The sequence below is a fragment of the Lonchura striata genome, chromosome 7, assembly GCF_050655825.1.
Source record: "Lonchura striata isolate lonStrDom1 chromosome 7, ASM5065582v1, whole genome shotgun sequence".
In the NCBI taxonomy this organism is placed as follows: Eukaryota; Metazoa; Chordata; class Aves; order Passeriformes; family Estrildidae; genus Lonchura; species Lonchura striata.
Window position 1 is genome coordinate 9,142,096 of NC_140709.1, and position 124,972 is coordinate 9,267,067.

The 124,972-nt window shown below is 46.3% G+C and overlaps 4 protein-coding genes and 1 long non-coding RNA gene across 13 annotated transcripts; 2 read left to right on the forward strand and 3 right to left on the reverse strand.

Moving 5' to 3' along the window:
* Positions 1 to 39,204: 39,204 nt before the first annotated feature.
* C1QL2 (complement C1q like 2) lies at positions 39,205 to 41,187 on the reverse strand. Its single transcript, XM_021548649.4, has 2 exons — positions 40,431 to 41,187; positions 39,205 to 39,996 (listed from the first exon to the last, which is right to left on the reverse strand). Exons 1-2 carry the CDS (start codon positions 41,061 to 41,063, stop codon positions 39,817 to 39,819), a joined length of 813 nt encoding a protein of 270 aa, XP_021404324.1. The 5' UTR covers positions 41,064 to 41,187; the 3' UTR covers positions 39,205 to 39,816.
* A 21,076-nt stretch (positions 41,188 to 62,263) lies between these two features.
* LOC146766883 (uncharacterized) lies at positions 62,264 to 70,918 on the reverse strand. The gene is made up of 3 exons (XR_014956704.1): positions 70,802 to 70,918; positions 70,646 to 70,720; positions 62,264 to 62,969 (listed from the first exon to the last, which is right to left on the reverse strand). It is a non-coding gene; the product is annotated as an uncharacterized LOC146766883 (long non-coding RNA).
* Positions 69,222 to 95,640, forward strand: STEAP3 (STEAP3 metalloreductase). Of its 5 annotated transcripts, none has more exons than XM_021548681.3 (5): positions 69,222 to 69,423; positions 83,444 to 83,927; positions 84,381 to 84,908; positions 86,398 to 86,562; positions 92,315 to 92,736. In XM_021548681.3, exons 2-5 carry the CDS (start codon positions 83,445 to 83,447, stop codon positions 92,603 to 92,605), a joined length of 1,467 nt encoding a protein of 488 aa, XP_021404356.1. In that variant the 5' UTR covers positions 69,222 to 69,423; position 83,444; the 3' UTR covers positions 92,606 to 92,736. The 5 variants fall into 5 exon arrangements, with proteins under 5 accessions (XP_021404356.1, XP_021404358.1, XP_021404357.1 ...); XM_021548682.3 differs by lacking the exon at positions 69,222 to 69,423 and adding an exon at positions 72,169 to 72,320 and having other exon boundaries at positions 92,315 to 95,640; XM_085584882.1 differs by lacking the exon at positions 69,222 to 69,423 and adding an exon at positions 82,953 to 83,313.
* A 7,625-nt stretch (positions 95,641 to 103,265) lies between these two features.
* On the reverse strand, positions 103,266 to 113,720 carry C7H2orf76 (chromosome 7 C2orf76 homolog). 4 transcript variants are annotated; one of them, XM_085584884.1, is made up of 7 exons: positions 113,685 to 113,720; positions 113,260 to 113,396; positions 111,929 to 112,081; positions 110,183 to 110,233; positions 106,687 to 106,724; positions 106,471 to 106,552; positions 103,266 to 103,451 (listed from the first exon to the last, which is right to left on the reverse strand). In XM_085584884.1, the coding sequence occupies exons 3-7, from the start codon at positions 112,059 to 112,061 to the stop codon at positions 103,375 to 103,377; spliced, it is 381 nt and encodes a 126-aa protein (XP_085441010.1). In that variant the 5' UTR covers positions 112,062 to 112,081; positions 113,260 to 113,396; positions 113,685 to 113,720; the 3' UTR covers positions 103,266 to 103,374. The 4 variants fall into 4 exon arrangements, with proteins under 4 accessions (XP_085441010.1, XP_021404367.2, XP_085441009.1 ...); XM_021548692.4 differs by having other exon boundaries at positions 113,253 to 113,396; XM_085584883.1 differs by lacking the exon at positions 113,260 to 113,396.
* A 259-nt stretch (positions 113,721 to 113,979) lies between these two features.
* DBI (diazepam binding inhibitor, acyl-CoA binding protein) lies at positions 113,980 to 117,111 on the forward strand. Of its 2 annotated transcripts, none has more exons than XM_021548689.3 (4): positions 113,980 to 114,052; positions 114,250 to 114,367; positions 116,037 to 116,099; positions 116,819 to 117,111. In XM_021548689.3, the coding sequence occupies exons 1-4, from the start codon at positions 114,044 to 114,046 to the stop codon at positions 116,890 to 116,892; spliced, it is 264 nt and encodes an 87-aa protein (XP_021404364.1). In that variant the 5' UTR covers positions 113,980 to 114,043; the 3' UTR covers positions 116,893 to 117,111. The 2 variants fall into 2 exon arrangements, with proteins under 2 accessions (XP_021404364.1, XP_021404365.1); XM_021548690.4 differs by having other exon boundaries at positions 113,980 to 114,026.
* The last annotated feature ends 7,861 nt before the right edge of the window (positions 117,112 to 124,972 follow it).

Below are 124,972 nucleotides of genomic sequence, written 5' to 3' on the forward strand. Positions count from 1 at the left end.
CACTTATGACCCAACGATCTGAGTCTCCAGAAGTTGAGATTTGACATGACCAAGCCAGAAGGACCTTTGGCCTCTCCAATGATCCTTCTCGAGACACTGGAGTTTGGGGAAGCCACTGTGTGCCTGCTGTGCCCGAGCAAATGAAGGCAAATGGGCAGCCACGAATTCCTGCCCACAGCAGATCCCCAAACCCTGCTTGGGGGCTGCAGCAGCCTCACAGAGGTGACACAGATGTCACCTGCCTACCTTGTTTCTGCTGGCAACAACTCCAAACCCCTCCCAGGGGTGGTAGTGCTACGAAGACGAGGTGAGGTTATTTCCCATCTCCATTCCCAGCCCTGGGCAGCACCAGTGATGTGCCTGAGGGACTCCCTGTTCTCATCAGGGACACAGTGGAGCTTGTTGAGGAGCAAAGTGACCTCACCTCGGTCTTGCCTCTGGTCTCTGCAGTAATTAGCTGTGCCTCAGATGACCCCTGGGCCAAAAATCATACATCTGAAGAGTTCCTTTTATTTTGAATTAATTTTCAGATATTTTAATTGTCTCCTTCAGCACACTTCAATGACATCTATCTCTTAAAATGTCTTAATTAAAAGCCCGGCTTTGAGAACTTAGACGGATAGCAGTGGAAGTGTCATGGGGCACATCTTACCCCAGCAGACATCAAGGGGGTTGATGATCTTTTCTTTTTTAAGAAAATGAGTCGATCTGTCTGGTCCACAAAGTGTCTGCTTGGGACCAGAGGAGCCACCTGAGAGCAGCTCCAGGAGGTTCATTAGTAAGCACCAACACACACCAGCTCAGGAGCTTCTTTTCCAAAATAAGCACCCATGACATGTACTGCTCCCTGAGCACAAATCCTCTCCTGCTGGGAGAGAGCCACCCTGCACAGGGTTTATAAGCCTGAACTGGTCACTAGGGCCATCTGCAATCCAGCTTTATCTGTCCTCACAACCTGCCAGCATTACAACTCCTGACCCTGTGCTATGTGCAGCACCTTGTGTCTCCTGGCTTGCATCACAAAGGATGCAAAGTAAATTTTTCTCAGGACCAGCTGTAACTTAGGCACTTCTGTGATTCTTTTTTCTCACTACTCCTGACATTTTGGTGTGTTAGCTTTGTTCTGTGCTATTACAACAATTCCTCTCAGCCGTGGGGAAGAAAGGCTGGGTGGGTGGAAAGCTTTCTTGAAAGATCACAGACAAAGCAGAACAGTAACGGGGGCAGCAGCACAGCCAGGCTCTCTCCTCAGATGTTGGGTTGCTTGTCTGGGCAATACCAAAGAAAAGTCCAAACATAGTTTTGGGACAAGGACAAACAGCCCATGGTAGTGCCATATGTACATTTAAGATCATATATGTGACCTGACACAGGCAGGAACCATTGTCCTGGACTCAGCCTCTAGGAAAACACCACACATGAGGAGCAAACGTAGTCCCAGCTGTCTAAGCTAAACCTTGTTAGTAATAGGAAGGCTGCTGCCTTCCTGGGAGCTCCCCAAACTCGGCATCTGTGTGGTCCCACAGAGCAGGCTGTGAGGCACGGGTCAGCCTTGCTTCTTAGCATCTTCATCAGGTACCACATAATGACACAGATTCTGAATGCTAAATAAATCATGTCTTTCATAAGCATTTATTGCTCATTAGTTTGGACACCGAGCTAATGAATGACTCATTTGTCTTCTAAATCCCTAATGACCATTAATTAAAGAATTAACCCAGCTTGCTGAGAAATGGAAGAAACCAACCGGCAATTATTTACAGATATATACAAAAATTCGCAGCTTTTTTTAAGATTCCAGGATGCTTTGTCAGGGAATTGCAATCACTCACCAAAGTGCTGTTCTTTAATTTTCAGTTGGAAAGCTTCAGAGCATTTCTCCTGGCAATTGCTAAGTGGCTGAATGATTGCTCCCCATTGACAAACGAGGGGCTGGCAGGTCGCAGGTGGTTATGTGCATTCATATAAAGCAGCACTGTGCCAGTCAGTGCTGCTTAGCTCTGTGTGTCACCTTTTCATAACAACCAAGAAAAATACCTCCAAAGGTTTCCAGTGTTTTGCTTATTAAGCAGTTGACTGATTGCTCCAGACTGGCAAGTGACACAGTGGAAGGTACCAGGTGTTGCTGCTTTCTGGTCTGCCAGAGCTGCCCACCTTCTTTTTGGATGTACAGATTAGTGAGGGGCATAGCCGGAAGATGAAGATTTTGGTGGCTTAAATATTTTTAAGTAGCCATTATGCAACGTGTTCTTGTCAACCCAAGACCTCTCCTGTTACAGAGCAGCTCCTTCTATTCACTCTGAAAACAACAGAAAAAACACTTAGCTGACCACTTGAGACACAAAAGTTTCCATGGAGGCAGACAGGGGGCTCGGTGTAATTTGGTATCAGGTGAGGAACACTAGGAAGCAATTTTTTGTGTTTCCTTTGAACCTGCTGCTCACCAGTGAATACTTGTGTTCAACAATACAGTGAATAATCCCCCGATCGCTCCATCCATCACCTTCAAGATATCACAGCTTCTAGCTCATCTCCCTCAGAGTCATTTATTTCCCAAGAGGAAAAGTCCCAATCTGTTTAGTGTTTGTCATTTGGAAATTCTTGCATGCCCTTGGTCATCCCTTACCCTTCTCTGTGTCTCTCCTGATGGATGAAAGACACTGTTGGTTTCACTGGAATCAGCAGAGGCATGAAGCTGGGATTGCAGTTAAAAATTTGTTGGCTTCACGTGTGGGTTTTAATTTTCTCAAGCCACACACGCTCTCATAATTTCAGTGACACTGGGCTGGATTAGCAAAAGTGCTGGTTGGGTCACAACAAGCTACAGAAACAAAACCACAGCCTTTGCATGGACTCAGTTACATGGGTCTCTTGGTAGCTTGCAAGATCTCTGTATTAGATGATGCAATAGCCAATACATGCTTTTGGACTCCACAATACTAATTTAATTTATAACCTATAATTTACATATTCAAATGTTGGCTGCTGATGGTGGAAATGAGACCTCATATTGCCAAAACAAAGAATTCCAAAATCAGGTTAGATGCCACCCTCCCTCCAGAAAACACATACAGGGGGAATGTTCTGGGAGAGAGATTTTTAATCTGTGTGCTGAGCTCACGTTTCCAGGCTTTTTGGATTAGCTGTTCTCTTTGCCAGTGTCTCAGCACTTCATGGTGACTCAACCTATGATGAGGGTTTTGCTGCAGAATCTTCTCTGGTGCCACCTCCCCGTGTCTGCCTCTGCCTTGCCCAGGGTCTCCTTTGGCAGACATCGTGGCTGTGGGCATCTTGTGGTGTCTGAGGTGGGACTGCCATCATAATTTTTTTTAAACACCCTAAAAATGCAAAATAAACCAAATTTGTAACCTCCCCTGCTTAAGCCACTGCTGGATGGGGCAATGCTTAAGATCTCAGTATGTTTGATGGACTGGAAGAAACATTTCCCAACTAGCCCTGCCTAATTACAGCCTCATTAACAGGAGAATTGACTGTACTGAGCCATTGGCACGACGAGGCTGCCACAAAGGAAAAACTGGGAAAGACCTTAGGTTTCATGACCTGTGGCACTTCCAGGCTGGAACACCTATGGCAGGTCCCATCCAGACATCAGGAGTGTGCTCACACAAATATGCCCGAGCCTGTGTTTCTGATTTTCCACACGAGATATTTGGCAGCAGGTGATGCCCCCCCAGCTGTCCCCCACCCCATTCACCCCCAGGCTCAGCAAACACATCTGCCCTGCGTGGGCACACCTCTGGTGCTGCAGCAGGTCGCCTTGGGGCCAGCTCCAGCAGCTTTGAACTGACAAGATGGGACAAAACAACCACCGTAAAGCTGGACAAAAAACCAAAAACCGTGAGGTTTGGTGTTTCAGAATGACATAACAGACTACCTTGGACTTTGAGTCTGCAACTCCTGGGTGAGAGGTGAAAAATGAAGGTGGAAATCACCAGCTGGGGTGAATACAACATACATACATGATTAAAAGCAGGCTGGGCTCACCCAAGACCCAAACAACTCCATGTTTCAGTGACCACTGCACCTAGAAGCCCTCTCTTTTTTCTTTTTTTTTTTTTTTTTTTTAATAAAGTGGTGTGTAAGCAGAAGGAAAGTCCTGGTGCATGGACTAATTTCTAATTGTTTAACTGACTTAATTAATTGCCTTTCATTATTTTTTTTCCTCCTGGCCATCTCCCATCCTCCCAGGCACACACCAATGCAACCCAAATTGCTGGCAGAAGCAAGATGAGAGCAAGCACAAGCGTTGAAGGTGGGTGTTTGGCAGCAGAGCTGGGTGCCTGCTCCATGTTCATCACTGCTGGGAGGACAGCGAGGAGCCAGAAAGTTTCATCATGTCCGAAAGAAAAGAGGAGAGTAATGAAAGAATGCTCAGATGGTGCTGCAGGGTGCCGAGGGTAATAAATCAACCAGAAAGAGAGTCAAAACAAACAGGAGCAAAAACCTATTTTTGTGCTGAATTTTGAGCTTGCTTTAAGTTTGGAAGCATTTGGTGAGGGCAAGTCTTTGCTTTTATATAAAACATTTGCAGTAAAATTCCAGTTTCTCTCCAGGCTCTTTTGTTTAAATCAGAATAATATTTTTTTTTAAATCAAGAATGATCCTTCCACAAATGATTTTGTAAATGGTACATCTACAGAAATAATATCTTAAAGAGGATTACTTTTTGCTCAAATTGCTTTCTAAAATAAAAACTCGTGTTTATTTAAATGTACAATTTGAAAAAACATTGACCAAAATCCTCTTAGCAGAAACCTTGGCCACAGTATAATGAAGGGGATTTTTGTTCTTGATTACAGTGAGGACCAAGATTAATCACAACATGATTTTGAGAAACAGCTGGTTTTTTGCTAGAGGGGAGGCAGTTTAAAAATAAAGTTGGCATAAAGATGAAAAAAAGGCTTAGACATTATATTTAGCTAATTAGCTAATTATCCTATCCTAGCAGTCTGCACAAAATGAAAATACTCTTAAAGGAGCATCAAACTCCTGAAAATTTCCAAAACGTGTTTTGGAAGCTATTTTGCCTTCTGATTCCTCCCCTGAATTCCTCTTCTTTCCACAGCCCAGCCAGTGATGGATTAAATCCCCTCTGTTCACTCTGGGGGTGAGGTGCAGGTATGGACCTGCCCTGCTGGAGCTTCCCAAGCCTGAGAGCAAACCTGGCAGCAGCTGGGAGGGACATCCTGGTGCTCAGCAGCTCCTCTCCTGCACTCACACACCCCAAATTGCGCAAAAAAGGACTATTTTACCCCCTCTCACCTGCTGGGAAACACGCAGACCAACCCTTTGCTTTGGGGCAGAGGAGGGGTATTTTTACACTTGTAATCAAAGCTGCAGTTTGGTGTGTTAGTTTTAGCTCAGGAATGAGGAGCCTCCCATGCCAGACTCTTAGCAAAGAGACTAAAGAGAGATTTCCAGCACAGGACCAGAGGCAGATAACCAGGGCTGGAGCACCTAGCACTCAGTGATGGCAGTGTGAGCTTAATGGCTGGATTTGGTGAGTTAGAGTTCTTTTCCAATGTTAATGATTCAATGATTCCATGACCTTGGGTCACCATCAAGTGATTATTTTGGAGTGGGACCACATGAAGAAGGAGCTACTGAAGAACTTGAAGGAACAGGGAGATTTACAGAGGGGAAGAGATGGCCACTGACAACTGAAAAAGGCAACTCCATGGTGGCTCATCAAGCTGCATTTGTCTGGAGAGGGGGGAAAGGTGGATACAGGGGAAGCTGGAGGAAAGATGTAACACCAGAGGGTGATGGAGAGGAGGCTGTCTGTAGCTGCTGCACAGAAACTGCACTTAGGGCATAGGCACAGCCTGGATGCAAAGGGCTTGAGCTGGCAACCAGACATCCACTAGGAACGTCAAAAAGGCAGGCTGTGACCATGATCTGGGAGAGCAACACTGGATTGCAAGCTGCCAACATTCTCTGAACATTCTCCTCAAACATTCTCAGGTTTGCAGATGAGCAAACCTGAAGAGAAGCAGAGGGAGAAAGAAGAGAAGAGAAGAGAAGAGAAGAGAAGAGAAGAGAAGAGAAGAGAAGAGAAGAGAAGAGAAGAGAAGAGAAGAGAAGAGAAGAGAAGAGAAGAGAAGAGAAGAGAAGAGAAGAGAAGAGAAGAGAAGAGAAGAGAAGAGAAGAGAAGAGAAGAGAAGAGAAGAGAAGAGAAGAGAAGAGAAGAGAAGAGAAGAGAAGAGAAGAGAAGAGAAGAGAAGAGAAGAGGAGAGAAGAGGAGAGAAGAGGAGAGAAGAGGAGAAGAGAAGAGAAGAGAAGAGAAGAGAAGAGAAGAGAAGAGAAGAGAAGAGAAGAGAAGAGAAGAGAAGAGAAGAGAAGAGAAGAGAAGAGAAGAGAAGAGAAGAGAAGAGAAGAGAATGGGTGCAAGGGTAAAGCTGTATGGAGCTCTGACATAAATGTGGAATGACAGCAAGGATGGTCCAAAAGGAATGGCACCACCCCTTCACCACTGGTCCTTGGGAGCACTGTCCTTCCCCAAAGAGCTGTGAGGTGCAGGTGGATCTGCCAGCAGGGCTCAGGAGGGAGAGGAGCCAGGGTTCTAGAACACTGGGCATTCAACCCTCTACAAGGCTCAGAAGAGCTCAGCTGAACTGCTTGGACCTTACCTCACCCACTGCAATATTTCAGAGGAAAAGAATCTCAGGGAAAGTTATAAAAAGATTAAATCTTAGTCAAATAAACCTGGACCCACTACTTCAGCTGAGGCAATCGTGATCCCTTCAGAGTTGTGCTACCATCTCCTGGGATGCTACACATATACACTATACAAAGAAATGCTGAGACACTCTGTTTCTTCCACCACCAACATGCAAAGCATCCCAAAGCAGGGTGGAAGCTCCGTGGTCTGAAGACCTTTTATTTTATTTCTGCTGCATTTGCCCTTCAGCTGCAAGTCCTGACCAACTGCCCTGTCCTCCTCTACCAGGACTGCTATTTTTGTCTGCAGTTGCACAAAATGCCATCAGGTATCACCACAGACTTCCTGGTTATAATTTGGGGATTTCAGAGCTTGCAGCCTTCCTTGGCAAGAACTGTGTCATTTTGACAATGCTGTCCCCAAACTCCTGCACTGAGTGTCCTAGATTAGTGTGGAGTGCCAAAATGAATATAAATGAATATATTAGCCTAATGCCTTCAACCCACGCCTATTAGATCAAGTCTGGGCTGCCTAGCAAAAGCGAGTTTGATGGGTATGATGCCTTGGTTGGCTGTAATAAGGAGTGGTAAAGTGACCTCACAAAAGTAAAATTAAGAGGGCAGAGCAAATTGCAATGGAGCAACAACAACAACCATGTGCTTTTGCCAAAGGTCTGTCTGAAGTGGGCAGCAAAAATCCAGCAGCAGGGTTGGGCTCTTGTGAGTATGTCGGCCAACATGAAGCAGGTAAGGAAAGGCCACCCCATCACCTGAGCTACTGGGGACAGAGTGGGACACACCTCTGCCCATTGCCAGCGGGAAGGAGCGTGGCCAGGGACAGTATTTCTCCTCCCTGCACAGCTTAAGCCTCCGGTCTGTGCAGCAGCCAGCACCCTTCTGGTCAGCCACACCAATAGAGCAACACCCACTGATTTTGTGAGGCCACATCTAACCCACACTCAGTAAAGAGTTGTAACAACTTCTTTAAAACTATCATTCACTGGAGTCCAAAACAAAACACCTCTTTCTCAGCATAGAAAGGATGTGGACCTGCTGGAGTGAGTCCAGAGAAGACCCCAAGGTGCTCAAAGAGCTGGAGCATCTCTGCTATGGAGACAGGCTGGGAGAGGTGGGGTTGTTCAGCCTGCAGAAGAGAAGGTTTAAGGGACAACTTAGAGCAACCTTCAGTATCTAAAGAGACTACAAGAAAACTGGTGATGGAGCTTTTTATAAGGCCCTGTAGTGATATGAGAGGGGAGCATGGCTTTAAATTGGAAGGGGGCAGGTTTAGGTTAGAGATCAAGGAGAAATTCTTTGCTGTGATAGTGGTGAGGCACTGGATCATAATTCCCAGAGAAGCTGGGGATGCCCTGTCCCTGAAAACGTTCAAGGCAAGGTTGGATGGGGCTTTGAACAACCTGGTCGAGTGGAAAGTGTCCCTGCCCAGTGCATGGGGGGTTGGAACTGGGTGATCCTTAAGGTCCCTTCCAACCCAAACCATTCTGTAATTCTATGATTCCCAGTGACATTTCAGTCTTCAATAAAATGTCTTCAAACCTATATTTTCCTGTAACAAATTTTAGAAGTAGTCTCCAAAACAGTCATTCTTGCTCTGGCTTCTCTTTGGACTTGTGTTTTCAGTATCCCTGCTTAAAATCCTATCTCAGAGGTTTGACTTGCATGTGGTAAGCCATGCCCAGGAGCACTTCACTAATTGCTGTATGACCAATGGTCATGGTAGTACATCACAGTTTCAACATCCTTGGCTCAGGTGCAAACACAGTTTCATAAGAGTCTTTTGATTTTAACAGCACATTGCTGAAGTGGGGAGGAGATGGGTAATTTATCAGCTGCAGGATCTCTAAGCTGTAAGACATTGCCCTCCTCATGCTCAGTGTGAAGAACAACGTCAGCATTCAAGCCATGTCTTGAGAGGCTCCTCAGCCCAGCTGTCAGTGTGTGACCCCAACTACTTGTTTTTGACCTACTGAGTCTTTGCAAAAAATTATCCCTGATGGATACCCCAAACTTCCCAAACCTTCGCTCGCTGCTGTCAGATGTAAGCAGATTTGACTGTTATTGCATGAAACAAGATACTAATAGCTAATAGGCAATTTATTTGGTGCTGTCAGCTTCATGATTATCCACCTCAGAGACATGGCCTAAGAAAACGTGAATAAAATGTATGGCCATATTCTCATCTCTGCAAATCTGCCTCATTACCTCTATTTGTGCATGGGAGATTTTCACAATCTGACACTTACTTCATGTGAAGGACCAATGTCAGCCACTGAGAAAGAAGCACTTCATCAAAAACAGAAGGTTTGCCACGACACACCTGGTGTACAAGGTAGGATTTAAGTGGAGAGGCAAAAGGGTTCAGAAAGCATGAACTGAGCTTAATTTCCAATTCATATTGAAGATCAACTCCCCCATGGGTAGCACTGAGTGTAAGAGCAAGTCAGTGCTTGAGTGGATTTTGAGATATGTCATGTTGGGTTTTTTTATCCAAGTCAGGTGAGGGAGCAGCTGGGCACTCAGACACATGAGCGTGTCCCAGACTGATACTGGCCTGTGGTGAGGACAGGGTGGGGCACAATTTTCTGTCAAGGACCTCAACATGTTTTGGGCCCCTTGAATACCAACATACTTGTTCCTCAGATCTGGAGGTCTGGTGGCCTGTTCTCACACAAAGTCACCAGTGAAAAAAACAGTCAAAAATTAGCAGCCACCCCTCACTATAACAATATATTAAATGAGTCCAGGAGTCATAAAGGTGATAACACTGAAATCCTGCTCATCTCCTTTCCTTCTACTATAGAGTGGAACTTTCTTGCCCAGGCAGTTATTCTCAAAGCATGCTGCATCTTGCTGGATGCAGGAAGGAGCATTCTGCAGTGTTCCACTCCAGCTTGGGCCAGGACAAGGGCTGCTTTGTCACTATGCACCTACAACTAGTATAGAAAGGCAACCTTGTGGACTAGCAAGGACTTCACCCCATTTTTCTACACTCATCAGCATTAGTTCATTACTTCATGCCCCAAAATTTTCTGCTTGTAAGTCTCTTTGAAGAGGTCTAAGTAACTTTCATGGTGTTCTATCAGAGCACCAGGTTTCAGGGCTATTCTTTTTTCCAAGCTCCCCTAGTTTGCATTGCTGGTGACAAGGGCTGGCACAGTGCATAAAGACAATTTCATACCTGTTTATTATGGGAAAGGACACATGCATCTGTAACTGATTTGACAGGAGACAGCATGACAGCTGTTTTACAGGATTCTCCATTGAAATAGCAAATGAGAGGCTTGCTGGCATATATGGGACATATTTATATCCTAAACAAAAGGGCAATAACATACATAGTGACAAGCCTTGTTTGTACACAGCTTTCAGCGAGTTTGTGCCAAGCGCTGGCTCCCAGCCAAGCTCCTGGCTGGCACAATCTGGCACAGCCCCTCCAACTCCAAGGCAGCTGCATCAATTTACACCAAGGAAGAAACGAGGTATAATTTTCTCAGTTACACACCAGAATTATAAGAGATGGGGCAGGGGGAAAGCGATGATCTGCAGGAAGGCAGGAGGCAAGCAGCATCTCAGCCTGCCACGTGCCGGAGGGGGATCGCTGAGCATGCTGGCAAGGCTGGGCAGTTTGGTTTGTGGGGGGGTTGCAATAAAGATAGAAACAGTTTAGAAGCCACCCATAGCTGCCTGCATCCAGCGTGGCAAATAGCACTTAGTACAGCAGCCCATTATTTCCAGTGTTTAAATGGCAGGGTGCAGTGGGGAAAGCTGCACTTCCACCGACGATTCCACACAGGGAAATGGAGACGGGGCTCTCCTGTACCCCAGGGTCTCTAATCATTCTGCAAACAGCAATTTTCTCATGCAGGGAAAAGAGATATGAAGATCACCTCCAGCCCACACTTAGTCCCTGACCATCTGTGTAATGCCAGAGGATGCTTCAGGGAAGAGGCTGATGGCAGTAGCCTGTGGAGGCTGAAGCAGGACATTAGTGATCACACCACTGAGCCGAATTTTGGCTGAAACTAGCATGTGAACAACCTTTGCCATACCATTAGTGGGGTTTTTTTAACAGCAACACACTCTCAAGAGCACAATAAGTATTAATGCCATTTCCAGACCCCAGTTTAACATGCTTTCTAGAGGTCTCCACCTTAATCTTCTTTTAAATTGATTTTCATAACTCAATGACGAAATCAAAAAATAATGTGGATGCTCAGTCCTGCTCTTTAGGGAAGGCTTTGCTTCTCCATGGGTGATTCCATAGCTCCTTGCTACACCAGGCTGTTGTCTTGGCTTAAACATTCCACATTGTTTCAGCAAAAATAGAAAGAAGTATCTGTTATTGTTTATAGCAATTAATTCCAACCATAATAAATAATGCCATGCCTGTACATCTACTTATAGTGTGTAACTATACCTTGTCACACCCAGCCCTGCCCAGAACTGCTATTGAGGGATTTGCTGTATTTCCAACACAAACCCTGGTATCAGATCCTCACATGTAGCCAGAAAGCTGCCCAGCAGATGAACACTGTCAGAATGTTAGAGATTACAGTGGCCCAAACATGTAACTTTGCTTTGACTCTACCACAAAAAAAAAAAAAAAAAACAAAAAAAAAAAAAAAAAAAACCACCAACCATAACACAGGAAAACATAGGACAGAAATCTTAGCAAGAAGCTCCCACAGATCTATGTTTATCTTTACATCACAAGTTTTATGATGATTATCTTGATGTTGGCTTGTTGTCTCAAAGATAGGTATGCTAAGAGAAAGCTTTGGAATGGTTTGTTTTAATTTCTGTTAAAGCAGGAACCAATATATAATTAATTTTCATTTTAAACTTCTAATACTAAAACCAAATTTCTTTTCAGAAAATTGAGATGGCTCTGCCTCCAGCTATTAAAGGCAACAATATGGGTATTGTATGTTAAAAAAAACAGGAACAATGGCAAAACAAGGACCCAGTGTAAACAAATGGATGAGGCAACAAAAACAGAATGAGACATTTTTAAACATTTAATGATTACATGTCAAAGCACAATTTAAATATCACAGCACCTTATGTGTTCGTGAAGAGGAAAACAAAATGACTGAGAACTCCTGGCTAAAATAGTCTTGTTCCTGGCACTGATTGATATTCTTGAATGGAAGACTTGATGGATTATGATTTTTGCAAGAGAATCATTACACGCCAAGTGCATAAATAGAGAAGTACAGCATGTTGACACCTCTGTGCAAACTAAAGCCATTCTAGAAATTTTGATTCATTATATCTCTATTAGGAATCAATCCACCTGACCTAAATTTTGCATCATAAATCAGATTAAGAAACCCATCTGGATCTCAGCGAAGGCTGTACGCCCTTGGTTTAAAATCACTCCACTATATGCAGCACACCATTATTATTCTAAATGCAGTAATCTATACTGTATAATTTAGGTCAACTTGATTTCAGACTAGGCAAGAGCATTTCTACACACTCACCTACAGACAAATTTAATCATTTTAGGGACATTATTTGTCTTTTTATATATGGGCTATTTGCTGGGTTTTTTAATTTCTTATTCACTCACTGCTCAAGGTGTGGGGGAAACAAATAGTACAACATTGATAAAATACTGCAGGAAGATCATAAAGCAACTTTGGAGAACCTTAAAGTAGAGCTGTATCATTTTCTTACATGGATAATTACAGTAAATTGGATTTACACAGCTAAGTAGAGAGTCATTGATTTTTCCTGGCTGGCCACAGTGCTGAAGAGAAGCCAGGTGGGTTTGTGAGGCTGCCTAAAAGACTTTGACAGCTGAAAATCTTCTCCCCTGAAAATGGGTAAGAGTGTATAGGTCTGGCTGAAAGTCAAAGGGAGTTGCATCCAAGTCTGAGATGCTTTTTAAACTATCCCCATTGGCATCAACCTGGAATTTGGAGTGAGTTTTAAAAGGAAAGATGCTAGCATTTTCTGCATAAAATTAGACAAGTTCATTAACCATGAGGAATTTTTGTTTAACTTTGAGGAGCTGCATCGCTCGCTCCTCTTTGAGCTGCACAAGCAAACCCAGGGGTGCAGCACCAGCCTTTGACGATGAAAGGGCTACGAGCAGAAACAAAATGGGCTTTTGAAAGCTTCAAGCCCATGACAGCTGTGAAAGAGCAATAATTCAGGAAATGTCTTGGGTAAAATCAACTCGAATGACTTGATGCTTTGTTTTATCATTACGAACATAAAGAAGTTTCTTTCAGTTATCAACCAAAAATCTCAAGGGGTTCCCCAAAGATTTGCAAATAACATGCCTTGAATAGAAATGACTGCAAGTGACAGTAAAATAACAATTGAAAAGGGACATTTTGCCCACAAGTGTCAGTGCTGTCACTAAAACACGAGACTCCCTAGCTACACCTACACCCTGTTTTCACAGATTGCCTCTAAATCCAACAGGGCAAGTCTTTCTCCAGCCTTCAGTCTGCTCCTCCACAAAACAAGGAGGTCAGGGCTGGCTGTCTACATTCCTGTGGAAAGTTCCTGGGAAACCTTCAAATGAGGCCATTTATTGCCACGAGCCCATGGTTTTTGGTGGTCATTTGCACCTGTGTGTGTGGGAGGTGGGGAATAAAATGTGCTGGTACTGTTGGATGCTTGGCAAACACTTTGCCAAGGGGGAGGCACCAATGGATGGGAGCTCAGCCCTGGGGACACACGCCTGCCTGGGGAAGCTGGTCCCCATCCAAACAGCACGCTGCCATCAGGCAGAGCTGCAATGACAAGTGCTTTTCTAGAACGCTCAACACTGAGTTTGTTTGGGCCCATTTCCAAATGAGATGCCTCTTTTCCTGGTGAAGGAAGTGTTTACACATCATGTGATTATTTCATTATGACCTGTAGGCTTTTAGGTGCCTTTAAAGAGGTTTTCCATCCTGGGCATGACTGAGATGGCCCCAGACTTTGATCCCAGGGCAGGACCAATCCCCAGCCCCATGGATGGATAATACCCTGACCCTGCCCTTGCCCCAGCAGAACCCCCTCAGCCTTGAGACAGCTCAGCATGAGCCCAGGAGAGCACAGTGAAGCACTAGGGAAGATGCCAAACAAAGCGATTGTCAGCTGTGCTAACTGGTTATGTTTATTCCTGCAGTGGAAATAGACTTTAAAGGGAGCATAAATTTTCTTGGCTCCTTTCTCAATCATTCTTTTACCTGGCACAGTGGTGTGAAGGGACTAAATAAACACTGAGAATTCTTACTTAGCCTGTATTCTGCTAAATAAGACCCTACAAACTTCCTTTTTATCTTTTTAATGCAAGACAATGAATTCTCTTAAGACTTTTCTGACTTTTTCTAAGTCCTCACACAGACTTTCTGAGCAAAGAACTGTTATGCTTGTCTTCCAGAACATTTGGACAAATGACAAGACTAGATAACAGGTTGTCCATATCCCTTAAGTATAAATGTATTCACTGACTGCCTATGAGGAAGTTGATGAAAGCTTTAAAAATCTATAAGCAGTAAGAATAATATTTCTGCTTTGGAGAGACCTGTGACAATTACCCCTGCAATTTATTAGCATTTTTGATCTAAATGGTTAATGCTGGAGAGGAAAAACTGACAGTGTCACTCATATTCTTTAGGGGACCTCAAAACACCTTGTCTGAATGGCATCTCCCCTGAACTCAGTGGCACTGTTGCAGCCTCCCTGAGTACTGGGTTTAATTTTTTAATCAACTCCTAAACTCCCCCAGGTCTCCAAGGTCCCATGAGGGGTGGTCTGAGGATGCTCTGGGAGCATCGTGCTGGCATTGCCTAATTCCCCTGTCAGACACTGCAAAGTCCCATTGTGCCATGTCCCCATCACTGGAAATACCAATGTTATTTTCACAGAAAATAAAGACTTCCTGATAGACACGACTTAAATAATACAGTCTTGGCTTTTTTAAAGGGAAAGAAACAATCCATTCAAAAGTAGAATGATTTCTTTCTCAGAATGTTTCAAAGTCATGTCACTCTATCTATTACCCAAGACAAATTACTTTGACAGCACTATCTACTCTTGACATTTGGGTTGTCTCTCTAGCCTATTATATTTTAACACAGGCATAAAATATTGTTCAGACAGTATGGTTAGTCTAAAAGAGTAAATCTAACTGCTTTGAAATGGCCTATTAGGAGATGAACTCTCAGTTTAGCTGCAGGCAGAGAATTAATCCAGTGCTTTTCTTAGTTCTTCAGTGGCAATCTTTTCTTCCCCGCTAACTAAATGCTCTTTATTTGGAGGGATGTAAAAAGAGAGTGATCTTCAGAAGGAGAGGGGGCAAATTAAACAGAAATCAGAGGGGAAAGTGTCATTAAGAAATTCTGACACATGACATCGTTAGAGGACATATCTGGGCTCTCCTGTTGTGGCAGAAATGGAGATGGGGTTGAATTTTTACTTCAGTCTTGCGGACAATTATGTACACAACTTACTCAGCCTCCTGCAAGCCTTAAAATACAACACCTGCCTCTGCTGTTTGGGCTGGCATATTGCAAATACCCAGTTATAAAAGAGAACACCCTGGGGGACGCCTTCCCAGGGCACAGCTGCTCCTGTGTCCTGAGGACGGGAGCACCGTGGGTCCCAGCCCCGCTCACTGGCATGGGCTCCAGCTGCTCATCAGGGAGAGCGCTCTGCTCAGCTCACAGAGGGCTCCTGCCTGTCTTACGGCTTCACCTTCGGCCATGGGAGTGGTGTGAGCTTGTGCTTGGCCACATCACTCTCTTATGTGTGTGGAGATTTGTGTAATAAACAAATGGTTGCAGCTGCTTCAGAGGAATTAATTTTAATTCTTTCTGCGAGCTGTTCCTCTCGTTAGAACCTGCCTTTCCAGTGCTCGCCTTTACATCGCAATTTTAATATTTATCTACTTAAGGTCTGCTGTTCAGCAGCTCCTTCTCTTGCCACTGAGCAGCTTCTGCAGAGAGGACCTGGAATTAGAGCCACACACATATTTCCAAAGCCCAATTAAACACCAGTATCTTGCTGCCCACCAAGTGTGTGATGAGGGTTTTGCACAGGTCTTGCACTGCCCCAGGGACATCCCAGCTGGGGACATCTTCCATCCAGCGTGCGCTGTGGAACCCCGGGGAGATGGGCACTGAGAGAGGGGAGCATGGCCAGGGACGGGACCAAAAGCCACCACAACGTGCAGACAGGGGCGAAGAGCACGCCACGATGCTGAAAAGGCAGCGGAGGTGCCAGGCTCGGGCAGCAGCAGCTCTCGCCCCCGTGTCGCTGTCCCGGGGAGCGCAGGGAGCGCGGCCGGGGCTGGGCGGGCGGCGGTGCCGGGCTGCGGAGCCCAGGGCAGCATTGCCACCCCGTGGAGAGAGCGGGGCAGCGAGCTCGGCTGGCCGCGGCTCCCGGTGGCTGCGGATCCCGGTGGGTGCGGATCCCGCTGGGTGCGGATCCCGGTGGCTGCGGATCCCGGTGGCTGCGGATCCCGGCTGGCCGCGGATCCCGGCTGGCCGCGGATCCCGCTGGGTGCGGATCCCGGTGGCTGCGGATCCCGCTGGGTGCGGATCCCGGTGGCCGCGGATCCCGCTGGCTGCGGATCCCGGTGGCCGCGGATCCCGGCGCTGCCCCGCTCCCCGCGGCCCAGCAAGGACAGCACATCTCGGAAATGTGCGGGCAGCCGCTCACCCGCCGCCTCCAGCAGCCTCTGCCTGCGCTGCTCTGATCTCCCCGAAGGATGCCCAAAGGGATACCCACTGCGGCCCCCGAGGTTTGCCCGTGCTCCTGAGGAAGTGAAGAGTCTGACAGCTCCCGGGAGAGGCGCAGCACAGCTTTGCCCTTTGCAGATGTCCCAGCCGGGTCTATGCAATGCCTCCAGGGTTTGTCAGGTCCCATGAGACATCCACCCGGAGCACTGCATCCAGGTGTGGGGTCCTGAGCCCAGGAAAGATGTGGATCTGTTGGACTGAGGCCAGAGGAGGCCATGGGGATGCCCACTGGCTGGACCACCTCTGCTGCAGAGACTGTGGAGAGAGTTGGTGTGTTCAGCCTGGAGAAACAGGCAGAGCTTAGAACATCTTCCAGTACCTAAAGGGGGCTGTTATAAAAAGGGAGAGCACCTTCTTACACAGGCAGACTGTGTTAGATCAAGGGGAGAAAGTTTTAGATTAAATACGAGGAAGAAAGTTTCAGTGTGAGGGTGCTGAGGCACAGGAAGAGGTTGTCCAGAGGAGTTCTGGGGGCCCCACGCCTGGAAGTGTTCAAGGACAAGTTGGAAGGGGCCCGGAGCAGTATGATCTAGCAGGAGGTATCCCTGCTCATGAAAGGGGGATTGGAATGAGATGATTTTCAAGGTCCCTTCCCCACCAAACCAGAAAAAACAAACTGCCTACCGGCTGCGCTGGGGCTTGCCGAAGCAGTGTCCAGAGATTCTGCACATCTCCAGTGACAAACACCAGCGCCATTTGCCATGTGGTAAATCCACCTTCATTCCCCTCACTCCTGGATGACGGTGAGGTTTCAACTCTTCTGTGTTTCCCACACCGTGAGGTCACTTCTTGCTAAAACGCATTTCTTGTTGTGACAGCTTTGCTTTGTGTAATTATCTGTTTATCATCCGCCAGCCTTCTCTTACTAAGGAGCTTGACGCCTTCTTTTTTATTCATCGCGCCTGATTAGTCTTGAAGATAGATATCAGGTTAAACGAGCTTCCTGGGCCAATCCATCAGCTCCGGAGACGGCACCTCTTGTTGCTCAGTGGAACTCCCCTGCTGCCCTACCTGTGTGGGGTGATTGCCTTTCCCTTCCCCCGGGACTGCAGCAAAAGGATCCAGGAGACATTTGTTTTGCTTTTGTTAATTGAAAGGTGAAAACTCTTCTAATTAATGATCCAACTACAGGGCCTCATTGTGTCATTATTCCTTATTGATGAGAAAGGAGTAACAGCCATCGGATAAATTAGGGCAGGCACGTTAGGACCTTCACAGTGTGCCGAAATTGCATGTGTTGGCTCGTGAAGGACTGAGCATAAAGGGGCTCATTAAGAGCGACTTGATGACCAAAGGGATACCCAGGATTACTGTCCCCTGCTGTTAGACGTGTCTGAGTTACACGCCCACTGGTAAGCCAGGAGCTCTTTGTGCCCTTCCTCACGTCCTTTTACATTCTGATCCAGCTCTTTTGCTGGTAGGGTCCCCCCTCATTCTCCATGTATAGTTATATGATGTTATAGCCATCTTTTTTCTCACCCAGCATTGTCCTCTAACTCAGTTCCTTCTGCACCCTCGTGTCTTTGTCAGAGAGAGCAGCCAAAGACAAGAACTCCTCTCCCTGCTCACTGAGCAGTTCCAGCCTCCTCTGCAGGATAAGCTCTCCCCTCTGCTCTCTTTCTATCAGTCTTTCTCTGAATTCCAGGGTAAATTCATCTTTCTTGAGCATGTGTGACCCATATCTGCAGTATTCCAGGCAAGGACTTGTACAGACCTTGTGTGCTGGTAATGATACCTCATTTTACTGTATTCTGGGGAAAGTCTGTGCCATCCTAAGGTTACCCCGCTGCCTTTTTGATAACTGGACCAAGGAGGGTGGCTGTCCTCACTAGCTCCCAGACCCCAGTGTGTACCACAAGCTCCCAGAATGGTCTCTAGTGTCCAAACATAGGACTTTGCACTGCTCACAACATTTCATTCAATTTTTGCTGGTTTTTGGAAAAAAAAAACAAAAACAAAACAATACAAAAAAACCCACCACTGTGATTCTGCTCTCCATTGACCAGATATCCTGAAAGTGTCTCAATGGCTAATGAAATAAATAAAATGTTGGCTTTTTGGGCCATTAAAGAAATCTCCTTATATCATTAAAGAAAATCTGTCCCAAGACTTACCTTTTGAGAAAAATGTATATTAAGTTCAGACAGCTTGCTGCGGTCTGCCTGTAAATTAATTCCCTATCAACTTTATTTGTTCATCTGTTGAGAAACAACTTTTCTAGTTTCACCAATGACTTCTTGTAAAGTACTTTCTCAAGACTAGATTTTCAGGGAGGAGATTTACTGCCCTTGTGTTGAGGGTGTTTGTTAGCTTAGCCAAGGAGACACAAATCAGGTTAATCTGGCACGAACTTCCTGGCAACACCTTGCAGGATTTTGCCTTGCCAGCCTTCCTTTTAAACTGTATGGGACTCTGAACCTTTGTCTGTAGAAATCAAAGCTGACTTTCCTACAGTTTGAATAGTCCATGAATCAAATCTTCCTTCTGACAGCAGCCTCTGAAGTGTCAAACAATTCATGTTCAAGTCTTTCCCAGATTCCTACTCTGTGTGTTCCCACCTACCCCAGCTTTTTTTCCCCCCTACAGACACAGCAGACACTCCACTTAACCAGTTAGAGGTTAAGGAGAATGTGAAACAATACTTCAAATTGAAAAAAAATTGTGTTTGAAGGGAAGCTTTCCTCAGTCGCATGAAACCCACCATTCTGCACAAAACAGAAGAATTTAAAGACTTATAGAGACATTTCCTCTGAAGCATCATTCCATTTATCCCTGCTCAGTGCACAGAATAAACTGGGCAAACACTTCTGCTATGGCTGAGGTGGTACAGCAGAGGCAACAGCCAAATGTGGCTGAGATAAAGATGACATGTACTCCTGTCTGCTCCCAGCACTCTGAGCAAGACAGACAGGAGATCTCAGTGGAGTACAAACAGGGATCACAAAGGTGTCTTCAGGGCACGCGAGCCGTACACGCACGCACACGGCTGTGGCAGTGCTCTGCAGGATGTCTCACCTTCTGAACCACTCTGAGCCCGGCACAGGGATTCTGCAAGCCAAGCAATTGCAGGGGAGGGAGATCCAGAGAAGACTGGCATTTTTATATAGGCAATAAATCCTACTTCGTGAAGAAACATGTCGAGGTAAAATTGCCAGTGGCTGTTTTAATAAGTATTTATGATACATAAAGGGATTTGATTCATAAACACAGTAATTATGTCTTTACTACAAAGCGGTACAAATATAAAGCCTCCTACCTACTACACTGGAACTGTAATTGCATCTCATTAAAGAATATAAGCAAATCAAAATTAAAAACTTGAGCGGGGGGAGAGGCACCCAAAGTCTTAGTGGTTAGACATTACGGGCTTTGTGTTGTGCCATTCAATCAGCCTAAATATCTCGTAAAATGGGGTGAAGCCCTGAAGAACTGGGTGGTGTTTGGGCAGCCCAGAAGATGGCTTTGCTCACCTAGGCAGCAAGTTTCCAAGGAGACCTGTCCACATAAAAGGCACAACAGAAACCTTGGGTTTAACCACAGACAAGTGGGAATTCCACCAGAACCTTCCATGTGGCTGCAATTGCACCATGCCAGTCACGGCAGAGCCACAAAGGAAAATTAAACCCTTCCTAGTCCAAACACAGCTGAGGGATAGGCTGAAATAAGCATTTCACATATTATTTAAGTGCACACCTCTGAAGACAGAGTCTTTTGTGTTGTGGCAACAAAGAGGTGTAACATCACAGTATTCCTCTAGTGCAGGCACCTAGTGGGTAGAGGGTAAATTAATGTCACATAGAAAAATAACAGCCCTGAGGTTCAGGCACTGGTCACAAAGGTCCCAAAGCCTAGTGATGGTTTTGTCTAAGGCTAACCTCATTACACTTGGCCTTTGCCAGGACTCCTATTGCTCCTTACTAGGTCTTCTCTCAGCATCTCTGGAGTTTCAGCCTTTAACCCTCTGCTCCGTTCATTGGTCTGGTTTTGGAGTGAGGGATCCTCCCTCCTTCCATCCGTGTCTCATCGCTGGGCAGTTTGGGTCCCTGAAGGCACCAGGCTCTCCTCACTGTGCTCAAGAAAAGTTCCTTGTGGTCCAGTACAGCTTTTATTGCCCCAAGTCCCTTCAGGCCCAACATCTGCCCACCTCAGCGGCCAGCCCCGCACGGCTGGAGCGGTGTCGCAGTCATCAATGCAACTTTCCTACCAAACGTTCCTTGGTCTAATCGCTTTCTTAAACTACACAAACACAATCTCTGCACCACGATCAATTATTTAACGGAAAATGATGCATTGAGTTAGAAACTAAATACCATTTAATATGCTTCAGGAATTCTAATTGAGAGATTTCACTGTACTGCTAATGAAAACTTTAACTTTGCAGTGTTTTCAAATCTTCCTTGAATATAGATAAGCCAATATCTATATACATTCTTTTAATATCCGGAATTATTTTACCATTTTAATGTAATCAGTCTTTCTATTTTGAAGAGGATGCCCTTGTAGGTTATTTGTTTTCCTTCTGTTTTGCAAATTGTTCCCTTTTCAGGATTGTTTATTTAGTGTCAAGAGGTTATTAAACAAACCAAGCACAGTCCTTAAACTAATCAGCTAGAAGTGACAATAGAGATCAGGAATAATTCAATATTAAAGAGGTTACTTTTAAAATTGATCTGAAAATGTAGCGCATTGGGGGGAAGGGCAAGCACATGCACATCTCTTATTAAAGTTGAAAAGATGAGCTGGAGGGACCAGATGCCTTAAAAGCATGAGCCAGGAGCCCCCACTGATGGGAAGAGCTGAGTTCCAACACACCACAGCCAATTTCCACATTAATGCACATTCTCCCACATTAATGCACATTCTCTCACATTAATGCACAACTCCACAGGCCTTGCAAGAAGGTGAGGGCTGCCTTTCCACCAGCCTTTGCTGTCAGCATTTTTCAGTCTTTGGAATCTTTCTCTAAGTACTTCACATGCTGCCACCACTTAGGGTGGACCCTGACTCTTGACCTCAACACTGCAACTGGTCTTTCAATGAGGTAAAGGCTGAGGGGTCTGTAAGTCTGGGTGTCTCCAACAGACTGCTCATTAGCTCATTAACACAAATCTCTGTGGATCTCTGCCCATGCAACTTTTGGAACTTTTCTCAGTGCCTCCTCTGAAGTTTGTTCAGCACATTGCCTTGGGCACGGTGGTGTTCCCCCTAGTTCACACATTTTTTCCTCTCTCCTTCCACTGGCACACAGGTGGTCAAAACACAAAAAGGGAAGAAGTATAAAACCATCCACTAAGGGACCTTCTGAAGGAGTTTTAGTCTGAGTCATTTTGGCTGGGCACTAATTCTTATGTGGTAAGGACCATATCTCTGCCAAGGACTCAGCAAACATCCTGGCACTGTAAATAGTATTTTCTATCCCAAGGGCTTTACATCCTTTCCACAGACTTCTGCCTGTGGAAGGCAGTGCAGGAATGAGATCTGAGATGGCCAAGTGTCTTCTTGCAAACACAGTTCTTCTAGGACCAGCAGCAGGTCACTGTGGCTGCCTGCAAAGCACCTGGAGATCAAGCTCAGCAAACCACAGGCACCACTGGTTTGTCAGCAGTTGCAGCCAGAGCCAGACTCTTGCTGAGCACTTTCAACCCACCTGGCTGGTGGGTCATGCTGGACCTTTCCTGATGGGACAGCCCTGTGGTCTCCTCTGGTGCCTCATCACAAGGCCACTCGCAGTCCCAAAGGAGTGCTCCCTGTCCTGGCTGTACCCACACTGCAGAGCATGGCCTCTCCTCATGCATGAGGACACAGCAGGCACTTTGTGAAGCACGCAGGAGCCACCTGCCCACCACTGCCCACCCCACGAGCCCTCGTGCCCACCAGCCCCCAGGAACAACCCTCCTGCCCGATGCTTGGTTTAATCACTCCAGCGCTCCTGATCGAAGCAGAGCACAAGGTTCTGGTGTCCCTGGTTTCAAACACAACTGACAGGTTGAATTAACATAAAATCACCCTTTCATCATAATTTTGGGCAAAAGATCCTCCAGCCAGGCTATTTATACTGAAGACACACAGCACAGAACATGGCATGAGTCCTCTGGTGCTCTTTGCTCCCGGTGCTAATTGTTTGGGAAGTGTCCTCAGGATCATCGCTCTGCTCCTGTTGTGACTGACTTTGGGAAAATTAATTTAAAGGGAGCAGCTGGTAACAGTCCTGATCTTTCAGAGGCAGCAGCACTGTGCCTCACAGTGTGTTTCTGTCTTCTGTAAGGATGCAACAATCAGCGGCAGAGTCCCCATGCATGGGAGTGACCTTCTGCATCTTTTAAAAAAGAGTATATACCTAAATTCTCACCTCTGTAGTGCAGGAGATGTCTAGAAATCCCTCTCTGCACTCTTCATGTGCCCATCAGCAAGGGCCACAGCAAACAGCCTCCAGCAAAGCTGCTGCTGTGGAAACTGCTGGCTGGGCACTTTCACAATGCTGTAAGTGAGCTTTGGGGCTTTTTGAATATTTTTCTTCTTCTTGATGTCACTTGAAATCAGATTTAAGCTGAAGTGAAAAAAAATAAGCCATTCATAGGAGTAGATTTTGTAAATTTACTGGTCTCATTGAACTTAAAACTTCCCTGTTTATTTAAAGCAGCTGAGGGGAAGGAAGGAAGAGTAGAAGGGCAAAATCAGACAACAAAGCTTCTGTTGTAAGCCTGGGTAGTGAGAGCTGCTGTCTGTCACAGACAGGGACTCTTAAAAGCAGAAATTATATAACCACTGAGGCAACCAAAAACCAAGTGTCACTTTCCCTCTTTAAGAGATTCGGGATAGAGTTGTCTTCAAAGTAGGCAAATAATATATGCATTAAGAAAAACCTGCAAACCCAGGTGAGGAATAGGACACTGAAAAGAGGACAAACACCACAATCTAAGTCACTTTCTTTGTTACAAACCTGAGATAAACAAAGCTGTTTAATAAATATTGATATTGTTTGTACATCCTGCCCTTGGAAATGAATAGCAAAGTGATGCTCTGGTCCCTTTCCCTCTCTGAAGAAGCTCAACACTGTGCATCTGTATGCACCCCAAATTGGTTTTTAGATAAATCTGGAAAACAAGTCCACAGCAACATTAAAATATCCATAACAGCTTTTGGAAGTGTTTAGCTGACACCACCCTTTACTTATCTGTCTGTTTTATACCTAGGAAAATCAAGCTTTCCCAGCACGCAATAACCATCACAGTGATCGTGCTCGGACCAAGTGATGTGGGACCAAGGAGTTACTGCAAAGTGGCTCTGAGGATTCCCTTGGATAATCCCCTTGGGCAGGAGAGGGCTATTCCTAGTCAGGGTGCACTGCTGTATCTCTAAAGGCTCCTTGATAGACCCCAAGCTGGTTCACTTTCTACCCCAAACTGGTCTCTGCCTTCCTTGGGACATCTCTTACAAAACCTTTCAAGGTGGGTCTTTGTTTCATGTTTCACTCTACCACAGACCTGAGCATCCCTTCCCTTCCAGACCTCCCACCTCTGTCCCATGCAAAAGCTGATCCATTGCTACAGGCTCAGCTTCCCTTCAAACCACGGTCCTGCCAAGAGAGCTCTGAGCCCCACAGCCAGCTCCCCACACTGCCCCTAAAAGGGACACAGTGACATTCCCACAGCAGTGTTTGGTCTTGCTGATTCCAGCTGAAGCTTTTTAAACGTGTGTCACTGTGTTCTGTAAATATTGAAGCAGAGCTCCAAGGCAGGAAGGCACATCCCCTGCAGCCACAGGGCTGCAATGCAATGAGCTCACCAGACCACCCCACCTGGAATCCTTACAGTGTCCCTTAATTCACAATGCCCCCAAGAACACACAGAAACCACCATGGCGATGGCAGAGGCACAGTTAAACCACCTCCAGCTCCTGTCCTGCTCCCATCAGGAGCCATCAAGCCAGTCCTAACTCTGGCCGGCATCTCCAGCGCCGCTGCCTGGAGCTGAGGCTTTTTTCCCTCCTGTCTCCGCAGGCAAGGACGAGGCTCCCCCAGCACCAAGGGCACTGCTGCCACATCAGGCAGCTGACTGCTGCACAGATCCTGCATTTTCCCCATTCCACCTTCTGCAGAGCTCCTGCAGCAGAAAGCTGCAGAACAAGAGGCCAGGTGAGATCAGGGGGTGCCTCTTGTTCTGCACATTTCTATTGCAGGGGCTCTGCGAAAGACTGGGTGAGGAAAATACAGAGGAATTGCTCATTTCTTCAAGGCTGTAAAAACAATGAGCATAACCCTGACAAAGCCTATTGTCCCAAACTCTGTGAGGTCCCAGCAGGTCAGCACCCCAGTAGTGCACAGGGGATGGGCACCAACAGGGCTTGTCTCCTGTTCCCTTGATGGAGCAAAAGGACAGGCTTCAATATGTTTGGAACAGGCTGCCAGAACTTCCACAAGGTGTTTAGACATTTTGAGTCGTACCAGGAGCTTATAGTGCTGTAGGTAAACTTGTCTTTCCTCGTTTTTGGCTTTAAATTGAATTCCAGAGCCTTATGCACATTCTCATCGGATACTCTCCTTGGAAATGCTCAAGGAGTTCCCTGTGATTAAGCTGGAGCAATTTAACAGCTTTGACAGGCTGGGCAGGAAGGCAGCTGCTCCTTCAGCTGGAAGTTTCTTCTTCACACCTGGTGGGTGGTAACCATGTGCAAATCCTGTCATTGCTGTAACAATTCAAAGTCTGGCTCCGAGGGTCTCCAGTGGCTCAGCCTTGAGGAAACCACCTTCCTGGAGATTCAAGCTAACACTTTGCCTTTTCAATTCAATAGCCCCACCCATGAGGGGTGAACTCCCAGCTGATGGGACAGTTCCTTTCTAGAACACCCTGGTTCAGTCGCTCACATGCACCAAGCCCTGACCTCCATCAGGCAGTTGCACCTCAACCATCAGCTCCAGCATCCTTGCCATGACAGTGAGAGCAGCTTCAGGTTTCAGGCTTTGGCTGCTCTTTGCCACGTGCCAGCTCCCATCAGGAGAGGAACGTGGCTGGTGAGTGAAGGTGCTCTGGACCACAGCCCCAGCTGCCCTCTGTCACCCTGCACTCTCCTCCCTTGTGGAGGGAGAGCAGGGGGTCAGTTACACCACCAGGACACGAAGGAGAGTGGAAGGCACCAGCTTGAAACCCTCTGGCATCCTTGCACAAGCACAACACACTTCTGGACCCACAGCCAAGGCACCCTCGATGCTCATTGTGCAAACAGTGCTGGAGAGTACCTGCCACAGCTGTTTGTTTTCTCTGCCAGTCAGATGATGACAAGATCCACTAAAAACTATCTTCTAAATGTGCACGTCTCATTTCAACTACCTGAGGGTGTTTAATTGTGGCTTAGCTCTAACACACACTGCTGCATCTTATTTTATATAAGTGCCTGGGTGAACCCCAAGGCTCTGTGCCCTCTCCTGCACTACACCACTGGGATTACATAGGAATGCACATAAAGGATATTTACAGTGCCCTCTGCCTTCCCCTGCTCTCTCTAGAATAATGCAGTGCTTAGCATCATTTATTCTGTATATTTTTTATCATCACCTTATCAGCTTCTCTGGTGCTGGAGAGGTAATTTGCATTTAGCAGCTTCTCTTGAAAAGAAAACAAAAATTAACATTCAGGTGTAGGTAGAACAAGAAGTAGAAGATAATATAACATTCTTTGCTCTCACACTGACCATGCATCATTCCTCCACACGTTTTTGCCCACCAAGAGGCAGTATGAAGATTTCCTCTGAGACAGCAGCTGGGGGCAAACCCATTGAGCCCAGTCAGCGTGTGCACAAACCACTACACGAGCAAGCCTGGTGGTGTCTGCATCAGCAGGTAATGCTTGATGCACTCTTCTTCCCCATCCCCTATATGCTCATCAGTGTTCCTTAAACACAGAGCATTGTTTGCTTTGCACTCTGATTTTTTGCAGGTCACAGACCCTCACAGCTCTAATCTCTCCAGATTACACCGGTTTGCCTCAATTTTGATATTTTTTTATCTCTCTAATTTTTGGGTACATCAAGGATAAAATGACACCTGAAAGATACCCTTCATTAAGCATAACTGCTGAATATAGAGGTGGGGTTTCTCTGGTTTAGTTTAATTGGGTAAAAATCTACCAGGAATATTTTTAAAAGGCTTTACCCTGAGGGTTGCTGTTAGCAGAAGCTTCCTCACTCTGCACCAAAATTTGAGAATCAGAAGGCTAAAAGAACCATGGCAAACCTTTCTCTTTTTTCCCCCTCCCAGATCCATGCAATGTGGAACAGGCTAATGTTGATTTGCATTAAAATCATTTTAACCAGCAGACAACACAGACCCCTTTTGAAGAAGGTGGGAGTTCTGCCAAGGTTTCACCCTCTCTGAAGCACAGCCTCCCTTCCTCACCCTCTGGCTACACGGACTCCCACTGCCTGCACAGGCTAAAATGATATTGTCCCATGGAGATCCCACCCCTGTGGCTGTTCCCAGGTGGCACAGACAGCACCAAAACATGCAGGTTTGCAGTGTGGTTATTTGATGCTGAAGAATTCTCACTTCCCCATTCCAGACATGAGTTTTTCAGAGGCACTGGAGCACTTGCAAAGACAGGGCTTGGCTGCCTGCACCACAGCATGGACTGCAGCCCAGGGACCCCAAACACAGAGCAAAGTGATCTGTATTGCTCTCTGGGTCCGTGCTTAGAGATTCCCTTTTCTCCATGGGAGCTGAAAGGGGAGAGTGTGAGAAAGGTGGGAAAGCCCAGAGGTAGCAGCTGAGTCCCACTGGACTGGAGAAGGGACACAGCTGAGGAAGAGATGATAGATAGACAGATAGACAGATAGACAGACAGATAGATAGATAGATAGATAGATAGATAGATAGATAGATAGATAGATAGATAGATGAGCACAGCACAGATCACTCATCACTGCAGGACAGTGGTGTGGACACCAGCCTTGCACGTGGTTTGGGAAGCAGAGAACTCATGGAGGGAACAATACAAAGTCTCCACATCAGGCTCAGAAGGTCCCAGCAAGGTGAGACCAAGGAGCATTGGAAATACATTTAGCTTGTGCTCTGGGTGATGGCAGTGAGCTGGGCACCCCTGCTCCAGCCACATTTTCACAGGCACCAGAACACAGAGGACAAAGTGTGCACTGGAGGAGGGGAGATGAGAAATCCCACCAAAGAAGGGTGATTTGTCTTCCTAAAGATACATATGGGTCATGGTCTATTTCAGTTATAGAGGCAGAAAGGCACAGTCACACAACAGTTATGGTTGGAAGGGACCACTGGAGGTTATCTTGTCCAACCTTCCTGCTCAGGCAGGGTCCCCTAAACATTACTCAGGATTGTGTTCCTTTGAATAAAGTCCAGATAACTCCATGAGTCACAAATAGCTCTACACCAAAATAAATCCCTGTGAGCCAGGAGCAAGGCAGGACAACACCCCAGAGAGAGGCTGGAGGAGGAACCCTCTCACAAAAAGCAGGCATGGCTGGAGACTGCTTTTATACCTGTACTCTGCTGGCACACTGCAAGCCAATCAGCCCTGAAGTACACTCCAAGCTACACTGCTAATACCAGGTTTTAATCAGTGTTACTGCTGGGCTGCACAGATGAGCTGCCCACGGGTCAGTCCAGCCTGCTGTTGGTGACTGCAAGTGACACCAGACCTGAGCAGGAAAATCTGCCACACCACTTCCCTGTGCTGAGTCTAGCCCCATCTCTCTGTTGATCACTTTATTGACACAACTGGGAAGTTCACAAAGCCAATCAAACAGTGAGGAAGAGCTAAATATTACAAAACTACCAGATAAGTAACAGAGAAGAAGAAAAATAAACTTTTTTTTTTTTTTAATTTAAGCCCAGAATCAATCTGGGAGGGACATATAATAAATATATTAAGCAGATGTATGTATAGTTCTGCAGTACCTCTGCTGGCTTTATCTGACATGAATTTCTAATGCAATTGAATCTGGTTTCACTTCCCAATGATCTCATCTCAGTCACTGTCCCACATCCCATGCTGCCCCACCGTGTGATGTTGGCTCAGCCAAACACCAGGGCAGCAGCAGCTGATGGCACCATGTCCCCCTGCACCACATCCCCTGCACCACATCCCCTGCACCACATCCTCCTGCACCACCAAATCCTCCTGCACCACATCCCCCTGCACCACATCCCCTGCACCACATCCCCTGCACCACATCCTCCTGCACCACCAAATCCTCCTGCACCACCAAATCCTCCTGCACCACCAAATCCTCCTGCACCACATCTCCCTGCACCACGTTCCCCTGCACCACATCCCCCTGCACCACATCCTCCTGCACCACCACATCCTCCTGCACCACCACATCCCCCTGCACCACATCCCCCTGCACCACATCCTCCTGCACCACCACATCCTCCTGCACCACCACATCCCCCTGCACCACATCCCCCTGCACCACATCCCCTGCACCACATCCCCCTGCACCACATCCCCTGCACCACCACATCCCCTGCAATATGTTCTCCTGCACCACCACATCCCCTGCACCACCACATCCCCTGCAATATGTTCTCCTGCACCACCACATCCCCCCGCAGCAGGCTGAGCCCTGCGAGGCGCTGGGATCTGCCCGGCCGCGGGGTCGGGCTCTGGTGCCGCCGGTGCATCCCAGGAGTCGCTGTTTGTGACTCTCAATGAAGTGTGAGTCAGCACTGCCACTGTAAACCCTGTCCTGAACATCCTGAAATACAGCAGCTCTGGCCTGGGATGGAAACAAGGCTAGTCAGATCCTTGTGAATGAAGTCAAAGCAAACTCAAGCTGAGACTTGAAAAGTGTGAATGTTTTTACAGTGGGGTTTCTTTTTTCTTTTGAAAAAAAAAAAAATATTATCATATTTCCATTTGATAACTTGAGCTGATAGGAGGGAAAACCAAAAAAGTCCACAAGAAGGATACCCAGACTATGCCATCCCCTTTCCCTTTACACCTCAAAGTTTTCTTTCAATGAACACTATATTTTCCACATGTAGGATTGACACACCTGGAAGTGCATTAGGACTTGAAGAGGAGACCTCACAAAGCCAGACATGCTGGACAAAGGGGCTACAGGAACCGGAAAATTAAATGGCAGGGATACAGAGCTTTGAGATAAACCTCTGCATCACTCACACAGTTACCAATGACAAGTTACATAGGAAAATACTTCAGGTTATGCTGAATGTTTTTTAACATATAATCTGTGGGTTATACAGATTAAAGTAAAACAGTAAAAAATTCAGAGGCATTCTCACTTGGTGTGGGACGCTATGGTGGAAACACTGAGTATTCACTTCTCCTTGGGGTGAATGGAGCTGTGTGCTGGTGTATCAGGTACATACACAGCACTCCTGAAGCTCAGAGGTATTTAAGTTTCTCTTATTCATGAACTTTAAAGGCACCTGAGTGTTAGATGCCTGCTGATCAGCAGGTCCATATTTCCATCTTCTTACCATGGATGCAAAACCAAGATGCAGAAACAGTGTGCTCAGATTTGCAGAAGCTATGCCAAACAAGCACCCAAATGTGGTGAGAGTACCTTTCCAGAGTCATTCAGTAGGACTTGGGAGCATCCTGGACATCCTGAGCTCCAGCAGCCTGGAGCTATGATAACAGGGCTTAGCTCCAGGAACCTGCTCCCTGCAAGAGTCCCTCCAGCTGCATCACCTTGCCCACGTGCCATCACCCCACACACCTCCACCTGCCCTTCCAAAATGGACCTAAGAGAGTTGCAGTCACTCTGGTGAGCAGAGAGAGTTTCTGTGGGCACAGAAACACACCAAACTTCATTTTCTGAGGGCTCTATTACAGGCAAGCAGATGGGTGTATATATATCTCTGCAGATCCATGGAGAAAGGAAGGGTGATGGAAAATCAATAGTGCATATGGTCTGAGGAGTCTGGCTCAGCTCCCCACCCAACACAGCTATGCTACAGCTAGATCTGATGGATGTCTGGTGCACTCTTAGAGTCCTTCTGTGCCAGAGAACCACAGCCTTCCAAGGCAACCTGCTCCTATGCCTCACCATCCAAAAATTTCCCCTTCTGTTTGACCTCGCTACTACATCTCAAGGCCCTCACTCTTTCCTACCCAAAATTATCTCAAAAACACATTTCCCTTCTTCTCTTGTCCTTCAGGACCACCCCTTCTGACTTTCCAACTCATGTCCATGCCATGGACAGCCTCCAAGTTAGAGGCAACTTGCATCTCTAATTCTCTCCTGGTATTTTTACATCTATTTCCTCTGTTTTGTCAGAGCCACTTTGAGGTTAATCCTTTTCTCTGCCTTTATGCAATCTGCAAATTTACCAGACAGATCTTCTGCTTAATGAGTCCCAGCACATAGGATGGCACCGAGCAGAGCAGAGCACAGGACACACTTTGGCACTGTCCCACACAACACTGCTCCTCCTGGCAATGTACCACCCATAACTGGTCTCCTGGTACAGCACCCAGCAGGCTCTGAATTCACTGTGTTCAACCAAATCATATGATCAATATTTATAATATTTCCACAGTTGGTTTGAAAGTAATTTGCTACAATTGCAGGTAATTTTCTTATTTATGAGGAATAAAAGAGAAAGGAAGAAGACAGAGTCACATCTGTTAAATCCACAGTTTTCTCTGCATTACCTGATGCCAACTCTGATGCCTGCCTAAGGAATTGCCACCCACAGAGAAGCCTACAGGGAAACACATGAGAAATCACCAAACCACTCTGCCCTTGTATTTGTGCCTTGTAGAAAGGTCTGAGGACAGAAATGGACCTCATTTTGCAGACATAGGTGATTGCTCAATCCTACTCCAAATTCATTTTACTCTCCCACTTTATTCCCTCCCACCACCAGCTTGTAAGAGCTAAGACAAGTTTTTAAGAAGTCAGCTCTGCCATTGTCCATACTTGCATTTGACAGCACAATTAATGGATTTTTTTAGGCCAGAGGGGAGTGTTATATTCACCTCATTTGACCTTCTTAAGCAATTCAGGCTCCTGTATTTCACTTGGAGATTTCCAGAAGTGAATCAAGTGATAAACACACACAGATACCTCAAAAAATCCCTGCATACCTGACAAGTTTGCTTTTCTATTGCTTGGAGTAAGTAGTTTGAGAAATCTAGTATGAAGAGCAAGCTCCATTTTTCAATTTAAAGTCTGCTGAAGTACAGAGGTTTCCAGTGGCTACAAGCTGGCATAAATTGATTCCCCAAACATCTTTCTTCCATGAAACAAACTGCTTCCCATTTAAGACCCATCTAGAAAGTAAAGCGTGGCAATCCTATTAGTCCACTAACAGAAAAGAAAAAGCAAAAGGACAGTTTGTGGTTAGGTAGGTAGTTAGTGCACTAACTCAGAAGAAAATTAGCTTGGACAAGTTATCAAGAATTCTGCTTTATCGTTGTGTCTGAAACCAAACATGCTATCTTTGAAATCAGAGATAGCATCCTGTATATTGTTCATCTTCCATTCTCTAAAGCTGTCATGCAGCCTCTGCATGCATGGGGATCAAATGCAATCTACAACACAATTGCTTCAGTTTTACCCCGATTGTCTCCTTTTTTTTTTTTTTTTTTTTTTTTTTTTATTGCAGTTATCAGAAAACACCAACCACAAAGTAATTCAGCAACTGTGTGTTTGATTTGTGCTGTTCTGAATTAAAAGCACATCCATGCCATTCTCTGCTCCAGAGGCTGCACATATCAATACAGAGGTTTATTGATTATGCCAAGACCAAATAAAATAATTTCCTGAGAAATGAAAACAGCAACAGAAAATATCACCACCACAAAACCCCAGCCCAAGATTGAGCTTAACCTGGCTCCTGCTTCACCAAAGCCACTGAGCACCTGGCCACCCACTTCGATGGGGATCAGACCAACCCCATGAAGAATATTTACTCCACACCCCTTTTCTTGAGCCCTTCCAGCTTCAGAGCTGAGCTGCCACAGACCTGGGGATGCAAAGGAGTCCCAATGTAAGAAAAAGCAGCAACAAAGCCTCATGTAGGCAGCTCTCTCAATTAAATACTCTGAGACTAGGAGCCAATCATTCCTTACAACGTTCTCCTGTTTTTACTGCTTTAGGGAAGGATGCTGAAAAATATTTGGGCAGAACTTATTCTGATGCTGCAAAAGGCAGTTCCAGGCAGAGAGACACCGCAGGGTTCAGTGGTCAAGGACTCTTGTTCTGTCCTAGGATGCCAAAATGATATTTCCCTGGAAGAGAGAAAGTGTTCCATCTCTCAGAAGCCTTCCTCTCCTGTCTCCCTTCTCATAGCTTTGAACAAACCTTGAGGAAAGATTATTTAGATTGCCCCATCAGATGCAAATTAAAGCTAAGGCAGCTTTTAAGAACTGCCTTGCTTTGATCCAAATACATATTTCCTTTACGATCTGTTTCTATTTGCATCAGTTTCAGCCTTTTTTTTTTTAGGATCAGCTGCAACATCTTTCCTTTTCTTTCCACTGCAATTCTGAAAGCAACATAAAGTGCAAACAGCCCTTGAGACACAGCGTATGCTCAGCAGAGACACATTTCTGTGTGGTCTTCCTCGCCCCTCCAGTGACAGCCAAGCTTCTGGAAGAACCTGGTGGAGGGCTGTGACTCACCCTGACTCAGCCTCTAACAGCTTAACTGGGATCACAGCAGGATCCTTACTATGCACAGCAGTGTCTTTTGGATGTTTCACAGGGTACCACGTCAATATGTAATAACACTGCATCGTGAATTATGGAGTTGCTGGAATCAATGGGATTTTGCATATTAATTGCAAACACACCCAAAAAGACGAAGGAATTTATTGGCTTAATTAGTGTTTCAGCTCTAATAGTATTCAGGCTTCATTCTCACCCAAATTGATAAATAGCAGCAGTATTACTCCTCAAGGATGCTTTGCCTTTTGAGAGGGGAGCTGAAGTTTACAATCTGAGCTCTCTCAGCTGCAGCGATGCCCTCAGCAGGGGCTTGGAGAAGCTGAGCTTCAAAGGTATTTGACACCTCTCTTTCCTCAGCAGGTTGCTAGACTTCAGCAAAAGAAGCTGTCCTGCCCTCTCAGGGTGTTTTTTCTGAAAAGCATTTACATAGTGACACTTACTGGGCAGGACAAAAAAGGATGGACCTGAACCATTTCCACCTCTAGAGTACAAGACCTGAGATTCATTTTCCATCCCCAAATGCTACTTAACCAGTTGCCACACTGGCAATCTGAGGGAAGATACTTAAGGATTAATTCTGACTCCAGCGTGAAAAAAAAGTGTGAAAAGAACCAGATAAGTGCACCTGGAAGCAAACTTTAGCCCTTGGGTTCCCAAGCAGCACAGCTCTGCGAAAAATAAGGTGCTAGAAGAACAGGAAGCAAATGTGAAGAATTCAACTGTATACCAAAACAAAACAGAGAGATCCACCTGGATGTGATCTCCATCACCCCCAGCATTCACATGCTGCAGCTCAGCACGACTGACACAAAGCTGCAGGAGCAGCATTACAATAATGAGGGAAGAGCAAGACACCACCTGCAAAGCAGCTTCCTCCCCAAGGACTTAAAACACTTTCTGCATTATCATACCACCGAAATTGCACCTTAGAGCTACAATACGGCACAGAATCATCATTCATAAAGCCTGTGCTCACATCTTCAAACAAGTTATTCTCCTGGGCATTCCTCCCCCCCATTCTCAGCAGAGAATTCTCCTCTTAGGGATGGGGATCACAACCAACACTTAAGTGATAAGCAATTTGTTTACAAAGAGAAATGGCACCAAGAAAACATTTCAGCTGCATTCAAGACTGGTGCTGGATACTTTTTTTGTTTGTTTTTCTAGACATGATCTGGCAGCTGCAAGCAAAAGGGAGAGCCAGGATCATGTGAATGTGCCCTCGCTGGGAGGAGCACAGTGAAAGGCTGCAGGCAAGCCATGCTCTCTGTGTCACCGTGCCCACAGAGCACTGGAGGAAATAATCCTGCATTAATAGGGCAGCAGATCATAGAGATCAAGCAGGCCTTTTCTGTTTCTACCCTAGTTCGTGCCAAAAAACACCAAAATGGGAGCAAATGCAGAGAGAGGGATATGTCATAAGCCCCTGTGAAGAAAATCTGCTCCCATGTATAGGGATAGAGTGAGAGCTGTGCCACACAGCTAAATGGTTAATTCAGGTTATTTTGTTATTGGAAGGACCCAATTTGTGGGTGTTTGTGGATTTTTCTGCAAGGAAACAGGATCATCACTCATAGCTCCCTCTGAATTTTGCTCTGCAAACCCTTGAGAGATCCTGCTGAGCATTCTGTGGCAGAGGCCAGGACACAACAGTGGCTTGGCACCCTTCAAATTTTCACCTGAAACCAGCAGCTCTCGAGGCTTCAGCCTGAAATGCAGGGGGAAAGAAGGGGAGCTCCAATGTCTGTTCAAGCCTAGGACACCAAGTCTTACCCCAGCCTCAGCCTGTCAGCCAGGAAGGAATGCCCCTGTTCCCCTGGCTGATCCAGGGAACAAGCCTTGCCCTTCACTGGCCTCTTTGTAACTTACCATTGAGGCAATTAAACTGGTCCTAAAGAGAGAGGAATCAGGAGCTCAGCCCCTTCAGGCTTTAATGCCCCTGCTGCAATGCTCCCACAGCCTTCAAAAATGAGGCTCATTCAAGAGCAAGTGGGCTCAAGAAGTAGTGAAGCATCTCCTCCACTGCTGCTGTGGCACCTGCTCTGTGACCAAGGGATTCACTTCTGAACTGGCACGGGCTTGGTCTGGAGCAATGGTCCCCATTTGCATGTTACTTCAGTTCTAAACAAGCTGAACCTCTTTCTGCCACTAAATGTGAAACCAGCTGAGAACAGGCTCTCACCCACAACTGACAGAGTGTGCACACGGCAACAATTTACCTCTCTTGTCTGTAATTAATCTTCCAGGTCTCTGCATCATGTAGGCTTTCACAGTAAAAAGGACCAAACTTCTTGCAGTCTCAAAGTCAGTGAAGATTCAGTTAGTCTTTATTTTATTCTGACAGGTTTCTTTATCCCAGAGACAATACTAAGACACATGATTTTACCAGGATTTTTTCCCAGAGTTCAGTCCAATCACAAAAAGGAGGAAAAAAATATCATGTTACAAAAAAAAAAAATTAATACAGATTTTAAATAGATTTATATGTGATTTTGTCTCTATTGTCACCGACCCCTTAACATAATTAGTCTGTGGCATATACAGAAAAAGAACGTGAATATTCACCAAAACCCATCCTCCATACTTTTTGAGTTTACAAATTAAACCTGTCCAGGCACTGTGAGCCACTGAAGGAGGCAAGCAAAGAGACAAACAAGCTTTAAATCATCAAGAAAAATGCCCAGAGTGAGTTTCAAAAGCAGCAAGACGAAGAACAATGCATGGCTCAATGCATGTGTGTAAAGACAGGAGGCACAAAAAACAACATTTTGCTTTTCTTACAGCAAAAGGGAAAGAGGAGAAGCCAACATGGGACTGTTCTTGCTGCTGCAAGACAGGGACCCCCACTGACCCAGGCCCTGCTCCACAAGGCAATGAGCATCAAGGAGGAAATCTGCAAACCCAGATCCTGGAAAACACAGAGGCACCAGACTTGGCACAAGGTGCTCTCACAGCATGGATTCCTCAACTCTGTACCTGCCTGGAGAAAACTCAGCACCAGCAGGTCACCCTCTCCACCCTAGACGAAGCAGGATTTCCTCAGCCACCTCCCTGGAGACTTACCAGGAGTTTCCCAAACCGGTGAAGGTCAAGACAAGAGAAAACAAGAGGCCAGCCATGAATCCACTCGCTTGCAGTGGAGCAGAGTAAGCTGAACACCCTCCTCCAGGGAACAAGCACAGACATGGGGTGGCTGGCAATGCCTCAGGGCCCTCAGCAGCATCCCCACTTCCCCTTTCACACCAACTGTGTGCTTCAACATCTCCCTCCTCACCTCTTTTCCACGGATCTCTTCCATAGCCAGGACTGACCAGGCACAGGGTAAGGGTCAAGATTTCACATTGGTAGCACAAAGATCAAGGAATTGCTGGTACAATATCTAAGCTACTTTGACAGTATGAACACCTGTCTTTTTTAAGTTTTGTATTATGATTTTAACTTAAGCACATGACTGGGCTCAGAGACAGAGAGTACCTTCTGTCTAAAATTCCAATATTCAACTCCTTTCTGGGGGCTTTCCCTATTCACATCACACCTGATCACATCCCAGTTCTTAAAAGCACATCTCCTTAATTCATCAAGTAACACCTCTGAGGGGCCAGACCTCCAGATCAGATGCTGGCTAATGTTTGAGATGCAGTATCATTTGGGAAAGCCAGTCCCAGAGAAAGCTGAAGCCACCCCCTTGAGTACACTTTAATCCTCCTCTTCCATCCAAACCAGGGGACCAGGGTATCCCCCTTACGAACATGCTCTTATCTTTTTGACATGAAACGTGCAGAACCCACAGACCATTCCCAGGGCAGGAAGACTCACGTGAAGCTCAAGTTGAAGCCCAGAGGGTTGCACGGCCACCTCGGGCTGTTTGCTGGACTGTGTGTGACCCTGCTCTCACCCGCAGCCACTGGCAGCACAGGGACCACCATCCCCATCTGCAGCACTGCCTCTGCTTTTCTGGGTAACTGCACCACTGAGCACTGAAGTTTTTCATCTCCCAATTGCTTTTCCCTGTGTTACTTCAGAAAAAAAACCACAACCCACACACTGAGCTACCACCAAGATGACTGGGACAGAGGAGCCTGTCCAAGCAGATGCTGGGTGAGAGCTATCAACCCCCCACAGAGGCAATCTCGGAAGACCCTGCAATGAGGAGAGGAAACAAAAAAGCCTGTGAGCAGCTGAGGGAGACGTTCATTCTATCGATTGTGTAAACTGTCAGTGGAGTGGCAATGAGCAATTTTTTTTTTTTTTTTTGTTTCTGTCCTGGGGAATAATCCAGCCTGATAATTAGTACATAAGAGATAAGTGGAAAATGAGACATCTAGCGAGGGTGGTTCAAGCCTCCTCATGACATTGATAATGTGCAGATACATAGATCACTGTCGGGGCAAACTGCCACTGTGAGCCTGTGTCTTCCCATTGCCTCATCAATCCATCATCCGCTTAGCTACTGACACCTTGGCAGGCACACACCACCAGCCCTGCATTTGAATTGAGAGGAACAGGCTCCACCAGGGAATACAGATTTAAAAATCTAAGATTCAAATTTGTTTAAGTATTGTGAACAGCAATTCCCTTGCAAGGCATCTTCCTTGCCCTTTTGCCAAGGGGGAACAGTTGGGTCTTTGTTAGAAGTACAAATTGCTTCTTAATGCAAAGGATAAAGCAGAGCCCAGGCACCTCCTTAGAATTCCTCCTGGCTCCTGCTAATGCTGCTGCATGTCAATTTTAATTTTTTGAAATTTAAACCAAGGGCTTTGTGTCTAAGCTCCATTTCATTGAAGGAGGGGGGAGGAATAGTCAAAAAGGATTACGGATCCGGTGGGAATTGAGGATCCATAGCAATTATACTTCATTTGAATGGTCTCAGACACTGGATTTAATCAAATTCTAAATAGTACAAATCGACAAGACATAAGAGATTGATAAGTGTCTAACACGTGTACCTGGTTATGAACTCTGCTTCCCTCAGCAGGAGATGTTTCAGGACAGGATGGAAGAATTGGTTTCTGCCTTTGACCCTCCCCTTCCAGCCAACGAGAAGACAATACCCACTGAGGACTAGGCAGGAGAAAAGAGTGACTGTAAGAACTTGGTCATCATGGGACTGCCCCAAAGTGGGGCTGGAACAAGTCTATCTGACTGTGACTCCCTTTCCTTCTGCAAAACCAGGGCAGGGGCAAAGCTCCAGCCTTGGCAGAGCTGTTTCAGACCAGCTCCTGTCTCTCTCATCTGTGAAACTGCACTAACACTGGGAAGGGCAGACAGCTGATAGGGAGGTAAGACTTTCAGGAGGGAAAAATGAAATGACAAGACAGTAAAATTAAAGTAAGTGCTTTTGTAAATCAATTTAGCTCTTCTAGCTTCAGCAGAGCAGTCCCAATTTACCCAAACTGAGGAGGTTACCCACTGGGGTGATGATGACAAATGCACCTCCTCCACCAAAGGCTCAGAACCACATGCACTACTGACATACCTATGCATTCTGAAAAAAGACCAAGAGTGACTGGGATTTACAGAGGACCATCAGGAGAAAACCCTTCTAAATGGTCTGAATCCATCAGTCTTGAGCGAGTTTTCTCACCCAGCCCTTCTCAGGCACTGTGCAGACCCATCTCCAGTCAGGTGTGGTTTCCAACCCATACACACACTGCAAGTGCAAGGGCTTAGACAAACTCTCTCCCCTGCAGCCTTCTTAACATTTGTCAAGTATGTTACAGAAACGTGGCATTCCATAATCACCGATTAAACTGCTTTTTCTGTACTTCACTAACCTCTGGATCAGGTTTTAACCCAGTAAATCTGTTTAGGAGATTTGCTCCACACCCTCACTTTCACCTCTTGATAATTGTGTGCCTTCTTTTCACAAAACTGCATAAAAGGTGAAGCTTTTCCTCTCTCTCTCCTTCTTCCCAGCCCCTTTGAACCATATTGAAGACCGAGGCAACAAACCCCATCCTAACTTTAAATATGACTATAAACCTAAGGGACTGAAATGACCCCCCTCCTTTACTCCCCACCCTCCTGTGGCACCACCACAGTGCTGCTTTTTAGCACTGGAAGAGACAGAAAGCAAGAAGACATTGTCTAAAAACATAATTTAATGTGGTATTTGGGTGGCTGTGGTCAATGACCAAATTCTTTTGCAGACAGAAACAGGTTTGACGTTAATGACACCATCATTCACACGAGCATTGCATTGCACAGAAAGAAAAGTTTACACTTGACCCCATACAAAGCAGCAGAGGAAAAAAACTGTTATGATCCAGTCCCACTTTGTGAGTAGTCCATCTGAAAATTCATCATCGTCATTAATACTTATTGATGAAAAAACGTGACCTGTTCAAATTCCGTGTGTGACACAGTCCAAACTCTGGGATCTTTTAAACCCTCCTGGAACCACTCGAGAGTTTCAAGCTGCCAAGTTCCTCACGTGACACACGAAACACTCAGGCAGACAAAGGGAGAGTGGGGGTCAGAAGAAACGTGGGAGAGTAAGGAAGGGGTTCACTTTGTTTCATTTCTATTTCGTTTCCATAAGGGTGAAAATAAAAACATATAAACTGATAATGAAGCTAAAGTAACCTGCGGAGACAGTGGACACCAGCAGGAAGAGCAGCACGATGGGGTATGGAATTGCCAAACAGCCCCATGTGCATCAGTGGCGGGGCCAGTTGTGTCGTGCCACTTGTGTGTTAATCGGGGTACAAAAGAAAGCCAGAGAAAGTGCTGTACTTATTGTTGTTGCCTCCGTGTGCTTTGCCTCCATCCAGCTTGACATACACTTCGTCCCCGGAGTCCAGGTGCAGCACCACGCTGTTGCTGGCATAGTCGTAGTTCTGGTCTGCGTCTTGGGCGATGGCACTGGCCCGCACCTGCCAACACAGCCGCTGGGCACATCAGCACCCCTATCCCTCTTGCCCAGCACCTCTATTACCCCTCCCAGTCACTCTTCCGCAGACCCCCAATGAGTCCTCCACGTACTTCTATTCCGGCCCCTCCATCAGTCCCCCAGCCCCTCTTTCTCAGCCCCTCCATCAATGCCCCGAGTGCCTCTTTCCCAACCCCTCCACTACTCTGTGTCCTCCCTCCTGCCTCTGTCCTCGGTTCTCCCTCTCCCCAGTCCAGCAGAAAAATTTGCAAGCTGGGAGCTCGGAATTTGTCGCGGCTCTAGAGGTGCACCCCCGCCCCGACGGCGCGAAGGATGCTCCCGCTGGCTCTTTCCCCGGGAGCGGCGGTGCCCGCGGGACGGGGACGATGGGAGGGGGACCCGGGCGGAGAGGACGCGCGGGAGAGCGGCGGAACCCACCTGGCCGTTCTTGCAGAGGTCGGCCCACATGCTGGTGCCGTCGCCGCCGCGCATGAGGATGTGGTAGGTGAAGAAGTAGATGCCGCGCACCTGGCAGGTGAACTTGCCGCTGGCCGGGTCGTAGTGGTTGCCCAGGTTGGTCACCACGTCGTCGAACTTGAGGACCTCATAGCCCTCGTGGGGGCTCTTGAGCCCCACGTAGAAGGCGATGCGCGGCCCGCTGAAGGCGGCGCTCAGCCCGCCCGCCGCCTCGCCGCCCGCCGCCGCCCCGCCGCCGCTCCCGCCGCCGCCCGCCAGCGCCAGCCCGGGCAGCCCCGGCTTCCCCGCGTCGCCCCGCTCCCCCGGCGGGCCCCGCGGCCCCGGCGGACCCGGCTCCCCGGGCGGCCCGCGGGGGCCCGGCTTGCCCGGCCGGCCCGGCTCCCCCTTGGGTCCCTGGACGAAGGGCGGCGGGGCGTTGGCGCCCAGGTCCTGCAGGGCCTCCACGGCGGCCGTGCTGCCGGGCCCGGGCGGCCGCCCGCCGCTGTACGGGTCGCAGATCATGCGGCAGGTGCCCATCATCTCGTAGTGCGCGCCGGTGTCGGCGGGCGCCTGCAGCAGCAGCAGGGGCACGGCGACCAGCAGCGCGACGGCCATGGCCAGGGCGAGCCCGGCGGCGGCCAGCAGCCGCCTCCTCCGCTGCCAGAGCCGGGCGGCGGCGGCGAGCAGGTCCTCCTTGCCGTGCGAGGCAATGGTGGCGCGGGGGGCCGGCCGCTCCCTGCGGGGGACGGCAAGAAGAGGCGGTGAGACCCCGCCGCCGGCGCCTCCCCGCCCGGCCCCCGCCTCAGCCCGCCCGCCGGCCGGCCGGCAGCCCCGCCATGCCGAGAGCCGCCCCGCTCCGCTCCGAGGGGACGCGGCGCCCCGTCCGCCCGCCGGGGCTGGGCGGGCGCGGGGGGCGTCGCCGCGGCGAGCGGGCGCCCGGCTCTACCCTCGGTGCCGCGGGGGGGACGGGCTCGCCCGCCCCCGTCGCCGCCCCGACGTGGGGGGCGCGGGCAGGGCGGACCCACCTGCGGGGGGCCGGGGCGGAGCCGCCTGGGGGGCTCCGGGGCGCCGCCGTCGTTGCGGTCCGCGGGGCGCCCGTCTGCCGCCGCCGGCCGCGCCGAGCGCCGGTGGCGGCGCGGCCCCCGGGCGGGGCGGGCGGAGGGGAGGGGAGAGGCGGCGGGGCGTCCCGCGCGTCCCCGGGCGCTCCGGCTGCGGGGCAGACCGCGCCCGCCCCGCCGTCACCGGCGGAGTCACTGCGGTGCCGCCCAACCTGCGCCCCGCTGAAGGCGGGACGGCCGGGACGCACGGCGCTGTCCCGTTCACCTGCCGCCTGAAGCGCTGCCGCCCTGCCTCTCTCCATCCCTTTGTCCCTCCGTCCCTCTGCCCGATGCCCGGACGGCGGCCGGAGCCCCGGTCCCGCCGGGGTGAGCTCCCTGCCGCCGCCGACACGCGCAGCTTTCCGCGGGAGGGGCCCGGGAAAGCCCCGGCCAGGCAGCAGGTCACCTCAGAGCGGTCCCCGCGGCTTCCTCAGGCTCCCCGCCTCCTGCCTCGGCGGCCCAGAGACGAGCGGGACAACATCGCGGCTGCATCTTGCTCCTCAACACATCCAAGTGTTACCCCTGTCCCGGTTTTCCAGAGGCAGGCAGGGCTTGCCAAGTGAAAAGGGAGCCCTAGGAAGAAATGCCTTTAGCGGAGTTCAGGTTAGGTTACAGCACGGTGCTCCGTAGTTTCCCTGCGTAATGACGGCTTCAAATCAAATGGGGTTTCCCCCGAGAAAACTGTGATTAATTGCCTGTGATTTTCCGAGTAAACGGTGGTAGCACAGCGGGAGCTCTGGCATCGTAAACTGCCTGCGGAGATCTCCCCTGGAGAGAAAGTTGGGATCTCACCCACGTGTCTGCGAGCGGCGGGTTAAGCACCCGTCCTGGCAGGCAGGAAAAGAGAGATACAGGGATTACACAGATTGCTTCAGGGCAACATCCCGGTGTCCCTCGGTGCGTCGGAAGGGTGAATTCCCAGCGGGCTCGCCGGAGCTGGAGGCAGCGTTTGGTCATACAGCAGGCAGAGCTGCAGGTCGAAGGAGCGAGCCGCCCAGTCTGATCCAGCGCCTGCTGCAGCTGATGGCCTGGAGGCATCGTATGCAAATTGGGACATACAGGCTTCTTCCAAGAGCTGTGCAAGTGCCCCAAAAGGACTTGGGACTCTTTTGATAGTTTTTCTTGACGTTTAAAGAGGGGACATCAAGGTTTTCCTGTCTGGAGTGCAGCACTTCAGGACCAGATCTCGTCTCAGTTACATCTCTGCGTACATCCAGAATTTCTCTTGGAGTTTTTCGGGCTTTGCTGTGCTGTTGATGAGATCAGGGTTCAGCCCTGTCCTTTCGAGTGTCTCTGATTATTTTCACCGACACTTATATACTTGAAGGAGGCAGGGAAATTAATTTTGTAAATTAAAGCCTTTCCCTGAGAATTGTATGGATAGCCACATTAAAGTAATTATGTCTATTTCTTGGTACAATGGAGCTAAATGTTTTAAGAGACGAGATTGTGAGGAAAACCTAAGTCCTTTTCCTCTCCTCTGAATTACGAGTTGCCTCCCACAGAGTTATTTTAAGCCCCCACACGTGTCTAAAGCCTTGTAAAATGATTTCTAATAGTTGTTTCTGTTCCAGCTTTAGTATAATTTTCCATATATTAACTGTGCCAAATACAAATAAATTCACAAATAAATTACACTGCTTTGCTGCTCATCCCTGCTTAAGCTCCTGTTAATTTCCTTTTTGTTCTGGTATTTGTCACTCGCTCTGTTTTTCCCGGGTATGTGAATCCTTGCTATTCCCCCAGAGCTCTGCAAACCTCCCTGAAGTAGTTTTTTAATCTCCTGTTTTCCAAAGGCAGCAGCCACACCGTAGGTTTTCTAAACCTTTTCTGAATAATTAAGTTCTTGCATCATTTGGACTCTATTGCAACGTCCCAATTTGTAGCAACTCACTTCTCTAATGAGGTGACCAGTCCTAAGTACTATATTCCAAATAGAGGCTCACCAGCCCGTTCTGCAAAGCCAGAATAATTTATGTTATTCCTATAGATGAACAAGGACAGCTGAAGAAGAAGAAATATATTCCAACTTTCTGCAGGACAAAATCGGCACTGATCTTAATAAGGAAGGTTGAGAATTTGAACAAGTAGAAAGAAAAGATTACAGAGATATCAGCAGTTCGATTAGGTGTCAAATTCTAGCAATTTTGTTTGGGAATTATTTAATTACTCCTCTGTGATGTGGTGAGATGGACTGATCACCTAGTTAATCCCTCGTCAGATTGCTTTAAGGTAAACACAATGTGACTTTAATGTATAATTCCAGTAGGATCTATATTCCTGGAGACCTGGAGTTATTGCCTGACTGATGCAATGCATCATGTGCCCCAAGATGCAGCACTTGTGATCCTTGAGGCAGCTGGTACTGAACTGACACCAGTAATTTGGAATATAGGCACAAAAAGGTACTTGGGAATTTAGATTACAGTTTTGGTACAGGCTGCTACTACTCTGCTGGGAGCCTGATTTGCATGTGCAAAACAGTACAAGGAGCAGGAAATTACCAAATCAGCTAATGAGGCAGGGTCCGAGGGACTGCCAGCCCTGCAGGGAGGTGCCTTTTTTCATTTGGGGTGACAAGTACCAGGGCCTCTCTCAGAGTCAGGCACTTCACCTCTTTCAAAAAATGAGTCAGGCTGGTGCTCCAGTGCTGGCTGCTGAGGGCTGGCAAGACTCAGGCACCTCTGGGTGTGCCCAAAGAGGGAAAAGGCACCCACAGGGCATCCCTGGAGAGACACAAAGGCTGTCTGGACCTCCGCATTAGATGTTGGCTGAGCAGGAGCTCTGGTGATTGCTGCTGTTGGCCAAAGCAATTGTTAAGCCCCTAAAAGCTTGTATGGATCTAACTTGAAACTTCTTTTTCAGATGTGGTGTGAGGATATGGGAACCTGACTGATCAGGAAAGCACTTGGCAGTTCATACACGGTGCCCCAATTTGGACAGGCAAAGAACCCAGACACTTTGTGTTGAAGCTCCAAAATTACAGGAGCACAAGAATTTCCATTCCTCAATTTCTTCTTCAAGGGACAGTCACCCACCCACCTCAGGTTGCTAGCAACCCTCAAGAGATATGTTCCATCAGATCCACTTTCCACAGTCATCCCAGACTGCTGGACTGGGCATCTCACAACTATTGCATGCACTTACATACGTATAAGGCGGTGCTGAGGACTGGGAGGTTGGATGTTTCTTCCACCATTTCACCATTTACCACATCTGGAACATGTTTCTAAAACCCTTTCCAATCTTCCAGGAGAGTAGTCTGAGACTTGCAAATGTTTGGTGTTGTGAGTTGGATTTTCTCCAGCTGATTCTCTAGGATCTATTCTGCTGTAAAATGCCCTCTCCCAAGAGACAGAAAGAAAACAATCTGATGACTGAAGGAGCTCAGGGATGAGCTTTCAAACCTGTCACTGGGGCTGAGCCACCTTTCAGGACACAGGCAGTTTGTCCCTCTGGAGGCAAACACAGGACAATCCTGCAGGCTGCAGGTGGCCATCTATATTTCTCAAGGAGGTTGTCAGCAGGGTGACAAGGAGGAGATCTGGATTCACCTTGATTTACTGCCTGAGAAAGACCAACCTGTGTTCCCTGGAGAACTGCAAAAATCTTCCAGGGCGCAAGATACCAGGGAAGATGAGGAGAGCAGAGGAGAGCATTGTATGCCCTTTGCATGAAAAGAATTAAAGACTCATTGAGCTATAAGAGAAAGATCAAAGGTAAGTATAATTTTTAGCTTAGTGGTGAAAGCACCTACCTGATCTGGAGTTTCAGTCTTCCTCCGCAAACTGGTTGTGAATTCCAGCCAGGAGGACACAATTCCTGTTCCAAAGAACAATACCAGCTGCTGAACTAAAGACTCCTCTGCACTTACTCTCTTTTCTCTCAGAAGGTTTATTTTTTTTTCTTTTTTTGCCTTCTCAGCTGCACATCCTTAGCACAAACTGAGCTCGTGAACTTAAGCATGTGGTTTGTTCCAAGTCCAACAAGAGCTGAACCATCTGTAACCCTGGCAGGATACAGCAGGATTCAGACTCACTGAGGAGGTGGAAATTCCAGGCAGAGGTGCAAGGTGTTGTACATTTGAAGTTCTTGGAGACTGAAGGTAGGTAGCTCCTGAGTTAGGTGCTTCTATGATTGGACTGGAGCTGAGAGAGCCTTTTGATTTCAATGCTGGATTTAGATATTTATATTCTGCTTTAATTCCTTCTTCTGGCAACTTTTTGGATTTGGCCATTAACTTGAAAATGTAAGAGCCATACCAGCTCAGATACCCTATTTAGCAAAAATGTCAAGATCAAAGTAAGTCTATACTCGTAGTTCCCTGGTATTTTCTCTTAATCTCCATCAATCCATGTCTTAAGGACTTCCTGAGCCATGGTAAAATACTTTTAAGAAGCTGAAATCAAGATTACTTTGAGTAAAGGCACTGTACCCTTAGATCCAGTACCCTCACCCATCCCAGTGTGTAGCTTTGTTTTGCTGTCTATTGTCCTAATTGATGGAAGTTATGGATAACATTACATTCTGATCCTCTGAAATGCTTCATTCATTACCTTTATCATATCATCAGATAATTCTCATTTCCAAAATTATCTATCTGGAACTTGGTGTATTCAGCAGCTAGTAAAACATAATACATATATTTCTTATACTAAAATGTTCACATTTCTTGTTAAAAGCACATTCAAATCTGTTAATGTTCAGAATGCATATAATATTTTTTTTCATTCACAAAATATAAAATGTAATGACACTGATTATTTTGGTTAATGGAGGGAAAAATTTAGAAATGGTTAGGTTTATTGTATTAGCAGCCATCATTCCCCATAAATATTGTGCACTTCTTTATGACCTGAGCTAGAGTTTCCAACGGGACTTGGTTTAAGAGCATAAAGCTCCATTTACTCCCATTTGATGGACCCCATGGGTACATGAGGTCCTGCACAGCAGCAAAACCATTTTCTTACACAGAACAAGGAGGGGAGCTGGCTCTTTTCTGACTGTCTGTAAGGCAGAGTTGCAATGGGCCACAGGCACTTGAGCTGCTGTAGCAATGCATAAATTTCTGTCCATACAGGCAGAATCATCCCCCTGTTCCAGCACAGTGCCCATTAGAGATCCTGCTGAAGGAGAAGCTTGCACACCACCCAGACAGACACTGCAGCTGCCTGGGCTTTGTTGGGTGTATCGATCCTGTGAACTGCTGCTATTTGCATTTTGCCACATCCACTTGCTGCACAGGGGAGCTGGCTCTCCCTCTGTTGGACAAATACCTTTGAGTGTTTACAAGAGAGCAGCTTACAAACCCCAGAGCTGCCTTCAGGGCACTGCTTGGAGAAATACCAAAAGGTGTGGAGAGGATCAGTGAGAGCCAAATGCCTTCATATTCCCAAACTCAGAAGAAATCAGCCTGTGTTTTCTGGAAAAAAAAAACCAAAACTATAATAGCAACTGAACCTTGCTTCCCACTTTTGCCCTTGCCTTCTCTCACATCGGGGTGACACCCTGAAGTTAATGCATCAAGGATTAGATAAATTCTGTGAGAACGGAGCAACCTCAGACAATGACTAAAGCTGGTGCTGAAGATGCCTGGTCCCAGCATCCATGACTGCTCCCGTGCCCAGGAAACTGTTCTGAACTCAGCTGATACCTGGCCCCAGCAGCCAAGGTGGTAGAAGAAACACCAAAGGAGCTCCAAGCTGTTTGGGAGCTCTCTGTTCCCAGAGCAGATTTTCAGTTGGATGTAGAGTAGGTTTAGAGAGAAACAAAACCATCCTGAAGAAACTGCAGGATGTGAGCATCACCACCTGTCAAACATCAGCTTTGAATGATGTTTTGCTTAGAAACAGTAAATTAAAATGAAGCTTGCCCTTAACCAGCTGCATTTGGGTCACAGCAAGAGCGAGTTCAACTCCCCTTTCCTAATTCTCTGCTTCTCAGTATGTGTTTACAAATGGCTTGAGGAGAAACAGGTTGGCCCTAGATTTGTCTTGTTCAATTTGTCTCCTCAGATAACTAATGCTTTTCCAGTGTGACTGCTGCAATAACTCTGCACTATCTATACAAATAAGCATCTGCTTTTTTAGTTAAGATTGGGCCTTCCATACAAGATACAAATAATTAAGTAATAGTTAAGTATATTTTTTTAACATGTACTGGAGGGTGTAGTAAGAGATCCCTTGCCTTCTGAGTACAAGGTGTGCACTTCATCAAGCTGCTCAGTAAAGTATGTGTGCATAAAACCAACCCCCTGGCAGGTTCTCCAGCTGAAAATCACCCATCTCTGTCCCAAGGTCATAGAAATTCCCAGTAGGACTCAGCTCTCAAGCCTTCTTGACTTCCTTCAGAAGAGTTAGGAGGGTGGCTGGAAAGTCAGAGTACTAAATTCAGTCCATTTCAGCATACCCCTTGTCTCAAGTCAGCAAAATTTCCATACCCAACCATGAGGCTGAATATTTCCATTCCATGAAAGGAAAAATTGCTGCAGGGAATTGATGTGCATGGACAGCTGGCTTCACCAGGATGAAAGACACACATTAAAAATGCTTTTGAAATGCATTTGGGCTCCCCTCCGGGAGTTTGCTAAACCTGCAGTCAGGTACCAGAAAGAATTTGTCCCCTTAAGGCGAAGGCAAGATTAAAATTAGTAAGAAATAATAGCCAAAGCCACAGGTGGGACAGATGGTGTTGAATGGACATCTGTTGGAATAACATTGAGTTACCATGAGAGACTTTTAGCCTGCATCCCCCAGAATTAAATGTGCTCCTCTGCTAATCAAGTAGCGTGAAGAGGAAGATGTGTGGATTGGAAACCCAAAGCTAAGGATGGCAGGAATTGGCTTTACACCTCCATCAGCTGTACGAAACACAGGGTGAATGGGGTGTGAAAGCTGGAGAGGGCATATGGAGGAGGTGGGGCAGATGGTTTGGCTCTGGGATGCTCTGCTCTGGTTTATTGGTGCCCAGGAGAGGAGTCACTGCTGCTCTGAGGAGCTGTGAGGTCTGTGCAGAGGGAAGGTGCTTTCTTACTCTCAGGCAAACAGATGTAGAGGTTTGACTGCCTCCTCTGCAGTAAGGGAAATTTGGGGTGTTGCAGAGAGGAGACAGAGAGCTGGAGACAAAGGTCAAGGAGAAGCAGTCCAGTGGTGTGGATCAGCCAGAAAACCTCCTGTACCTCTGAGACACCCAGGGAATAAATAACCAGACTAACTGTGACAACTGTTTTTGCAAAAGCCCTGCCGAGCTGAAAGAGTAACTGTGAGAGAAAAACACATATTTCTATAAAAATGAAGATTTAAATAAGCACCAAACCAAAGAAGGCAAGATGACTTTCTGAGATTAAAAATGTTTGATTAAAACACAGTGAAATTGTCTCAAAAATACGTAGCCATGTATGATGTCTTCAATATAAACCCAATTAAAAGCATGACAATAGGTTTTATTTAGAAACGTCCTGACCTTTCCCGTATGACTCTTGTCCTGCCTTCTCGTTACTTGTCATTCTCAGTCACTGTATCTTGCTTAAATGAAAAGTGTAAGCTCTTCAGGGCACAGGGCTGCATCTCTGGATTTTCTCATCCACTGTGTACAACAATGCATGCAGCAGAGACGTCCTTAAAACTGTTAAACAGAACACAAATAAAACAATTCATCTCCAATTTTGCAACTTTACTGAATTTCCTCACAAGAAAACAAAAATACCCTCTAGTGTGGATATCAGTAAGAAGCTGTTTGCTCACATTAGGAATACTCAGGGTAAATAATGATCACTGAAAAGCAGTGCTCTCCATGGTAATGATGTTTATTGAATGGCAGAGCAGCTCCTGGGGAAGGGCAGTGGAATCCCATTGCTTGGGATTTTGAGAGCCAGGATGGGCAAAGCCAGAGACTGCACTGCAGGGCTCAGTGCCCCGCTGCCAGGAAGACGAATGAGAAGCCCTAAGAGTCTTCTCTATTTGTTCTTCTATGATCCTTAAAAGAGAGATTGATGCTGACAGCATCCAGGTGGTGTGTCCGTGACTCAGCTGTCACGTCACTGCTTACGGCTTAAAGCCAGTGAGTCAAGGAATGAAAAACAGGTGGAAGGAGGAGGAGAACCCTCCTGAAGTGCTCACCTCCAGCCATCTCTTCCTGAGTGAGCAGGGCCAATTGCAGACACAGGGACACAGGAGAAGGAGAGGCAATGGCAGAAGGAGCGGCTGGCCACCTTCCTCCAAGGGCAGCAGGGTTGCAAGCCCTTCTCCACGCCTCATGTGGTGTGGAACCAAAGCCTGGTGTGAGTTAATGGACTTCTCCAAGCCAGAAGTGTCCATCCTGTGTGGTAGGTCTGAAGCCCACTGACTCTTGTAACTGTGCTCTGTGGAGAAAGGGCAGATGGAGTAAATATTAAATCCATCTGGTTTAGTTCCTGCTAGACAGAAAAGGTAACATCACCCATGTCTGGTCACATACTGTCATCATACGAAGTTTACTGTTATGGATCTGATTCCACGTGACACCCAAAATTCTCTTCTGAGAATGGGTCCTCAATGGTGACCTCAAACAGTGACAACAGACACTAATTTCTCTGCAAATCCAAGAATTCCTAGAATACAGAAACAAGCCACCTTGAACACAGACTCCTTGGTTCAGGTAGCTTCTGAGACACTACTGTCTCTCTGGGTAGGTTTACAAAAGCAATCTGCCACATCTGAGATCTAAATCTGATTTTTAATTTATTTTTTTTCACTGTCTTGATTTTAAGGTCAACTTTTTGTAATTCCCAGTAGCAGAAGGTCAATGGCATCTCCAGAAGTTGGGTATGCCAACACTTTCTCCGCCTTTGGGTATGATCAATGTTTAACTCATGGAAATCTCTCCAGCGATAGAACCATCTAAACCTCCTCAAGAAATCTGTTGTAATTCTTCATAATCTCTACCATTAAAAAAAAAAAAAAATCATAAGGAACTGACCTTAATTTCTCTGCTGTCATTTAAGCCTCCAATTCCTTATCTTATCCACCATGGGCAGAGAAAGCAGGAGATTCCTTCCCTTTCTGTGACAGCCTTTCACACATTTGACACAGTTGCCACTTTGCTTCCCTGGTCAGTCCACACTCCAGATGCTCAGTCTATTCCACATTTCTTTATCACTTTTTTTCCCTAGAGTTCTGTTCATTCTCACTGCTCCTCCTGGACTTTCTCTGATGGTTCACATCTTTTCTGATCTGGATGGCATTCTGGTCTACTCATGCAATTCATGATTTACCACTATTTGGACTTCTCAGCCTCTCCTCCAGCCTGCCAGTTGTTACCATGTGCTTGTAAGTTTAATGAGTGTTCCTTATCCCATCATCAGTGCCTTTACTAAGTAGTAGCAGCCCCAGATGCATGTGCTGGCTGTCACTTATCCCTGTATCATGTGAGTGTTGCATGGTTTGGTAGCTGCCAGGAAGCTTGGAATGCATCAGCACCCTTTTGTGCAGAGTGCTAGGCAAAATCAGAAATAAAAGATGGATTCCATCCCAAGAAATTAACAATCAAATTTTATTTTTTTTTTTTTTACCCCAGAAAGATATGGGAACTCCTTCCTTATCACACTTTGCATCTAAGGCTCGGTTTTAACTGCACTAAGCCTTGCTTAAGTCTAAAAGACTTTGTCTGCATCCCTCTTGCTGTCTGCTCACTCACTGCCTGCTCCACCTGGGATGCAAGTCAGGCAGCTCCTGGGTTTTCAAACCTGACTGCTCCCAGCCTGAGTGACACATCTTATGGTGACACATCTTACGGTGACACAACTGCTGCAGGGTCTGCAGGAATTGTCTGAAAGCCAAGAGTTCTGCCCAAAGGAAGGAAAAATGGCAAGGACATAGTTATGTGAAATGAATGAGTAAAATGCATCAGCTCCAAGGCTGCAAGGCAGAGTAACTGAGAACGTGGCATTTTGCACCACTTCTGTCGTGCAGAGTAGACTGATTTTTAGATGTGGTAAATTGTGGCACTGGTTGTGGCAAGCAATGAGACTTCATCTTATTTAATGGAGTTTTGATCTGCACAGGCCATTACCAAGGAAAGTATTCCAGCCAGGAAGTCTGACCATGTGTTTGCAAAGCACCTGTGACAGCAAAAGGAGGCTCTGCTATTGCTTGTGGAGCTGAAGAGTTAGTAACAACTCCTGTTTTTTATACGTGCAAAACATTTGGAATTAAGCACAGATCTGTGCTCTATTTAAGTGTACTTTTAATTACTTTTGATTAGGATAAAGAGGATAATTTTCTTTTACAAATTCTCAGGATATTCAGATCATCTGGAAATTAAAGCAATTCTTTGCATCACAGGTTATTTACTGTCAACTTCAACATTTCTGAAAAGAAGAGAGAAGAGAAAAAGAAGAGAGAAGAGAAGAGAAGAGAAGAGAAGAGAAGAGAAGAGAAGAGAAGAGAAGAGAGAAGAGAAGAGAAGAGAAGAGAAGAGAAGAGAAGAGAAGAGAGAGAAGAGAAGAGAAGAGAAGAGAAGAGAAGAGAAGAGAAGAGAAGAGAAGAGAAGAGAAGAGAAGAGAAGAGAAGAGAAGAGAAGAGAAGAGAAGAGAAGAGAAGAGAAGAGAAGAGAAGAGAAGAGAAGAGAAGAGAAGATGGGTTTATCCTCTTTATCATGGGATCACAGCAAGGATATCATCTTTTACCATGGAAGAGCCTCACTACAGCCAGGGATGTAGCCCAGACAGGCTGGTTTTGCAGCCCTGAGGCTCCATACAGGATCTCTCACCAGCACACTGCCCAAGCAGATCCATGCTGATGGAATTGGGAAGCAGGCATGGATGCTAGTGATTTACTGGGAGTGCAGGAGGCTGCTTGTTTTAATATATGGCACATACAGCATGAATGTGTTAATGGAATTTCTACCGTACAAAAATTACGTCCACACAAAGTATGGAATTACTTGGGTAGGATTTATGCAACAGGCATAAAATCCAATGGAAACAGTCTAACCTTTCTGAGGCTTATTAAGTTTCCTTTTTATTTATGGAAATGTCTTAATATATGCAATATGAATGCCAGAAAAAATACTATAGATTTAGTCAAAACCCAACTCTTGTTATTTATAAACTTTCACAGCTCTATTCTGCTCTTGTTTACATCAGGAGTAAAATTATTTTAAGTCACTGGGCCCAATCCCAAATCATCTGCATGACTGTTGAATGGGCAGCAGCACTGTGGTGGTATCAGTTGACCCCAAAGTGAATGCTAAGAATGAGGAAGAGAATGTGAAGCTAAAAATGTCATTAAGGACACAAAAAATTTGCAATTTTCCTGCTTACCCTTGTTGTATATGTTACATTAAATATACATCAAAGTAACACTCTTCCATCCTTGCCTGCCTGCAAGGAGGAAGATGCAGAGCTCCCTGAGGCCACCCTGAACCCCTCAGGAACAAGGATGGTTTTTACTCCTTGGTGGTGAGGAGGATATTTATCCAGGTTACTAAAAAAGAGATGACACACTGTCTCTCCATCAGTGGGTAAGGCCCATATCACAGCTTCAACCCAACTGTGATAATGCTTTTCAAAAATTACATTCCTACAAGTGTGATGAAAATCGGAGAGGCACAAATCAGTGCTCTGGTGAGAGGAGACAGAATGTCCCCAAGGGTTACACCATCTCTGGCAGGACAGGCCAACCAAGGAGGCCACTTTCAGCCACGAGGAGTGTCACAAACAGGGTGGTGTTTGCAGTGCAGAGGGAGGAGGTGGATGGTGGGAGAACAATGTGCAAATCCATTGGAAAACAGGCTTCTCTTCTTCATCAGTTTACACATCTTACTCAGTGCATCTAAATCCTGCACAAATTTCATCCTGTAGTACTTTTCCACAGCTGTAGCACTGAAGCATCTTAATTTTTTACAGACACTAATGAATGCAACCTCAAAACACCCCCTGAGGTCAGCTGGGGTTACTAACTGGAGGTGACAATAAATGAGCTCCAGCAAACCTTGCTCTGGTGGTTTCCAACACCACCTCAAGCTGCTTCAACTTTTCCCCAAAGTCACTGCTGCATGGCTGGCAGGGAAGAGCTGGGGCTGGCTGAACTGCCCCTGGCTTCCCAGCCTGCATCCCAAAACCAGGCAAAACAGCCCAGCCAAGGCTGGCATCTTGGAACAGAACTTGTACATCATCCCAAATCCCAGTATGTAATGCTAATGCAGGAGGAAATCAAATGGCACCAGGCAGAGAGTCTCTGGCCTTTGGAGACCTTGCCCCTGGAAATGAGTTTGAAGTGAAGCACTGTGTCTTTTCGTCTGACTTTTAAAAACCAGGGATTTTTAAATCTTCCTGATGAGGAACTGTCCTAGTTCCATGAGTCAGGGAGAGTTCAGGATGGGGGCACATTGCAGGCAGGGGAATTGGAGTTCTAAAGCCCAGATTTTGCCACTCTGGATGATGATGAACTAAATGCAGTGCATCCTGCTGGAGAACCAGCCCTGGAGAAGGCTGGTTCAGGCTTTGTCAGGGGTTCTGCCTCACACTGAAGTCTGTCACCTACACCAAATCTAAACCCCATCTCTCATTTAACACCTTAAACACTGCACTCCACACAGCTCCCTACAACAGCAACCCAACAAGGTCCATCCCTCACCCTGGGAACATGAAGTGCCCCAGGAGACACTCCCCAGGCTGTGCCCAGCATCCCTGTGGGATGGGCAGGAACAGGGAAAACCTGGTCAGTAAAGGTGTCTCCCATCACCCTCAGCACTCAGAGGCTCTGCTGGGTGCTGGCAGAAGCCCTCAGGAAGGGGAGCCACTGTGGCCCCTGTCTCTCTGTGATGTTCATGTGGCTGAGATTTTTCAGGCTTATCACTTCACCCAGTCTGGGCCTGTAAATGAGGGTGATACCACCTGGAGAGCATCCCTGCTGTCAAACTTGGAGCTTCCACTCCAATGCATGGAGCTTCTTCTAGGCAAAACATCCATAGAAACTTCTATAATGTGGATTAATTACTTGCATTTCTCTAAATTTATTCCCAAGAGTAACTATATTCTCTGAGCTGAAAATTTGCAGTGACACCTGTAAGGAAATATAAAATTACCATGTTTGTACCAACTCCAGGCTGAAAAACTTCCATCAAAAGAGCTAATGTTTAGTAAAGTTATAATCCAGTGAAAACCTTAATCTTCTCATGTTTAGACATCTTAACTAGACATCACAGTCTGTATTACTTAGAACAGGGTAAGGTTAATTTCTACATCACTCTGTATCACAGAGAAATCTGAAAACAGTGTTCGCATTTCATTTATTCTTCACTCCACTGAAACTCCCTTTCAAATCAAATCAATGTTAGCTGAAAATAGTGCTTTGCCACAAAAAAAGCACATTCAGATTTGTTCTGCTTCCACCATTTCAGTTATACTTTTCACAATTGTTTTGAATGACGCCTTGCAAATCCTACCTTGTCCTACAAAACTGCATCAGCATCTCCCATCTCTCTGAACTTGTCTGTTCTCCCTTTGCCATTATCCCATCAAACTCTGCAACATGCTCATCTCTGCCTCTTTTATAATGCACACTGATCCAGAATAAACAGAGGGAAAATATTAGCAAATGTGATTCTTTTAACTGGGATTTTACGTGAACTCTCTAAACTGTGTCTGATGCAGTGCATATGCAGATCTGACTTTGAAAGTGTCATTTAGGGGAAATCCCTGGAGGATTCTCATCTTCTGAGTCTGCCAGAGCTGGCAGAATATCACTACAAACACATTTAAACAAATGGGAGGGCCGGGTGGTGTTTAAAATTCCCTTTCAGGACTTGTGCAAAAGCTGTGTTTGCCTGTTCAACAGATATAAAAATGGAAAAGGAGAGGGTGGAAAATGTAATAAGTGATTTTTCTACCTTGCTAAACAGTTTTAATTGTTTGTTGGTTGCAGCTGGCATGGTGGTACAGCCCCACTTGGGGATGGAAGGGTCTTTTTGCTGCAGATGCAGCATCGCTGAGCCTGCAGAGCCACCATGAAATCCCACCTCAATTCCTCTCCCCATTAACAGCAAAATATGTAGAACAAAGGTGCTGAAAGGATATAGTGGGCTTTTCTTGTTGATATGACAGAGCAATTTTACAACACCATGTAAAACTGAAGTTCAGCTGTTACAAGGGTGTGAGATCAGGTCCTCACGTCAAGTCCACCTTGTCCCCACTGCTCTGCTCCCAGTCCCATTTGAAGTCTTGCTCGCTTGCTGGCACCCAGGTGGAGTGTGGAGACCTCTTGGCTCTTTTCAGTACCATCCTTGTTATTCATCACACAGACTTTGAGACTTTGAAACTTTAGGCAGTGTTTGACAGGACACAAAGCCAAGGCACTGCCTCAGTTAAGGCAGGGACTGTGACACTTCATTGGCCACTTTAGTTCCACGAGGTCAGGCTCAGCCTCACAGTCAGGCAGACACAAGACAGAGCTGGGACAAAACTGACAGGAGGATCCTCAGGAGGAAAGGACCAAAAGTTTTATGGTCCAAATCCCTACGTGTTTTTGCCTCCTGGCACACTGGTTGTCAGTGGGGGGACTGAGGGGCAAGGAGCACACAAAACACTGCTGCAGGTGAGAGGGAGTGGACACAGGTCAACATAATCCACCAGCACTGCTTGCAAGATGCCACAGAGAGACAGAATCCTGCTGTGGAGCCAGCACTGGAGAAGCTCTCCTGGACTCAAACATTGTTTGAAGCAAGCAAAACCCCTGTATGGCTGCTCAGGGGAGCGTGACGTGTCCAGAGGCTGGCAGCAGCACCGGCCGCGTGTCACAGCCCCAGCACGGAGCCGCTGCAGGCTCCCTCTGAGCGACAGCTCTGCCCTGAGAGCTGAGCTGCACAGCCCATCCTCAACACACATACAAAAACAGAAACAAAGCACTTCAAATTTGTCATTGCCTTTTCTTCATCTCTGCCTTGCGCTTTGCTTTAGCACAGCAATATCTCCAGGGTCTCCTGATAAGCCTCCCTGGGAAGCTGTGCCTCCTGTACCACAGCTGTTCTCACCCAATGTCCCCACTGCAAGGATCCTGGCCCCAGATCCTCCTCTCCTTCTCCCTAGTGCCCATAAGAGTTGTGAGCCTTAAATCAATGCTGACTTAAATGTTTCATTACCCTTAGGGAGTTCCTGCTCCTGGTTTCATTAATTCATGACAATTTGGGACTCTTTGCATACGAGCATCAGCGCTGCCTTACGCAGTGGCCATCGGAGGTTGAACTTGTCACAGATGCATCTCAGTGGCAAACCAGTAATCCTTTTCCAAGTTAATTGGCCCGGGCTTGCTGCACACACCACTGCATAAAGCTCTGGTTTTACCTCTCTGGCAGGGTCAGCCAGAAGCTGGCTTTGCTCCCGGGCTGACGTCCCCACTCCTGGGCCCCCCCGAGCCCATGTCAGACACCCCATCACACTGTCACCAAGCCAGCCAGCACAGCAGGCAGCCTGCAGGGCTGGGTATCAGCATGAGTGCACACAACTAAAAATAGTCCAGCAACAGTGAAACCAGGGCATACACCTGGATACCAGGGAAGTAACCTTCCTCCTTCCAGGGATCACATGCAACCAGTGTCTCTGCAGAGTAAGAGGGAAAAGGAGGATAATTCAGAGCACCCATAACACTGCTGTGCTCTGGGGGAACATCTTTTTCAGTCACTTGTAGACAGACACCAAGCCTTTAAATTAGGTGCTTAGCATCACAACCATGAATATTCTGTATGTTTTTTTTCTTCCTGTGTCTGCTGCTTTGTTATCCAGTAAATAATTTTACTATGTAGCTCATACTAAAAAAAAAAAAGGTTTCATACAAAACTAGAGCCAGAACAAATCTTTACACATCTTAGGCTACACTACATTATAAATTTGGCTGGCTGAACCTCCACCTCCAGCTACAGAGACCCCAGCCTTGCTGCTGGGTCTCCTGGGGTTTGACCACAGGAATTGCATCCCAGCTGGGCTGGACTGACTGGGTTGTCACTCCCCAGTGAGACTCCCCTGGTTTGACATGTGCTGAATACCATACTTTGACATCACACCTCCACTTCCTCAGCATCTCCAAACCCATATAGTGCCAGGCAAGCTGATTTAAGCTTTTAAGCGTCTGGCTGAAATGGTTTCCTCCTCTCACCCTGGAGGAGGCAGCTTTGCTTTCCATATAAAGGCACAAAGTGGTATATTTGAAACACACTAAAGCACACCTAGAGGTGAACTGCATATTATCCTATAAACTGGGAATTAAAGATTCTTAAATTCTAACCCAATAGCAAAAAGACAGCAAAGCCATGAAGAGATGCATCCTCTTTTCTGTTTCTGAATACATTATGCTTGCTTAAATCCCAGGCAGTGCCTGGTAATCACCCCAGCTGTGTTTCCAGAGGTATCAGCATGCACAGTGCTCATGCAAACACACAGAGCTGGGCTCCCCAAAGCTCCAGGTGTCTGCACAGGACTGAACAACCCCCCAGCCACTTGGCCAAGCAGCAGCATGGCCTGATGAGTTTGCCACAGCCAAGAAGAGAAGGAAAGAGCTGCACTGCATCCCTTCCACTCCAAACCCAGGAGACCTGGGGTGAATCCCTGGTGCTGTGAGGCCCAGGGCAGGAGCTGAGAGCTGCAAGGGCTGCTCCAGCCATTCTGTGCTGCTCAGCCATGGGCATCCTGAGTGGCACAGCTTCATGGGCTGCCCACATTTCCCAATCCTCATGAGCAAACACTGCCAGGAATGATTACTAGCCCCTGACAAAGGTCATGCTCTATCAGGGCTCTACGCTCATTGCATCGGGATGTGTTTTCCTTACACTTACATGCAGCTGCTGAAGCTCCATTATTCGCATGCATTTTATTTCTGACACAGCTTTTTTGTGAGGAGAGGAGAGGAGAGGAGAGGAGAGGAGAGGAGAGGAGAGGAGAGGAGAGGAGAGGAGAGGAGAGGAGAGGAGAGGAGAGGAGAGGAGAGGAGAGGAGAGGAGAGGAGAGGAGAGGAGAGGAGAGGAGAGGAGAGGAGAGGAGAGGAGAGGAGAGGAGAGGAGAGGAGAGGAGAGGAGAGGAGAGGAGAGGAGAGGAGAGGAGAGGAGAGGAGAGGAGAGGAGAGGAGAGGAGAGGAGAGGAGAGGAGAGGAGAGGAGAGGACTGGGAATGAGACTTAATAAGTACACTGAGTGGTTTCAGTTCACAAGAGGCAATTAATACAATCAGGAGGGAAAATAATCCTTCAAAATGGAAAGCAAAGTTGAAAGAATGAGTGCTTTTAATACAGCCTGTAAAGCCCACTGCTGGTGTGCCAGCATATCACAGGGACCAGGACAGCTCCTCTCATACTCATGCAGCTCCACCTAACCTGCTGCTGACCTCACCTTCCCCATGATAATTTCCCCAAGAATCTCCATTTTGTCCCTTATCACTTTCCTCTCAAGTTTCTTCCCTGTCCTTTCATGCTATTTTCCCTCTCCTGGCTGCAGGATGTGATGTTTTCCCTGTCTGCCTGCTCTCCAGCAGCAGCAGAGCTGTTTGTGTGGAGTGCTGGTGACATATTGTGGCTGGGCTGGTTAATCACACATATTCCTAAGAGCCACCAAAGCTGGTTGGATTGGAGATCTGAGCTAACACAAAATACTCACACTGCCCCCCAAAATCTATACAATCTACAGGGGGGCTCTGGGCTCAGCCCTTCTGCCTGCTGTGGCTTAGGGCTGAAGTCTGAAGGATTTTACACTACTAATATATAATCACATACATGTATGGAGTATTACTTAACACACAATCTTGACTTCAAAAATGTTGTGATTTAAGCTTGAACTTGATGATATTTGCATATAAATAGAGACCCTGGCTTTGTGTTTAGACTGTGTATAAGTGAACAGAGTGGTGGGGACAGGCTCTTAGGCACTACAAGTAAGATAATTGTTTAACTGGCATCATTACACTGATTTAAGGCAAGAGGAATTCCTGCATGCTAAAGCATATGCAAAAATTGCAAGCTACTTATTTATTAATTGTTATAAATTGTTCAAGCCTGCATTTATAAATTTTACAAACCCAGAGCCTAAATATACCTCATATCAGCAGGTGGAGGGCAGTGACAGCACCTGCAAGTGCTTCCAGCAGATCACCTTCAGGCTACAGAATAGCTGCACAGTGGTAGCCAGAAAATATTCAAGTCCTTTCTTGTGCCCCCATGCCAAATGATGTTTCAGAACTGAGACACCAAGTAATTTAAATACTGTCAGTTTACGCAGCATCTCAGTTATCCTTTAATTGTATAGTTACTCTTTTCTCAGAAGAAAGTGGTGTCTAATCAAGTCAGGATTTTCTTAAGTAATTCTGCCTCTGGGTAAAGAATATTTTTTTATACAGCAGCAGTGGATCTATATGGCTTTAAGAGGCAGATTCTTCTAACACTCAGGGCCTGGCTTAGAGGAGGCTCCTGAACTGATTCTGTCAAGAAGTGTTTGCATTTTCTTCAGGGCAAGTTAGAAAAGGGAAAAAACCTAAATGCGTTTTGACATTTGTATTTGGAGTGTTATCTGTCAAATATGCCAGGACCAGATCACAAATTTCCTCAAGATTGTCGTGGCTCTCCCACCTATCAGTAGCAATCTGGAGCTCACACAGGATGCAGGCAGAAAGGCACCCTGATAAGAGTGCAATGACAGATTTCACATTAGGATGGAGGAGGAACTGGGAGCAGCCAATGGCATTGTAAACACTGCACATGGGTCCTCTCAGTAAAGTGAGGTCTGACAGGGCAGTTTGCAAAAACCAGAGAGGGAACAGAAACCAGAAAGCTGCCCAGGGCCAGGGCTGCACTACCTGGAGCTGATCAGTGGCTGATCACCATATGAGTCCTCATCCCTTCTCATCCCTTATGTTTTCTGATGCTCTGGGCAAAATTGCTCTGTAGGAAGTCTTGACCTTTCACTTCCTATTTATATGTTATTTTGGAGCAATTCTTCCAGTCCCCTCTACTCTGAAAGCAGCTAGGGGCATTGGGACTATGCAGAGAAAGTCAAGCAATGCCACCAGGGCTGAGGGATGCTGAGGAGCAGAGAGGACCCAGGATGGGCATCCCCACCTCCTTCAGAGCCACAGTCCTGGGAAGGGCTGCAGCACTGGCCTGGGTACCTATTCCAGCAGGACAAACAGCACATGTGCAGGACATGCAAGAACAGCCTGATCAACACCAGTGGCAGCAGAGGACAGAGGCTCCTTAGAATTTACACTCCTTCACCTATTGAGTCCTGCAGGTTGGTTCTTGATTCTACAGTTGACATTACACAAAAACTCCCATGGCCATGGGGACATGACCATTTAGGACAATTTCTGGTACTCCAGCACATCAAGTCAGATCTTTACAAGGTGATCTGCCATCTCTGCCCCTCCATCACACAGCACATGGCTGTTTCTAAAGCACCCTGTTCTAATATGCTGGTTTACATCATACAGAGAAGAGTTCAGCACGTCCCATTATCATATGAAATTATAATTCTCTCTGTGCTGGTTGCATTCCTAGGTTTAATGTATTGGCACTGCTGGCTAAACTGAGGCACCACGTGTTGTATTAGCTGCACTGATTGGTGGATGAGGAGTACACAAACTGCTGGCACATTGTACTCCAATATTAGAGCAAAAATGCCCAATGTAATGTTGTGTAGAGAGATGTGAGCTGTTCCCAGGTGTATTAATAGTCAGGCTGAACTGGGGGGAAAAGATGTTGGTCTGTTTGCTGCTGAATATTCTTGAAATCCTGTGTGGTAAAGTGATGCTGGTCTGTTTGACCACAGGTGATGTTATCTTTAGCAAGGGCATGCTTGTCCCAAAGTTTTTCAAGGATCATCAATACCCTTAGTCCTGCTAAAGGTTCTATTTTATTATGGATGTTTAATCACTGGTGGTGAACTACCCCTGGTCTTCTTCAAACACCAGCATGTACCTGTAGCAGAATCTGATTTTCATCCAGGACAGTGAGCTCCCAGGTAGCTTTGATTTCCATAAGGGTGTCCCTGCACCAAGAACACCTTTCAGTCATATCCAGGCACACAGGCATAGGCTTCAGCAGGAGTTTGCTTCTCTCATAGTGAATCCTTCTCCAGAGCCAGGCCAGAGCCCACAGGACATATTTGGCAGTGGACTGCATTTTTCCAGGGTTTGAGACATTGCTTGCAATGCACCATTGCAGGAGGCACCACAACCTGTGCCATGTGAATTGGAGCCTTTTGCATTTTTCATTCTCTCAAGGTTTCTGGGAAGAAGCTCTACAAAGCACAATTCTTAAAAGCAATTGATGCTGAGCACCAGCCTTTCCTTTCCTCCTATTTTTATTTCACCCTGGTCCCGGTTGTTCCTGTCCCCACAGCTTCTAACTGCACACAAACACTAAATTTTTGTAATTCCTCCTCTCCAATGGGCTAATATATTAATCATTGACACTGTGAACAGGAATCATTGGCCATCACAAGACTGATGGAGTTCACAGAGGCCAGGTGGGACAGCAGGTGGCACGTAGATTAATTCTTAATATAGCTGCCATCTATTTCACAGCATTTGTAGATTAGAATATGCTACATACCTGAATAATTGGCTGAATTTAAGGGAGTTTCAATACCCTTGTTTTAGCTGTAATTCCACTATCCTTTCAAAACCTAATGTCTTCTGAATCCTATATAATTGCTGACATAAACAGCTCCTGTTTCTCCATTCAAAAGAGGAAAAAACATCAATAATAGGCAATATAAAAGGTAGATTTATTTTTTAGCATGATCAGGATTTCAGAGCCAGGTTATAGAAATGGATGCAAGTGCTCTGGCATGGCCCTATCACCTGTGCTGCTGGGGAAGCACCACTGCACAGCATAATAGAAATGCTTCCTTATTTTATTTATTTTGGAATCAAAGGGGTTTACAGGCACATTAACCCCTGGGAATAAAATGCACCTGGCAGTAAGGGCAGTTTAGCAGGAGCAGCTCTGGAGAGGAGCAGGGACACTCACTGAAGCAACAAAGCCAGACTGGCCTGGGCAGGAGCAGCCCAAGCTCTGGAAGTCAGCCCTGGAATTAAACTCAGTGCTCCTGTTCCACAAAGGCTCTCAGCTCATCCCCCAGCCAGCCCTGCCCCAACATCAGCCCAGCATTGGCCCCCCAGCTCACCCAAACAGACCTGGAGATGTGTGCTGGCCTCCAGAGAGATGTGTCAGTGGTGGGGAGTGCACAACAGCCTAAAAGGAAAATCAGGGCCAGGGCTGCACATTTTAGGTCTCCTCTCTGTCACTGAGCCCAAATATCATCTTCTCCCAGCTGCAGCAACAGCTCCGTGCCCAAGCTCCCAGGAGCACGACTGATCCTATAACTTCAGGAACTCCTTTCCACAGACCATCAGCCAGGCTGAAAACGATGCTGACCACCATGAATGCTCCACATGTCCTTCTGTCCACCTGCAAATAAACACAGTGCGAGTTCCCTGTAAATAGGAAATAATGCAAATAAGATAACTCCAGAAGACCTCAGCAAGATCATCACAGGATATGCCATAACTACCTTACTAATAGGTCTGGAAAATATTTAGATCATGTGTTAGATTCCTCAGTAGCTACTTGCAAAGCAGATCAGTGGGAAACCCGGGGTCTGCAGCCCATCAGGGAGATATACAAAAAGCCAAAAAACACAGAGCTTTTTCCTATAATGAAGAGCAGGAAGAGACACCATAGGGGATGTCACCACTGAGCTGAGCTGGGGACTCACAGAGCTACTTCAGCATCTGCTTGAAAATACATTAAAGCCCTTCCTCTTGATGGACACATTTGCAGTATAAATAGTTGTGCCCTCTTTATTTCACTCTGAGGTTTAATTAATATATAAATCAAACACTTATAAAACTCACAAATGCTTGGGAAGATGTAAAATTTAATTAGTTTGCCCACACAACTCCATATGTCAACTGTTAGCTCAATTACTCTTTGCCATGAAATACTGACTGCACTTTCCCATATTACTAATTTCCCTCTATCTCAAGTCATGCTTAATCAACACCCTGAACTCAACACACACACATTTGTGCTAAATTAAATATTCAGCACAAGGAGCAAGACCGTCTTTAATGAAACCACAGCTGGATTTTGCTCAGAAATGAGATCCTCGTGCAATATTAGGGCAGAGGATATCCGGGGTAATCCCTGGGGTGTGGGGCAGGTTATCACCTGCTCTGGGATGTGCTACCAGACCAGCTTGCAGGACGTGCATTACCCTGCTCATGTTCTTCCACGGAGCACTGGAGGGAATACATCCCTGTCTGTGTTGCCTTGGGATGGAGCAGATGCTGGTGGGGCAGGGACTGGAGGAGGTGAGGGAGGCTGGGAATGAAGGCCAGGCAGGGATGGGCAAGGAGGGGCAGGCAGTGGGTGCACTGTGATCAGCTCAGGTGTGTGGTGTCCAAGTGCAGGTGTGCAGCAGTTAAAGATGGGGCCAAATCACCTCTGTACCCATTAAATATGCATTAAAAGCACGCTTAGGTCAGCCCCAGCCTGGCAGTGACAGTCAGTACAAATGAGCACTGACGCTGCATTTATTCCTATTTTGATATCCTCAAGAGACAACAAAACGTCAAAATTATCATTTGGAAAGAGTCCCAACAAACTCTCCATCCTCCTGAAGCCCCTCCCTCTCCCCCACCCCTGGGATGAGGGCTCTGACAGCCCCTTGTGCCACACCGTGCCCGCAGCTCTCTCTGGCCAGCCAAGCCACAGGGTGAGGTGGGGGTGACCTTGGCTGGCTCATCCACAGCGCCCAGCACGCCCAGCTGCTCCCAGCACACAGCCAGGCAGTGGCTTCCCATGGGCTCCCAGCTGTCCATCCCACAGGGGACGGATCCTGCCTGCCTGTGGGAGCAGGGGGACACGGCCACCACGGTGTCACCGTGGCCAGTGGGACTGCTCCGTGAGGAGGAGGATGCTGGTGGCTGGAAATGCTGTGGCAGAGGGTGCAGCAGCCAAGTGGAAATTTAAAGAGCTTCAGGGGGATGCACTAAACATTTTTGCTTCTTTGAGAACTCCTTTGGAATAAAGATGCTTATAACTCTACAAAATTACTGTAAATTAAGCTCTTATTTTTCCCATTTGTGCTACTTGCTGGTATACAATTTTCCTGTTTGTGCTGTGAATACAGACTATTCATTTTCCCTAAAACTATTTTCTTGCTGATTTTGCTTCCAGGAGTTGGTGTGGGAGCACAGCCTGGAGATGAGCACTGCACATGAGCTGCCAGCACTGCTTGCCCCTGGGCTTCTGCTCAGAACCACTTGCACCAGGCTTTGACAATCCTGAAAAAGTTCCTTCCACTGCCCTTCCTGAGGAAAGGGTCCACATGTCACTGGCCCCTGGTTTGCTCCCAGGGTTTGTGTTTTGTTCCCCTCTCTGTTAGGCAGGAACTGTAAGCCTTGCTACCAGACCTGAGATGATGCTGGGAAGCTCTATGTCTTGGATCAAGATTTACCATCCATAGCTCAAATCTCCCCTAAGCCCATTAATTAAGAGCCCCATTTCCCTGTGACCATCTCAAAAAAATTTCAATGGTAAAAACACTTTGAGGGTGGAGTTGGGGATTTTTTATGAGCTATCCTATATAAGCAGAGCTGGAATCCATTATACTGGAACCCATATTATAGAAAATAATTTTAATCCTCAAACTTTTTCTTCAGGCAATCAGCTTGTTTCTTTAATTCAAATTAGATCTTCATATTCAAGTCTCATTCTAGTTAATCATATTTTTCAATTAAATTCAATTGTCTGTGATCTCCCTAACTTCCAATGCTTCCCTGCATCTCTAATACAAGCACATTTTGCATTTGTTCCTTTTACTTTCCTTTTTTTTTTTTTTTTTTTTTTTTTTTAAGAAGCTGGTAGCATTTTGCTTAACAAAACCAATTTCCAGCAATGGGATCAGAGCAGAGCCATGGTTTGTTCTGATCATGTTTGCATTTAGTAGCTATCACAGGAGTGATACCTACTAAAACAACACTGCTGGGAGGGAAAACATGTTTTTTACATGTTTTTTACAGGCCACCTGCCTCTGCTTGATGTCAGGATGCTTGTGCTCCCCGTGGTCAGGGAGGAAACTCAGAGTCACAGGGCAGCAAGCTGGGACAGGCTCCTGCTTCAGCAGGTGGAGGTGGAAAACCTTGTGGTTAGAGGTCCAGGAACATCCCTTTGCTTTTTTAAATATCCCTTCAAAACACAGCCTTTATGCATTTACCCCTTCCAAAGGGAGAAAAGGAAGTGTTCCATGGAAAGCATGGTGTTAAACATGAGTTACAAGTAGCTGGGAGAGCTCAGAACAAGGCAGGCTGCTGATTTCGTGCCTGATATTCAGTGTATTGCAGCTCAGCACTCCAGACACACGAGCACAGCTCACTGCCCCCATCCTGGACCCAAACCCATCCCTCCTGCAAGCCAGGCACCAACTCTGAAGTCCCACGAGGCTTCTGCAGTCAGACAGTACCTGGGCAAAACCAGGGCCATTCAACAGACAGGGAAAGCAGCTGACAAAAGGAAGGAGAATTTTCAGACAGTTTCTCCACATCTGTGAAGCACCCAGGGAGTAGAAGGACCACCTTGGTGGTGAAGCTGACACTCATCAAGAAAACTGTTGGCAGTGGGCAGACTTCAGACAACACTTGGTAAAGAGGTCATAGAAGAGAAAATCACAGAATGGTTTGAGTTGGATGGGACTTTAAAGATCATATTGTTCCAACCCCTCTGCCACGGGCAGGAACACCTTCCACTAGACCAGGCTCAGAGCCCCATCCAGCCTGCCTTGAACACTTCCAGTGATGGAACATCTACAGCTTCTCCAGGCAATCTGTTCCAGTGCCTCAACACCCTCACAGTAAAGAATTTCTTCCTAATATCTAATCTAAACCTACCTGATTTCAGGATAAAGACAGGGAAGCAGCAGCAGCCCAAGAATAAACCTCTGCACATGGAGGTGATGTGCATTATCAGCAACATCTTTACCTGGCCTCTCTGACACAAGAGGGCAAAAGGCACTCCTGTCCTGCCCAGCAGCATGAGACCTGGCATTTGCAGGGAAAATGCTCCTGTAGGATTTACTCAGTTATTGCTTTAGGGGTGTTTTGCTGCTTTTATACCATAGCAAAGTCTGGCTGTTTCACCATCAGTGTCATCATCATGCTTTCAGTGCTTCTGGAAAGGTTAAAGGAACCAGAGGACCAGAGATCAGGTGAAAAATTTAGTTTCCACTGCCTTTTTTAAATACTAATAAAATACTAATAAATGCTGGTTATGGTCAAAAAAGCCAGAAACAGCTCCCATGTGTATTTTGAAGATGGAAAGACAGCAGGCAAAGAAAAAATGCCTCCAGTTTTATTATTTTCTATAATCAGACTATAATTGGAGAGCAGACGCTGTCTGTAGCACACTGCCACTGGGGACTCTGGTTTTCTAATAAGAAATCCATGAGGGAATTAGATGCTGTTTCAGTGGTGTTCTGGCTGATTTAAGGGATGCACCTGGAGCCAGAATTCATGCCTTCAGTTGCTGTACTTCACCAAAAGCAAAAAATGTAGGTGCCACTTGTAAATCCCTGCAAAAATTGGGTCTGCAGTGGCAACAGCGAGAGTCCCTTAATTATAGCAGTGCTTTTGGGAGCCGTGACAATTAGGAGTTTCCGGTGTTCTGGAAATCAAAGTGCTTTCTATTCTCTTCTTTAATTAATCCAGGCTTTTATCTGTGAAAATGGAGATGAATTAAGGTTCTGCTCTAGGCAAAGTGCAATGATGCTTGTGCAGTCCCTGGCAGGAGGAAGCCACAGGACCCCCAGGACCTGGGTAACACTGCAGCATCCCTGGCCTCCCATTCTTGATATTTTGGGGGATGAAGGGGAGAACCAGAGGGTGACATGCCTCGAGCAGGACTCACCACAGCATGCACATATCAGGAGAGACCTGCTGCATGGGGGTGTGCAGCTGTGTACTCATGGCAGGGGACACACTGCCTGACTGCAGGAATTCAGCAGATAACAGACACCAGCATTTATCACCTCCCCACATGGGAAAGGGTGAGTCAAGCTGCACAAAAATCGCAAGATTGGTATAAAATCATGATTTTTTTTTTTTTCTGTTCAAAGGAAATTATTGTTATAGGTCCTTTTATTCCACCACGGGAAGGGTTGATTTTGGGAAGTTTTCTAGGGCTGGGAAATCACACAGAAAGTCCATGTGACTCTAAAAGATGACAACAGAAGTATGGGATTTGTAGTAAAACCATTAATGTCTCCATGAATGTGAACTGTACATGCATGGGTGGCAGAGGTTTCCAGCTGTAAGTAAAGCCTCCAGCTCATGGGATGACCTCAGTGCTCAAAACAGGAGCATCTGTCACCCACCAGAGCAGAAGGTAGCACAATGCAATTAACCCATACAGCTAATTAATCAAATCCAGCCCCGACAATGTTATCAAGGAGCTGCCTGGAAATTATTCTACATGTCAAAGTCTATTTTTAGTTCAAATAAATCCAGACCCATCCTGGACAAACTGTGCTCCAGTTTGGGGCATCTCCACACTTCATCATTTCCCTGCAGAGAATTCTGCTGCAAGTACCCAAAATCGGCCCTAGAGCCGTGCCCCAGAGCAGCTTTGTGTTGGATTGAACAGTTTTCCCAGAGAAAAACTGAATTTCTACATCCACCTTCCTTGACTTTTGGTCCGTTTTCTCCTTTTCCTACTAGGTGGCGCCTGCATGACAGGCGGAGAGGAGCCCCATTGGGGAGCATCTCTAGCAGGTTTTCCCCGTGAAGGGCCGATAAATGACACTTTTCCCCGAAAAGCCAGGCGGTTGAGAAAGCGAGAACCTGCCGGGAGCTGATTAGTAGCAGGAAGCCCTTCTCTGGTAGCGCCACGTTAACTGTGCTTCGCCAGGGGCTCTGCCAGACCCCCAGGAGGGAGGGGGATAATGGGGGACATCCAGAAGATGCATCCAGCATAGCCCAGGTGTGCACAAGCCCTGTGTGGACACTTCCAGCCCAGACAACCCTGGCAAGCACGGTTCTGGCAAGGAGGATGCCGGGGCTGAAGTGTGGGGCACGGCTGTGCAGTCACCCCCATTCAGCCACAGCTCACCTCAAAAGCCTAGTCACAAGAACAGGCGTTTCATTCTGGATCAGCAGCAGGAGAAATGCAACCCATGGTATGACTGGGGTGGCTACAGACCAGCCTCAGCCACCATTGCCCCCACGCAGCTCTCAGGTGGGAGAAGGGCTTTGGGGGTCCAGCCCATCCCTCCCTACTCTGGGAGGGACACAGCAGTGCTTTGTCATGCCTGAAAACTGCACCCAGGCTGCTTCTCTCTGCCTGCTCCCTCCTGGCAGTCCCATGAGGATTCAGCCAGAGCCTCAGGTGTCAGCATCACTCCCAGTCCTTCTGGGTAACCCCAGAGAGGTCGAGTGACAGCATGAGTTCCCACTTCTTCACCTGACAAAGACATTGTGTGCCCAGCTCTGACTTCACACAGCTTCCCACATCCCACCTTTGCAGTCCCCAGATCATTCCCCTACACGAGCTTTCTGTTTCACAACCGTGCCAAACTAACTTGCTGGCAATAATTAACCATGTTATCTCCACACTCCACCTCTGTTGTACATGTACACTGCACATGTTCCAGCCTCTCAGCTCCTTTCTGAGCTTGGTATTTTCGGCAGCCCCAGGCCATGTGCCAGTCCAGAGCAGACAGAACCCTGTTGTGCTGATAACCCAATTTCCCAGCCCAAACGGTACCACCGGGCCCCAGAAAAGCAGATTCCAGCCCAAACCACAGCTTTGGGACAGCCAGAGGAGGAGCTACGTGTACTGACTGCCAAATAGGATTGGTTTTCCAGTGGTAAGTTTGCCATTTACTGCCCCTGGATTTCAGGGGGAAGTTGAGCCATTCCCTGGTTATGACATTGTGAGTGGCAGGTGAGGCGGTGTCCCCAAACTCTGCTTTTGTCACAGCATCTGCTCAGGTGCAGCCACTGCTGCCCAGCACTTCTGCATCCCCAGTGGTCCCCGGGGTACAGCAGCCCTCGGGCTGGCACGAGATGAACCCAAGGGAGCTGGCGAGGGAGAAGGGGCACAGGGAGGCTCAGGGACCACTGCCTTCGTGTCTCACTGCAGCAAACCCGGGCATGCCCTGGGTCACCCCCCCTTATTGACTGGGTGTGGGGCAGGAGCTGAGCTGGCCTGGTGCACCCCTCCACACTGTCACCTTAGATGGCTCCAGCCCCCCCAAAACAATGTGGGGGGTGAGGACTCCCCATGGCTCCCTGGCTGGGCAGCCAGGAGCTGTCAGGGTTCATCTGCTCACCAGTGCCATGCTGTGCCAGCACACGGGCACTGGAGGAGCCTGGCAGCCCCAGCCCTCAGCAGATCCAAGGGAACTCCCTGTCCCCATGGAGGGGAAGGACAAGGAGGACGGGGTGCAGCTGGCACCATGGCTAAGGGGACAGCAGGACACAGCCAGCTGGGCACAGGGACACAGACGGTGCTGCCAGAGAGCTGCAGCTCTGACCAGCAAGTGATGGGCCAGGAAAAGAGGCTTGCTGAGAGAAGAACAGTCCAGATGACAGAGAAAAGTCCTTGCCCCAGATCAGCAAGGAAAAAGGGGAAAAGAACCCCAGAAATACACCCAGAAACACTGGCCAAGCTCAGCACAATGCTGGCACATTGGTTCTCTCTGGGTAGAAGATAAATTAAGCCAACTTGCAAGTCCACATCAGATCTCTCATCAGAAACATGGTTCCCAAGGGAATCTTTTGAGCAACCAATAAAGCCAGTCAAGGTCTGGGAGGTGGGGAGGCCTTAGCTGCCTACTGAAAAAATGGAGCTGCAGGACTCAAACTGTCCAGCAAGCAGGACAGGGCTAGCCACAAGTTTGAGAAGAGGAAAACAGGTATAAAATTGGTATTCATTCTTCTCTGTGACATAAAGGTGGGAAAGCAGAGGGTGTTTTGGTGAAAAGTTTGCTAATTTACAAAAAAGGAAGTGCAATCTAAAAAAGGAGAAATAGATTTCAATGCTTCCAGAGGGCTGGTCATTACCCACAGAACTGGATAGTGACTTACCCCACACCGCCCTGGCAGCAGCCTTGCCCCATGCAGGAAAACAGGATCAGGGAGAGACCCACACAATGCAGAGACCTGAAAGAGCAAAGAAAAATTTGTAAGATGAATTGCAATGACCAAGGCAAACATGGCAATGACTATGGATTCTATAAATACATTTAAAGGCAAAATTTGTGCTTCACATAATGTGGGAGAGCAAGTGACAAGATGCAGCAGTTGCAGGAGAGTTCAATGATTTCTGTCCTTCACTCTCCACAAAGAGCTGGTTGTGGCATATAAATTATCACCATGATAGGCATGAGGAGCCAGGGGCCACTACAGGCAAGAAGGGGCTAAAGAGTAATCTCATTCTTCCAGATGCATTTAGTTACAGATGGCCTTTGCAGAGGGGTGATGAAATACAGCTATTCCAATGATCCTCCTTCTCCTAACCATGTCAATAGATTTTCACACCTCTCCAGTATTGTCCAATAGCCAGGGAACTCACAGCATCTCAAAGTTTGCAGCTTGAGCATCCCAAGCCTCTGGAGCTCTCTCTTATCCAGTGTCCAGCCACTGGGAGTCACCAATGGGAATTTTCCCCAGCAATCCCCACATCTTTTCTGAAGCTTCTCCATATCTGCAGGTTTCTGTATCTCCCATGGATGTGAGAGGTGGAGAGTACCCTTGCAAGCTGGGCCTGTTTGCAGGCAGCACAGAGACTGGAGATGGGGGATATCTGCACAGGACAGCAATGAGAATGGACCGAGATAATTAAAATCACAGCCTGCCCGGGAGAGAGGAAAAAAATGGTGTTTGTTTCATCCCAGGAAAACACATCCCATGTGCAAGGAGGACACAGAGGAGATAGCAGTTGGCAAAAGATTAGGAAAACCCTCCTGACTGCAGGGGCCGTGAAGCATTTCAGGCTGGGTTCAGAGGGGCTGCACATCCCTCTGCCCGGGCTGCAAACACACACTGCAGCCGCCTCCCCACGGCTGGGGGCGATGAGACAATCCCTTCAGGTCCCTTCCCTCCGTGCTCCTCTCCTGAGTGAGTGAGCAAACCAAAGCTCCAGAGGGATTTGTTTCAAGCCCCTGTGCTTTTTCCTGGAGACTCTCCCTTTGGTGCCAGCTCCCGGCAGCTTTGGGAGTTTGCTGCCTCCGGTCCAGCGGAGCGGGGCCGTGTGGCAGTGTCGGGTGTTTGCAGCAGGACAACTCTTGGGGTGAAGAACCATTATCTGCTCCACGCCTCCGGCACAGCTTTTCAGAACAAGTGCGCGGCCCCTGATAGCAGGGACAGAGGCGCAACAAGCCGCACCCGCCCATTAAAATGAGCCACGCTCCGAAATGCGTTTACAAATAGGGAATTAAGGTCTGCCTTCGCCTGCTGTCTGTAATGGACACCGCGGCCCGGCTGCCCGGCAGCGATGCCCTCCTGCCCGCGTGTGTTTAACCCGGGCACGGCAGTGGCGCCCGGGCAGCGCTGCGGGCACGGGGCTGGGGGTCCCTCTCCCTGAGCCGGGCGGTCCCGGGCCGGGCGCTGAGCCGCGCCGTGCCGGGCCAGGCTGTGCCGAGCCGAGCGGTGCCGGCGGGCCCGGCGGGCACACGGGCAGGAGGGCGGAGCCCGGGCCTGATATCACGGCTCGGCTCCGCGCTCCCGGACGGCGCCGCTCGCCCTCCGCCGCCGCGCAGAGGTGAGGAGCGCGGGGGGACGGGCGCGGCGGGGCTCGGGCACCGCCAGCACGGCGAGGAGCCGCAGCGGGGCTCGAACCGCCCGCAGCGGTGCAGGGCGGGGGAGGCTCGGCTCGGCTCGGCTCGGCTCGGCTCGGCTCGGCTCGGCTCGGCTCGGCTCGGCTCGGCTCGGCGCCGCCGGGGCTGCCCTGTGAGCGGGGGCTCCGTGCGCTGGGTGCCGGGCCCCCGTTCCGCGCTGCCCGGCCCGGGGTCCCCGCGGCGGGGCTGCGGAGCGGCTGCTCCCTGCCCGCGGCCCGCTCCGCCCCTGGGCTCGGACAGCGGTCCCGGGGCGCGTTCGGACGCCTCGGTGCGAGGGTTGGTGTCGGGGCTGGGGCCGCGTCCCGCGCGGAGATTCTGCGGGGGCCGGAGTGTCTCGGTCCGGGCGGTCGCCGGGCAGAGCTCGGTGGGATGCTCGTCCCCGGCAGGTCCGCCGGGATGCGGTGCGGGCTGCCCGCGGGAAGCGCTTCCCTTCACGTGGCTGCTGGACACATCCCTGCGGGTGCGGGAAAATCCCTGGCACCAACCGGGCACAAAGCCCCCGGAACGGGTCGGGTTCCGTTTTCCGAGTGATGCAACGGGGACGGACGGACGGACGGACGGATGGGTGGATGGGTGGATGGATGGGTGGATGGATGCACGTTCGCGCTGTGCTCCTCAGGGAGCAGCTCTTGGCGCTTAGGTTTCACTTTGCATTCTCCGCTCGCTAAATGCTTTGAGGAGATGAGTGGATTTTTACAGCCACAGAGAAATCAGCACAGAGATATAAAAAAACTTGGGGAAAATCTTGGCCAGGGCCCAGGATCCCTCAGGGGCGAGCAGGGAGCAGCTGTGGGGTTTCTGAATCGACACAGGGACTTGTATAAGCTACAAAGGCTGGATGGTTTTTGAGGTGGACTTCAGTATTTGATCCATGTAAGAGTTACAAGGGATGAAAGCTGTGAAGGAATTGTAGAGGTGACTCTATGGTAGGAGCACCCCACAGGTGATGGAAGCTGGGGTGGGACTGTCCAGGTGTGACATCTGTCCGTGGACACCAGGGAGCTTGGGGGAGTGTTTGTGTTCGTAATGGCTGAGCTGGGCAGAGGGGTATAGAGAACCCCAGATCATTTCACTCAGAGTAGTCTAAATAAAACTAACACATAGAGAATTGCCTGCTGTGGCAAGAAACAAAAACTGAGAGACAGCTGGAGAGGAAGGCTGTCGCCAACAGCATCATAGTCCTGTGAGCTGAGGAGATGCAGGACTAATAAGATTTCAATACTGCATCAAGCTTTTGTTTCCTTCTAAAATCACATTTGCTATGAAACAAATGTACAGTAATGTAAGATGCCACAGTCACTGCACATACTTGATTTCCTCTGTGATTGTAAAGGAGAAAATGTTGATGACTCAGCAAGTCTGTTTAACAAAACCACATCAAACCCCAGGAAAACATGCTCTTTGACAGTGTAATAATTCTTTTGTTGCTTATTTTGCTCTTTATTTTTGTTTTGGGGCTGTTTTGCTTTTAATTGTTAAGAACTATGCTTTGAATATGACCTTGTAACATCACACCCATAAATAGAAGCAGGTTTAGATTCAGGGGAAACACATTTTTTCCGATGATGGAAGAAGTAGGCCAGCCATGCCAGCTCTTTTGAGGTGGGAAAGGCAGTGGCAGCTGTGATAAGAAATGTCACACACCAGGAATTAAAATGCACCAATTTGTTATCTATAAGTTTACCATCACTGATTAGAGTTAGCTTTTTGTCAGCATCATAATGGAAGAAAATTATATTTTCAAATTTGAATTTATTGCTTCTTCATAGGAGGTCTCCTGTGCAGACCTACAGTGGATTAAGCAGCTTCCCATCTTCATCTAAGTGAGCTGTCACTTAACTGAAAGTAAAGTTTCTGAAAGTATGTCAGTAATGTGGGAGCTTCCAACACATTTCCAAAGGCCTTTACATACTCTGGGGCCTAAACATTTTGAAATGTCTCCTGGGGTTTAAGGCACTGAGACAGGAATTCCTCCCATCCTTTTTCCAGGTTCTCAGATTTTCAGTGAGTCTCTCTAAAGCCTTGTTTGTGGCAACACATGCATTTTCTTTAGTATGAATACAACGCTGTAGTCTTTGGAAAAAAATGTCCTAAGAGCTCCCCACGGGATGTAGGCTGGGTCTGTAGATAACACGTCCACCACTGAAGGAGCCCAATACCAACTCCTGATCATGTGCAAGCACTATTAGAGCTACAGAGTGGTTTGGGTTAGAAGGGACCTTAAAGATCATCTCATTCCAGCTTCCACCATGGTCAGGGGCCCCTTCCACTAGACCATGTCACTCTAAACCTGGTCCAACCTGATCCTGAGCACTTCCAGGGATAGGTCATCCGCAACTTCTCTGGGAAATCTGTGCCAGTGCCTCACCACCCTCAAAGTGAAGAATTTCTTCTTTATATCTGACATAAACCTGTCCTCCGTCACTGTAAAGACATTCCCCATTGTCCTACCACTATAGCCCTTGTAAAAAATCCCTCTCCAGCTCACTGCAGGTACTGGAAGTGCTCTAAGGTCTTCTTGGTGTCTTCTGTTCTCCAGGCTGAGCAACTGCAACTCTCTCAGCCTGTCTTAATAGGAGAGGGGCTCCAGCCTTCTGAGCATCTCTGTGACCCTTATTTGGACTCACTCCACAGGTCCACATCCTTCTTATGTTGGGGTTAGGTACAGAACCTGTGTCAGAGCAGCTTGGCACCATGGTGAAATCCGTGGTGTTTGTACTCATGTAGCACACATGGGTCTTGCTAAGGATTGGGGTTGTTCACACTGCATGTATTTGTCTCTCTGGGCTGGCCTGCAAGACCCCTGCCAGTGCAGGGGAAAGAGAGCTGGATCTGCTGTGCAGTGTGCTGGACTGAAGGCAGATGTTGTGAGAGGAAGGGGAAAGCAGGGCAGTGAGCTGACTTCCATCAAAGAGCATCTCTCTCTTATCCATCTGGGTCTCCAAAGATAACTACCTGGTCAGCCAGTTGTGTTTGCCTCTTTCCCAGGAGCTGCTGGGAAAATCAGAAGAGGCAGTACATGGCCCTACTTTGGTTGCCTTTCCTGTTTTCACGCCTTTTCAAGGCTGGCTCAGAGCTACCTCTGTACTGTGTACCAGATCTGTGCTCCATGGAGGGGGTAAAACAGATCAGTGGGAGATGGGCTGGCCTTCTGCCACAGGCTGTGTCTTCCTTCCACCCCACACTGCCTCCCAGGCCATCTTCTCCCCGTGTGGTCCTGTGCATCTTTTGAGTGACGGGGTGAAGCAAAATCAGAAAGGCAGGAGAGTGCTGATCTTGGAGACCCTTCTAACAGGCACTGTGGCACGGAAATGGCCAAAACAAATATTTCTGTGCATGCTCAGCGTAATTCCTCCATGCCTTTCCTGGAAAGGCACAAAGAGATTTTAAAGAGAGAGCTGGAGCCTGCCAGCTCCCTGTGGTGACTGCTGAAGTCAGGTCCTGACTAACCTCCATAGGCCCGGAGAAGGGTGGAAACCCCAACTCATTTTAGGCAGGAACACCTCCACCCATCATGTCTGGCTGCAGGGAATTACTAGATCTACCTGAGAAGCTTCCACCTTTGGGTTGTTTTCTTGCTTTTCTCGCACTTGGGAGGGGAAGGCTTAGAAATGAGTGAGTCACTGACTTGTTAACTTGACAAGACCAGCAAGAGAATGAAGACCTCAAATGAAAGCAAGAGAAGCCATACAAGAGCAGAGGAAGTTCTTCAGACAAGGACGTTGCTGCAGAGAAGTGGCACTGCAAATGGAGGCTAATTTGGGGGAGAAAAGTTTGAAGAGATCTATGGCAGAACCTGTTGATAACTGCTTTAAGATACATCATTTTGATAAAAACAGGCCAAAGGTTTGTTTTCCAGTTGTTTATCATAGATAGGTATTCCTGCTCAGTTTTCCTGCTCTGTATTAAAATGGAGGCTTTATCCTTGGAGAGAGAAACTGTCCCTGCAAAGTGATCACAAGTGGGTGTAATTCTGTAGGAGAACTGTAGCCAAAATGTCTGAGCTTGTGTGGGAAAAAGTGGTTATTTTGTCCTTGTGTGAAATTCTGGTAGCCCTTTCTCCTCTACTTTCCCCTGTTCTGAGAGCTGTTTATGGATTTTGGTCCTGGTGAAGAACATCTTGTGGTCAGGGACATGGACATGCCTTAGGCTTCACTGCTGGCTTTCAAAAACAACATTATATTTTTTTTTTCAGTGTATAAACCAGAGGGTATATGGAGTTGGGAGGGTCAGTGCCTGTCAGCCCATGTTTTCATTAGTGTGGGATGGAGTAGGGAAGCAGATACTGGATTTGTAGGTGACACTGAACTAGGAGGGACTGGAAACGTTTTAGAGAAGAGACTAAGGATTGAAGATTGTGACAAGCTGAAGAGCTGGTTTAGAAAAACAGGGCACATGTTCTGTCCAGTGTGGTAGGACTGACTGACCGGCTGGACACCAGGTGAGCGACCAGCCAGGCAGTGGTCACAGGGAGCCAGAGGACAGGGACACTGTGCCCCATGAGTTAACAGGGGCACAGTTGTGCAAAAGCAAACAGTCTTCTTGGGATGAAGAAAGAAAAGCTGTGCACTGGGGAAACAGCATCTCTGCTCCAGGTGGTGCCTTTTAGGGGCTCAGTTGGAAAATGCAGTTCTGGGCATCCTCCAAGAAAAATGAGAGCAAGGAACAGAGGCTGAGTTGTTGGACATTCGGTAAATAAACAGCTCTGATGAAAGCGTTTGGTTTCACTTGTGCAGGAAAAACCAAAGGGAGATAGGAAACCTCTTCTCCAAATACAGAACGTGTGTGTCTGCAGAGGAGAAGGCAAATCATTTGCCATGTCCTTTGGGGGTAAAAGAGGAAGGGATAAGGTTAACTGGATTGAGAGATAAAGAGGAGAGAAAGCAGGGCTCTGCAGGAGCTTATGGAAGTGGTTTCAGCAGATAAATACCTGATAATGCGGTAATCAGATAAAGAGCTGCCCTGGGGCAGGAGGAGGGATGAGGATATTTGAATGCAAGGTGCATCGGGGTGGAGAACAATTGCAGGGGGACTTGTGGAACTCCTGGAGCCCACAGTGGTGTGGGGTCACAGCAGTGCCTGGAGCCCAGGGGAGTTCCTGGAGCCCAGGGCAGCCTCTGGAGCCCAGGTCAGCCCCTGGAGCCCAGGGCAGCTCCTGGAGCCCCCAGGTCAGCCCCTGGAGCCCAGGGCAGCTCCTGGAGCCCAGGGCAGCCCCTGGAGCCCAGGGCAGCCTCTGGAGCCCAGGGCAGCCCCTGGAGCCCAGGGCAGTCCCTGGAGCCCAGGGGAGTTCCTGGAGCCCATGTCAGCCCCTGGAGCCCAGGGCAGGCCTGTCCCCGCTCTCGCACTGCCACGCTCAGCACGCCGCGATGCCGGCTCGGGGCAGGAGCAGCTGCCCTGATGCTGGTCCCTGTCCCACCTCCCCACCCCAGCAGCAGGAACATGGGGTGCACAGCCCCCCATCCCTGTGCCGTGTGCCCGAGGGTGAACGGGCTGAAGGACAGCAGTGGGGACAGCCCAGCTCCCAGTATTTCCTCATTCTCATGTCCTGGCTGGCAGCCCAGCTGGGTTTGCAATGTGCCTTTTCTGGAAGGGTGATTTGCATCCTTTGCCAGTTCCTGGTTTGCACCGTTTGGGAGATAACTCTGCTTTGGAAGGAGAAAGAAGAAAAAGGGACAAGCAAAAAGGCAGCAGGCTTGGTTTCCCTGACTCTTTCTCTTGCCAGGGAAGTAATTTCCAGTCAGCCTGGGCAGGACTGCAAGCTCTCCAGAAATGTGCACCAGAGCTGAGATTAAAGCAGCTTTGGATAAGCTCTTCTATTACTTAAATCTGTTCCAGTTCCAACAGGTTCAGGTTCATGCTGCTTGCTGTGCTCCTGGGTGGGATGCTGTGTATGTGGGAAAGAGACTTAAACATTTGATTTTCCCTGGAAATAAAATGGTGTTAGCAAAAAGAGAAAAGTATTTCTGCTTGCAGCCAGACCTGAGTGGAATGCTTCAGGTGCTGAATGCTCCTCTGCAGCTGTGGCTTTTGGAGGGTTAACACAGCAAGAGATGCTCTGCAAACAGAGGCTGGAGGGCTTTGGCTTCACGGCTCAAAGGTCTCTCCATGCAGACTGGAAATCCCTGGGGGCAGAGATCACCCCTGTCCCTGGAGTGTGTGTGTTTGTGGGACCAAGCTGGTGCCAGCCATGGCTGGCAGGGCCCAAAGACCTTCCAGTGCAGAAATCATGACACTCCTCTGCAGTGACCTGACCAAAGGCTCTGCTGCATCCTTTAATTCCTCATGAGCCTTGCTGGTCTTTCAACCCATGTGCTCGTTAAGGAATGTGTATAATAATCATGTGCTTTATCTCGAGTAGCACCCTAGCAGAAGCTGAAGCACAGAGCAGGCTCTTTGATGACCTGCACGGGTTGAATCCACAGCTTATGGACACTCAGTTGTGGTCAGTCTAAACAAACACTGACTTTGAGGGAAGACACAAGTGGTGGTGCAGACTGAGTATGTGAAGCTGAGCTCAAAGATGAGTTTCAGTGCAAACAGGAACTAGTTTGGTTTCACTGGACAGGTGATTTGTTGGAGCTCTCTATGAGCTGCCATATTCTTCAGCACAGTCTGATATGTTTAAAACACTGCCTTTTATTAGAGTTATGGTAAAACTAACTTGTCTTTTATCTGATAAATCTAAATACCAGGGCATTGAAATGAATCTTGATTTTTTTTTGTCCAGAACTGAAGCAAAGCCTTGCCACCACAGGTCCATCCTTCTTCAGGGTGTACAAACACCTCTGGACTGCAAATTATAGTAACAGCTAGGCTATCCTCCTGCACCAGAGGATGTGAAAGGGGCCCCAAGAGATGGTCTCATCGTTAAAGACGTGGTGAAAGATATCTGGGTCATCCCAGACAAACTTGCTGGAGTCCCATCATTGTTAGTATCTCCTTCCCCTGTGTCTGTTGAAAGAGGATAACAAGTGTGCCTGTTCCCCAGTAGCTGTGGGGGATGATCTGCTCAGCAGATTGACTCTGCTGTGAGCCCAGGGACACCTGAGTGGGCTCCTGCAGCCCAGCTCCACCTAGAACGGCTGTCCTGCTGCAAAACTTGAGTGAAGTCTCTCAGTGTGGGCAGACAGGCAGAAAAACCTTGTTTGCCTGGCACTGAGCCTAAGCTAACAGCCTCTGCCAAGCCTCAGGTGCAAAATATGTAGAATTATCCCTGTTTTCCTTCTGTGAGAGCCCCTCCCTCCTTCTGCCTGAGCAACAGAGATTTAACTGCTTTGTTTCATGCAGCTGCTGTCTGTCTGATCCCACTCCTTGGGGCAGAAGTTGCCTTCTGGACAGTTTTTGTAGAGTGCCCAGCAGAGAGCTCCCCATCTTGCCCACTGCACATCACAGCTATTGCCCTGCAATTAGCAGCAGTAGTGGCAATGCAGTCACTGAACTGCACACAGGAACAAGTGTGCTACAGTGGGCACAGCAGCGATGTAAGGGTGTCATAGCAGCTGAGCTGAAGGGCAGCTGTACATTGCATTCAGTATTTTAGTTAGGGAACTGCTGCTCAGTTAGAATTGGAGCTTGTTTATTCCCACTGGGCTGTGCTTTACTGTGCTTTAAATCATCTGGTAGCTTCCCTGGTAAGAAACTGATCTCCTTGAATTGCACGTGCTAGAACTCAGCAGGGATGCAGTTTGCTTGACAGGAAAGATCAATAAATGGGGTTTAGCTAAGTCTGGAGATGCTAGGGATGTCTAAGCACCATGATATTCACTCATGACCCCCTCTGCAGCATCCTGGCCATGGTGCTTTGCACCGACTCTGGCTGGGCTGACCTTGTTGTGGTGAATTAGCTTTGGGAGGGAGAGTTTCAAGCAGGTGACATTGTCCGTAGTGCAGAAGAAGCAGCGTGGGCACGGTAAGTCAGGAGTGGTGGCGAGGGGGGGTCTGTGTGCTCCCCAGAGATACAGAAGTGAAGAAAAGCTGTTGCCTAATCAGACAGTCCATTGCCAGGCACCTGCTAGGCAGAGACCACAGCGTTTGTCTCAGTGAAATGTGTTTGTGGTGAAAGAGGCATGTTCCCCTCCTTTCTCAGGAAGATTTTGGTGCATGGCAATGACAGCAATGCAGCCCTGGCAGCAGCCAGTGCCAGGGACCCTCCCACCATGGGCTGGCAGCAGGGATGAGTCCTGCTCCAAAGCCCCACCAGTCAGAGCATGACTGAAATAATCACACCAAAATTCACAGAAAATATTTTGAGTCTTCTTACTTGGTAAATCTCCTGCTGACTTCAAAGGCTGTTTAATTCTGTCAGCCCTTTTAATCAAAATAACTGGAGACAGCAAAGATGTTTATCTCGAAACATTACCGACATCTCTTTACATGTTCAGTGGCAGCTGCAGGACAGAGGAAACACACTACAAAAAAATTGCTTGCAGCAACATTTACATCCCAGTGGGACCACAGAGAGAATTTTTAAGGTGCCTTAAATCGATTATGGGTTACAATCACTTTGTCACCCCAAATGCTGATTTCTGCCCCCATGGCTGAGAGCCAGAGATGTGTTTCTTTATTTTGGGGCAATATTTTTTGTGCACAGGTGGTGGAAAGGTGGGGGGTGGGTATGGGAGGGCAGGTTAATTATTCTGAACAATAGTGTTGTCCCTAGAACAAATAGTTCTGGACATGAGTAAATTTAGGTGAAGCAAGAAGGTTTCTAAAAAGTAAAGCAGTGAGTGTGTGATAAAGCTTCTGATAAGAAGGGACCAGGAAAGAAGCCCCAACATCTTTGCAGACAGAGATCTGGAAGTCATCCCTCTCGCTTTTTCCCTGTGTCCCCTTTCTATGTTTATCCCCCCCCGCCTTTTTTTTTTTTTTTTTTTTTTCCAGTGGGATAAGCAGAACTGCAGTGTGCTGTTTGATCTGTGTATTTATACAGTGGACATGTGTTTTTAAGGAGAAGTCACCATGCACTTCTTTGGCACTTAGTTTTCCCCTGCTAGCACTTCTTCCCTGAGCACGTTTTCATCTCTGGGACAAGGTGGTGATGGAGAGAGGCAGGGAGAGCAGACAGACCTCTGCCATAGAAACAGTATTGTCACTGAAACCATGATGGGTTTGTACCCAGGACAGTGAATTACAGTTTCAAAGACCATCTGCTGAAGGTGTTTTGCAGGTTTTTAGTGAGCAGCAGGATTGAGATCCTGGCTGCAGTGTGAGAGATCTCCTCCAGTAACTTGGCTGTGCTTGGTATTTGTCTGACAGGGACCTCCAAGTTGGTCTTTTTATAGTAATGTGACCCTTTGATCATTTTACTGAGTGGTTTTAACAAATTTACAGCTCTTTGAAGTGTATATATGGTACAGGCAGTTTATGCCCACAGGCAGCTCTTGCCATGTTTCTCTAGCATCTATAGAGAATTTTGGTGCTCAGGCACTTTGAATGGGGAGATCCTTTTGCAGATTCTTCACAAGAAAGATTGACTGTCCTAAATTATTTTGAGTAGATATTAGGAAGAAAATATTTAATATACAAGTGGTGAGGCATGGGAACAGATTGCAAAGAGATCCTTTGGATGCCCCATCCCTGGAGGTGTTCAGGACCAGCTTGGATGGGGCTTTGAGCAGCCTGGTCGAGTAGAAGGTGTCCCTGCCCATAGCAAGGGGTTGGAAGTAGATGATCTTCAAGTCCCTTCCAACCTGAACCATTCTGTGATTCTGTGATCACTACACACAAGTTCCATCTTGTCAATATTCCCTCCCTTTCCCAGATCACTTGTGAGCATTTTGAACAGCATAAATCCTCCGGGAAATCCCTTGGCAACCTATTCCCATTAGGAAAATAATTTATTTCTTCTCACCCTTTGTTTCCCATTGGTAACTGTTCATGCAGAAGTGCCTTTCCCCTTTGCACCAGTCCCAGAAAAGCCTTGGGTGAAGGACATTTCCAAAAGCCCATGCAAAACACACCTGTGTCAGGAACTAGGTCACCAATCCAAATGGTCACCTTCACTTTGAAAGAACTTGACCAGGTATGAGGTGAGACTGCACTCCACCAAAGGCAATTTGTTTCCATCCCCAGTATATCACAAGTTTGTTAATTACAGTTTTTATTATAATCTCTATCACTGTGCCAATACAAAACCCAAATGTCCTGGTGTGCAAGTTCCATGGGCTGCCTCCTGAGCCCTCTTAAAATCTCTGACCCTTTTCTTTAGGGTAAATGTGCTGTTCCTTAAGTTGGGAGGAAGATTTGAGCCACTGACACAGCCCATGAGCAGTCTGGCAGCTCCCTGCCCAAGTTTCTTCTGACCTCCAGGTTCAGCTGTTGTGCTGCCTGTGAATTCATTGATCTGCTTAAAACCTCTCCATGCCCTCAATATCTAATCTATTACAGGGCAAAATTCATTAATGTTTGTAAAGCTCATCAAGATATTTCATGAGCAAATCTCATCATGTTTTAATATATTTTTTAAATGTCACGAGTAAGTTCTCATTACTCACTAAAGAGCTGAAGCAAACAGTGCTTGTCAGACCCAAATATTGGGTCAGGCAAGGGCTGCAACTCTCTTCATTTACCACTTTTAGGACACTTTCATTTCAATTTGACTTTCTGCCTTGATTCTGCTCTGGCAAATCAGAAGCACCCCTCCAGCTTTTCCAAATGTAGTCTCAGGGATGTTCATGGACCCCTTCTTTAGGAGATGTCTGGTAGCTCCATGGGAATCTCCAAGTTTCTGGTCCTGACTGCTGTTAGTGTTGCCTGGCTTTGCAGTGTGAGACAAAGGATGGATGAGTGCATCCAGCAGTTGTTGGATCACACAACCCTGGGAAAGTTCCATAAAAGCCTTCACCTTCCAACCCAGAACGGTGTTTTGTGCCCCTCCAGTGGTGCCTGTACATTACTGCACATTTCCTGGAGGGTTTGGCAAACAGGTCCTGGGCCACTGGGACCAAATCCACGTTCGATTGGCCTAAGCGGCATTTTTCCCCACGACCTCAGATGCAGTCTCGGTCTCTGCGAGTGAATTTGCATTTCTCCTTGTTTTTCCCGCCAGGATGTCCAGAGGAGACATGGCCAAACCTCTGCTGGGCCATGGGAGCAGGGAGGGTGACTGCAGCCCGCCGCCGCCGGCCGGCCGCACCGTGGGCGTGCTGGGCAGCGGGGACTTCGCGCGCTCCTTGGCCGTGCGCCTGGTGAGCTCCGGCTTCAGGGTGGTGGTCGGCAGCCGCAACCCGAAGCGGAAGGCCAGCCTGTTCCCTGCTGCAGCAGAGGTCACCTTCCAGGCCGAGGCCGTGAAGAAGGCGGATGTCATCTTCGTGGCGATTTTCAGGGAACACTACTCCACCCTCTGTGACCTGGCTGATGTGCTGGTGGGCAAGATCCTGGTGGATGTCAGCAACAACACGGAGATCAACCATCACAAAGAATCCAACGCGGAGTACTTGGCCTCCCTGTTCCCAGCCTGCACCGTGGTGAAGGCTTTTAATGTGGTTTCTGCCTGGACGCTGCAGTCGGGTGCCAGGGATGGAAATAAGCAGGTATTGTTTTCTTCCAGCAAGGGCTAAATCCCAGCTCTTTCAGCAGCTGAGGTCTGGCAGCATCAACAAATGGCCTTAGGCTCCAGGAGAAGGAGTCCTGAGTGCTGGCTGTGGCATCCAGAGACCACCCCTTAGCTTGTGCATTTCTTTGTCCAGAAATGAAGTACCTTCAGTCAATTCACACTCTGTAGTCCTTGGAGCATCTGCCTAAGTGAAAAGTATTATTCACTTGTCTGTTTATCTAAACAGAGCCAGTGAAACAAACTGGCAGTGCATGCATGAAAGGAAACCTGTCCAGGAGAGAGGTCTTTGGCAGCCATGTCAAAAAGCCTGCCAGGAATTGTGGTGCTGAGTGGATTACATAGGCTCCCTGTGACATGGAATCCCTCCCGATGCACTCAATCCCAGCAGCCTGATTTCTTTGCCCTATGTGTGTATTTCTGTTTGTTTCAGGTTCTGATCTGCTCAAATAACCAAGAAGCCAAGCGCACCATAGCAGAAATTGCTCAAATCATGGGATTCACCCCTGTGGACATGGGCTGCATGTCGTCAGCCTGCGAGATCGAGAACATTCCCCTGCGCCTCTTGCCAGCCTGGAAAATCCCCATCTTTTTGGCTCTGGGGCTTTTTCTTTGCTTCTTCACCTACAACCTGATCCGGCAGGTCATCCACCCTTACATCAGGGAGCAGAAGAACAAGCTGTACAAGATCCCCATCGAGGTGGTCAACACCACGCTGCCGTGCGTGTCCTACGTCATGCTGTCTCTCGTCTACCTGCCCGGGGTGCTGGCAGCCTGCTCCCAGCTCTACTACGGCACCAAGTACCGGCGCTTCCCAGACTGGCTGGACCAGTGGCTCCAGCACCGAAAGCAGATTGGTCTCCTCAGCTTCTTCTGCGCAGCCCTGCACGCCGTGTACAGCCTGTGCCTGCCCATGCGCCGCTCCCACCGGTACCTGTTGATCGAGACGGCCGTCAAGCAGGTAACGGGGCTGCTCCTCAGGTCAGGAATCTTCTCAGCTCCTGCAGGTCTGGGGTGGTGGGCCTAATGTCTTGGTTTGTTCATTCATTTTCCAAAGCAGGTGTGGGACAGTGGGAAAAAGCTCTCTAGGAGCACTTCCTGACAGGTGAGCGCTCATCTGTCTGTGCTGAGGAGCTGCCATCTCCCTGGATACACAGCTCCCTCTGCGCTGACAGCCAGGGCTAGGAGCAACCCTCCTGTGCCACTGCTCCCCAGAAACACTGACAGGCCTTTGAAGCCAACCTTGCCTGGCACTGGTGTGCCTGAGACTAGGTCAGGCAGGAAAAAATGATAGGCGAGGGGAAATCCAGTGGTACTAGGAGCTTGGGACATCCCTGTTTGTTGACACTGATGTTCATAATTGTGCCTTCTGAAGTAACTAAGTCATAACCCAGAGAAGGTTGTGTGTCCTCATCACCCTGTGCCTGCAGGAGTTTAACAAAATGGTGGTGAAGAACCAGTTATATAAGAACAAGGAAATGGAAAAGGACTTTATTGCGTTATGGACACGCTCAGCAGTGTTTGTGCAGTGTGAGATTGCTGCCTTCAGGCAGTTCAGCCAGCTCTGTAGTACCATGTGAGGATGGGATTTGCTCTTTCCTGCCCCTGGCTCCTCACTGCTCCACACTGCTCCCTCTTGGGATGGCACAATCCTCCTGCAGCTGAGGAGGGAATGTGCTCAAGGGATTACCCCACAGCCCCTCTGCCTTCTGTGCTGGGGCATTTGACTGAGTGATTCCAAGTATTTGTCCCAGAAAGGAGGGAAGGGGCTGTGGGGGCAGAGGGGAGCAGGATGGCTGGTTTTGACAGCAGTGCCTGTTCAGAGCTCCATCAAACACCATTCCCAGCCTCTCAGCTCCAGCCTTGAGCAGGTTCTTCTCAAGTGCCACAGTTGCACATTAATCTCAAGCAAGCATCCTGTGTTCATTTCCCCTCTACCTCCTGTTTTATAGCAACATCTTTGTTTAGTAAATTAAACCCATTTAATGGGCTAAAGAGGACAGTTCTAAATGTTCCTCTTTGCCATGCAGTATAAAACCCATCTTCCCTTCCATTAGCATGAACAATTTCCCCCCCTAAATGCACTTAAAACAAAGGTTATTAGGAGACTACTGCATATTCAAGCATCTGTATTTGTTTTCATGGCTTGAAACTGAGTTCTCATTGTAATTATCTGTCCAAATGTGACTTTGGGGCTTGCTGCTGTGGTTATAGGCATGGGAACTGAGAGCAGTTCTTCCCAGCAGGCTTCATATCAGGTCTAGCTATGGCCAAATGGCTCTGGGATAAGAGAAAGCATTTCCACATCTCCCAAACAGGCAAACAGTGCTGGAGGTGTGAATAGGACCCAGTGCTCATCCAGGAAACCTGCTTCCAAAACCAAAACAGATCAAACTCAGTTCCTCTGTCCCTAAGCGCCCCATTTTAACAAACCTTCATTGTCATGCCAGGCTGTGGAGAAGAAGATGACAATCTGGGTAGAGGAGGAAGTCTGGAGGATGGAGATTTATATCTCTGTTGGAATAATTGCCCTGGGCTTGCTGTCGTTACTTGCCATCACTTCACTTCCATCCATCGCAAACTCTCTCAACTGGAGGGAATTCAGTTTCATTCAGGTAAAGTTGATATTTGCTGATGCCAGAGAGTGATTCTGCAGAATGAGAGTCAGGCCCTCACAGAGAGCAGGGGCTGACCTGCTTTCCCAGCACATCCTGCTCTGGCAGGGCAGCTGTGCATTGGTGTCAGCAGCAAAACCTCCCCGTGCACCCCGGAGCCACAGACCCCTCGTGCAGGAGGTGAGACCCAGAGGCAGAGAGGGGCAGAGTGGTGTGTCCTGGGGCTGTGCTGCTCTCACACAGCACTTGTCCTGTCTAAGGAAGGTGCTTTTCTCAGGAGAAGGGAAAATGCAAGGTGTCATGGGCATCCACATGTGGATCAGCAGTGGAGCTGCTGTGGAGGGCAGGCAGGGATCTTGCTGTGGACACAGCTGGCTACAGGACACAGATCTCCCTTGCTGTTCAGGGAGAGTGAGCTGCTGAAAATGAGAGAGCCTGAGAGGACAGTGCAGGGGAAAGACAGGTTTGGCAGAGCTTGCATGCACCCAAGTGTTCAATAGACAAGTTCAAAAAGGCTTAGAGTGGTCTGTAAACTGCCAGAGCTCACACAGCTCAGAGAACTGGGTATGACTTCAATGAAAAGGCTACCTGATTCTAAAAAGTGCAGAAAACTTTAGTTTTTCCCGACTGGTTTAGGAGCCTTCCTCCCACTTGCAGTGATGGCCAAGCTCTCAAGGGCCAAATTCCCTTGGTGACCTGAGTCTGCCTCCTGGGATTTTCACAGACACTATATTCAGTGGCTACAACTTTTTCAGGGATGCATTTGGAGCCAGGCTTAGGGCTAATTAACAGAGATACCAGAGAATGAACCTTTCAAGTATCCCCTGTGCATTAAAGTGGATTTTGAGGCCAGATTCCACTCACTGTGTCACAGTCATACCCCACAGCCCTAAAACCCCTTGTTACTTGTGCCTCCTACACCAGGGCTGCTTAGCATGCACCAGGCTGTGTAACCCCTGTGACACCCAATGTGTGTGAGCCCCCCCCAGGACCCCATTCCCCTGCAGCTCCCCTCTGGAGCCTCCCTTTGCACCAGGCTGGCACACACATAACCCTTCCAAAGGGAGGGCAGGGCTCAGGGATGCAGAGGTGAATATTTGTCATCCAGCCTCTGTTAAGCTCTGCTGAAGCTCTTCAGTGGTATATAAATAATTCAATGTTCATTAGAGCAGGAGTTTAAAGTCTGCTCCCCTGCTTCTCCCACGAGTGCCCCGATCACCAAACGAGCAACCCAGTTTGTCTTCTTTCCCCTCTTGCTGTGGGCTAGCCAGTAATTATTTACACTGAGTAGAAGAGCTGCACCAGGAGAGCTTGACCCCAAGAGATCATCCCTCAAGGAGAAGGAGACTAGCTTTAAACCTCTGTTTCAGACTGGACAATGGGAGCATATTAATTCTCACCTCCATGTCTCAGGGGAGGGCTGCAGCTGCTGGGACACTGGATAAATCAGTCCTGACTTGCACATCTCACAACAGGAATCCCAAACGAAGGGAAGTATCTCCTTGCAGCCTGGAAGGAGGCTTTGAAACCCCCTGCATTTCCCTTTGGCTCCCCAGGCAGCCTGGCAGCTGTCCTGGAGGGTGCTGGCGTTGTGTCATGTAACACAAACATTGCTGTGGCAGCTCGTGCGTGTAACGCGACTGTCCCATCTCCCTGTGGGACCTTCCCGAGCCTTTCTAAGGGATATCAGCACTGGGACCAGACAAATTCGTGATGGTCAGTTCCAAAATAGCTCTTGGCTGCCCCACATGGGAACTGGCTGGCTTAGTTCATGGAAAAATACTCGCACCTATTTCTGTCTGCACGGAATAAAGCGTGACAGTGTGACACGAGCTCCCAGCTGATCACACGCAGGAGGGGCACAGCTGGTACTGTGCCTCTCTGTGGAAATACCATGTAAAAGGAGCAGAGTACAGATCTCCTGCCATGTTAGCTTCCATATTACTTTTTTTAATGAGGGATCTTTTAAATTACTTACTTCTCAATAAGTCAGTGGTGCCTTTCTTGAGGAAATTAAAAGTAGCTACAGCTACTGCTTCCAGGCTCCTGAGGTTATATTCACATAGCTCAGAGTGAGCCTCCCTGAATTAATGCACAGTGGCACAGTGTAAATACAAGGGGTGAAACATGAGGCTGCTTTCTCAAATATTTGGGATTTCTAGCACTTCTACAGCATAAAAGAGGTGAAATGCAGAGTGCAGATGCCCCAGCCAGATGCCTTCCAGAAAATGCAGCAATTTGTTCCCATCTCAGTTGAACTGCACAGTGTTTGAGAGATGCTGTACCAAAAGCCACACGTGAGGCAAATTCAGGAGTCACTTTAGTCCCCTCCTTACCCAGAGCTTCCCAAGTCTGACATTTTCCAGCAGCCAGTATGTACACCTGTATTAGTGCCATATACTGCCACAGCATTAAAATACACATCTGTTGCCTGACAGGTCGAAAATCCCATTTGTATTGTTGCCAAAGTTACAGGAAAAAAGGTTAATTTTCACAGTAGCTCCTGTACATACTCAAATTTCAATTAAATGTAGTTAAACTGGATACACAGTTCCCCTGTGTGTGTAGTTTTAACATAAAATGTACAGGATTGAAACACTGGCTAACAGGAATGATTTGTATGTAATTCTTCTTATAGGAGACATTTTTAACGTTCCCCAGTGATTTACAAATCAACTCTAATTGCCTGAGAAGTTAAAATGTGTATGATTGCCTTTACCTTCCTATCCTGTGAAGCCCTCCTGGAATTTGAAGGTTGAATTGACCTGGTTTCTTTCACAGTTCATGTAGCGTAAGATGTAAAGAATCTGTAATCAGACCTTTCCTAACCCTCCTGCCGAGGCAGTGCGAGGGGCCAGAGCTGCTTCCATTGAGCTTTAATTTCGTAGTACTGATGGCTGCACAAGTCAGAAACTTAGCTGGGTCAGGAAGGGGCTCTTTGCTTTCAGTTCTGCCCAAGCATTTCTAAATGAGCCACATGAGTCTGGATCACCTTTGCTGGTGCATTACAGGGAGCCTGCAGGCACCGAGGAAATGGGAGAAGTAGAAGAGTTAATGCAGAATAGAAAATACATGCAAAGCCTGCATCAGGAAGATACTGTCTTCCTACAGCACCTTTTAGAGAGCTGTAACACCCTCCAGGGCTGCTGGCCCCACACTCCTCATGTTGTGACAGTACAAAAAAAGCCTCTGCCACTTTTAAAACAAAACCCAGAAAGATTTCATAGCCAGAAACTGCATGGAGAGGATCACTGAGAGCAGAAGAGTGGAATCAAGGCTAGCATTGGGCAATCCAGCCCCTAGGGGTGCTCTGCAGGCTCTGCATTGTGCTACACTGAGTGTATACTGAGGTGCAAACACTGAGCCAAGCTGCAATCAGCAGAACTTTTGGGTTCTGTGCACATACAGGCTGCCTCTATCCAGCTGTCTGGTGGATGCAGCCATGCAGCCAGCATCAGCATTGGGAGCCCCCTCTGCTCACCCCAGCCAGCTCCTCCTTTGTGCTAAAAGAGGATCAGCCCATTGCTGCTGCCAGAGGAGCTGCCAGCCCTGTCTCCAGCCACCAGCAGCTTAGCCATGTGTTTGTTGCCATGTGTTTCTTGCCAGTGAGGCCTTCTGTTTCATCCCCACTGTCCACACACAAAGGTGGGTCAGTCACGGAGTGCCTGTGATGGTTTCTCACCTTTTGTCCTATTAATTTCCTCTCCCCCAGTACCAGCAGCTCTTTAAAGAGAAACTGTGGAGGCACAGGGTGATTATCTCCAGCTCTGACATCTCTGCCATGCTGGGGCTGACTGAATGCACCCCCTGCCCAGGGCAGAAAGCATTTGCTCTTTGATTCACCCCTGCCCTGCTTTGCCAGATCAGTCCTAACCTGGCACTTCAAACCTTTTGCCACCCCGGGGTTTTTTTGCCTGTTGGAAAGAATCTTAACCTATAAATGATGGATGATCTGTGGGTCAGGTCCTGCTGTTAGGTTCAACTGTGACCACAGCATATTTAAGCAAATTCCTCCTTAATTTTCCAAATGCAACTAGTCTTGACCCTGTTGGGTTTGCTGCTTGATACCACTTTGGTTTAGGACATGGACACGGCTTCTGGTAAGAAGGACATGAAAGAAAGGATGAGTGTGGGCCTGCACACAGGACTAAGGTTCAGCTCCCAGCTCTGTTCCCACTTCCTGGCATGACCTTGAGTAATAATGCTCAGCTGTACACAGAGAAGAGTTCTTCCCTGCCTTGGCAGGACTCAGTGACACCCACATGACAGCCTGATAGATACTGTAAAAGGGAAGTACCTAGATTTGGTAGCATATTTATAGCTCTCCTTCCCTCCCTTGCCCAGTCCCCTCAGCTGCTTAAAAGATTAGAAGTTTAGAGGAGTCTTGGTCTGGTTTTGTGGTCATAACGTGGTACATTTTTAAAAGTTGTCTGGGTTTTTTAATTGTTTCTCAGCAATCAAAAATAGAAGGGGAATCTGTGAATTGAGTAGTTCTTTGGATGAAACTGGTTTTTTAAAAGGTCCTTCCTCCAGTCTTGCCCTGCTTGGTTATTTCCCTGCCATGTCCTCTTTCCTGGACATGTCTTCAGGAAAACTGTTTCTTGCTGATCTCTGCACCAAGACAGATATTTTGGCTTTTAAAGGCTTTCTTCCCTAAGTTAGGGACTAACTAAAATTAGCAAAATTTTCCTTGTCTAGGCATCTTGAAACTTGGTTGTTATTTCAGGCTTAGACCAAGCATTCAAAGTAGGGTAGCAGAGCAAGATGCTACACCTGCATTTTTCTGTGAAAATACAGCAGCAGAGGCCTGCACAAAGGGAGACACGGCGAGTGCCCAGTGCTGCTGAGTGCCAGCAGGCTGTGGGAGCTGGCAAGCTCAGGAGCCACCACCTCTGATGCTGGCAGGAAGCCCTCAGTGAGGGAGAGAGTTTAAAACCTATCTTTGAGAGCAACCCTCAGAGGGAGCTGGAAGTACTCAGGAGGAGATGTTGTCTCTGTGGGTGCTTGGGAGCATGATCTCAGCTGAAAATGGGGGACGTTCTTGCCTGTAGAACAGGGACTGCATTCTTGTTTCCTCCCAGAGTGGATAAAGGGCTCTTCACACAGCCTTTGAACCAACACAGATCTCTGAGACAGGAGGAAACCCTTGAGGGCTGTTGCTCACCTCAGAACAGAGCACTTCTGCCAGCACAATCTCCTTTTCCAGTGGATGACACCACTCACCTGAAGATGACACCTGAAGATGTCTTTGCTCTGTGTGGAGCTGTGGCTTCACCCCCTTCCAGCAGTGCCAGCTGTGGTCCAGAGCCACATCACTGATGCTCCATCCTGCTGGCCAGAAGCCCCAGCCAGCCAGGGAGTGGCAGGGCAGAGGTGGCAGCAGAGCTGGTGGCAGCAGAGCTGGTGGCAGCTGCAGCTCGGGAGGAGCCCTTGGGAGCTGCCTGTGCTCCCCTGCCCAGCAGGTGCTGCTTCACAGGATACAGGAGCCCTCCTCTCTGCTGAGTTGGCAGCACCTTCTGGGAAATTCCTGCTGAGCTTCTAATGTCACACTTAACCTCTGATTAGACAAAGAAAAGCACAGTCTGGCACACTCCCCAGGAAAGGTTTCCAGCCATGTTTTATGGTGTCAAGGAAATGCAGAAATACCCATTGCTTCTTCTATGTCATGTACACTTAGAAAATGTCAAAAACACAGGAAGGCTGCCAGGCACAAGGTACTCTGCTAACTGGTGTGTGTTTCTTTTCCCTTTAGTCCTCCCTAGGATTTATTGCCTTGGTGATCAGCACTCTGCACACGCTCACCTACGGCTGGTCGAGGGCCTTCGATGAGAACCAGTACAAATTCTACCTGCCCCCAACCTACACCCTCACCCTGCTCGTGCCATGCACTGTGATCATAGCCAAAGTCATCTTCAGTTTGCCCTGCATCCAGCACAGACTTCTGCGAATCAGGAGGGGCTGGGAGAAGGGCAGATACGTCAAATTTGTTCTGCCCAGTGCAACGGGGGAATTCTCAAGTGGGGAGACCTCCAGTAATGTCTAACAGCCCCAGCTTTGAGGGTTTCGAAGCACTATCAACATTTCTATAAAGTTGTTTCTTTTTCTTAAATATATGTATGTTTTGGTATAATGGTGTTGTGGGAAAAAAAAATAAAATTTGGTGACTTCAGAAAATGGATGACCATCAAACTAGGTTAGACAGTAGTAGTTAAATTATATTGCTGATTTGCTAAGACAATTATTGCCTTAAAAATGACTCTGAGAGCCGAGCTAGCAGCACTAATATACATGGGGAACTGATGGACTCTGTTAGTCAGATCAGTCACCTGAGGTGCTGGCTGGCAGCTCCCCAAGCCAGTATTTCTCAGTTGCTTTCCTAGCTGCTCTCATAAATTTCAATGCCTTTATTTTTTAATACGAGGTTGCATGGATTTTCTGAGGTTTATGACAGCAAAGATACCCTGCCTCTTGAGTGTATGGATCAATCAAGGCAGTGAGGTTTAGAAAGATCAATTGCCTCTGGTTTTGTTCTCCTCAATGAACTCTGTGGACAAGTCAAAACAGCTATATTCATGTTACTGTGACAGCAGATTTTACTAAAATCATCAAATCTGACAGCAGTATCCCTGCTGTATCCCTGTTCTCTCACTGGTCCTGGAAGCAGTGCCTGATGCATGTTTATAAGCTGAGGAAATAAAGCACCTTTTCCAGGAGTATAAAAGCATTTGAAAGAGAGACATCCCCAATACCAGACGTCTGGTGTGCACTGCTGGCTCTGAGATGACAGCTACTGCTGCATGTTCTCTGTTACACTGAGCCAAAGTTTCAAGCAGCATTTGATTGAAATAGAGCGAGGATAATTATTGGAAAGGCCTGCTGCTTCACAAAATTACATGGAGCAAACCAAGGCCTGCCAGCTGGCCTTACATCAAATAATAGGGTGAAGCTTTTAGGAATGGCTGTCACCTGAACATTCCCATTTAAGCAAACAAAACAGCAGCTCTAAACCCACTGGTTTCACCAGCAATAATAAGATCTTTGAACAGTCCTGCAAAGGGAACATCAAGTCTTGACCACAACATGAAAACATGTACATTTTGGGCACAGTCCTTCATTGCCTTACACCTTAAAAAGTCCCTTGCTAGATCACAAGGTAAGTATGAAATGCTCTTCTGACTTCACACCCACCATGGACAAGGCACAGGGCAAAGAAGATTTCTGTTCTAATTTTATGTTTCACCTGTTGATCTCTATGAAATTCTTACTCTTAATCAGAATAATTCTTTAGGTTTTGGACATCCAAATCACCAAACAATGAATGGACTAAATGAATTCACTAAAGCTCATTTAAAAGCAAGCCGATGGAATGACACAAGAAGACTACCTCAGTAAGGTCAGGTACAAGGACATGCCTGGAATAGCCTCATTTTCCTACAGTTAAGGAGAAAACTCTCAGTGTTCAGTATTGCTTTGAGAAACAAGAGCTGTCAGCACCAAATGAGGTACACCTTGTGGGACAAGGAAGTACTTGTTACTGGGCTAGTTCATATAAAGGGCAGGGGGAATTATCAGCTTTGGGGCACATAAACCCTTCTACAAGCCAGCATTGCTCCCATAACCTGGAAGAGTTCTACACAGACAAGAGACTCATAAAAATTCCCTGGTTAGCCTCAAGTAACTAGAGTGAGTAATATTCTGCAGATATTGCTCATGTGGCCAGTGATGATACTGACTGTTAGTTCTTGCCTAACACTTACAGTAAAGTCTCCAAATGCTGCTTCTTGAGGGGAAAGCCTAGATTTCACAATAAGGTGATTATTTTGTTGTTGTTTTCATGGGGCTTGGACAACATGGTGAAGGTACCATTCTTTAGCACTGTCCCCCTCAGCAAGCTGAGTTTATTATGTTTCCCCATCCACCTCCAGAACTTAGCCTAGATTGGCACCTGACCTGATCACTCTCCAAGCAGACTGATGACACAACACTATTTATTTCTGGTTAGGTGATAGGTTAAGTTTCCACATGGATTTGAGACAGTTTCACCTGAATATAATTCCACCCACTCCAGTTTAATTCATCCTTGAGGGAAGACTGGGTTCAGCAAGCCTGGATTTTTAGTCATCTTTTCCATTTCATTATCAGGCAAAGACAACATAAAAGCACCAGTTTACACACTATATGGTGTACTTCAGTGCCTTTTTTTCCCATCTGGGTTTCTTTTCACATCTTTAGGTCAGGCAAGACTACTGTGTGGTGGCCAAAAATGATCAGGAGGCAGAGAAAGAGCATTACACAGGCTCACAGGCTCTGTCTTCAAGGGGAAAAGACTGAGTCACTGCAAGGTTAAAGCCTCACCTTTCTGCCCAGCAGGAGCTTTGTACCCTCTCTTTGTTTACAGGACTTCCATGCCTACAGATCCTTTCCCATGGCAAAGGGACAGTTTCCATGAGCAGAGGGGAGTCAGTGAGTCAGCATGGTGCTTTTCAGATGGACACAAGCCCGCTCAAAATCCCCACAGCTACTGCAGCTTTACAGCATCTAAAAAAAAAAAGCTGGCCATGTGTCTCCAGGTAGTGCCCGTGCCAACAGACTGGCAAGCCAGCCACCATCCCTTCTGAAAACCAAAACAAATCCTTACAAATGCAGAACAGTATTTCACATGATGCCCTCTGTATGCATCTGGTCCTTAAAACACATGACACAACCGTTTAAGCAATTTCTTCTGATTTTGCACTGCTGGAAAGCAAAGTAAGGAATTTATCAGTTATCTTTTCCCTAAGCATTTTTAATGTATATAGAACATTCAGTGAGATTGGCTTAAAATTTACTGTTTAACTGGTTTTGTACTTGAAGTTTTTCTTTCTCTCTGTATATATGTACACACACATAAATATATGTATCTTGTTGCAGAATATATAGGTTGACTGTAAATTCTTTGTATTTTTATTTTCTGTACTGCCTACTATGTGCCTCTGAAATATATAAGAACCAAATGAAAAGCTGTAAGAGTAAAGCCAGTTTTAATCACTGGCCTCTGTAGTTCTATAAAGATATTCTGAATAGATATACATAATTATATCAGAATTCGTGTGAGTCTTTTTTCCTGCCTCCCCCCAAACAAAACCATTACTTTAATGGCAGTAGTAGTGTGTTTAGCTAGAATTTAACCAAGAAATAAAACCCACTACAGCCAGCAGCTTGTAGAATCTCATTATCAAGGTAATAAAATGATCATTGCTATGACCCATGGTGCCAGGGCTCAATTACAGAGTTCCTATGTGTGTGAGAGGGCACAAGTGTGTGCAGACATATATTTCATTACAGGGGGCTACTGATATTACACAGCACTTGTAGCACAGGATCAAACAAGCTTAATTCACTAAATAGAAAGTGCTGTTGATACAGAGTTCAAGGAAGGAGATCCAGATGGGGGACTGCAAAGAAAGATGGAGTTTTAATACTATAAATTTGTTCTCTGCTTCTTAAGTCACTTTTTCATACAAGTGGCATGCCAGATCAACCAACTTCTGGATCTGCAGTGTTGCATTTTAATGAGCTAATTTGTAAGTTGATTTTAATGAGTTAATTTAAATTCCTGAGCTGAAGATTAACCTCTGCAGGTACAGTTCTCTCACTCCTTCAGTTTTATAATACAAGGCTTTAAACAGTGCAAATGGTTTCTTGCTCTTAGGGGATTTACTCACAAAGTGATATATCAAACTATAGTTAAATCTTTAGGGGGATGCACCTGCTTCAGCATCTCTTTGCAATGTATTTCCTCCAGTCTCTCTGAGATGGCCAGCACAGCTACAATCAGCAGCAAAACCTGCTGTTATCCTTGAGATCTGAATTTCACACACAGCTAGCAGGATTTGCAGACTGTGCCTTGGGTTTGAGGAATGAGATTTGTCACATTAGGACAGTTTTCTTTTATATATTTATTGTGCCTTAATAAGCAGCATCAGTTTTGCAGAATTTCTGCACAAGTTTTTTGTGTGTGTGTGTGAGAACCACGCAGATGTTAAAGCTGAGCACAGAATACACAGATACCATCTATGATTAGGGACAGTTCTTGTTAGCAGAGCATGTACAGGACATTCATAATCAAAGACTAAAAATAAGCCAGCTCCATAATTGTCTGGAGCCAGTCAGGAGGATCACATATCACAAGCCATAGTATTACTGAAACCTTTCAAAGACTTAAAGTGGTACAAGTACATCCTTCTAGAAAGATAATCTGCTTTGGATTTAGAAATCTCAACACTGGAGGATGCACTACAGCTGCTGTTCAGCTGGTTAGTTACTCTTGTTACCTGTTTCCCATATCTGATCTGCAATTAGCTACCTTCAGCTGCTGCATGCCAGCCTGCTGCCTTAAAGAGCTGTCTGCAGCCAGATGTCTGCTTTCAAGTAGCTGTCTTGTTCAGCACTCCAGAAAACAAAGTTGCTGTGCAAGATTCAAGTCTGTTCTGCAAAACCAGTTGCATTTGGTTTGGGAGGGCTGGGGCAGGGGAATAGCTGTGCCATGATGGTAACTGCTGGGATATAAAGCTGTCATGGCTAGATTGCTCTTTGACTCTAAAGCCAGCTGATACCCTCCAATATGGATGGACATAATCACAGATGCACAGAAAAACACCTTTAAGATCATCGAGTCCAGCTGTTATCCCAGCACTGCCAAGCCAAGTGCCACACCTACAAGTGTCTTGTAAATCCCTCCAGGGCTGGTGACTCCATTTCCCAGGACAGCCTGTTCTAATGCTTCACAACCCTTTTGGTGAATACATCTTTCCAAATATCCAATCTAAACCTCCTCTGGCACAGCTAGAGGACATTACCTCTTGTCCTGTCACTGGTAACTTGAAGGAAGAGACCAACACCCAAACACAAACAGAGAAGCAAAGATGTGACTTCATAAGTAGTGTTGAAATCAGACCAACACCATGACTTCCATTTAAAAAATCCTGGTTCACAGAAGAAAAGGGGCTTCCCAAACTGTTCTTAAAGAATATGTTCCATTGGCTTTAGGTTGGAAAGCAGAATTGAACCTTCTCAGGTGTGGAATGAGAGCAGACAGCAGCAGTTCTTACAGTACTCACTGACATTCCTGGTACACAACACTGTAAGGCACCTGCACAGAGCAAGAATGGCCAGACAGAGGTAAATTCTTACATTAATGTGTCACACTGAGCCCTTTAATGTATTCACTACCAACTGAAATTCCCACTCTTCTGGCTAGCTGCTCCTGTCCCACTACAAAGGAATTATCTATTGGTATCAGAAGGAGAGGATGATAACAAACAGAAGTTGCAATCCATATCTGATCAAGAATACCACATCTACAGGGGCACAAAACACCCACATCTCCTCTCATCTCTCTGCCATGTGTGCCAAGCTTCCAGACAAGATCCTGGTTCCCAGCAAAGCAAACCTGGTGCTGTGCAGAAGGGACAGAAGCAAGAATAACACCTCCCAGACAACCTGCACACCACACTGGCTGCACCCATGCACACCACAGGCTTCCCCTGCAGACTGCAGAGCTGCAATTTCTCTTGCATCACCTCCAGAATGTGAGCAGTGTTTGAGGGTTCTAGTGGTAGTTTGGATGTGAGAAGCAGTTCCCATACACAGCAAGCTGTGGCAAACCCCTAACACCAGTGTGATGAGGCTAGAAGAAAGGAACTAAACAAGCAGCCCAAAACAGGAGGAAGGAATATTTACATCACTCGGGCTCTAGTTGCCACTTTAACTTCCCTCTTTTCAACACCTCCCTGGCACCTGCAAGCTGCTGCAAGAAAAGTGATGAGAATCTGAGCAGAAAGCTCTGTCACACCTTGTCTCTCTGTGCAAAAATTCAAATATAGCCTTTTAACCAGGCAGCATCTATGCATGCTCTAATCACTGACAGCATAAAGCTGTGCACAGTGCTTGGATTTGGGCTCTGAAACTCACATCCCACCTCAGCTCATCCCAGCTCAGCAACCAGCTTCTCCTCAGCCCTTGCACTACAAGGAGGAAGCAGTGGGAGCTTAGGGTCAGAAGCATGGAAGATGCATTTGTTGTGTGTTTAAGCTGTGTTGCTGAAGATGTTTTGCTCTGCTTTGCATGTGTGTCCGTTCCAGATGGTTTTCCTCGTGTTTAAAAGAAACAGGCATACTTAAAATCGACTTTACAAAACCTCAGCAAATTAACACTGATCTTTTCCAGACAATTCTTCAAATTAATGTTCTGCAAATGCCTCCTCATAGCATGCAAAGATTTAGATACGCTGGGAACTGACTCTGCAAGGGATGATCTCTAACGAGGAATTTAAGCACTGAAACCAGTTCAATTTGCTGCATTTTGATTTTAATATAAAAAGAAATATTTTCTGCAAGGAAAGACTCAGCTTTCATCACCAGATCCCTAGCACAGACTTCAGAGGCTAGCCCAGTTCACAAATAAGCACTTGTCATAAACATGACACATCTCTTGGCTTACAGAGGTTCTGGAGAAGCAAAGAACAGGCTGTGCTGACATCTGGTGGCTTTCTCTGCAGGCAAAGAGTTCATGGCAATGGGTCCTGGCTTTTCACTGCCCCTTTTTTTTCCTTTCCTGATGTAACTCTTTCATTTCCTTACAAGATTCAAACCATTATGATAAAAACCTTTTTGTTTCCACTGACTGGGGGACAGTGCTGTTCTCCAGTGCAAGTCTTCCTGCAAAGCAAGAAAAGAGCCTTTGTTGTCCACTATTAGTTACAGTCCAGAAAAGGTCTCCATACCAAAGCATATTTTTTCATGAACGAATTTTAAAAAGTGTACATTCACTGCCACAGGAAATGCTGCTATTGCATATCAGATGAGGTGCAAACCTCACCATTAAGGCACTGCACATCAGCAGAAGTGGCAGCAAGAAGCAAAGGGAAGTGGCTGGGGAAACATTCGAAGCTGTGTCCTCAACAGGAAATGGGGAGGAGAGAGAAGTCAATATCCTGATAAAATAGAAAGCACCAAAAGTTGTCTACTGGGCGTTTCTTGACTCATTAATCACTTGTAAATCTGTGCCAGCAGCTCTATGGAAAGGAAGCAATGGAAGAGCACCAGTTGCCAACCAGGAAGCCTGAGCTCAGTCCAAGCTGCTCAATAAACAAAAGTGTGCATTTGCCTCAGGCATTTGGAATGCCCCCAGTCACCTGCCCACTCTGTATCTGGGATCCATCAGCCACAGGAGACCAAGAATGAGCATCCTCTTCTCTGGTTTTAGCTTCTTGATCTTTGGATACTCTGGATTTCTGTGGCTATTAGCTTCCAAGGACAGGGCCCATGGATGTCCCATCGTGGCTGTGGGAACTCTTGGACTGCTACTTACAGACTCATTTTTAAATAAGTGATCTCTCAGGGGATGTTAAATACTGCCAGGGAGTGAAAGAGAAACACCACAGCTTACAATATATTTCTGTATCACCTTTAAATCTCAATGTTTACATCACATAAAGCAGTTAACTGTAAAAGTGGTGCTTGTCAGATCTTTGTCTTTTATCCCACTGGTCAACTCAGATTTTTCTTAACTCTGGCTTCTTCAAAAGGCAACATAACTGCCTCTGGGCAGAAAAATAATTAAAACTGTTGGATGCAGAAAGTATAATGTGACAAAGCCAGAAAAAAAATAAGATGTTTATTGGAGTAGTTCATTAATTCAGTTCCAAAATTATGAAAAAAACACCATTTTTGTACCTTTAGTTGTACAGAAAGCAGCACTGCTCTGGTATCTCTGCACCAAGACTGTTGCACATGCAGATTTTGCTGTTTATTCAGTTACAGTATTACTTCTTCTTCCTATTTATGATAATTCCTTTCCAAATTTCCTCTCTTCTTCTTTAGCTTTCACACCTCCTAATCAAAACTCCAGTCTCTCTGAAATGATTTTTTTTCTCCAAGACACAGCCAAGCCTGACACACCATCCCAGGGTTCCAGTTTGACTACCTTTCCCTGCTACAGTGTTATAACCCAGGAAAAATTTAATTTCATTTCAGAGTACTCTCTGGATATTGTTCTTTTGTTTAATAAAAAAAAATAGTGAGTGGTTCCAAGAACATCCCACTGTAACACAAATCTTTATTAACCCCACAATGCCTAAGACCACTGGCAAAGCAGTATGACTTACCCCACTACACCTCAGATTAAAAGCAGCTGTAAACCAATGCAGTTCATGATTTCTGCCAGGATAACAAACCACAGTACTAACTCTGTGATTTTCTTCAACAGAAAGAGGATTTCAAAACAACATGGGCAAAGACATCTCAGTCTTTGCTATTTTATTAGCCAGTATTCAGAGATTTCGTTCAGTATTCAACAATCCTTGAACCAAACATACTTTGATACAAGGCTGTGCCATATCCCACCAAAAATATGCTGGAACAGCAGCTTTCCTAACAAGTTTTCAGTTATTATCTGTGGTTTTGTGGGGTTTACTTGAAAGAAGCATTACTGAAAGTCACAAAAAAAAATTTATAAATAAAATAAATAATTTTAAAACCCCCACAGTAGAAAAACACTTCAGGAAGAAACCAGTTTACAAGTATGGCCATTGAGAGCATTACAAAGGGCTCCCCTGTGCTGCTGGAGAAAGAAGCCAATGAAGTGCCATTGCCAGAGCAAACTGAGCTCACAAAGCAGTAGTTTAACCCTTCCCCTGGAAAGAGAAGTTAATCTGGAGTGCCAGTCACATCATTCTTTAATATTTGCAGTAGAACATTTACAGTTTTTCTCCTGATGCTGTAGAATTGCTCTTCCACTGCAAGTGACGCTGCAAGTTTGGAACTGTACAAGCCCAGAAATTGTTAAGATTTGGACAATTGTTAAAATGTGGTGACTCTTTCAAACACAAATGCTTTAGAAAAAAGGGATCACAAAACTAATCCAAATCTATCTGGAAGGGCTGGAAACCAAATTCAGTCATGCACAGTCTGAGAGTCTGCATGTACTGACAGTCACCATTTAGATGCCTTGGCAGGCCAGCCTGAGACACTGATGTCTGTGGTCCAATATCTGTTCCTATAAAGTTACCCTTCTTATTGTATATTTGGCTGAACAAAGATGAGATAGTTTGGAGTGCAATGCATCAGCTTGAACTATCTGAGAAGATGAGCACGAATTTGTATTAACCACATAAATCTGAAAACATGACAGACTGTAAGAAGGCTGAACGTGGGCCCATGTTTGGGGAGCAGGTACCAGCAACAGAGGGGCTGTCTGAACAGAAAGAGAAGGCAAGAGGTAAATTCTCCTCATAAATTCATCAGGGCATGCATAATGGCAACCCAGAACATAGGTGGCTTCAGTGACACAGGACTTCTCCTTACAAGACAAAGATACAGTAATTTAATCACAGCTGAGAAAGTAGGAGAGGTATTTCGCTAGAGAATAAAACTCTGAAGCAAAGCTGTTGGTGAGTAAAACAGCCTAAACCAGAGAGTTGTAAGGAAAGATGAAGAAAATGAGGTGGGAACAATATACAGAGGGTTCTTTGGCCCTACATCCAAAATAAAGGGAAATTTTACTCAGCTATTTTGGAAAGCACACGTGTCAATAAAAACAATAATCAAAGCCCTAGGAAATGGTAGGGTTACTCCTCCAGAAAGTCTCATGATACAGCACTGGCAGCTCTCACCCAGAGCTCAGCATAGATGTGTAGGTCTAAAGCAATTGCAAGTGAGGTCTCATTCAATTTAGCAGAGGCTGTGCCCAAAAAGCCTGCTAAGGCAGAGAGCCAGCATATTCCTATTTCAGTGAAGGGAGGCTTACAGGCACAGTGTCCCATGTTGGTACCCCCTAAAAAGCATTTCATGAGTGATGTCTACCTAAAAGTACTTTATTGGATGCATGATTCTTTTCTATTATTCCTAATTTGGCCTATGTAGTAGGAAAACCCAGCATCACCAAGAACAAACACATAGCAACAGAGTATTTGCCTCATGGAGAGTATAAAGGAATCAATTCCAGCCTCAAAGACATGTGGCTCACAGGCTGGGCCTCTCCTCACAAAAAATGCAATCATTCAGGTTTTATTCTTAAAACTGAAACCATGAGCTTTCACTCCACTTGGAAAAATGCCCAACTCCTCCTTAGGCAGGCTGATGTCCTGGCAGAACTCGAGCTGCTACCCCCATGTGAAGGTGTCTCCATGAAGTACAGCTAGAAACAGGGGAGCTGGTCTGTAGACACAAAAGCCTCCCAAGAGCCATTTGTCCCTTTCAGCATGCTAAAGAGGCTGGAAGAGAGCATAATGGAAAGCATTCACCACTGAAAAGCATGAAACACTGGCCAGTCTGCACTATTTAAACAAAGAGACCAAATATAAAATGAGAGTAGTAAAGCTGTGACTAGAAATAAAGAGATTCTCAAGTTCTTTAAAATACCCAGTGATTTGGTCATAAAATATTTCATTTTATTTGAAGGAGGTTTCACTTCATTTTCATTAGAAGTTAGTACTGTGATGGGATCATCCTGTGCATTCTCTAATTTCCATGTGCAGTTACTGCCTGCTGTGGGATCACACCAAGAACGTGTGCCATGGGTCAGGGATGGCACTGCCTGAGGCTCAAGAGCCAAGCACAGCAAAAAGAAAAGGAAGAAAAAAGTCACTTATGTCCCCCAGTTTTTCTTCTCTCAGCCTTAGCATACTGACAGAAATTAATTTCTATAGGAAGGGAATTGCACTGTTTGCAAAGAAATCCTCTAGGATTTATTGATCTTTAAGAAAAATCTCATTAAGCAGAATAAGGAAAATTTACAACAGGTATGGGAAAACAAAACAATCTCTTGGGATCTTCACCAGGCCGAAACAGGATTAGCTCTGTAGTTTCTGTAATCTTCCTCACAGAAGAATGCTAATTCCGTCTCATTTGCTAGAACAAATAAAAAATTTAATATTTAGCACACCAGTGAATGAACCACCAACAGCCAGCTATTTAGAATCTTAGAAGACAATTACCAGCTTTATGGTCAAAGACAATTATAAATCACCACCCATTTTTTTCCTCATATTTATGAAAAATGTTGCCAGTATTAAAGATGTCATTAAACCTCATTAAAAAACAACCCAAACAAACAAACCAGCAAGAACATGAATGTATAGAAGTAAATATGTGCACAAGACCCCTCAAGATTTGTTTAACACAGTCTTCAGAATTGTTTGTAAAAGCATTCAGCAAATTAAGTGACAGCATTTCTAACATCTTCAAATGCTAGGAAAGTAATGAAGCATGATGCACTCCTTTTTTGTGCATTTTTCTGTTAGAAAAGGGAGAAAGAAACTTCTTCCCATTAAATTAGCCTGTAGGTATAATAATTTAATATTTAGAGGATCAGTAGAATATTTTACAGATCACTTTACATTCTCCCTCATGACCCATCAAAATATGTGTCTGAAGAAGTTAATTTTTTGCCCTGCTGATGATTAATTCATGAGGCTTCGACAATATGCAAAGTGAAAGACACAAATTGGCTTCTCCAGCAATACCTTCAAATACCTCTAATTATTCACAGGGGATATGGCAGAGCTAAAGGACCCACAAAGGTTCAGAACAGTCACAATTCTTTCAACCCAGTAGGTCAAGGACTTCCTCTTCTAAAACAATAAGTCAGCAACATTACTAATTCAGAACAGAGACAAATCTGATGGAATGCCTTCACAATTATTAAACATGAAATTCTTTAAGGTGCTGAGCCAATAAATTCCACATTCGTTTTTTAAATTAAACCTCAAGTTAATGAAGTCTGCCAGTCTTGTAAAAAAAAAAAAAAAAAGAAACAAAAAAGAGTAGAAGGGATTTTAGAATCTCAACTAGAAAACAGACAAGACCATTTGTAATGAATACTGAACACTTTATTAACATACACCCTGCTTTAAAAAATATGCAAGCATTAACTTTGCTGACTGGATAATAACTGTAATAATAATGACTACTACAGAGGCTTTCCTGAGGATACTTATCTAATGTCCTCATAATTTATAACTCTCTAGCCCAACCCTGTATAGTGCCAAGGGCAATCAACTGCAGCTTAGGAAAAATGTTCTGCATGTATCAGAACTTCCCAGCTTTTCTAAAGGTGATTCTGATTGTTTTATTCTAATAAGTCTTGTACAGACTAAATGTGGGAAAAATTTTGTATCTCAATAGATTTCAAATTTTCTTACTGATTTATACAAAATGTACAAAATTTATCATTTTATACAAAATGAGGACCAGTGGTACATGATACATGATATCACTTCCTTGGGTTCTCTTTTCTACTTCTTGTTGAAGGAGAAAAGTAAAATCTTCAAGATTTTATTACAAAGACCCCACTCCTAAATTAGCTAATTTTCACATCAAGATACACTGGAACATATCCAAATTCAAAATGACATAATGGCACATTACATTTTCCAAAGAATGGGTTTTCCTCTTCTATCACAAATATCCTCTGCATACTAATGACTAATAATTGCTGTTATTTAGAAAAAAAAATAAAAGAAAGCAGCTTTAAATCATTTTCTGCCCTAAATTAACCACCCCTCCCTTTGTACAGAGACACAGAAAAGGCTGCTGCATTCCTATTTCCTTTCACTGTAACATTTAGTCTGATGTTTTGACACCTTTTTTGATATCACATCCAACTGGTTCACTGCTGTAGCTACAAACCCATTTTCAAAGGCAGATAATATATACAAATACTCATCCATACCTTTTTGAAAGAAGACAGCTTTGTTATTTCTAATTCAACATTTGGCACTGTCATCAGTTCCTCTCCTGAACTGCACTGCCTTTTATGCCTTACACAGATAAAGATCATGGTTAAACAAATCTTCTGCTAGCTAAATTACAAATCTGCAAGGCTTGGGTGCCAGTAATCCTCACTTTCCCCCCCCACCCCCCCCCCATCCAACAGACAAAAAGATCTGGTGTAGTAAAAACTATTATTCATATTACAGGAACACTCTAAGACCTTTAGAAAAGGTATATTGGAACCAGTTGTAGCTCACACCAGAGAAAAACATTGAAGAGACATCCCAAGTCACTTAAAATCAGAAAATAAATCGCAGGAAACAGGAGAGTCAAGTAACCCACGAGAAAGAAATCCCACTCAGTAGCTGGGGAGCAATCAGTGAGCAGCAGGAGCAGGAGGGAGCCTCCTCTGTGAAGCCCCTGCACTTAGAGCACAGGCAGTTAAAGCTTTTCAGCCAGGCAAATCAGATCCAAATGAGCAAATGTCCATATCAAGGTGGAATGCAACCACATCCCCTAAGTACCCTGCTGCCACAAAGTCATTCAGCCACATTTATGAGAAGCCCAAAGGGCATTCAGGGACCATCAATTTTATCATGGCAGACATTTCTTACATTATTACCAAAAGACATGCCCTATATGTAGTCTCCTGTCAAAATGTGAGAAATCAGGTCAAGTTTCAACTCTTTGCTATGTTCAGCACATTCTCTAAATGATACTGCTCGAGCCTTCCTGAGCAATCTGGCTATCAGACACTGTATGCTGCACATTAAACAAATCTAATATCATTTCATTATTCCATGCTGGTTCCACTACTTACATTTCTAACCAAAACATCAGTTTAAATGTTACTGATAAGACTAAGCAGACACGGTACTAATAACCTATCTGTCAATCATTTAAAATTACTCTCAGCAGAATTATAAGCATACCCTCTAAAAATCACAATTTGCATTCTGAACATTTGGAGTGCAGATACCTGCTGCCCTCAGACCAATGATTTGAATAATGCTTCCCTGAATAATTATCAAGTCATGTAAAGAGCATCAGAAATAGCATTTACTTTTCAGCAGCCTGTCCAAACATAATCAGCCAGTTTTCAGTTTAATGCTACCACAAGGAACAGCATCCTCAGTCAATACAAATGTACTCCTACCTACTCCAGCTGCTTTCAGCGTGCTGTCTTCCTGCAAAATCAGTTTGTCATCATCTTCCAAACTCACTACAAGCTCACCAGTCTACAAATCAGAGAACCAGAAAACAAAGATAAGAAGAATTTACTGATTTCCTCTGCACCAGTCTTGTTTGACAGTGCATAGATCTGCCTGCATCAAAGCATGCAAAAGGAGAAGAACACAGCTAATAATCTTACCTTAGATTTGTGTGCTTGGTGAATAATCTTCATTGTATCTGAAAGAAAAAACAATGTTTTCCTAAAATAAGGCTTAATAAGCACACAACACAAAGTTGTACTTGGGGAAAGGCAAATAAACAAAAGGGGAAGCTTCAAAATATTTTGTTATTAACAATTTTGTATATTCAACCTGAAAGAGGCAAAAACATCTTGATCTCACAATCCTGCAGCCACAGTCTTAAAGCAGTCAATGCAACATTAAGGTACCACATCCTATTGGGCTTCTGTCTGCTGGCTGAATTACAATAACCAGCTAATGACCATCTCAATTGCCAGTCAAAACACATCAATTTAAATGCCACTTAGGGTGTTTTAACTTAATAGGTTTTACACATGCAATTGGGGCAGGACCACAAGCATTTATGCACTGTCAACTGCTACAGCTAAGTTGATAGGCAGCAAGTAATTAAGACACAGTAACCTGATCACTTCAGATCATCCCTTGAAATTTTCCTTCTCATGAATACAACACCCACCACCCACAGTAGAAATTTCATTAAGCAAGTCCATTTTACATGAACACCTACAGCCTCTTCTCTTTAATGCTATACCCTCTTCAACAATTTTTATTTCACGTTTGTGCAGTGTAGTGCTTTTAGAAATTAAAACAAAAGTACTACTTTCTTCTGGCAAGATGGGCATGGGCATTTGCAAACAGTAGGGAAACACAGGGGAAAATAACACAGTCATTAAAGCAACTGGATGAGTACAAAGATCCAGAAGGAACATCTTGAAGCCATGCAACACTGAAAAACTAAAACTAAAACTAAAACTAAAAATAAAAATAAAAATAAAATTGAGCTCTGAAGACTCTGTGCTTGAACAAATTTGGAGTAACACATCAATCCCTTTCCAGCAAAGAAGAAGAACCAGTTCTGCTTGTCTGCTCATGTTCTGTTCTAGTTTAGTTTTGTGCACTGAGTGAACATTACATGTTGCAATAATCTGGTAAGAGAAGGATGCAGCTGTTGTACTACGACATGCAGCAAAGTTAACTACTGGCTAAACCGACTTTCAAAGTACCAGGAGCAAGTATTCAGATGTTCAGATTCTAACAGAGATCACATTCCCACTCAGTAGTTTGCTTCCATACCATTCTGGTCCATTTTGAACACTATTTAAAATATTACATAAGGTAAGAAGTACTCTTGTATTTGCACTGCAGAGGTCACTGAGAAGGCAGCTTTGGCATGTTGTAATAACTGTGGTATTAGAAGCAAGACAGACATTATATTGCAATTACCAGGATCCATCTTGCACAGAAACATTACAAAAGACCAAGCAATCACAGAAAAAATATGTTGTAATCATGAAACCTTTCTACTGCAGCAAAGAAACCCTGCCTGTTAGTTTTAAGCTCTTCTGTCTACTTTGGTACGTTCCCTTTTCTCTAGTCTTTGTCCAGTCATGTCCTGAAGCATTGTCTCAGTTCTGCTTGCTCAGAACTCCAACACTGGCACCCAGCAGTTTACCATGGCTTCATCTGAGCTATTAAATGGTTTCTTTAACTCTGTTACAGAGATGAAACTACAGTCTCTTCTTGAAAGCTAAGTCCTCTGACTAGCCTTTGCTATTTCATCCCCAACTGATCCCACTCAATCATACTGCCAAGTTTTTATCTTGCCTTTTCTGATAACGGGTCTATCATGGCAATTGATAAGATACCACTTTCTAAGTGATTTTATGAACTACCTGCCATACTGCTCCACATTCATGGATGAAAGAAATAAAACTGAGAAGCAGATTATGGAACAAGCTGGCACCCAGACTGCCAACATCAGTGAAAAGGTACTATGGTACTATGGTATGAAAAGGTGACAAGGTACTAAGATAAGACTGACTCAGAAGAGCTCTAGACCAAGAACCAGAATAATCCATACAAAGAAATGAAGAGAAAACGGAAGTCAGAAGCTTTGAGATGTGAATTGGAGCACTGATCCAAGTCCAAAAATGTGATGGCATTATATATGATGTTAAAAAAAAGTGGTGCTGAATTCTGCAGGGAAGGAAGCTGAAACAGCAAGGTGAGAGACAACCAAGATTTCCGGCACCACCAAACAAAACAGGAGAAAAAGTCTGGCTTTCACTGGCACTATTAATGCAGAAGTCTCACTGCCTTTTCCTCACAAAAACATAAGAAAGACAGCAAAATACTACAGAGATAGCAAAGATGCCAAAAACATGAACCTGGATGATTCACAGCCTGAGGGGAAGGTGAGGAACCTGGCTTTGATTTTCCTGTGTGAAAATTTTCCTGCAGTTAGCACCATCACAGTAAGAGTAGGCTCCCAGCAACTGGTGCAACAGGTTTTAAAGTTCTGCTCAGTCCTACAGGGCACAATCAGACCCTCAGCCACCAGATATGTCTTGGGAAAAGCTAAACTGATCTCCAAGCGATGACAGAACTAGCAGCTGGGACAGGCAGCACCAGGGATACATCTGAGAGCAGCAGTTCTAGACAGGAACCCCTCAAATAGTCAAAGCTACAGATGGGGTGAAGGGCACCTCCAAATTCAAACTTACACTTCCAGATGTTTCTCTGTTTCACCATCCTTTGCTTTTTTTAAATAGGCAAATAAAGTTTATTACCCTTCACATGTATTAAGTCGATTTCTCACTCAGTTCTTTGAATCACCATAGAGGAAGGAGTTTGTCAACTCCAAGGACATGGGATGCAGAGGGTCACTTGCAGGAAAACTCCAAGGGAACTCTGAGAATTTCCAAGTTCAGGAAAAGATACATGACTGACACCCAAGTTTACGAACTCCAAGAAAGGAAGTAACTCAGTCTATTTAAAAAGTTTTCTCTGTTGTCAAACAGATTAATTGGATATGTGCATGCCAATTTGCACAAAAAAAGGAAATATACATACAGATTTGAAAAAGTCAGCTTAAACTTCACATCATGCTATTTCATACCACCAGCTTGAATTTAAGAGTTTTCATATCTACTTGAGCAAAGTTGCCCTGTTTCCCTTATATTGTGTAAACTATTTAAGTATATCAGTCTTAAGCATTTGCTACTTTTTGCCTTCAGCTTCTGCCTCACCATCAGTAAATAGATACTGAAGTATGTAAGCACACAGAGAACTACAATTTCAAAGTGTTTTGAGATCACAAGCTGTTCATTAAGGCAAAACCAGAGTTAGGCACTTAAAAAAAAAGTAATAAAAATTAGTATCAAAACCCATCAGTTCCCAATAGCAAATAATGTAAACCATGCAGCCTAATTCAAAGATTAAAAGAGATCTTCACAATAATGGTCAAGTTCTGCAGACAAGATCCCAGTTGGCATAACTCCAGCTACAAGAGCTGGACAGAATTGTGAATGCAGGCAGGCACTGGTACCAACATTAGTATTTGCAGCAATTCTCCTTTAAGTTGTATAACTGCTGGTGTAAAATATCATGTGATCATTTGACAGTACTTAAAACAAGAAAATAGAAAACACCTACCATACTTGTAATTTTTAAAAGGAGGAGGAAGTCCTGATCTTGAAGACACATCTGTTTAAATAAAAGCACAAAGTTAAAACAAAGTTCTCTTTTTTAATTATTTCCAATATTTCATTTTCCATTATTGTGCAATGTATGCATCCCCTGGGCAGCCTTTGCATCAAAATAAATCTGCAACATAGGCGACTTGTTTGAGCATCAAATGCTAAAACACAGCCTTTGGCCCAGATTCTATAGTGACTCCGTATGTGAATAATTCCATTTGAGCATGAAGTCTCTCTGAACAAAACACCCCACGAGGACAGTGAGTCAGTGCAATTAGGGTATTGATCACAGGAGTCTGATCCTTCAGAAAACTGCCAGGAACATCCTTTTAATGGTTTGCCCAGCATCTCTCTTTACCTTACACAAACAGCTGACAACTGTCACCCAGAACTGAATCCTTAGGTAAACATGCTGTGAAAAGGAAGCCAGACTGTAGAAAATTAACTCTTTAGCTGCTTGCAGGACACAGCCCATATGTAACTGCAGGAACATTGACACTTTCCCTGGTGGCAGTGCTCCCTGGACCTCAGAAGGCCCAGCAGCCACCTGCAGGGTGCCCAGCAGCAAGGTGGCTGAAGCCATGATTTCTTCAGTAGTTTAACCATTTATCTTAAATGGCCTCTTCAAAACAGATTACTGTAAAGAAAGGAACAGAGCTTTTGGACCCCCATGGAACAAAGTTCTAAGTCTTGTTCAAAACATTGGTTTTGTCTCAAGTAACAATGAGTTGCAATATTGCACACATCAAAAGCAAGTTTTGCAGCACTGATTTTTATTTTCTTGCTCATAACAGCAGCTGTGCCATATGTTCTGAAAGTGCTTGCAGTTTTCCAACAGCATCCTAAGACTTTGCCATGCCTGTCACTGTCTAGAAATATGGAAATTGCCAAACACAAGACACCCATTGTCCCAGGGCAATGTCCTAGGAGTTGCTCAAATGCTACCATCTATAACAGCTCAAGACTTGTTTAAGCTGACTTAATGAAAAAAAAAAACAAATTATGTCATTTTGTACCCTTTGAATGTCTCCACTGAGGTGTGTGGAAATACACCTGCAGGATTAAGGGTAACACCCTAATTATCAAGTCACTGTGTGGGCTGGTCTGCAGTATTTAACTTTTAGATGCAATGTCACTTTCAACCAGGCTTATAAAAGAGAAAGCCCTCAGATGAGTAAATCTGCACCACAAAGCTCAAGATGGAGACAAGAAACTCGGAAACAAACATGCAGAGCGAGACCACACAGTGTCAAAAACAAGTTTTCAAGATTCTCTTTTCTCACAAATAGCAAACAGATTTTGAGTTCCCACATTCCACATATTTGTGTAGTTAGGATCAAACACTTTCTAAATCCTGTTTATTTATTCTTATTAATTTATGAATATTTGCCTGACAGCACCCCTCAAGGAGCCTGAGGCACTGAGCCAAATGCAGCAACGCCCTTGTTTCTTTTAGACTAAACATGGGGATTTGGGCAGGGGGAACAGTCCATCCAAATTCAAGCATGGCACACCAACCATGGAAGCTGTTATTAACTCCAGACCTTTCATGTAAGGAAGGAAAGCACGCAGGGGATGTAACCACAAATTTGGCATCTCTACCAAAGCCACAGAATTCCCATTCATTTGCACCCCTCCACTTCCTTGTGGAGGGACAGCAGCACTTGGACTGAAGAGGAGGAATGAGGCAGCCATGCCTTACCCCTGCGCACAAAAGCCATGAACTCCTTCACTGTCTGGTCCAAGGGAACTCCATGGTACACCAGGGGTCGGAAATTGCGGTGCTCGAAGGAGCGGACGAGACGAACCGTGACGGTTGAGCTTTCTGCTGACATGAGAATTAATTCTGAATAACCTGGGAAAAGTTAAAGGGAGGAATTACTGCCTTTCCTCTGTGTACGAGCGCAGCTGGAAAACGAGGCCAGGCCAAGCCTCGTGCAAATGATAAAACATGGTGAGAAATCCAACAGCATTGTGCCTTTCAGGATTTCACTGCTGTGATTCCAAATGCAGCAGTAGAAGGGTCTCAAAACAAGCAGATACTGCACAGCACACACTCCAGCACCTGTGCTGTGCAATGCCATGCCAGACTCCCCATTAAATATGCAAAAGTGCTATGGATAAATGCAAGTGTGTTGAGTGGGTTTTAAGTGACTGAAGACTACCTGCTGGCCTCTAGAAGAATGTCCTTATATAAACAAGCCCGAAGACTTTTTAACATACTTGTGTTGGAGAGAGTGTAATACTCTGAAAAATGCCTAAGCTGTTACACAATGCTCATTTTCACCTCCCCAGGGAAAGTGAAACACCACCCCCACATACACAGGCAAATAATTTTCCTGGTATACTACAGCATAATTAAGGGATTTAGTTTATAATAGTCGTTCTCTAGAAAGGCTCTGTGGGCTTATAGGAGAGAACAGAGCCTAAAACAGAGCAGCCTTGTCAACCCAAAACCCTATTCAAATAAGCCCATGTATTGCTCCATCGGGTTTTTTTTATCTCCACAGCAAAACAAGCTCTTTTCTGCTTTGACAAACATCTCCATTTTTAAGTGCTGGGCATCCCTCCGTTTCCTGGCCACGTACAGCTGCTGCAGCAAGGAGCAAGGACTGCAGCCCGTGTGCTCCACATCAGCACGACCTTTGCGCCTCCCATCCCTGAGCAGGCATCTCAGAGTCCACTCCAGTCCCGGGAGGGAACCTTTTACCTTTTACCTATTCACCCCTTTATGTTCTTTTTTGCGTGTCTTTTTTTTTTCTCCTTTTTTGCTGTGGGGTAATTTAAGTGTCCCACCACAATGCAGGTGCATCCCAGCCTTGGCTGTATTTGTCCCAGCCATAGCCTGGCAAAGCAAACCACCAATATTTTCATCAAGTACTGTTTGCAGGATGGGGACAAAGACCTTCCACAGCACAAGGCAACTTGGCCAATAACTCCCCGAGTCCCAATTCCATTTTAAATGAGTGTGCAGTGCACACCAAACAAATAACACATGCCAATCAAAAAAAAAAAAAAAATCGTACTTTGCACCTGCAAATAACTCGATTTATACTAAACAGCAAAGATGGATGTTTTCTCGGTGCTATTCCACATGGGCTGGTGACTTGGGGGATGCAGTAAAGGGCACAGCATTCAGCTCACTTGCTCCTAAGCAGCATGGAGAAACACTGTGGGAACATAAATTCGGGAGCTCAACCAGAAATCGCCAATTTTCACATTTACTACTGAAACCGATCGCACGGAGGGCTGGGACCATGCGCCTCCACGAGGACAGGAAGGCAGGCAGGAAGCGCTGGTGGCCCATTCCTCTGGGAAAGAGGAGCCTCCCCGGACCCGCGGCAACACCGGGACCAACACCGGGACCAACACCGGGACCAACACCGGGCCCGGCCCCAGCACCGCCGCCCGCCCAGCGCGGCCCGGCCCGGGCCCGCCGCCCCCCTCAGGCCCGTTACCGCTCTCCGCCGGCACGTCCGGGTCCCGCCCCGCCCACCCGCTCCACCAATCGCGTCCTTCCGGCGGCACCCCCGAGCCGCGGGATTGGCTGAGCGGGCTCTGTGCCTCCCGCCGTTGTCTCCTCATGCCCTGGTGAATGGGAGGCACCCGCACCGCCTCCGCATTGGCTCCTTGCCCGCCCTGCGCCCGCCCCCGGCCCGCGCTGATTGGTGCTCGCGGAGCCCGCGGCGCTGCGATTGGCCGGCGGCCGGTCTGGCGAGGGGTGAGGCGGACGCGCGGCGGGGGCGACGAGGCAGAAGCGGCGGGGCCGGGAGCGCGCAGGGGGCGCAGCGATGAGCGAGGTGCGGGGGGCGCGGCGATGAGCGAGGTGCGGGGGGATTGCCGCGGTGAGCGCGGTGAGCACCGTGCGGGGATTGCCGCGGTGAGCGCGGTGAGCGCGGTGCGGAGATTGCCGCGGTGAGCGCGGTGCGGGGGCCGACACAGTGAGCGAGGGTCGCGGGGAGCCGGGGCAGCCGCGGGCCGCCGCCACCTTCCCCTCAGTCACCCCCTCCTGCCTTCCCCCAGGCCGCGTTCCAGAAGGCTGCCGAGGAGGTGAAGCAGCTGAAGTCGCAGCCCACGGACCAGGAGATGCTGCAGGTCTACAGCCACTACAAGCAGGCCACGGTGGGCGACGTGAACACGGGTGGGTGCCGGTGCCGTCCCGGCAGGCAGAGCCTCTCCCCGCTGCCCTTCCCTCGGCCCCGCGGCTCAGCCGAGTGACTCCCTGCCCACTTGGCACGGATTTGTGTGCGGGAGGGCACAGGCTGCCCCGATAAGGCTTTCTGCAAGTCGTAGTTTTTAGATTAACCCGGCTGCCGCCGTCTGTTCCGTGCAGTGAGGGCCTGAGGATGCTTTGTGCAAATATCACGATTGGGTTTTTTGGAGATCTCTGTTAGTAAGTAGCTGCTCGGGCCGAGGGGTGCTGCTTTAATGCAAACACGTCTGGGTTGTACAGACTTAAACAGCGAGGCAAGTGATACAAGGGTGGAACTGCAATACTGGAGGGGATGACACTGAGTTTATTTAGGCTGGATTGACTGCTAAAAATAGTACTGGAAAGCAGAACTAGAAGAATAGGAGAAATTTTTGGTACAGTCTTTCTGAAGTATATTTAATTGCAGCTCGTATGAAAGTTATGTATTCAAGTACACAGTGCAAAATGTTTCTGGCTACTTCTCTTGCTACAATGCTGTCCATGGCAGCTCAGCCTTTGGAGTAACATTTAAAGTGAAGCTTGTCTCTATCGCCCTTGTGTAATGCTGGAGTAGCTACAATTAGAAAGGGAAAAGGTCATTGCTTTGGAGTGCTGGCCTCCTAACCCAGTAGCTGGCAAAGTTTATTGAGCGTCCATTGATTTAAAAGCTGGCAGTGAAGTGTACAGGAAATGGTAAGTAATTTAATCTCCTTTTTCCAAAGCTGGCAGCATGAGAGAAAAAAGAATTGACTTTGGGTTTAAGATGTGGTCTTTTTGGTGCGGCTGGACATCCACATTATTAGTGCTTGACAGGGTGAAACAGTGCTGTGAGTATGCCACCATTCCTGCAAGTGTCTGCACTCCTGTGAAGCAGCAGCCAACGTGAGTTGGCCTGAGAAGCAGCCTGTGGGAGGGTGACTGATGGGGTTTGTGCTGGAGAGAAGTGGAGCTGCCAACTGGAGCTACAGGTCACTGTGCCATGGGGGCTGCACAGGACTGTTTCTGTGGATACTGCCCAGTTCCTTTTGTGAGTTCTAAGAATTATCTTTAACGAGAGAGAGAGAGAGGAAGTAAAACCACAAAGGAGACTTAAGATGAACCACGTACATGTCATTCACTTTCTGCTTGGCCACACCACAGCCTGCAGTGAAGTGAGTTAAATTTCCAAGGTTTTCAAATGCAGAACTATAGATTAGAAATACGCTACCAACTTGATGATAATGGGTTCCAAGCTGTATGTTACTACAAACAGCTGTCTGTTTCTGTGTCTCTGCCTGTAATGGACCTCCGGGTGTTTCTGCTTTACTTTAGAGCTGGTGTTCTTTAATTGGATAGCTCTTATGTGACAGCAGGCTCTTCAGAAAGTACAGCTAAACCAAGTGACAGCAGTTGGTGCTCTTCTGTTCAAATGCTGCTGTCTCAAGAGAATTTCTGTTGTCATCAACCATGTTGTAACATATTCCCCTGAGGTGATCTCCTGGCTACAGGTTAGCAAGAACAGCTGCAGAGATGAGCCATTGTATTTAGTCACAGTTAAGAGCTAACTAAGCCTTCAAGTGGGTATTGCCTACATCCAGATCACACAAACTAATCCTGCTGCTTATCCTGTCTTTCTCAGAGCGCCCTGGTATGCTGGACTTCAAAGGCAAAGCAAAGTGGGATGCCTGGAGTGCGTTAAAAGGCAAGTGTCTGATTAAAGAAATTAATAAAATTACACTGGCAAACTAGACAGACACATGTAGTTCAGCAAGAAACAGGTTAGTGTTGCTTTCTAATACAAGAGTTCTAGAAGTTCAGAATGCTATGAGAATAAACTTTAATTACCTTTGCAAGGCAGAAGTAATCCTGAAGAAGATGGCCTGTGTGAAAGAGAATGAGGGTGCAAAATGTCCAGCTGGCCTAAGATGTTAAATAAAGAAAAACAATAAAGGCAGCAGAAACCTAAATTTGTTTTCTTGATCCCAGCCTAGTACCCCAAAGACAGCTCCCAAAGGAGCTCTCCCTCCAGTTGTTATGCATCTTATGCATCTTCCAGTTAGGAAAGCTTTGGGAGAAACAACTGAGCTCTCAGCTCTAAATGAGGAGCCAAACAAGTTGTCTAATCTGTGACAATGGGGCTTTTTTCTGGTGTTTTAAGGAATAGCTCTCCTGTAATAATTGTCAACGGCATTAATAGAAATGATTAGTTGCTGCCTGTGCAAAAACAACTTTGCTGGGAAGCACTGTTTTCATGACTAATAAAACACATTTGTTAAAAACTTTAGCAGTGGATTCACAGCCAGGTGACCTTCCTGGCTCATTTGCTCTCCAGTGGCACAGACTAGAGCAAGAATTGTAACTTGTAAAAGGCATCTTAACCTGTGAAAGGTATCTGACTGCTTCCTGTGTTCTGTCCTTCAGGAATGTCCAAAGAAGATGCAATGAAAGCTTACATAGCAAAAGTGGAAGAACTAAAGGGCAAATATGGCATCTAAGGACTGGATAAATCAGCTACATGCACGCCTGCAACCTGCCTTATTTCTAATGTGGAAAAGTGGTTTCTAAGAGTAACCTTAGATACCTAATATGTCATAGTCAGTTCTCCTAATGCCTGTAGTTCAGGAGAAATAATGTACCTGGCTAATGTACTGACACGGTATAAATTCCTTCTGGGAACAAAATCTGGAACTCATTAAAGTGCGTTTGGTACTTTAGCTGTTGTGCTGGTCGTCCCTTAGCGGTCACAGCGAGCCCGTGCCGAGCAGAGCCGCGTCCCCTGTCCCTGTGCCACTAGAGGGGGTCGGTCACCTTCGGCACTGCCCGCTCCTGTCCAGCCGCTCCTGCCCAGGTCGCTGAGCGGCGACCCGCAGAAGCTGGAGCACCACGGAGCTTATCTGGAAAAGGTTATCTCTAATGCTGTGTGTGCTAAGAGCAAGGTGCTTGATACTTGTTGCCTGGAGCCTTCAGAGTCTTAGTCAACAGCTGCCAAATATCTTTCATAAAACACTTCTGGGACACGTTATTTCCCAACAGCAACATTGGGCTTCTGGAGTAAAGGCAAATACTGAACACAGAGCCTTCCCTGGGAAAGGAGAGATTCGAGAGGCAGTAGAGTTGATCCTCTTGATGCTGCTTGATCAACTTGATGTTGCCATGCAGTTGGCTGCAGTAAGAGGTGAGTCACTACAGACTGGCTGAACACTGGCAAGACTGCTCAAAGATAAAGACAGTGATCATCAGCAAAAGTTCGATTACAAAACACACAGTTGTGACTGTCTCTAGAAGGTTCATTGTTTTGCTCTGCCTGGTGTAGTCCCTTGGAGCTGCTGATGTTGGAAAGGGAAGACTTTGCTTTTAAAATGTGACTTTGAATTATTCCAGCATAAAGCATTTGAGAATGAAATCACAACCTTATACAGGAATCAGGCACTATAATTCCTACTGTACTGGTTAGCATCTGAATAGGTGAGGACTCTTCAGATAAGCAATTGATTTATGGAACTACAAGGGATGAAAACTATCATTATGTATCTGTCTAGGTAAATACATGGTGAGTAGTAGATTTAGAGATTACTTCACATGCTTTCAAAGATTTTAACTTTCCCCTTTACTACTTTTCATGGGAAATGTGCTTAGAGCTGCTTTTTGTCCTTTAAGATGTATTAGAATAGAGAAAAAAAAGGCAGTTTATTCTTGTTCCTCCTTCTTCTGGGTAAGTAAAATAAGCATTTGGGTTTTTTTTTTACCTGCTCTTGTATCTTCTGTTAGTTGAGGTTGTCTTAATTAAATTCACTTTGCAAGAGAGGGGCAAGAGCAGTTATTCACCATAAGAAATGCTTTTGCCTCTTCTCTAGCCCTAAATCCCACATCTACAGCTCCATCTTGGCAGCTGTATTTTGTGAAGCTGGTTATCTTTGAAGGATTCTGCCAAACTTGACCAGAACAGAGGTCACACAGCAAATGTTCCCACATTGCTCTTTGTTTGCTGGAAGCTGATGCACTGTGAGCACACTGTGCTTTGCCAGCATGTTTTCTGTCAAAACAGGTGTAGTCAGAATTTTTGACTGCTGAAGTAGTGGAGTTGGGTCTAAAGGATGGGCCAGGGGTAGCAAATTCTATATCACAGTCCTCATTTGGATTAGTTTCCCCTGTGGCAATTAATTGTTACAGTGCTGCTCTCCTTTCTCATACCTCTAGCATTAGGAAAACATCACTTTTTACACAGGGCTTATCCCAGAGAGGGTTTGCTCTTAGCCAGGCTTACAAATAATGCTATTTGCCAAAGAATACAAGTGACTGAGAATTCTGTCTTTATTTGGATACTTAATTTTTTACTGTCGCAACACCTTTCTGCTTGCAGCTTCCATATCCTTGAGAAAGTAACATCAGCAGTCTTACTATTTAGCTTGCCCTTTGGCAATCAACTGTGTCTTTCAGGAGCAAGCTGAAAACTTCAAGATGTGGAAATAGCTCTGCAGTAAGAGGCTACAAAAAGCACAAAGGCAGAAGCAAAGGTACTGGTGGCTGCACACAGTGTTTGTGACAAGAAGCAGCAACACAAAATTTGGCTGAAAGGGTAGTAATTGTTGAAATAGACTGAGCTAAGGGGCTCCTTATGGTTGTCTAGCAGCAGGATGAATATCTAAATGTGTAAGGACACTGGGCTGCCTGAAAATGTTTCTGACCTAGTGACCACCAAGTGCTTGCAGGTAAGGTGTGTGAGGCACCTGGGCTGCATAAATAACACCTGGGCAACAGTGACATCAGGGCAGGGGTGGTTTAAGGGCATCTAGAAACAGATTTGTAGGTAGAGGTAATTGCTTTTATTAAACTAATAAGGTGGTAAAAATAGACAACCATTGAGATCAGAAACAGAAGCAGCAAGCCTCAAACCAGAATATAATGCAGAGCCATTGCTCTGCATGCAGTAAGGCACTTTTGGTGGAGGATCAGATGCTTTTGATGGCTGGGCAGTGCTGCAAAACAGGGGATTGTTCTGACACCCGCTCAGGGAGTTGCTGCTATTTCCTCTTTGTTAGATCAAAGACAGGCCAGCAACATCCTGATCCTTGCAGTGCTGGGGAAGGAGGAGAGACGTGCTGAAGGCAGCCCAGCACGCAGGAGGTCAGAGGCCAGCTGGCACACACACGCTCAGCTCTGCTCTGCTGAGTCTGCAGCGTGCAGGACAGAACCTGGACTTTGGATATGGCCATAATAAATGTTAACTCCTGTGTGTGATAAGACAGTGTTCCTTCTATCACGCTTCTATGATTAGCTCTTACACAGAGCAACACAGCTGATTGGCACCCACTGCAGGTAGAGATAAGAAAGGGGATGGTGTTTTCCTTGGAAATCTCTTTCTGATGGGTTTTGCTTGCTTTTAACAAACATGTGAAGGTGCAACACTCATAGCACAGATTTAACAAATCAGTATTGTTGTGTTGCTTAAGGCCCATAACAGATTTTTCAACCCTGTGAAGTAAATTTTTCAGTTTGGTTAAAAGGCCCTCCAAGGCTGACTGCAGTGTGCCACTGACTCAAAATTCTTCAGTACTCATCCGGAATGATCCTGTTTCATGATGGAAGCATTTTAACCTTTGAATTTATTTGACCCTAATGATACTGCTAAAAATAAATGACAATTGCATTTGCTGCTGTTCAAAACATTTGCTCTTCCCACAAGTTTTCAGAGTAAACAGGATTGGGCAATACTACTTTGGGGTGACTGGCCATCTAAGCTATCCTGTGAGATTGATTATAAATTGGGGAGGCAGAAAGTGTATTTTAGTTGGGACAGTTTTCTAAATACCACAGCTGTCATCCCAGAAGTAGGTTACACAGTCCTCCAAGTAGTGAAAGCTGTGTAGAAGTAAGACAAGTTGATACTACATTGATAGAAGACATTTGAGTGCATTCACAGTAATAAACTCAGAAGGGTAAAAGCTAATGGAACAAAAACAGAATCTAATTTTTTTCTCCTCCCCACAAGTCTATGAAGTACCTTCCAATCTATGAATTAGCCAATCAACTGCTCGCTTAAAGTGTAAATACCATCAATTCATTTTAGATGGGTCTTCATCCTTTATAGAACGAGCTTGTATTTCTTCTAGAATCAGGGTATGGGTGAAAGTTAAACACAGTTTAGTTGTGTTATCTTTAGAATACAGAATTCACATGGAGCTCATCTGCAGTGATCTTTTAACTTTCGTTCCCAGCTATTCCCAGTACACATATATTTATGAGCTGCATCAAAAGAATTTTTTTTCTACATTCTGGAAAGGAAAACAATTACATTACTTGGCTGACACAGCCAGGCAGACACCTTGTTTGTCCCCACCAAATGTGCAAGGCACCAACTTGTGTTTCCCAAAAGGCTGAAGTAATGGTATGTCATCTCCTCCTAATAAACACTGCTCCTTTGAGTAAGTTCTGAACCTGGGAGATGGACTAACCAATTCAATGAAATTGCTACTTCTAAATCTCTTGATATGACTTTTTACTGATAGGAAAAATATGTATGTGACAGCTGAGAAGCTGAATTATTTTCCCCAAATTATGTAACATTGAAATATGGACCCAAATTTTTCTAGTAGTGCTAAAGACCTAAAGTTGGCTTTTTGGTTTCTTGGATTTTTTTTTTTTTTTTAATTGAATTTATATTTCAAAGCAGATTTTCAGAATGGTCAGATGCAAATATTTTGAGGTATTTCCTAAGCCAGTGTAACTATTGCAAAAGATCCCTGAAAAAGGCTGAATCTGAAACAGAATGAGTGAGCACCCAGTGTTGGATCTCTGCAATGTGATGCTGAGGTAGGTCCAAAAACTGATAGAGGTGAAAACACAATTCTTGCTGGGATACAACTTCTATTCCTTTAAGCCTGTCCTACTTAAAGTCTCTCTTCCTCTTAGGCTTAGCTGAGGCTGGGGATAAAACCACTGTAATGGAGTCCCATATTACCAGCATGTTTCTGACCCACTCTGAGTCCCTCCCAAGTACTGCTGCTGCGGTGGGCAGTAGGACCTAGGGCTGGCTGGTGGGTACAACTGGGTATTATCACCATGTGCAGCAGCCCAGGCCTCTCATGCACAGCCAGCAGCGAGGGGGAGAGCCTGGGGCTGCAGGGACACATGGCAGCCCCTGTCTGGTGGCCAGTCTGCCTTCCTGTGGCACAGCAGAGATGTCCAGGCAGGAGGCAAAGTGAAACCATCTGGCCCAGGAGCTTTCTCCTCTTTACATGCTTTTACATGCCGGGATGAATTTGTCCACTTGGCTGCAATAACTTGCAGCGATGGGAGGGAAATCCTGAGGTAAAGTAGTTGTGATAAGGGGCTGGTCTGAGCTGTGTGGGCCTTGGCACAACCCAAACTCCCTTCTGTTATATATGCTGCTGCCTGGGGCACAAGTCACCTAGGATGACTGCCTGAGTTCCCAGAAGCTGCTGGGCTTGAGCAGCTTGCCAGCAGCTTGCTGACTTTTTGCACTATTCCAGAAGCTGTGTTTCAGCCCAGCTGGGCTGAACCCAGCCTGAGCTGAATGCAGCTTCTTCAAGCTGAATTTTCAGTCTACTACCAGGAAAAATAGAAGGCAAGAGAACAGTGACAGGAGACAGCCTCTCCCCTCTTTTTTTTAACACTTTCTATATGCTCACTGCTTTGGGAAGATATAAAAAAAACATAAGTAACATTTTTCCCCCCATACAGACCTTGGACACCTCCCAAAGTCTCAGTTTGCAAGATACTCAAGATCTATTTGTTTCAAAGATCAGGTCCACATCTCTCTGCAGAGGGATGGGATCTGGCAAAAATGAGGGTTTAAATACCTCATTGGGTGAGTTGCTACACCAATAATTAAAGATGTGATCAGAAAGTATTTTATTAAATAATAAAATGCCTTTACAGAAGTAACTGGCTTCAAGGTCAGATGAAGCTGGACTGGTGGTGCCTCAGTCACTTGTGTTCTGCTTCACCTCTAAGTGATTTTACTTAATTGGGCAATTGTTCCCTAAGCCCCTGGTGACGCTCAGATTTCGGCCCTGAACCTTCTCCAGGCTTCTGCAGGAGAAAAGCTGGAACAGATTCTTCAGTATTAAACTTCTCATGGTTTTAAATGAACCAGATGAACCTATTTCTGTGTTGTACAACAGCCTTTGGTAATTTCCATTATTTGTGAACACATTTCCCCGAAAACTTTCTCTCCAGGGATAGGATGTGAAATGCCTACTTAAACAATAGAGAAAAAGGACTTTCTAAACAAAATAATGAAACTGGCAATATACCAAGAACTCTACATTAACACAACCAAAAATACCTCTGAAGTGCTTTAACAAGTCATTTTATCTGTTGTTATTACATAGGTGATGTATTTTTCAGACAAAAAAATGTTTTTTACAGCACTGAGCTCTTTTTATTGCAAATACCATTTTCACATATGATTTTCAAAAATAGTATAGAGGTATTTTCCCACTTTTTTTTTTTAAATCATATAATATGTTTGGCTTGTTCTGTAATGAGAAATGAAGATAAACTCATTACACTTGAAAAAGGTGCAGAGTTCTCTCAGACAGCTTTACCAGAAGGTATCTCCAGCCAGGCAAGTGCAGAAATGAAACAATCACTGTTACAACCATCCTCTCCGGGGTGACTTCAGGAAAGTGACTCTGAAAGTGCCTATTCAATGCTTATTAAAATTCCAGGTCCAGTTTAATTCTCATTTATATTTGGAGAAACTAAATTAAATACAAAACATTGAAGAAATTTATCCTTTGTAGAAAAGGTACCATCCCCTACCACCCTTTTTCCTCAAAGAACAGGCTTGGCATATAACTATATATTTACTAAAGAATCCAAATATGACAGGGAAGCAGTTTTGGTTCCAAAAGTAACCACTTTAATTTCCTCACTCATCAAAGCTTTTTATGCATGTGTTTACTTATGTGAGCCTTACCATGGGCTTTTACAGAAAAAAAGTTTTGCCCAGCAGAATACCGCTCACCCTTTAAAGTTAAGATTTTTAACTGCTGAGATCAGTAGGATGACTCAGATGTTTTAAATGCAGATCTATGCTTAATGATTTTGCTAATTGTGGGCCAAATTGCCTAATGCTTTGCAGGATTGAGCCAATGTTACAGAAAGCATAAGTTATGTGAGGTTTTTGCCAGATAAGAGCTGGTATATTTTGTCAGGTCCAAGTCTGCATTTGCTCAGCATGGTTACATACAAGCAGCATTTATTCAGCTCATGCAACAAATGAGACAAGACCTGCTTGTACCTTTTGAGCCAAAAATACATATATATTGTTGAATTTTGAACTTTGAAGTGGAAGGGTATAAGAGCAAATGCATGTAATCAGCCTGCACAATGCAATGTGCAAGAAATGCTGTTTAACCTGTGGAATAAAGAGCTCAGGACATTCATAAAGATCTTCTATCAGCTGGTGAACCTAAGATGAAAGGGATGTGGCAAGCATTAAGTTTTCTAGCTTGGATAGTACATTCAGAAAACAAAATATGTTGTTGACCACAAACCCACAAAATAATTTTTAACAACAAACCTTACAAAGATTTGCCATGAGTTGCAAAAGGAGAAAGTCTCAATTCTGTGTCTGATAGAAATATAATCGAACATTGTATAAAATTTTGTAGAAACATTTAAACAAAAGATGCTGCAGAAGGAGAAATAAAAAAGTCAGCATTTATCCTTAAAATTACAAGTATGAAAACGAAAGTAAATGTTGTTCAGAACACCCACTCTTGCTAGAAAGTGTTACAGAAAACACCCCAGACAGATCACAGCAAACATAAATGGTGTTTTAAAGGAAGCATAGTAAACCCTGATGAAATTGCATAGAGATTAAAATAATGAGACAATCTATATATACAGATGATTAGTTCAGAAATGGAAGTTTCAGGAAGAGTAAAGTAACAATAAATTGACCACTCCATATTGGAGAAGGAGATCCTTCCAATGCCTTTTGGCTAGAAAGGAAATGGCCAAATTCTGACCTCTGTCAATATGAGGGAAGAACAACGACCCGTGGGGATGTCCACTGGACCTCAGAATCTCTGCTGGAGTCAAAATCAGATTTTGGCAGTAAAACAAATGTTTCTGATGACACAGCAACACCCAGCTTTCTTGGGCTTTTTAAAAGCTGTTTCAAACAAAAAAAAAAAAAAAAAAAAAAAAAAACAGCAGTCAGTAATTCATTAGAAAATGGCAAAACACGAGTGAGAAACAGAGTTAAGGCATAAAACTTTATGAGCAGAGAGGTTTTTGCTGACAGTACAGGTAGAGATAGGTAAGGCAGAGCAGGCTGGTAGCAGATAAGAGCGCGCACAGCCCAAGGTGCGAGGCCATCGCTGCACCGGAGCCGGTGCCGAAGGGCTTCGGGAGCAAACACCGGCGGGGACCGGGCAGCGAGGGCAGGACGGGTGTTCCTGTACCCACAGGCGTCTCCGGGGCTGGGTGTCACCGCAGCCCATCGCCACAGCCCCAGAGACGCTCCCGGGGGCGCCTGCGGTGTCCCGGGCCAGCGGGCCGGGCTGGGGCACCCAGGCTTGGCAGCGGCGCGGCGCCGCG

Bases quoted from the DNA above. Each gene is read 5' to 3' on its own strand.
- C1QL2 (XM_021548649.4), bottom strand. From the start codon at position 41,063: ATGGCCGTCGCGCTGCTGGTCGCCGTGCCCCTGCTGCTGCTGCAGGCG. The intron at 39,997-40,430 runs GTGGGTTCCGCC...CTGTGTTGGCAG, and splicing joins ACCTCTGCAAGAACGGCCAG to GTGCGGGCCAGTGCCATCGC.
- STEAP3 (XM_085584882.1), top strand. From the start codon at position 83,090: ATGTCTGGTAGCTCCATGGGAATCTCCAAGTTTCTGGTCCTGACTGCT. The intron at 83,314-83,443 runs GCAAACAGGTCC...TTTTCCCGCCAG, and splicing joins CACATTTCCTGGAGGGTTTG to GATGTCCAGAGGAGACATGG. The intron at 83,928-84,380 runs GTATTGTTTTCT...TGTTTGTTTCAG, and splicing joins CCAGGGATGGAAATAAGCAG to GTTCTGATCTGCTCAAATAA.
- C7H2orf76 (XM_085584883.1), bottom strand. From the start codon at position 112,061: ATGTCAGCAGAAAGCTCAACCGTCACGGTTCGTCTCGTCCGCTCCTTC. The intron at 106,725-110,182 runs GTAGGTGTTTTC...TTTTTCTTTCAG, and splicing joins TTTTAAAAATTACAAGTATG to ATACAATGAAGATTATTCAC. The intron at 106,553-106,686 runs GTAAGATTATTA...TCTGATTTGTAG, and splicing joins ACCAAGCACACAAATCTAAG to ACTGGTGAGCTTGTAGTGAG.
- DBI (XM_021548689.3), top strand. The intron at 114,368-116,036 runs GTGGGTGCCGGT...TGTCTTTCTCAG, and splicing joins GGTGGGCGACGTGAACACGG to AGCGCCCTGGTATGCTGGAC. The intron at 116,100-116,818 runs GCAAGTGTCTGA...TCTGTCCTTCAG, and splicing joins TGCCTGGAGTGCGTTAAAAG to GAATGTCCAAAGAAGATGCA.